The 127652-nt window shown below is 36.4% G+C and overlaps 7 protein-coding genes across 9 annotated transcripts in view; 3 read left to right on the top strand and 4 right to left on the bottom strand.

Moving 5' to 3' along the window:
* Positions 1-6144: 6144 nt before the first annotated feature.
* Positions 6145-51703, top strand: LOC128244834 (uncharacterized). The gene is given in 46 exon segments (XM_052962927.1): positions 6145-6244; positions 7545-7779; positions 10118-10304; positions 13294-13435; positions 14042-14278; positions 14393-14627; positions 15380-15498; positions 15738-15950; positions 16094-16444; positions 16886-17143; positions 17830-18049; positions 20985-21069; positions 21654-21797; positions 22723-22870; positions 23246-23355; positions 23357-23414; positions 23890-24018; positions 24280-24315; positions 25237-25354; positions 26217-26353; positions 27047-27161; positions 27425-27564; positions 30157-30297; positions 30946-30972; positions 31360-31474; positions 32156-32364; positions 33295-33409; positions 33871-34022; positions 34626-34733; positions 35056-35170; positions 35699-35847; positions 38171-38285; positions 38697-38890; positions 39017-39131; positions 39274-39488; positions 39775-39927; positions 43243-43281; positions 44013-44039; positions 44214-44258; positions 46004-46129; positions 46887-46958; positions 48248-48365; positions 48703-48800; positions 49616-49666; positions 50556-50679; positions 51263-51703. Coding segments are annotated over 46 exon segments (6249 nt in total). The 5' UTR covers positions 6145-6162; the 3' UTR covers positions 51390-51703.
* A 2383-nt stretch (positions 51704-54086) lies between these two features.
* On the bottom strand, positions 54087-65871 carry LOC128244616 (heat shock 70 kDa protein 12B-like). Its single transcript, XM_052962627.1, has 9 exons — positions 65265-65871; positions 63101-63193; positions 61895-62119; positions 61215-61374; positions 60373-60538; positions 58756-58993; positions 58045-58184; positions 56764-56871; positions 54087-55620 (listed from the first exon to the last, which is right to left on the bottom strand). The coding sequence occupies exons 1-9, from the start codon at positions 65475-65477 to the stop codon at positions 55209-55211; spliced, it is 1755 nt and encodes a 584-aa protein (XP_052818587.1). The 5' UTR covers positions 65478-65871; the 3' UTR covers positions 54087-55208.
* A 7573-nt stretch (positions 65872-73444) lies between these two features.
* Positions 73445-90290, top strand: LOC128242186 (phosphoenolpyruvate carboxykinase [GTP]-like). Of its 3 annotated transcripts, none has more exons than XM_052959259.1 (14): positions 73445-73564; positions 74377-74546; positions 75838-75965; positions 76289-76470; positions 80001-80210; positions 81546-81733; positions 82307-82436; positions 82992-83206; positions 83437-83617; positions 85345-85544; positions 85834-85999; positions 88028-88140; positions 88566-88645; positions 89214-90290. In XM_052959259.1, exons 2-14 carry the CDS (start codon positions 74382-74384, stop codon positions 89230-89232), a joined length of 1977 nt encoding a protein of 658 aa, XP_052815219.1. In that variant the 5' UTR covers positions 73445-73564; positions 74377-74381; the 3' UTR covers positions 89233-90290. The 3 variants fall into 3 exon arrangements, with proteins under 3 accessions (XP_052815219.1, XP_052815218.1, XP_052815220.1); XM_052959258.1 differs by lacking the exon at positions 73445-73564 and adding an exon at positions 73872-74027; XM_052959260.1 differs by lacking the exon at positions 73445-73564 and adding an exon at positions 73872-74027 and having other exon boundaries at positions 88566-90290.
* A 2937-nt stretch (positions 90291-93227) lies between these two features.
* On the bottom strand, positions 93228-98552 carry LOC128242432 (MIP18 family protein galla-2-like). The gene is made up of 5 exons (XM_052959580.1): positions 98357-98552; positions 97867-97946; positions 96462-96587; positions 95561-95606; positions 93228-94290 (listed from the first exon to the last, which is right to left on the bottom strand). The coding sequence occupies exons 1-5, from the start codon at positions 98469-98471 to the stop codon at positions 94184-94186; spliced, it is 474 nt and encodes a 157-aa protein (XP_052815540.1). The 5' UTR covers positions 98472-98552; the 3' UTR covers positions 93228-94183.
* A 49-nt stretch (positions 98553-98601) lies between these two features.
* Positions 98602-106800, top strand: LOC128242431 (uncharacterized). Its single transcript, XM_052959579.1, has 9 exons — positions 98602-98790; positions 99061-99151; positions 99839-99926; positions 102209-102308; positions 102458-102591; positions 104258-104360; positions 105481-105645; positions 105947-106017; positions 106450-106800. The coding sequence occupies exons 1-9, from the start codon at positions 98770-98772 to the stop codon at positions 106505-106507; spliced, it is 831 nt and encodes a 276-aa protein (XP_052815539.1). The 5' UTR covers positions 98602-98769; the 3' UTR covers positions 106508-106800.
* A 6526-nt stretch (positions 106801-113326) lies between these two features.
* LOC128242317 (sodium-dependent glucose transporter 1-like) lies at positions 113327-122621 on the bottom strand. Its single transcript, XM_052959419.1, has 3 exons — positions 122195-122621; positions 120010-120295; positions 113327-118133 (listed from the first exon to the last, which is right to left on the bottom strand). The coding sequence occupies exons 1-3, from the start codon at positions 122318-122320 to the stop codon at positions 116956-116958; spliced, it is 1590 nt and encodes a 529-aa protein (XP_052815379.1). The 5' UTR covers positions 122321-122621; the 3' UTR covers positions 113327-116955.
* A 2408-nt stretch (positions 122622-125029) lies between these two features.
* LOC128243788 (uncharacterized) overlaps positions 125030-127652 on the bottom strand; it is a 9831-nt gene continuing 7208 nt past the window's right edge. The window contains exon 3 of the mRNA XM_052961734.1: positions 125030-126426. Within this exon, the coding sequence (XP_052817694.1) occupies positions 125600-126426 (827 nt within the window). The 3' untranslated portion in view covers positions 125030-125599. The remainder of the gene's footprint in view (positions 126427-127652) is intronic.

The following is a 127652-nucleotide window of genomic DNA, read 5'->3' as shown; positions in this document are numbered from 1 at the left end:
AACCATTGTTTTTTTTTACATGCATTCATCATTTTTGGTATACTTAAACAATTGTATTAACTATGGTAAATCTTATTTGGGTGTAAGAGTGCTTCTTTAACGAGACTGAACAACTCCAGTTCCGATATAATGCTACCATGTGCATAGATTTCATCGATATCTTTTTTACTTCACATACATCTATAAAATAGGCTTCTAAGGGCAAACTCTGTAAGTTATTTGTATACTGATAATTATTTTTTAGGGAACAACACAGTAGTTATTTGCAAATGTTAGGCTCCCAAATAGACAAAACGCTATGAGATGACGCATAGTTAAGTTTATACTTAAGAGGTGTTTAAACGGTTTGCAACATTATATTTTAAACTCAGTTTCACAACAACAACAATGTCTCCGTACATGAGAGACGGGGTCCTGGGTGGGGTTGGGGCGGGTGGTGGGGGAGCAAAAGAAACAGGCGAATACGCGAAAACACAAAGGATTTCTATGTTGTACACTGTCAGTAAATGTCGGTCATTGTAGGTCAAAGGTTCGTACGCATTTTTTAAAAATAAGATTAAAGGGACTAGACACCAGATGATACAATTGCAAGAAGAAAAGAAAATAGTCGAACACTTACATAACATTAACATCGTTTAAACATCGTATTGAATCTAACTTACTGATCTATCACATCGCAAACGACACTTGCATCTTTCGCAGTTTTGGCGCATTTTTTAACTTGGGGTTGTCTCCTACTTAAAATCAAGGTATTTTAAAAATAGCTTCAGCTAATTTATCTGTACTCCTCACGTGACTTTCAAATACTTAATATTCACACTTCATGGCTTTCCGGAAGAAACGGACAAATGATGAATATTATTAGTCTAAGAACTGAAAGGGACTATATACGACAATGCACCCATTGTGATTTATTAATAGACAATTAAGTTGTGCATCGAATTTGCTTCTGTAGTGCTCATGATGCGAAACGGCATTTGATGTGGAGATATGTTCTCACCAACTCTGACACTCCATTGAATTATGCTAGTTTCATTTAGTTAAAGCCAGTCATACAGAGCAATAAACTGATTGAATGTGCTGTTGATTGCCTCATAAGAAACACGTCTGTATATCTTGTGAACCTCATTTGCAGCTTGTTCACATAGTTTTCTGAGAAATTTTATAAACCCAAACATGCTGGCACATCATAACTGATATATCGTTATGACTATTTATATATATTATTTATCTGTAGAAAGGATGTGATATTCATTAAGCAAATTTATCTAGATATTTCGTTGTCGTATCTAGGGAATGCACGCAATACGGATATTGTCTTAAAGTGTGTGTATATAATATTGGTCTCTAAATTGTGCTTTATATTTACTTATACAGTTAAGTAAATATTGATAAAGCAATATGAAAAAGACACAGGTCTGGTAATACCATTTTCATGGAATTCCAATTTATGTACTCGAAAATGAATTATATAAGTGTGAATGCTGTTTAAATATTTCTTTAATTGTATACTGTCATGTTGTTAACTTGTATGTTGTACATTTATAAACTGTAGTTTTGCTCTTCATAGCATTATGGAGGAAATAAAATAATATATAAAAGTATATATAGGAAAACTGATGCGAAACAACGTAGACACGGATTTGTCATCAACATCAGTGATGCAATTGATCAAAGGAAACCCTTGAAAGAGCCTTTAACTCTGCTGGAAATGACAGCGAGTTGTGATGCGCGTATTGATAGTTTTGTGTGTGTAGCCATCACATGACTTGCAAGCTGTCGGAAAAAAAATCATTCCGCGCTTTTTTAAACTGAGAAACCATTTTGCGCTTTTTAACGGGGAAACTCAGCTGAGACAGCGACATGACAATGGCGTTTATTCTTTAAATCATGTAAAAAATGCATTATCGGTTTCCTACTAGCTCGCAGCTTGTCTGGAGGAAATACTGTATAGGCCCATTTTGGGACCATCTGGTGTCTGGTCCCTTTAAAGCAGTTATGAAACGTTTTGGGTTAGGAAAAAGGTCAATGAGATAATGAAATTGTACCTGCTGTCGTTCCAGAGGTTCAAGTTTTATCAGTTGTGTGTGTTTATTGGTTTGCTTCACATTTAAAAATTTATTATCGGTTTTGTTCTTCATAACGAATGAATATTTAAATATATGTAGGATAAAAATTCATGGAGTGCTAGACAATGTTCCATTTCGTAATCCATACATAAATATTTGCATAGCTAATCTTTTCAGCGATAGAAGTCACACTGACAAATAAATTGATACATTTATTTGATAAGCTCAGAAGACATTAAATGTCCTCTGTCACTGTCATGACTCATGCAAACTTCACTTGCGGATCCAGGGATGGGCGCCCTAACCCCCCCCCCCCCAAAAAAAAAAATAAAATAAAAAAAAAAAAAAAAAATAAAAGTAAAATAAGATCGTTTACTTTATATGTTAATATCGGAGAAAATAATAATAAAATACGCTCGAAATGCACTATTTTGGACCAGTAATTGTTAAACATTTCTGAGAGAGGGCCGAAAGGCAAAAGGTCCAAATCTAAGCCCCTCTTACGTCAATTTTGGAACCACCCCTGAACTTTTAAAGCATATAGGCCGCGATGTAAGCGTACATTAGGTGCAATTAAGGTTAACAGCTAGTACTTTTCGTCGATGTAAAAATCGTAAAAAATATCGATTAAGGTAATGTGCTATTCAGAGATCCAGCTGAAACTTTGATGTTCATGTTCAACAGTTTTAAAGACAGACTTTTTACATAATGGTTTGGGGTGATAAACTCCTAAAAAGGTTTTCAATTCATTTTACATTCATGCCATGCACATATCGAACAAAATAACGATTGAGAAACATAATTATTTTGCGTTTAGAACAGAACAGTAAACACAAATTTATTTCAGCAGAAAAAAAGGTTGTTATAGCCAGTGACCATTTAAGTTATTTATCATTTGAAAGAAGGTTTGCACTGAAATTCTTGCCAGAAGACATAAATAAATATACATGTATAAGCAGTACTATTCAGAAATAAATTATTTTGAGAGATACTAACTAGTATTATCTAATGATTCAGGGCCGGCCATATATCGAATTATTATTAACAAGACGTATTTGATTTGCTTAGTACTAACAAATAAACAATTCAATACACAAAGTGATAATATTCTTTCTCCCACGAGGAAGCCGGTAACGAGGCTTGACGAAGACATGAAATATATTCTCTTGCATATCTTAAAGCTGTTTCTTTAAAATTTCACATAGAAAACGCATGTTGGTGTCAAGCAGTTCCGCTTTTGGCGATTATTGTTCGTATTTTCTCTTAAAAGGTGAATAGTATAAATATAAACGTAATCGCGATTCATTGAAATGGTAAACAGCTATCGCACGTGCCCTCAGGTCGATTGTTCTCAATCGGAAATACATTATACATACAGTCGAACCCCGTTGGCTCGGCGGGAATGTTTACAGTCAGTAAATAGAAATCGGTCCCTTACATCCACATCGAGCCAACGATAAATTTGAGCCAAGCGAGTTCGAGCCAACGGGTTCGACTGTACTTATATTTTTCCAAAACCTTTATTTAAATACTGTTTACATGAACATTAAAGTTTCTATAAGAATACAGCTAGAATTCTTATTGGAACTTTTTCTTAAATGGCATAAATATCGCCTGTTTTTCAAAGAAACGACTGGAAGCATTGTCGTAGGCTTGGTGTTTTTGTCGGCGTCGTTGTTATAACGGTACCAATTTAACCTTGGTCATAGCTCAAAAGCCTTTCCAGATATTCAAATGGAATTTGGTACATATGTTGCCAAAGACAATTAGCACATCTATGTTTAATAGGTCAGCAACGCTGTCTTTAATAGTTAATGATATTTCTCCGAAAAATAACAAAACAGACGGGCGTTGGTGTTCGCACAACGGCGCTCTTGTTTCATTTAAGAAACATTAAACAGTATTTTATTCATCTATATTGGTGCGTTTTGCACTTAACTGGTGCGTTTTGTTTTGGCGAACTTCACCAGTTCCACTTTTTACCCCAGTGCGAAAGGGACATTTAGTTAAACCGAAGTACAACATATGCTTCGCTCTTTTAGATAAGTGTTTGTTTCAAGAGTTGATAATAGTTTTAAAATTATACATGCAGTCACTCCTTTTTAGGATGACAATGACGATCTTCAAGTCGTTTTGTAATGAAAAATTATACTTAAATGTTGATTATGCTATTATATATTAGGTACGACAGAGAGGTTAACAATTCAGGGCAAAAGTTCCTTAAAAAGAACAAATTAATACATCCTATACTTAATTATTACCTTTTTTATTTCATCTTATACGGATACTCGGAAGGACACCTGGCTGCATTGAAATTTCCTAAGTTGAAAGGGAATGTTGATCACTTTTTGAAACATCTTGAATGTTGCGAATGTCGTCAATGTCTTGAATGTTGCTAATGTCGTCAATATCTTGAATGTTGCAAATGTCGACAATGTCTTGAACGTCGTCAATGTCTCGAATGTTGCGAATGTCGTCAGTATCTTGAATGTTACGAATATCTAGAATGTTGCGAATGTCTTGAATGTCGTCAATATCTTGAATGTTGCGAACGTCTTGAATGTCGACAATATCTTGAATGTCGTCAATATCTTGAATGTTGCGAATGTCGTCAATATCTTGAATGTTGTTGCGAATCTTGTAAATATCTTGAATGTTGCGCATGTTTTTGTGAATGTCGTCAATATCTTTAATGTTGCGAATGTTGTTGTGAAAGTCGACAATATCTTGAATGTTGTGAATGTCGTCAATATCTTAAACGTTGCGAATGTCGTCTTGTCTTTAATGTAACAAATGTCATCAATATCTTGAATGCGAATGTCGTCAATATCTTGAATGTCTTCAATATCTTGAATGTTGCGAATGTCTTCAATATCTTGAATGTTGCGAATGTCGTCAATATCTTGAATGTTGTTGCGAATGTCGTCAATATCTTTAATGTTGCGAATGTTGTCAATATCTTGAATGTTGCGAATGTCGTCAATATCTTGAATGTTGTTGCGAATGTCGTCAATATCTTGAATGTTGCAAATCTCGTCAATATCTTGAATGTAGCGAATGTCGTCAATATCTTGAATGTTGCGAATGTCTTCAATATCTTGAATGTTGCGAATGTTGTCAATATCTTGAATGTTGTTGCGAATGTCGTTAATATATAAAATGTTGCGAATGTCGTCAATATCTTGAATATTGCGAATGCCGTCAATATCTTGAATGTTGTTGCGAATGTCGTCAATATCTTGAATGTTGCGAATCTCGTCAATATCCTGAATGTTGTTGCTAATGTCGTCAATATCTTGAATGTTGCGAATCTCGTCAATATCCTGAATGTTGTTGCTAATGTCATAAATATCTTGAATGTTACGAATGTCGACAATGTCTTGAATATTGCGAATCTCGCGAAGGTGCTCTGAGCATACAAACTCGAATGTCGCAAATGTCGTTTATACCTATATTTGGATGTTGAATGCCGAAAGTCGTATGTTCATCCAGTTTCACACAGCAAGGAAATTAACCAAGTTTTTTTTAGAAAAAAAGCCAAGCTTTGACATAACATAAGTTGCGCACCGGGCGATGCAAACCTATGCATATTATATATAGCGACGGAAGCGTTTTAATCTACATTCTATTTTTATAACCAAATCATTGTCTGTACCACCCACGTCAAGCCAATGTTGTGGTAAATAAAAAAAATAGATCTAGATTTTTTTTTTGTATTTTCAATGTTTAGATGTTACCATCTCCCGGGACCTGTTTGTATACATAGAATAACATCCAGGTCACATGACCAATGTCAACTTTAGGTGAAAAGGAAAGAAAATAAAACTTGTTTAAACCGTTTAACCCGAGTTAGAGACGATAATCTATCTCTTTAATAGTTTCATACAAATACAAAGTACAGATAAAAACAATAAATTGCAAACAAAATTCTTCCCCCCAGCGGATGTTCCTATTCATACTTGCAGATAAACCCATTGGCGAGTGACCCAAATCGCGCCATATCTAAGTACAAGCGCTATCTGAGCCCATGGCTCGCTTTGGGACCACTATAAAAAGCGCATTCCTACGAAACTCGGGCATTTATCCCCCGACAATGCTCAGGAATTTTCTGGTAGCCCTCGTGGGCCTAACGGCAGCCCGAGGGGTCCAGGCAGCGGCCACGACCCCGGCACCAAGTAAGTACCACCCCTGGGGTTCTTGCTGTATTTTTGCGATTGTTCATTAATATTTTGCGTTCATTACTAGATGCTTATAAATGTTTGTCTAACTTAATTGTACCTGTGTCTGTTATAATTTTTTTAAGGCAAATAGAAATATCGAGGTGAAACAAGCAAAATACAATACACTTATTTTTTGTAATAGATCAATATACGCGCTATCAGAAGAATACTAGAATGTCTGATGAGGTTATTGTTGCATAATTGTTCTTGTAATTTTGTTTGTGGTTAAAGTGATTGTTCACTTTCACACGCGCATGTGGTCACATAAGGCAAGCAATATCATCGGGTGATAGCAAACAATTACACGATATTCATTGTTTCTTTATACACTCTTAAATTGAAGAAATCGTATGATTTTTATATAAAAATATTATGAATGAAAAGTGCAACAATGTAATTATTATTCAAATCTAATTCCTATATTATCCTTTCTGTCAATATGGACATGCCTGTCTCCTAGAACTTTAAATATGGAGGCAATAAAATGAAACGATATTTACGTTTTGTCAAGATTCTGTTTATTTCTTACAGTTTTTATCTGATTTTGTGAATCAGTTGTTATATATCTTTGGTGTCTCGATTTTTGTGTTAGGCAATGGCAATTTTTCAATTTTTCTGCTCATCAATTTTACGTTCATCGATTCTGACAAATGCACCCAAAACTTTTTTCATTGAGTACAATCATTCGGGCCAACTCAGCTATTTTCCGAAAACGACCTGGGATGTATGCCGAAGAAGTTCGTAAATTTTTTAATAATGGTATTAATTTATTGTAGTGTTTTACGTGTATTTTGTATATCTAAGTTTAAATTGATTGCCAGTGAAGTGTATTATTGCATAATTAATTAAGATTCCCAAGAGTAAAGTAACTAAGTTTAACTGTCAATTTGAAATTACTACGCGATCTACTAGCAGCGTATTTAAATTTGACATTGTTAACCGTCATAATACATCCGATGTTGTTATCGATTGAAAATGGCCGAGGAGTTCCGAATTACAAAAGATACATGCACTTTTAACAAATGTAGACTAAGCGTCACCGTTAATGTAAAATATTTCGTTAGAATTTTCCGGTATCTTATTTGTACCTCATGTAACCATAACGATACGTAGGTGAGCAATAACTATAAACTTGCCTGCTTATGAGCATATTTAGAATCTCACGAGCGCCATAACATTGTCCTACAGAAAATGATTACAAGATGTGTTAAGACTCTAACAAACATATTACTTAGTGAACAATTCTGTTTCCCAGATTGTGGATCGAACCCGGCCGATATCGTCTTCCTCCTCGACTCTTCCGGTTCCGTCGGAAGCGCGAACTTCCAGAAACAGCTCGATTTCGTCTCACGCTTCGCACAGACTTTCGACATCGGACCGCGCAATGTCGAAATCGGCATCGTCACGTTCGCGACCACCCCGCATAACGAGTTCAATCTCAACACATACTCAACCAAACATGATCTGGTTGCAGCCATCCACAAAGTTGGGTAAGAAGCGTGCTTTCTTTCTTTGTAACCCGATCTACTAAGACTCCAAAACTGTTACGTCTATGAGCTTTAACGAATGAAAGGCCGTATTTGGTCGAAACAAGCTCTTGAGTCACAAAAACAACACAAATTGTTTCATTTTCTTTGAATTCAAGACTAGTGTCTTATTAATTATTTGGGGGCATTGCTTGCACTGATGCAGTTACATAGACTTTTATTTTTTTTCTCCCACCGCTCATAAGTAGATCCAAATATATGGCCATGCTGGAAATCCTTTTCTCCCACCCCTGATAAGTAGATAAATGAATGGCCATGCTGGAAATCCTTTTCTTGCCCATTGGCAAAAATAAAAAAGTAGCCGTATGCAAAAATTAAATTAAAGACATTTTTGCTATATTTTATTTTAATGAGGTGGGAGAAAAAGCATCTACCATGGCCGTTCGGGTAAGATAAGTTCATCCCAACCCTCACGCAAGGTGTTTTGCGGAAATTCGGTAAACCTGGATTGCGCAAAACACCCTACACTCGGGTTGGGTTACACCTAACAGCTCGGCCATGGAAGATACGTATCATATCGTACAATTTTAAAGACCTCACCATTGGCTGCATTAGTATCAGATTGAACATGTATAGTTGTTGTTTTTTAAGGGGTGCAATGATTTAGGGGCCGCATTTCAGTATATTTCAAGCAAAACTCTGCATTTCATTTTTTAAATTACGAAAATTGTCAATTGTCAAAGGTCGCATAAACTATCAAACGATACTTAAAAATGCAAAAGATTACCAACAAATTATCTTTCGAACGCACCTTATCATAAAATAAGATGCATAAGCCTTTTATTTATGTTTTTATCAACATATGTGACACGTATCACACGGACGGTACTCGCAATTATCAACATATATGACAGGTATCACATGGGCGGTACTCGCAGTGACCTTGTCCTAAAGTGAATGCAATTATAAACATATATGACAGGCACCACAGGGGCGGTACTAGCACTGACCTTGACCTCAAGTAAATGTAATGATCAACATATATGACAGGTAACACACGGGCGGTACTAGCACTGACCTTGCCCTCAAGTAAATACAATTATCAACATATATGACAGGTATCGCAGGGGCGGTACTAGCACTTACCTTCCCCTCAAGTGAATGCAATTATAAACATATATGACAGGCACCACAGGGGCGGTACTAGCACTGACCTTATCCTGAAGTAAATGTAATGATCAACATATATGACAGGTAACACACGAGCGGTACTAGCACTGACCTTGTCCTCAAGTAAATGCAATAATCAACATATATGACAGGTATCACAGGGGCGGTACTAGCACTGACCTTGCCCTCAAGTAAATGCAATAATCAACATATATGACAGGTATCATACGGACGGTACTAGCACTGACCTTGCCCTCAAGTAAATGCAATAATCAACATATATGACAGGTATCACAGGGGCGGTACTAGCACTGACCTTGCCCTCAAGTAAATGCAATAATCAACATATATGACAGGTATCACACGGACGGTACTAGCACTGACCTTGCCCTCAAGTAAATGCAATAATCAACATATATGACAGGTATCACACGGACGGTACTATCACTGACACTGCCCTCAAGTAAATGCAATAATCAACATATATGACAGGTATCACACGGACGGTACTAGCACTGACACTGCCCTCAAGTAAATGCAATAATCAACATATATGACAGGTATCACACGGACGGTACTAGCACTGACACTGACCTCAAGTAAATGCAATAATCAACATATATGACAGGTATCACACGGACGGTACTAGCACTGACCTTGCCCTTAAGTAAATGCAATAATCAACATATATGACAGGTATCACACGGACGGTACTAGCACTGACCTTCCCCTCAAGTGAATGCAATTATCAACATATATGACACGTATCACACGGGCGGTACTATCACTGGCACTGCCCTCAAGTAAATGCAATAATCAACATATATGACAGGTATCACACGGGCGGTACTAGGACTGACCTTGCCCTCAAGTAAATGCAATTATCAACATATATGACAGGTATCACACGGACGGTACTATCACTGACCTTGCCTTCAAGTAAATGCAATAGTCAACATATGTGACACGTACCACAGGGGCGGTACTAGCACTGACCTTCCCTTCAAGTAAATGCAATAATCACATATATGACAGGTATCACACGGGCGGTACTAGCACTGACCTTCCCCTCAAGTAAATGCAATAATCAACATATATGGCAGGTATTACACGGGCGGTACTAGCACTGACCTTGATCTCAAGTACATGCAATTATCAACATATTTGACAGGTATCACACGGGCGGTACTCGCACTGACCTTGCCCTCAAGTACGTGGAGGCGAACAGTTTCACCCAAGCCGCCGGCGACAGAGCAGGAGTCGCAAACATCCTCATTGTAATGACAGACGGCAAGTCGAACGTGCCGGCAGAAACCGTCAAAGAGTCTGCTCATATACACAGCAATCTTAATGCTAAGGTAGGAAGACCTTTAAAGGCATTTCTTGTTGTTTTGTGTATTTTGCTTTAATAACAATAAGGTCTTGGCTACTGTAATGTCCCCGGTAGTTTCCGACATTGCTTTGAATCTGAACTAATGTGTAATTCACACATTATATTTATCTTCGTTTAAGTTTTGGTCAGTTTCAATTATAGTTTGTAATCAAAAACTAGGCCCATATGGGCATCAGTTTCACAAACAAAATACTCAATGCATAAACATAACATTGCATGATTAACATACAAGTGAACACATGTATGCACAAATACATTGTATTTGTTAATTAAGGAAACATCAGATGCATTATGAAATTATATTTTACCGTACTATAATGGAAAACTCAATTGGGTCAAACTGGACTAAATGGCCCCGACGTACACAGCTTCAAATACGAGTGCATGACTGGGTGGCTTACATGGTTTACCTTTCTAGATGAAATTCAGCCATTTGTTAGTGAAAAGAGATTATTGTTTGCCAGACATCAAGGTTATATGTTAACGTTATATGTCACTGTGTGTATACCACGTGATAAATTACGTCATAAATGCTACGTCGGAAGGCAATATTTTGATTTGAAAAAATTACTTTAAACAAAGATAACTTCACTATTCACCATTTTAAATGAAACATAGCGCAGTCTACGCCGATTACAGAGCCCTGCCTTTGGTCTTTTACCAGAGTTTGATTGAGAGTTTAGTTTCATTAAACACTTCGGCAAACCTTTTCACAATACGGCCGTCTGACGTAGCACTGTCAAAACATGATTTTGGAAACAGGTTTGTCGAAGTGTTTGATGAAACTAATGACTTTACCAAATTTCGGTCATAAAACAAATGCAGGGCTCTTTAAGAGGCATAGACTGCCCTTTGTTTCATTTAAAATATAAGTTAAGTCTTCATTTTAAGCAAAATGTTGCCTTCCGACATAGCATATATGACGTAATTTATCACGTGGTTTACACACACTGTATGTGCATGCACTCGTATTTGAAGTTGTGTAAGTCTGGGCCATTTAGCAGCAGTTACATGCTTATACATTATATAGTTACGATGGAATTTAAAAGTGAACTTACTATTGAGTATAAATAACCGTTAAGTGTTCTGACAAAATTGTAACTCATCTAGGTGACCTTACTTTTAACCTTGTATGAATTGAAGACCGAGTTGTTTAGACAAGATAATGTTACTAAGGAAAGTTTCACTAACATCCTGAATAAACCTTCCGACACTTTACGGATTACTGATATCAAAAGTTTAGATTATAAACATTTTAAAAGATTAATAAATGAGTATCAAAGACTTTTAACCACTTGAATATCATTTGAGACCTGTTTTATCACACAAGATCCTCTTGGTGTTCCTGTTTATAGATTCATGAACGTGCTTGTTGAACACGTACGGTATCTTTTGGAACGCGGCCATATTTTGTTACAAAATATTTCTTTCTCTTTTAAAACCGTTCGTTTGACTTGTATGAATAATGACGGAAATGATGATAAAGAAGAAGAAGAAGAAGAAGAAGAAGAAGAAGAAGAAGAAGAAGAATGATACTAAAACTAATTCTAATACTAATAATAACAATAAAAAAAATATATTAAACAAAAATAACAAAAATAAAATAAAAATATAATAATAATAAATAATAATAATAATAATAATAATAATAATAATAATAATAATAATAATAATGATGATGATGATGATGATGATGATGATGATGATGATGATGATGATAATGATGATAATGATTATATGGAGCACAGAAATGGTTTTGTTTAACATCAAATATTTTATTGTTCACCATTCAAAGAATATTGATTTAAGATATTTCATAAATATTATAATTTTAACCCTTATGTCGAGATATGCATTTTACAAACGATTGCTTCCATAGAGACCTGCATATGTGAAAAGATGATAAATGATAATTCAAGATTTTTTTGTAACCCTGTGTTTCGCATGCTCTAAATCTGTCCTTAAAATGATATTTGGTGTAAATGTACGTGAAGTTAGCGGCCTAGCGGCCTAGCGGCGTGAAGTTAGCGGCCTAGCGGCGTGAAGTTAGCGGCCTGGCGGCCTAGCGGCGTGAAGTTGGTGGCCTAGCGGCCTAGCGGCCTGGCGGCCTAATTTTTTTTTTCTATTTACAAGTAATTGTTAATGCGTTTTTTTTTTAAACAATGATATATCAAGAATTTTTATTCATATAGTTACATAGCGGCCTTAAATTGTTATCTATTCAGAATATTTTTCTTTACCTTTTATTCTAAAACAATTTTAAATTAACTGTTTTATGCACAAATTATCACTCTGAAGCGTTTTTCAACTTCAGCGACCTAGCGGCATAGCGGCGTGAAATTAGCGGCCTAGCGGCCTAGCGGCCTAAATTGAATCTTATTTCAAAGCATGTATACATGCATTTTCTTCTAAAACAATGACATTTTAACTGTTTTTATGCACAAATTATCACATTGAAGCGATAATCAACAGTTTTTTTCCCAAAACGTCGATAAAGCAGTCAGCTAATTCAAAGCATTAAACATGCCTGTTCTTCTAAAACAATGATGTATTTACTGTTTTTATGCACACATTATCACTCTGAAGCGTTTTTCTTCTTTTTTTCCAAAAAAGTCGATCGAACACTTCAGCGGCCTAGCGGCGTGAAGTTAGCGGCCTGGCGGCCTAGCGGCCTAGCGGCCTAAAATGGTTTGATCGACTTTTTTGAAAAAAAGTTGAAAAACGCTTCAGAGTGATAATTTGTGCATAAAACAGTTAATTTAAACTTCACGTACATTTGGTGTAAACATATTTTATTTCATGAAAAGGGGTACAAAAGGCAAAAGACAAAATTAAATGTATATATGTTATACAGTCATATACATAACATATTGAAACGGATAAAAACGAAGGCAGAGCGTATATAATGTTTATTTCCGAAAAATATCTTACCAAAGTTGATTATTTGTTTTTAGATTTTCGCGATCGGTATCGGGTCCGGCGTGGACAAGGCGGAGTTGCAGACGATCGCCACGGACAGCCAGCACGTGTTCGAAGTGAGCAGCTTCGACGCCCTCAACACCCTACAGGCCGAGCTGAAAAAGACAGCGTGCAGAAGTAATATTTTCATTCAAATTAATACGTGAACACAGAATGCTTATCAATGTTAGATTTCAATATAAGAACCAACTTTTTATATGGATGTTCGGGAAGCTTAAAGCTGCACTATCACAGATTGAACGTTTTGACAACTTTTTTTAATTTTTATCTTGGGACGAGCCAATTTATGCGAAAATGCATGGAAACAAGTGACATAAAACTGCTGACAAAAAATCAGATCGAAGATATTCACATTTGAGTTAAAAATGATGTTTTATGAACTTTTCTAAAAACCTTTAGTAACGCTTTTAGCCATAAAACATCAATTTTTGAACAGATATATGAAAACCTGCGATCTTATCTTTTGCCAGCTGTCTTTTATCACTGGTTTTCTCATTCCAAAAAAAGTTGTGAAAACGGTAAATCTGTGAGAGTGCAGCTTTAAGATGTTGTTCCAATAAAATAAGTAAAATCTGTACTCCTTACCATACCACCCCGTCTTTGAGGCGGTTTGATTTATCACCTCTGTAACAGTAACATTTTACTTTTACAAAATTATTTCTGTGAAACATCAACATGGCTCTGAATTAGACGTTGAGTTAAACATAAAACTCTATTTTCCAGTCGACGGAGCATGGACGAAGTGGGGATCTTACTCTCCGTGCACGAAGTCTTGCGGAGGCGGCACCCAGTTCCGGGAGCGCTCTTGCACCAACCCGCGCCCGGCCAACGGCGGATCCGACTGTACCGGAAACGCTCGTGAAAACCATGCGTGCAACGCAGCTGCCTGTCCAACCACCCCTCCCCCAACAACTCGCCCTACCACACATACAACTCCACCGACAACTACCGTTGCCGCCGGTAACACTTTTTAATCCGCATTTGGGCATGACATATTGTTTAGAATTCAATAATTGCTTATCATTATAATACACCATGGTTTCATTGTTGCTAATTACTTCATTAACTCACTAGGCTGTGGGGTGGAGCCAGCTGATATCGTGTTTATCTTGGACGCATCCGGCAGCGTGGGCGCCGCAAACTTCAACAAGATGCTGCAGTTTGTGAACAAACTTGTGGACGGGTTCCCGATCGGCCCCACCCAGACTCACATCGGACTGCTGACCTTTGACACGAAGGTCTACAACCAGTTCCATCTTAACAAGTTCAACGACAAGACCGCCATCAAGAACGCAGTTACAAGCACTCAGTATGTTCATGTTTAATCCTATAATACAAAAGTTGGCGTAAGACTTTATAATGTAACGCGAATAACCCGAAAATAAACATGGGAGCTAGATATAACCATTTACAGTCGGTTCCCCCCTTAGTGTCCCCCCTTACCCCTCAACCCGGCAAGATATGTGCATAGACAACAGGTTCCCACTTGATTACCGGTCAACCCGACTAAATATGATCGATCTCCCCTTGGTGTCCCCTCTATTACCCCTCAACCCGACTAAATATGAGCATATACATTCGGTTCCCCCTTAGTGTCCCCTCTATTACCCCTCAACCCTGAAAGATATGAGCATATACATTCGATTCCTCCTTAGTGTCCCCTCTATTACCCCTCAACCCGGCTAGATATGAGCATATACAGTCGGTCCCCCCTCAGTGTCCCCTCTATTACCCCTCAATCCGGCTAGATATGAGCATATACATTCGGTTCCCCTTGGTGTCCCCTCTATTACCCCTCAAGGTTATATATGAGCATCGCATCTTGATTATGATGATGCTGATGCTGATGATGATGATGATGATGATGATGATGCTGATGATGATGATGATGATGATGATGATGATGATGATGATGATGATGATGATGATGATGATGATGATGATGATAATGATGATGATGATTGTCGCACGTGGTTGTTCTACTAAGTACATACACAAAAAGGTGGTAAATCTTTGAGAGTTCGCGTAACGTCTTAACCCTATTCATCATTTATCCACCAGTTACACATCTGGCACAACGCACACGGCTGAGGCGATCAAGTACGCCCGGGAGACGTCCTTCTCCGCCGCCAACGGCATGAGGGCCAACGCCGCCAAGATCGCTATCATCGTCACTGACGGTTCGTCATAGCTGCTTACACTGATATATGGCTTAAGATTTGTTGAATTATCTTTAGTTTAAAAAGGTTATTTGTTTATTAAATGTAAAATGTATGTGTCAATTTAGTTAAAATGTTGTCTTTTTATTAACGTAAAACGGGAATGTGTCCGTTTCATGTTATGGCATTATCTCAACGAGATTTAAAATGCGACTGATGATCAAGTTACTGATAATCTAAATATCTGACACAATTTACAGGCAAATCCAACAGCGCCGCTGCCACGACCGCAGAGGCTGCCAGCCTTCGCGCGCAGGGTATCACCGTGTTCGCGGTAGGTGTTGGGTCAGGCGCCCAACAGAGCGAACTGAAGGCCATGGCAACGGACCCCGACAACACACACGTGTTTCAGGTGGATAACTTCAACAACCTTGACACCATCAAGGCCACTCTCTCGCAGAAGGCTTGCGAAGGTACTATTTTTCATCGTCATATTGAAAATGTTACATCTTAATAAAAAAGACATACTCTGTAGTAACATTATGTATGAGTATATATATTACTATATTGAAATAGGGTAATTTATAATCTCAAACATTTTGGAATACAATTACAGTGAAGGCAACAACCATGCCCCCGACAACGCCTGCCCCGAAGGCCGACTGCGAGGCTCAGGCTGACATCGTCTTCCTATTGGACTCTTCCGGATCCGTGGGCTCCCCCAACTTCCAGAAGATGAAGACCTTTGTCCACGACATGATGAACAGCTTCAACATCGGACCTACCGCCGTCCAGGTGGGCGTGGACACGTTCCAGACGAGCGTCAAGGCAGAGTTCAATATGAACAAATACAACGACCGCACCGCCATCCAACAGGCCATCAACGGCATCGCTTATCACGCCGGTTCGACACACACCGGCGAGGCTATTCGGTTTATGAACACTGACAGTTTCTCCGCCGCGCACGGTAAGTCGATATACAAACATTTTCTTACAATATATTATTTAGTTTTCCAAGGCGACGGGTATACACACATGCTGCTTTCATTTAAATGTTTAATACAGTATGATTACTCGTGACCTGCGGATGGGTCAAGGTCGTTGCTAAGTCCCGACCTTTATCCCTTCTATTTTCATATAAAATATGCTGACAGTAACTCAAAACCTAAATAAGTCGAGAACTCGAGCACCATTGCCGTTCCAAAACACACTAACCATACACAAAAGCCTATGAACAGCTAGAGGTAATGCCGTGAACCAGTCTACCGAAGGTGTGTTCCATAAAAAAAGATCAGGTGTTAAAATTATGTTAAAAAATTGTATTCTATTTAAATTCAAATTCAAATTGTAAAACCATATCATGATTCATGTGGATGGTCTCATTTACTTCATTGCTTCCTATTAACAGGTGACCGACCCGGTGTACCCAACATCGCCATAGTGATAACAGACGGACAGTCCAACAACCCGACACTGACGGCTGCGGAGGCGAAAAAAGCCAGAGACGCCGGTATCACGGTCCTTGCCATTGGTGTGGGCAGCGGCGCCAAGACCGCCGAGCTTAACGCTATTGCTACAGACCCAGATAGCACGCACGTGTACAAGGCCGACAATTTCGATGCGCTCAACTCTCTGAAGGCTCTTCTGTCTACTAAGGCGTGTGAAGGTTCGTTTTGACGGTTTTACGTCGACCCTGTATCAGTATTAAATAATAATAATAATAATAATAATAATAATAATAATAATAATAATAATAATAATAATAATAATAATAATAGTAATAATGATATAAATAACAATAATAATCATAATCATAATCATAATCGTAATAATACAAACTGTCAATAAACAGCAAAATTTTAAACGTATCATACTTATCATATAACATTCTCTTAATAGATCAACATAAGACAGCCACATAAAAAATAAATTAAAAAAAACCACACTAATTTGTAGAAGTGAACGTAACATGTTTCTGTACATTGCCTGGACATTAGATATTGCCTATATTGTTGTTTAAATCCTGCCAAAGAAACAGTATTTCGAAGACAAGTTAGGCTATAATTCCATGTTTTATTGCAATATAAGAGAAGTTTTAGTACCATATTGAGATTTTATTTTCACATGAGAAATATCATTAATGGAGGTGGATCTCAATGTATAAGCTTGGCGAAGGGCACAATACCTCGTAAATAAGAAGGCATGCGCCCCTGTAAGCACTTGTGAACAAGGACTGCTGTGTGACATATACTTTTCGGAAACAATGACGTGGACGGTGTGCGAATAGGTTTTCGAAGAGTTCTTTTAATATGTTGATCAGTCAATAAAGACCATGCTTCTTGTACCATGCAGCTTCCAAACCGAAGTTGAACACAACTACCCCGACTTGCGCAGCAAAGGCAGATATCGCTTTTATCCTTGATTCCTCTGGAAGTATTGGCGCCGCCAACTACCAGAAAATGCTCGAGTTCGTTCGTGACGTCACGTCTAAGTTTGACATCGGACCGGACAAGGTGCGCGTTGCATCGGAGATCTTCAGCGACAGAACATTCCCACAGTTTTATCTGAACAGGTAAATATTGAGGGGAATATATCAGGCGTAAGACCACAGTTATTATTACTACATGTTTTATGACTCTAACCTGGCTTTTCACTTGTAAATATTCCCAGTTGCATTCGGAGCTCCTCGGCCATTTTTATCGAAAACAACCTCGGATATATGCCGGTACGTCAGTTGAAGTAGTTCGTAAAATTTTGAATTGTATCATTAATGAAATCTAGTGTTTTAGAATTGTATTTATTGATCGAAGTTTAAATTGAGTGTCAGTGAAGTATATTATTGCGAACATAATTAAGATTTCCAAGAGTAAAGTCATAAAGTTTAACTGCTAAATAAAATTACTACGCGATCTACTTGCAGCGGACTTAAACGTACCTCTTTTTGAGTATGTAAACCGTCCAAATACATCAGAGGTCGTTTCGAAAATAATGGCCGAGGAGCTCCGAATGTCCCAGTTAAAAAAACAACAAAAAACAACAACAACAAATAACTGGCTGCTGTAGAATAATCCAAGACACAAAAAAATATCACAAGAAATCATAAGGTTGACCAATTCAGTGTCTCACAAAATTGAGTAGAAATACATCTTGGACAAAGGCAGATAACTGTGGCCTGGAGTTATGGTCAACGGGGGCAGGGGCAGTTAACTTTGGTCTTGAGATATGGTCAACGGGGGCAGGGGCAGATAACTGTGGTTTTGAGCTATGCTGAACTATGCTTGGGTTTTGCCCAGTTTGAGAAGTTTGGGGCGAGTTGCTATGTAACGAGACAACATTAACAATTGGAACACCCTCGGCTTTTATCCAAATACTTAATTCAAAACTTATTTACAAGGTAAGGCAAAGAAAACAACCTGTGTTTCCGGTAACCCGACCGACCCTTTTTTTCTTCGCCGACCCTAATCTTTTTTTAGGCATGAAAGTAAAAAAATAATAAATTAAATATAACGTCGTTATTTTCGTTGTTTGTCTGTCTCTGTTCTCGGAATAGAAACTTTCATTCCTGATTATGTATTACCGAGACGCTTTGTCAACAGGGAAACAAAATGGCGGAGTTCGGCAATCCCTGTCCGATATCTTCAAATTGGCAAACGCATGTTTATGGTCCAAACACGTGGTTGATCACAGGAGAAGCATTTTGCTGTCTTTATAAGGAAAATATTTTGGATATAGTTCGCCTTGTTATTTATCCATGTCCAAAATAGAACTTACCTTTTTACATTAGGCTTTGTGTATATCATTCAGGCTTCTTACGATTAGGCTTTGTGTATATCATTCAGGCTTCTTACGATTAGGCTTTGTGTATATCATTCAGGCTTCTTACGATTAGGCTTTGTGTATATCATTCAGGCTTCTTACGATTAGGCTTTGTGTATATCATTCAGGCTTCTTACGATTAGGCTTTGTGTATATCATTCAGGCTTCTTACGATTAGGCTTTGTGTATATCATTCAGGCTTCTTACGATTAGGCTTTGTGTATATCATTCAGGCTTCTTACGATTAGGCTTTGTGTATATCATTCAGGCTTAACTGCGAGGTTTACATTTCATTAATCGTTTCATTAATTTATCCGCTGTTATCAATGTTTATTTATTTCGCATAATTTAAGTCCCATCAACTGAAATCCAAACAAAAACCTAAGAAAGTTATAACAACACATGTATAGGAATGTGTCGGCTGCAGATCAAACGGTACAATTTGTGACGTCAGAGCACGAGCGGTAATAAGATCAGAGGTGCGTAGCTATGGTTTGTATTTAAATCGATCGGTTGGATACCGTATTATACCATTTGATTGCCAGCATTTCGTCTAGGCTGGTAAGAAAATACCATACGATCGAAAAAAATATAATAACCATTAATCGTCGTCTGGGAATCTTAAAACAATGACCGAAATGTTTGAATTCACTACGCATATGAATGAAACTTTGTTTGTTACGAGAATAATGATAAATTATAAATAATTAAATAAGATACGTAAAATAAATATCCGCGTTTACTTGTTCTATTATTAACCTACATCCACATAAGAGAGCTTAAACAGTTGACAAGAAAATCGGCGTTTTTCTTCAAGCAAATTAACAAATTTAGTTGATAAATGACTGTTTCGCTAGAACATCATCATAGATTTGAAGAAATTGAAGTGCTGGATTTGTTCTAAAAACCGATCGCGTCTTATAGAGTAGTATTGTATAAAATAAAAAATAAAAAAAAATCATGGGCAAAATTGGCGGGAAAATACGGAAGTCGAAGGCAAGGAAATGATGTCAGACAATAAACACTGCTGTTTTTTCTGACTTTTTGTTAATCATGGAAATCTTGGATATAATTCAATTGATTTGATGCAACAGAATTTTGCATGAAATCGAAACTGTTAAAAAAAAAGGATCTCGACCTACCGACCCTATTTTTTCGCCATGTTACCGGAAACACAGGCATATTATTTTGGCTTAACCGTTTTCAGTCCTCTTTGGGGGAAATATGGAGCCAATTGTTCCAGCCTCGTTAAAGTTACGAACGTCGTTAACGGAATCGTTGTTAGCTTTCAAACTGCTCTGGAAGTTTAATGTGTACACTTGTGATCTGCTGGTTTTTTAAACAAGGATTGAGCTATACTTGTTTTTATTAAAATATACGAACGCATCATCGTATGGTTCATGTTTAAAAGTTAACTCTAACAAAGCTCTGAACAGTCGGCCCAGTGTTTCTCAATCGACATTAGATCTACTTGTTTGTGTGTAATACAACCATAACATTATTTCTTAAATAATACTTGTATAACTTTCATAAATTTTGTAGCATATTGCATGTCGCGTAAACACTTCTTATAAACCAAATGTGAATATGCAGCTGAAGAGCACTGTCGAAGACGAAGTGTGACATTCGATCCCGTCTCCAAAATCATAAAGTATAATTGGTATTGATTGTTGTTGACTACGATTTTCCAGGTATACGACCCAGCAGCAGGTTGACACTGCCATTGCGAACATCCCGTACAAGCAGGGAACCACCAATACCGGACAGGCTCTCCAGGTGTGTATTAACAATCGTAAATCCAAGATCAATTTTGCCAAAACACAGAGTCTGAAACGCATATCGCACAGGTCAATATAGCGCTGACTAAAAGGGAACCAATGCATTCCTCAGTCCGTTCATTCGGAACTCCTCGGCCAATTTTATCGCAAACAACCTCGGATGTATTCCGTTACATCATTTGAAGTAGTTCGTATTTTTTTTAAATTTAAATCATAACGTTTAACTGCTAGGTAAAATAACTACGCGATCTACTTGCAGCGGACTTAAACGAACCACTTTGAGTATGTAAACCGTCTAAATACACCCGAGGTTGTTTTCGATAAAAATGGCCGAGGAGCCCCGAATGCAGTCCGATAGTAGTCGTCATTCGGAACTCCTCGGCCTTTGCTATCGAAAACAATCTCGGATTTATATGGACGATTTCCACTGACAGAAATGTGTACACTTTAACTACGCTGCAAGTAGATCACATATTTATTTAAATTTAGCAGTTAAAATGCGTCGGTCTTGATGTCAGTTATTTTAATATACACACTACTCTATTAATTGATTTATACACGTCATGGTCTGGTCAATTACAGGACACGTACACGAAGATCTTCAACCAGAACAACGGTGACCGACCCGGTGTGCCGAACATCGCCATCGTAGTTACAGACGGACGGTCCACAAACCGACCCAGCACTTTGGCTGAGGCACAGAAACTTCGCAACACTGGCGCACAGGTAGATGGTTCTATAGTGTCCAATCATTGTCTTATAAACGAGTGTACGACAAAATATTATTAAGCGACTATAATTTAATTGCTAGTTTTCACATCCCCGCCCGTCCCCTCTATTTACCGCCTCCCCTTCAATTTTTATTGACTCCAATAAAATGTCTGTATTTGCATATCGGCCCGGTACTGTCCGGAAACGGTTACAATTCATACCTACGGTACATAACATCACATGTAAATAGGAGAATAATCTAAGAAAAAATGTCACATCCGCCCCCATTTATAAAAAGAATGCATGGAAATCTAGCAATTAATGTATAGTGGCGTTAGAATCGCAATTGAATTCAACGGTTGCTAGGATATGAACTGTTTTTAGTTTCGAAATGTATCTCAGTTCGATCGATATTCAACGGGCGTACGATAAGATCGTTAAGCACCAGTCAATTGTACCAAATCCCCAAGGCCCGGGGAATAGCGGGGTCTTTGACTTTCGGTTCAGCGAAGCCCGGGTAAAATCCCTGCCCTACCACCGCATTCACCCGGCACGCGGGGCCACCTTGAAGGTAAAAACACGGCCCATTTCCCCGGCTATCCCCGGTATACACCCGGACCAGGAAGGGCCGTGGCTACAATTGACTGGTGCATTAATAAGATGGCCAACTTGCCTGTACCAGAACTGTTTAAGTATTTCAACCCTAACATTATGACATTGTCATGGTTGACGTCATCGGTTATCCGAACCAGATATTCGAAAGTATTTGATGTTGGCATTGCTACTGTATATGTGTTTAATTACCATGTTAGTTGGTGTGTGCTTGCTGTTGGTGTGTGTGTGGGGGGGGGGGCGGTGTTGAAAGCCATTGGTTAACCGAACCAATCAAGTAATTCAAAAGTATAGTTTGATGTTTCATTGCTACTATTACCTTGCCTAGGTGTTTGCTGTTGGTGTGGGTAGCGGTGTCGACATGTCGGAGTTGAACGCCATCGCATCCGACCCAGACAGTACACACGTGCTGACTGTGCAGGACTTTAACCAGCTTGCCCAGATCACTGCTTCGCTCAACAACAAGGCCTGCGCAGGTATTTCTTCATTAAACTGTCATTTGTTGAGAAAAGCACGACTTTCATCTCACTTGTATGCCAAATTATTCCGTATCACCAGCAAATTTTATTAACAGGACATCCTGAAAGCCATTTTACATGTGGACATAAAAATACACAATATAGTGTCTTTAAGAGACTCAAAATTGGTATAATCATACAATTACCACATATATGACTAAACATAGGAAAAGCATATGCACCAACGAATGCTAATGTTTAAAGTAGTGTTTAATGTAGCTGCTGTGTGGCTGTTTTAGTCATCTTTATATTTAAATGGCTATTAATAACCTTTGCTTGGCTGTTACTTATTTGTCATGAACATAATATTTTGGCCTATCACTATCTGATCAGCCATCCCACCGACTGGCATGAGTGTGACCCCAGTTCCCGGCACGACGGTGATGGCGTCCACGTGTCAGGACCAGAACCCCAGCTGCCGTGCGTACGACATCCCCGGGGTTGTGCACGGACTACGCCGGATGGGCCCGCGACAATTGCAAGTTCAGCTGCGGCTTCTGTCGTAAGTACACACTTTTTAAGCTTTGGATAACTCCCACGTACAAAATCTCCCAATTCTAAACGAAAAATCTTCTGAAAACCTTCCTATATCGTAAACTCAACAGTTGGAAACATTTCACAGTTGTGTTTTTCGACATCGAATTGGAAATAAGTGGATTATGGCATCATTTTATTCTCCAACTGTCACACTTTTCGCTTTTTTTCATTTTTGACGGGGTAAATCATGGTGAATGTCACACAAATACTGCTTTCGAGGGGCTTGTCAAAGAAATGTCCAACAACAACCATATGAGTAGATTGCAGATCTGCAAGTAATCCCACGACCGTTTAACTTAATCCAAAATTCTGACAAATTACTTGAAAGTGGACAAAAAGACAAGTACCCCATACGCGTTCATATGTATATAAATATATATTTGCATGTATTTGCAAGTATCTGGTACTGTCACTAACCCTTCATGTCTGTGTTGTTACAGCGCAAGGGGTGACCGCTCCCCCACCATGTCAAAACGCCCTGCCAAACTGCAACCAGTACCAGCCAGACGCTTGCACCAAATTTAAGCCCTGGGCCATGGACAATTGCAGGCAGTTCTGTGGCTTCTGTCGTAAGTATAGATATACGTCACTGCGGGCTTTCAAAACTTCTGTCATGTTTGTAGGTTTAACGTTATGGCACACCATCTTGTATTTGCAAGCTTGTTTTTTTTTCTAGTTTTTCTATGCAGAAATAATAATAAGTGAAACCAGGTGATAGTCCACTGTGGAAACATCAAATTCTATGTTTATTTCGTAAGATCATTTTGAAATATAACATTGTCAAATTGAAGCATGGACATCCACATAAAAGATATGATTGTTTCTTTCAGAGCTTGGAAACAACCAGCAAGTTCTAACAGGATTCTGTAAGTAGCCATTTTTACGACACGTGAAAAAGCGTCCTGTCATAAAGTCCCCTAAATTCAAATAGAAGGACGTATGGTAATTCCATTAACAACTAAGAGACCATAGGGAACATGATAAAACGAACCATGTGAACATGTAATTAAATGATCCATTGGGAAGTAAGTTAATGAAGAACTGGGAAAGTAATCAAATGATCCATTGGGAAAAAATAAATGAACCATTGGGAAAAGTAATCAAATGAACCATTGGGGAAAAATAAATGAACCATTGGGAAGGTAATCAAAAGATACATTGGGAAAAAATAAAAGAACCATGGGGAAAGTAATCAAATGAACCATTGGGAAAAAATAAATGAACCATTGGGAAAATAATTAGATGAACCATGTGGAAAGTAATTAAATGATCCATGTGGAAAGTAATTAAAAGAAGCTTTGGGAAAGAGATTAAATGAACCATGGGGAAAGTAGTTTCTTGTAATACTGTGTTGGAAAATATCGTCTGGTGCTAGGTACAATGATGTACTAAATACAGGTCCAAGCAAAACACATTATTGGAAGAGACATATCTTCATGCATTTCATTGAATAAGTGAATATAAGCGAGTGAAGGCATTGGTTAACGAACATGATTCCAAAGTTTAACTGAAAAGCATTGGCTATGCATTCAAAGGTGCTTGAAAGGAATGCCCTCCTGCTTAAATGACTGCTATATAGACCTTTCGAGATTTTATTGTTATTCTTTAACTGCTGTCAAGCATAATTATTTTATGCTAGATCGTTGGTAAGAATGATTCTTTAACAAATAAAAAAAAACTTTAGGAATGCTAGTTAACAGGTTATCTAACACCAAAGCAGGGGTCAATTCATTTCAAGTGCCTGTGCTTAGAATAAGAGTAATTGAACATGGGTACCTTGTTTTCAGTCGGTCGATGCTACTACAACGGGAAGTCGTATACTCAAGGCCAGACGTGGGACGACGGTTGCAGCTACGAATGTACCTGTGACGATGCTTCCGCTGGAAGATACAGCTGCTACAACAAGTTAGAACATTTTTTTAAATTTTATAGAGATTTTCGTTACAATTGCGTCTGACACCTTTTAATCAAATATGCCCTCAAATACCTGACTGATTGAATAAAAACACATAACACTTTTTTAAAAAAGGGATTTGGTGATATTGTTTGATTTTCGTCTTGTTTTCAGTGAAAAAAATGTCAGTTGTTTGAAGAAATTGCCACGATTCGAAATTTCGGTTGAAAGTCAAAAATAATTAAAACACCAAGTTTGATGTCTTTTTAGGGTTCAGTCTTTCGCAAGCATACTACTTACATTCTGACAGACAAGGTCAGGTGTTTCAATGAGTTTTGCAGATTTCAAGACAGACTTAATCACTTTTTGCCTAGAAAAGAACTTGCATTTTTACACAAAAGTGTTTCGAATGGTTCCAGGTGCAAATTATCTTTTGACACTATCCAGTAAACAATGTCTTGTGACTGTGTGGTGTGAAAGTATTCCTTTGTTCAACTCGTTGAAAATCAACTTCTTATGACACGTAACACGTTGTAATTTAAAATATTTATTTTACTCGTAGAAACAGTATCAAATCAACATATCTGTGGCCTTTATAAGTTTAAGCCCACCCTGCCACTTTGGTATTTCGGAAGGTCCTTAATCCCACAGTGTTTCGCAACTAACTGATTGAATTAATTATCTTATTAATAATTTTTATATTAATGTAAAACAACGAATATTCAATATTATGTTATAGATAACTTCTATTCCATATATTTTTATTGCATCACAATTCAACATGGGACAGAAAATTGTCACTACGTTAACAGCATCAGAGCATGTGGTAAAGTATTATTAACCTTACACATTAATACGTTAATGTCGTAACAGATGCCCGATCTACTTCAACCTGCCTCCCCAGTGTACGCTGGTGAAGAAGAGTGGCTGCTGTCTGGAGCCCGTCTGTGACTTCAAGGGCACCCACCTTAGCACCAACGGGCAGCAGACCGGCACATACCAGGGAGTCTGTAAGTCCATGAACACAGTTCATTAAAGCAAACCTAATTTTAAGCGTTGTCGCATGTTACTCATATAATTTGTTTGAGAAATTAATTTTCAATTTAGCACGCACATAATATTCAAACTTGACTCAGGGTAACCTTTGAACAACATAACCAAGTCGTATGCAATTGGCAGCCTTTTTTCATATAAGTAACCTTTAAAAATACGAAAAACAATATATTCCATATTTCTCACAATGGTATGCGTGTTTAAAGCTGCACTCTCACAGATTGAACGTTTTTACAACTTTTTCATTTTTTTGTCTTTGGACGAGCCATTTTTTGCAAAAATCCATGGAAACCAGTTATATATGACTGCTGACAAAAAACAACAATAAAAAACAGAGCGCAAATTTTTATATTTAAGTTCAAAAATTGATATCTTAATGCTTTTTTCTTAAACCGCAAGTAACGGTTTAATAATAAAACATTAATTTTCGAACGGAATCTGAACATCTGCGAGCTGTTTTTTTGTCAGCAATTTTTTATCATTGGTTTGCAGATATTTACGCAAAAATTTGCTCTTTCCAAGACAAAAAATAAAAAAAGTTGTAAAAATGGTAAATCTGTGAGAGTGCAGCTTTAATATGTAAAAAACACAGCGCACTATCAAGCCGATGTTATTCCTGCGTGTTTTACATTTACCTACGTTCATTGCAGCTGTATGCATGTACAAGAGCATGCCATACTACCAGGGCCAGACATGGCAGGACGGGTGTGACAAGTCCTGCTACTGCCAGGACGCCGAGGTCGGACTTTACACCTGCCAGTCTGTGTAAGTCCAGTAAAACACAGAAGTTATACAATAAACATCTGTCTTCTTGCAATTCAAGACCGCTTAATGACTTTACTGGCAGTGGAAATTTACAATCGTTAGATGGTATTTGAAACGAATCAATCAGAGAATATAGTAAATACTTAAATGCTGGGAATGACCTTGTAGTCTATCGGTATTACCGTATCAGTTTTGTCATAATGTAATTCCAGTATGCCCATACATAAATGTTATCATAAGATTATATTATTACCCTATCCCAGTTGCGCCCACTACGGTGCCCTGCCCTCTGAATGTACGCTACAGAGACAGGCCGGAAAATGCTGTGAAGAGCCCGTATGCACATTCAACAAACAGTATGGTCAGTTCACTGGGTCCGGTACACTCTCCGGCAAGGGAACAGGTATGCTCTCTATTATAACATTCAATGATTTTTACCTAGACATGTAAGTTTGGATTTAACAATGTTTTTTGTATGAAAAAATGTAATACAAGTATTACTGCAATGTGTTTAAGGCAATACTTGAAGCCAACATTGAACATTGTGACCATTCAGAACTCCTCGGCTATTTTTATCGAAAACAACCTCGGATGTATTTCGGACAGTTTACATACTGAAAAAGTGATACGTTTAAGTCCGCTGCAAGTAGATCGCGTAGTAATTTTATTTAGCAGTTAACATTTATAAATGACTTAACTCGTGGGAATCTTAATTATGTTTGCAATAATATTCTTCACTGGCAATAAATTTAAACTTAGATCAATAAATACAACTCTAAAACACTACGTTTAATTAATGATATAATTCAAAAATTTACGAACTACTTGAACTGACCGGCATACATCCGAGGTTGTTTTCGATAATAATGCAAATCACGTGACCATAGATGCCTAAAATAGTATATCGGTAAAGATTGAAATTTATCTTTTATTTTTTATAATCTTTTGCATTTTAATCTTAATGCACCTTGAATAATTAAAATTTGATAAAAAACATTCAAAAAAAGAGAGAAGAAAAACATATATAAAATTTATCTATGGCTGAAATAAAGCTATTCTCGCTCATGATGGCAAAATTCAAGTCTGCTTGTTGTTGGAGGAGATCCATGCTCAGGAAATTGGGGGATTTGGCCACGATTTTTACCAAATCCCTATGCTTTAAATAACCGGCTCTTTTTTCAACTACTGTAGGGTCGTTAAACGAAAACCAAATAATTTGGCATTTAACTTTTAAATGATTTAACATCATTTATAAATTTGGTTCAAAACAGATCAAAAAGGTTTTCATCCCAATAAGTCTTATTCCCGTTTGAACATGACCTTCAGACTTAAAAAGTTTGTCTAACTGTACTACAGCTGTTATAAGCGGTAGAAGGTTCTTACGTTTGTTAAGCATTGCATGTAAAAATAGTTCGAGGCGAAAATGTATATACCTATTGTATATGTTGCACTCAAATACACGAAAAAAACAGGGATTTGTAGAGAATCTAATCTAGAGAATCTGCATATTATAATTTATACGCTTGATAGTTAGCATAATGGTAAACTAGATAATACTTTACGTGAAAGGGATTGTGTGGTTTTAAACATGCTTTGTTTTTGATCAAGAAGTTTCTTTACATTTTCATATTGGTTTTGCAACCAGTCTGACTTTTTATATAATAGTTTATTGTAATATTGATGGAACTGACTCTTAAAATATTATGTTTTAATAATAATAAAAACTTTATTTAACGAAGGTTACATACTAAGTGTACAATCATTACAGACATACTACTTATTTCCAGCATGGCCTTCACACAAAAAGTATTACAAAAACACATGTACTATACATATTAAGCAACATACAAAACATACATTCACACTATCACTATCATACATTTCTTCGACAAACACAACTCAGTTTAATATGATGATTATAAATTGCAATAATTTTATACTGTAAATAATGTAGATATATTCAGTAAAACCACATTCAATCAATATATTTACATATTTGGTAGTATCCATTACAAGTTGTTGCAAGAATGTCATATACGTACATTAACACAATTCATGTAAACAATGAACTATTATTATAATGTGATTTAAATAAAGTGTCAAGATTTTTTGTTCATGTGATAAAATTATTTTGCCAATAAGTAGCCTTTTAATGCATGTTTAAAGGCTGGTAGCTTATCTTGACATTTTATGTATGTAGGAAGATTATTCCAAATTTTCATTGCTTTATAGGCAAATGTATTTTTGATATAGTTTGTTCAAGCTATAGTGCTCATTTTTGGCAAATGTTAACAATTCTGTGAAGTACGAAGGAGTCAAACAATTCATGCTTTTGAAAACAAGTAATGAGAGATGATAATAGCACCTGTCTTCAAAAGATAGCAACCCAGACTGTTTGAACATGTTTCCACAGTGGCTAGTTCCCGACTTCATTATTAGCTTAATCAAATTATTATTATTATTATTATTATTATTATTATTATTATTATTATTATTAATATTACTATTATAAGCGTTTTCATTTTTTTTATTTAAAAAAATAGATATTCTTTCATTTTCGACCGAGTTTCCCTTGAAAGGTGGACTTTAGTCACAAATTGACAGTTCTGACTTTTTTGTATTGTTTTGCCTCTGAATCAGCTGACTTTGGTAGATATGCCTTCATTTCAGTCATATAAGATAACTTAAAATAAAACGGCCTCAATTGTTTGAAAACTGCCGACAATGTTATTTTTATGAAAGTTTTAGCAATGCATTTAGCAATAAACATAAATTTTTCGAATGTAAATATAAAACACTGCCATTTAATATTTTGTCAGCAGTCTGGTATCATTGGCTTGTAGACATTTACAACAAAAATGGCCCATTCAAAGACAAAATAAAAAAAAGAGAAGTGGTCAAAACGAGGGAGAGTCCAGCTTTAAGAAAAGTTGTTAATATTTTTTAACCTGTTTTATCGTTTTCCTGAAACTTCAATTAATTGGTGGGATTTCAGGCGCTTCCGGCGTAACGACAGTAGGGCCATGCGTGGACAAGGATCCAAACTGCTCCCGCTACCCGCCGGGAACCTGTACTGACGCCAACTACATACAATGGGCCAAGGACCAGTGTCAGAAGTCCTGCAACTTCTGCCCATGTGAGTAACTGAGGATGTCCGGACATGATTAGAGTTTTGCCTTCTTAGTAACAGTAACGACACCCACAACCCGAGATATTGTGATCATACACGAGGTCTCAAGCCATAGGCTTTTAAATTAAAAGTTTTAATCACGAGGGTTGAGTGACTTAACTTTTTTCAACCATTTTGTCAAGGGTAAGGTTGTCCGGTTAGCGCACTCGCTTCTCACCAAGTCCACCGGGGTTCGACTCCCGGCCTTGGGGCATGTGCGTTTGGTTAGTGGTCAGAAAGCAACACAACACATGACCACTATCTCGCACAACATCGTGCCAATGAGAAGTGTCATAGTATAGGTTATCATATCTTTCTCCAAAATGAGGTTATATATATATAATGCATTCTGTCTCCATCGATGCAGTTGTTTCTTAGTTTTATACATTCAGGTATATTTTGTATTAGGTCAATTCAAAATTAGTTTGTTTATTGTTTAAACCTTTGTTTTTTGTGTACATCATCTTTAATATGTATTTATGTTACTGTTCATGGCCAAAGGCTATTGCCGATATTGCCAATAAACCATGAAAAAACCCTGAAAACTTGGTATTGTTTAAGTATTGGTGTTTGTAGCTTTTTTTGAATTTCATACCTATATGTTGTGTTTTACAGCTGCAAACCCGACACCAGGGCCCAACGGTAAGTGCTTTATCGTCTAATTTGGGTTTCATAAATTTCATAAAACTTTTTTAAAGGCTAAGCACAGACCTCATAAAACAGAACAGAACAGACAATCAATTCGACTTACACAAGTGAACATCGTCGGAATATATATAGTTATAGATAGACACGTCACATATCAAAACTTAAATATATATATAATATACGATTTAATGAATTAAAAAAAAAGTAAATGTTAATTAAAAACAAGATAATTGTTACGTTACCATCGGCAGTGAAGGAAATCACCATAACTATTATAATTATTTAGTTGTATAATTTATAAATGAGTTGCTTATCTCGTGATAGTCCGATAGGCGTAAGGACAATTAGTCTAATACTTACGTTATTGTTCCGGTCTTACAGACGTGTGCATATACAACGGCGTTTCCTACCACCAGGGCCAGCGATGGGACGACGGATGTGAACTCGAATGTGTCTGTGAAAATGCCGCTTATGGATTCTACAGATGCCAGAAGAAGTCAGTTGAATACTGATATATTTTCTAAATATGTTCATTTGGTTAAATAGTAAATACATCGTAAGTGTAATACAACGTATGCATAATACAGCGTATGTGTAATACAGGGTATGTGTAATACAGCGTATGTGTAATTCATCGTAGGTGTAATACAGTTTATGTGTAATAGAGTGTATTTGTACTACAGCGTTAGTGTAATACAGAGTATGCGAGATACGGCGTAAGTGTAATACAGCGTATACGAGATACAGCTTAAGTGTTATACAGCGTATGCGAGATACAGCGTATGTGTAATACATTGTATGTGTAATACAGCGTTTGTGTAATAGAGTGTATGTGAACTACAGTATATGTGAAATACATTGTATGTGTAATTCAGCTTATGTGTGTTACAGCGTATGCGTATTACAGCGTACGTGTAATACAGCGTAGGTGTAATACAGTTTATGTGTAATACAGGGTATGTGTAATTGTGCATATGTATAATACAGCTTATTGCGTTATACAGCATATGTATACTACAGCATATGCATAATACAGCATATGTATAATACAGCATATGTATAACACAGCGATATTTGTATGCATCGATACACCGATATTATATTTGTAATCGTGGTGAATGAATACGGAATAACACACCAGAACACTACTCAAAGTCAAGTATATGCATTCGAACAGGTGTGCCGATATCGTCAACCTGCCCCTGGGTTGTACACAGGTGAAGAACGTCGGTGATTGCTGCCCGAAGGTCACGTGCACGGGGACAACGGGGACGTTTACGGGCTCCCAGACAGTGGGTGGCACGATCGGAGGGAACCCAGTCCCCCAGCCCATGCCTGGCATGAACATCACCTCCAACCCCGGCACATCCATCACCGGTTCTCTTAGTACGTACATGAAGGATAAATAGTTACATATATCTAAGTGCAGAATCACGAGAAAATACAACTCGAATCAAAGCGTGGTCTTCATCTCTATCTCGAAAACAACCCGTCTTCAAGCGATGCAGACCGATCTTTGAAAGTGTACTATAAACAACCTAAATCTGTTTTAAATCCAATGTGTATTCACATATTTTTTATTTACACGTTCGACCTTTACGAATTTCCATTCAGTACCATTTTTATTTTGATCATGTATTCTTGCCCTATTCAATTTTAAAAAAAATATGTTCGTACATGAACGGTTATAATTTCGAACATAGATGCATTCATTCAAGTTAATTGAAGAATGTTTATTAATTTTTGCACTAAAACACGAGTAAAAAATAAACTATATAAAAAATCTATTTGCGAACTATTTCCCCACGAGCCGGAAATAGAAATGACCGCTATGTCATCAGCTATCAGACCTGTGCGTGAGGGGCGTCCTACGGGTAGCGGTGTAGCAAACACTGTTTTCTAAAAGGGCTATTTAAAACATATTAAAATACCAATAAAACTCCAAAAATAACCATTAAAGAAACAGAAAGTTGATGTCAGCGTATGATCGCTTCGCCACACGTGGACGTTTTTTTTCTATGACACTCGTAAAATATTATACGATCTTTCGCTGAAATCAACAGATATCCTCTATACATGCATAATGTTACACACCACTTGTTTCTTAATAATATTAAGTGAGGGCCTGTCGGCAAGTGTTTGAAATTTGATAATATGATGCTTGTATCAAACATGTTTAATTATTCATTACCTAATAATTATTGTGTCATATATTTTGTATGGATGAATTTATATTCAAAGTTTTCATATGTGAATTGTTTATAATTAATTGCAAATCTGTAAGTCTTTGAAAATATCACGAAGTTTTGTTTTCAGACGGATGTCTATACAAGGGTGCGCTGTACCAGGCGGGCCAGCGCTGGGATGACGGATGCGACTACTCATGCGTGTGTGAGGACGGCTCTAAGGGACAGTACAAATGTACACCCAAGTGAGTTCCGTCTGTATTCAACATTTCTTAACCATTATCCACTATTTTTATCCTCGGCACCTCAATTGTTTATCAAAAAGAAGTATGTGGTATATTGAATGATTTCCTGCGCCTCGTACATCCAATACCGGGTCATTTACTAATCCCGTAACGTATACATCACGTCAACAACCTGTTTACATTCATCATTTTTTGGAAAATGGTTCATTTATTTACCGGAATCAGAAAACAGACGCCGTTTTGGTACGATATAAAGATTAGTGACGCGATATGGAAAAATATGGGGTCACTACGTGACCAGTCCTGGACCAATAGCGTTGCGTCATTCATGGTGGATGCTTGACTTGGGTGCATGTATTCCATAAGTGAGCAATGTTTCTCTCCATAGATAAGACACATCTAGACATCCCATCTAGATGCATTAAATCGTCAAAAACAGTAATACCCGTTCCGTTTAACAGGTGCCCGACATTCAGCGCTCTGCCCACGGGCTGCACTATGCAGGATAACCCGAACGACCCATGCTGCAGGCAGGCCGTGTGTGCTCCCGGAACCACCACAACAAGCGGACAACCCGTCGTCATCGTGCCTACATATGGCAAGGGATTTACAGGTACACTTAAAACGTTTTGCACATATGTAAATGACTGCCAAATGCGGTGTCTGCACGTGTCTGCACGTGTCTGCACGTGTGTGTGCTTGATTGTTGTTTGGTTGTGTATCTATTTCATTGTCGTTCGGGCAACTGCTTTGTGCATCTTTCTAGGGTTCATAATTTATTTTTACTACTGTTCTAGTATCTATAGTTTTCATTGTTTTTATGAAAAGTGAGGTTATAAAACAATTGACTAGTGGTCTTGTCCCTGTAGCTCTCATTGTGGTTTTCATATTTTATAAATAGTAGATCCTATTTAAGGTGAATTGTCTGTTGCCAAGCCAAACAACCCCAAACAATATCACAATTAGACAATATGAACTAATAATGGAAAACATAATAATGACTTTATGTGATTTTACAATGGGAAAAAACACGTAAGGGGTGACAAAATTGATTATTAATATCGATATTAAGAAAATCATCCACAGAGGTTTCGTGCGTCGAGAGTTTGAACCCGTTTGTTACTTATTTTTTTTAAAATAAGACTAAGACTGGTATCACATAAAATAATTCCAGTAGTACGAACTACTAAGGTTATTGTGCTCTTTGATTTGATAGGTTTTGGCCAGCCGGTGATGCCGCAGATTGGGACAGGAACTTCCGGCATGAACCCAACCCCTGTGCCAGGTAGCGGCATGACAGGGGCTCCCATCTCAGGAACAGGATGTACGTACACATATATTTTCTATTTTCTATCGCATATACAAACGATAAATCTTTAGTAGAATATGAAACGACAAGTTAGAGTTATAAAGTTATCAAATACATGTATCGCATTTTGGCACATAGAATATGCAAATTAGTATCCATAAAATGAGTATGAGTGAAACATCACTATAAAAACAAACACACGCTTTTCTATCGGTATGGCCGCTCGTCCCATCCGGGCGAACGAGGTACTGGCGCAAAAGTGTAATTTATATAGCACAAAACAGAAAATGCCACATGGCACAAAGCTGTCTCCCCTTCACCGCCGCCAATATTTCAGCCGGCTGTGTGTACAATGGGCGTGTCTACCGCCAGGGCGAAACCTGGGACCAAGGTTGCCAGTACAAGTGTGAGTGCGTGGACGCCTCTGCCGGACAATACAGATGTGTTGATAGGTGGGTACTGTTTAAGCTAGATTACATCCAAGTCTATACGACGAAAGAAAGTCAGTCACGTTGAATTAATTGGCAGCATTATGCGTACAAGACGAACAATAGCGTAGCGTAAAATGTATATACGCAATTTTTCTTCAACTCTGAGTAGGCGTTATAAGCATTTATCTTATGTTTAAAGAGGTCATAACTGGTGATTGCTGCTCTAGGGTGACTTTCAATATGCAACATAAGTTAATCTTAGGGCCATACATCATTGACTTCATTCACTCTATTTGTCAGTTATTAATAACAAGTTATCCGATTCGCTATATCGTTCTTAGATCCAATTAAGACCAATATCGAATACCAGCCCAGGAATCAGTTAGTGTTTCTTTGTTATTTGAAGTACGCTTCCATCATAACTGACTCTGAAAATAGCTCTGCGAGGTGGTGTTGTAATTTATGTATATCCTACATTAAATAAAGTTTTTTGTATCTTGTACATTGAAATATCTTTCTTAAAACAAAATGTGTCCATCTTTTCGGCAGGTGCACAGTATACACGAACTTGCCTGCTCAGTGCACGCTCCAGACTGACCCTAACGACAACTGTTGTAAGACCGTCCACTGTGACTTCAACCTCAAGATTACGACCCTCGCGCCCATCTTCGCCCAGACAACGCCTGTGGCCGGTGCAGGTACGGCATTTTGCAGCGGGCGGGCGTCAAACATTGGTTTCTGTTCAATAACTTTAGTTAGCATTGATAGATATTGATGAAACTTGGTGTGTAGGTAGCTTATGGGAAGAGCTAGTTTGGGATTGCGTTTGAGGGGGGAGGGGCTAAGGTCAAGGTCATTGTTACTTAAAATAGAAAAATGGTTTATGCACAATAACTTAAGTTAGCATTGACCGATATTGATGAAACTTGGTGTGTAAGTTGCTTATGTGAAGAGCTAGCTTGGGATTGGTTTTGAGTGGGGAGGGGCTAAGGTCAAGGTCAATTTTACTTAAAATAGAAAAATGGCCAAGGTCACTGTGACTTAAAATAGAAAAATGGTTTCTGCCCAAATAATTTTAGTTAGCATTGACCGATATTGATGAAACTTGTTGTGTAGGTAGCTTATGTACAGAGCTAGCTTGGGATTGCTTTTGAGGGTGGGTGGGGCTAAGGTCAAGGTCGCCTGTTACTAAAAATAGAAAAATGGTTTCTGCCCAATAACATAAGTTAGCATTGATAGATATTGATGAAGCTTAGTGTGTTGGTAGCTTATGTTAAGAGCTAGCGTGGGAATGCTTTTGAGTGGGGAGGGACTAAGGTCAAGGTCACTATTACTAAAAATAGAAAAATGGTTTCCGCCCAATAACTTTAGTGAGGATTGACAGATATTGATGAAACTTGGTGTGTAGGTAGCATGTGAAGAGCTAGCTTGGGATTGCTTTTGAGTAGGGAGGGGCTACGGTCAATGTCACTGTTACTTGAAATAGAAAAATGTTTTTTGCCAAATAACTTTTGATAGCATTGATAGATATTGATTAAGCTTGGTGTGTGGGTAGCTTATGTAAAGAGCTAGCTTGGGATTGCTTTTGAGGGGGGTGGGGCTAAGGTCAAGTCCCTGTTACTAAAAATTTAAAAATGGTGTCCGCCCAATAACTTTAGTTAGCATTGATATATATTGATAAAACTTGGTGTGTAGGTAGCTAATGTACCGAGCTAGCTTGGGATTGCTTTTTAGGGGGGTGGGGCTACGGTCAAGGTCACTGTTACTAAAAATAGAAAAATGGTTTCTGCCCAACAACTTTAGTTAGGATTGATAGATATTGACGAAATTTTGTGTGTAGGTACTAGTAGCTTATGTGAAGAGCAAGCTTGGAATTTCTTTTGAGGGGGGTGGGGTCAATGTCACTGTTACTAAAAATAGAAAAATGGTTTCTGCCCAATAACTTTAGTTAGCATTGATAGATATTGATGAAACTTAGAGCGAAGATAGCTTATGTGAAAAGCTAGCTTGGGAGGTGGGGTCAAGGTCACTGTTCCTAAAAATAGAAAAATGTTTTTCTGCCCAACAACTTAGTTAGAATTGATGGATAGTGATGAATCTTAGTGTGAATATAGCTTATATGAAGCTGCAGATTGAACTTGCTCATACAACAAATTAATTGGCTATAATTTCTGATTGCCCATAACAAAAAACCTGGTTTCGTCGCATTGCGGCGCTTCTAGTTTCTTATTATTCCGCATTTAAAGTCCCATCATGTTTTAATAATAGTGTAAACTTATGTACATCCAAATGACTTTTCTTTACTCTTTTGACATTTTTAACCCACAGGTTGATAAAAAATGCATTTATCTCAATCACAAACTTGCAACAAAACCAAAAGTATATTCTTAATTTAGCGCGGAAAACGTCATCACAATATTTGCATATCACGTGACCTTCTTTAAAGAAAATGCTATTTTTGATTTTGTTAAGGGCTGCCCACGCCCTATAATCCGTGGTCTAGTTGTAGCACACTTGACTGTCAATCCAGGGGTCGCAGGCTCGGTTTCCCGCCGCACAACTTTAAAAATACTTCTCTTTTTCCGGGAGGGACGTTAAATGGTGGTCCCGTGAGGCGCTATACTCTACAAAAACCTAAACTTACTAACAACATTATCGGAGCACTCGCCGAATGGGCCTTGCCCGAGTACGAGCATCGATGAGCTTACACACCCAACCTTATCATTACTGCATTCTGGCTTGACCCCGTCATTTCCCTAAGTGTGACATACTTGTAAACTCAATTGTGAAGCCAAGGGGAATTTTATCCCCACCGGTTGATTGGGTTTAAAGGAGTAATCTTGATAATAACATACAGAAAATATTTTTATGGTATTTAACTATTTATAGTAACAATCTGTTGGAATATAGAACGCCTCGCGCACAGGCTGAAACTTTCTCCATATTTTTCTTGACTGTTTTTTTTATATGCGGACATAATTGAACACCATACTCATGTGTGTTTTGGTATTGTTCTTGTAGCCTTCTGCAAGTACCAAGGGTACTACCACCGTCAGGGCGAGGAGTGGAACGACGGATGTGGGCTCCGATGTCGCTGTGAGGACGCAACTAATCACTACTACCAGTGCACAGACAGGTAAACATCAAGATGTGTCGACATGCATTTTAAAACTTTGATCCCTCCTATATATTAAAAATCATTCATAGAAATATAATTTTAGATTTTTTTATAAATATAAATCCTTTAACATGTATATAATTATACAAATAAATCATGATTTAAAAATAAACGATAATGGAAGAAGATGGAAAGGGCATTGAAAACGGTTGCATTAAAGCATGTCCATAGAGGCGTAGGTTAACCAGTTTTATTGTAACGCAACAGCTATGGGCTCATGGCCCTAACCGCATTTGCCCTCCTTTTTACCCAAATAATGTTTTTGTAACGCTCTATTTGCACGTGCCAGACCGTACCTCCACACTCAAATTGGTAGTAACACTTTTGTATGTAAAATGCATACCAAGCATTCATATTTGTGTGTTATAGATGCCCGAAGTACGACAACGTCCCCTCGACCTGTACGTTTGTGGTGGATCCCAAGGACCCGCAGTGCTGCCGGGTACCACAGTGCCAGAACGCCGGCGGAAATGTCGGAACAAGCGGCTTCACGGGATCCTTCACCGGATATGGTCACCCCGTCAACATTCTTCCATCTCAGATCAGCAACACTGGATACAGCAGTAAGTATATATCGGCAAGTTATTGGTGTATACTTTTGTGTTCCTTGCCATGCAAAAAACGATTTTTGTTGAATGGTGTCAAAATATTTAGAAAATAACATTTTTAACATGTCTATTTTCTTGCAGACAAGTGTCTGTACAAGGGTCAGGTTTACGCCCAGGGCGCCACGTGGCAGGACGGCTGCGACTTTGAATGTGAATGTGTGGACGCCAGCAAGGGAATGTACAGATGTAACGAGAGGTAAGTGGGATATTTGTACCACAAAATTCCCATCGTACTTATATGATGCATTAACGTCAATTTCAGTCGAAAATGTTTTACCATGAGTTCGTTCATTTGCTGTCTGTGCATGTCACGTAAAGACAATTCTACTTGCCCACAGATGTACAAGAATCGCCTCCGTGCCGACTGGCTGCACCTTTGCCCAAGACCCGAACGATGCGTGTTGTCAGAAACTGAGATGTGATGCCGCGGCTCAGCTTGGAACATGCATGGACAACGTGAACTGCGCGTCGTATGGTACCTACGTCTGCGGGACGAACTACAAGGAGTGGGCTCAGAACAATTGTGCTAAATACTGTGGCTACTGTGGAGGCGGTACGAACATTCACGTTGTACATGTATTTCGCTTTTCTAATGTTCATTGAACATGTGTTTATACACTTTGTGTTCGGTAACATAAGACATCAACTATCTATCACGCCATTGAATACTCTTGTTTGAAACTTGTTTGCATAAAATAATGGTGTGGTTCATTATATCGAGAAGGCTTCATATTGGCAAAAGTGTCGAAATTTCCCTTGTTCATGTTCATTACGCTAAAAACATTTTAAAACATGTTACTCGATACCAAAGCCGTTCATATACACCCCATATTTTTCAGGAGCTAACCCTCTGGCGGTGACTGCTGCCCCTAGCGGCACGTGCGCGGACACGATCCCGAACTGCAAGGACTATGACGCCAGCGTGTGCACGGACTCCCAGTTCCAAGGGTGGGCCCTCGCCAACTGCCGGAAACACTGCAACATGTGTGGCAGTAAGTAAATAATCATGCTTTCTGAAAATGGAAGGACATTATGTTTTAAGGGCCGGCCACAATGCAAAGTAGTTTGAAGGACTAAAATTTAAAGCGTTTAAAAAATCATTTTTAGCTCCACTGGCCGAAGGCCATGGAGCTTATGTCGTCACAGATTGTCCGTCGTGCGTGCGTGCGTGCGTGCGTGCGTGCGTGCGTGCGTGCGTGCGTAAACTTTTACTTTAAACGACATCTCCTCTGAAACTGATAAGCGGATTTTGACAAAACTTCACAGGAATGTTCCTTTGGTGGTCCTTTACCAAAATTGCTCAAATGGTTCCGGTCCATTGCACAATATGGCCGCCAGAGCTAAAAATAGCAAAATCTTTAAACGACATCTCCTCTGAAACGGTTCGGCAGATTTTGATGAAACTTGACAGTAATGTTCCTTGGGTGGTCCTTTATTAAAATTGCTCAAATGGTTCTGGTCCATTGCACAATATGGCCGCCACAGCTAAAAATAGCAAAATCTTTAAACGACATCTCCTCTGAAACGGATAGGCAGATTTTGATGAAACTTGACAGAATTGTTCCTTGGGTGGTCCTTAACCAAAATTGCTCAAATGGTTCCGGTCCGCTGCACAACATGGCTGCCAGGGCAAAAAAATAGAAAAACCTTTAAAGAACATCTTCTCAGAAACCGATGATCAGATTTTGATGAAACTTAACAGAAATGTTCCTTGGATGGTCCTTTATCAAATTTGCTTCAATGGTTTCGGTCCACTGCACAAGATGGCCCCCAGAGGTAAAAATAGAAAAACCTTTAAACGACTTCTCCTCAGAAACCGATGATCGTATTGCAATGAAACTTGACAGAAATGTTACTTGGGTAGTCCTTAACCAAAATAGCCCAAACAGTTCTGGTCTGCTGCACAACATGGGCACCAGAGCTAAGAATAGAAAAAAACGTTAAACTACATCTTCTCAGAAACCGATTATCAGATTTTGATGAAACTTTACATAAATGTTCATCGGGATGCCCTTTAACCAAAATTGCCCAAATGGTTCCGGTCCGCTGCACAACATGGCTGCGAGAGTTAAAAATAGAAAAACCTTTAAGGACTTCTCGTCCGCAGTCTTCACGAAAAACATTTTAACCTACTAGCCAGTTGGACTAGCATAATGGCATATTTTACTAGTCCGAATGACAATCTAGTAGTCCGACTATTTTGCCACATTATAAAACTGTATGCTTGAGGTAAATACTTATTTCAATTGAGCAGCTTGCAGTTTGAGTAAACATTTCTTTATTATGATGCTCATGCAGTGATAGGGAGTGACATCCTTCTGTTGGGAATAGTGCTCCTTGTTTTTCAGAACCTATGGGTACTATGTAAAAACAAAAGGCATCTTGCTTGAATAGACTGTAATAATATCAACATGGTTAGAAAAGAAATGCCATGCTTTAATAGCTTTGATTACATTTTACTACTGAATTACCTCCCTTTAATAGAAAAAAAAATAATGTCTTAATTTTTCACGTATAGCATCTTTAAATAATTTTTAAACAATAATAATTTATGAGTAAACATATAAGCATAAAGTTCTCACAAAAAGATCAATTTAAAAACCTTACATTTATACATAGGAAAGTATATATAGACTGAACATTAATTTTCGTTTAAGTGACATTCTGAAAGTTTATGAAACAGCTATTTTTAGTAACTTAAATGGCCGAAAAGTGTAAGTGAAACACCAAGTCGATTCTATCTCGTCAGTTCTTGTTCAGGTTAGATATTTGCTTCATAATCTATTCAGATTAAATGTTTATTAATTGTTTAACTTTTAAGCATTATTTTGGGTCGATATTTATAGTTTAAAGGAAAAGCTAAAAATAGGAAAAACCTTTACACCACTTCTCCTCAGAAACCGATGATCAGATTTTGATGAAACTTGACAGAAATGTTCCTTGAGTGGTCATTAACCAAAATTTGTTAAATGGTTCCAGTCCACTGCACACCATGGCTGCCAGAGCTAAAAAATAAAAAAAACTTTATACGACTTGTCGTCGAAACCGATGACCTTTTTTCGATAAAACTTGACAGAAATGTTTGTTTGGTGCTCCTTTACTCAAATTGCCCAAATCATTTCGGTCCACTGCACAACATGGCAGCCAGAGCTATTAAAGTAAAAAAATTTTTTAAATAACTTCTCCTCAAAAATTGATGATTGTATTTCTATGAAACTTGACGAAAATGTTCGTTAGGTGGTCTTTGCTTGAACCTTTTGGCCAGTGGAGCACAGGCACTGATGTGCCTCTTGTTTATTTAGTTATGAGGTTCAATTTTAGCAAGCATATTTCATTTATCCGTTGCAACATATGAAACTGTAATTAAGAGTTGAGCAATTTTTACGGATGAAGATTTTTATTAGATTTCCAATCAAAAAGCATTACGTTTTCCCGGTAATGTCTTAATACAAAATGTATTTAGGCTTTGTAGTTATTGCAGCTATTCTAAAAAAAATATTTGCATTTTTGGAATGAGGAAATGAATCTCATCTACCTTTTTTTCACTATTTTTTTGGAATAACTTTCTTTATGAAATATATCATCAAAAACTCTCAAGACATTCTTGATAAGGTAGTCTGGGGCATTTTGTCATAAAAAGAAAAAGAAAATGTCGACAGATTTTTCCGAAAGAATATGAATGCTTTTAAATCCACAATCTGATAAAATCTTCTTTTGTACAATTTGTTCAACTCTTTACTACCCCAAAACATGTAACCAAGAACGCATGTTTTACTCCCCCAAAAATTGTTCTTCAAAACTAAATAAAACATGAACTTTTGAAATGTTTTAATTTTTTACTTTCCCCACCAACTTTTGCACTGTGTAAGGTCCTAAATGCGAGAAATGGATTTGAGACATGAGTAGCAACTCACACACTTATTTGTCGGTGAGCTAAATTAGGTGCTACAGTCAAACCTGTATTAAGTGGCCACCTTGGGGAAAAGATCAAAGTGGCCGCTTAAGTCAGGTGGCCACTCAATCCAAGTTGGAAATTTCCACCACTTCAGCTTTGATAGATTATATACCTAAACAACCGCCTCACACAACCTGTATCAGCAGTATGTTTAAATGATCAGTATAGCAACTAGTTAATGAGTAGTATATACACTAATTAATGAGCGATTAATATATAGACTTGTTAATGCGAAGTATTTTCATGTGTTAGTGACTGGTATATATTCACTTATTAATCAGTATCCACTTGTGAATGAGAAGTATCTACAGTAGACATGTCGGTCATGATGAACACTGGTTTAATGTTACAGTGACCGGCACAGGGACCGGCACCGGCACGGGAGGAACTGGTATGTATATGTCATTGTTTGTATAGAACAATAAGGCGAAAACAATAGTCTGTTTCCACTTAACCGACCGATACTTTTTCCTCCGATCCTTCTTTATTTTTTGTGGATTCTTTTTTCCGTATTTCCGTATAAAATGTGCATTTTTTTAGTGAACCTGTTTTAATTCGACCATTTTTTATTTAAAAAATTCTACAATAGTGATCTACCGTGATATAGGCCGGTTTGGTACAGAATCCCGGTTCTCAAATAATACTAGAAAAAATAGAAGTGCCTACCTACATGTACCTGACCTATTTCTTTAGATGTTAGTGGAAATAAAGAACTATTTTTGGCTTTATTGAGGTATAAGCATTCCTGTTTATTTAATTGATAACAAATAGATGCATATTACAGCAATAAGTTGCACATATCCTCTGGCCGATACAGATATTAAATAAATTCTTATTTAATTAATTGATTACAGATCAATGGATGCAAATTCCAGTAATGATTTACATATATCCTCCGATCGATACAAATATGTAATAAATTTATATTCACTTGATTGATAAACAAATCGATGCATATTACATTAACGAGTTAAAGATATGCTCCGACCGATCAAATGTGTCATAAAGTCCTTTTTTTAATTTAATGTATACTATTGTTTAATATCCTTTGGACGATATTAACATCATCTTGAAAGAGTGTCAATCAATTCGGATAATAGTAATATATTGATTTCATTTCAGGCACTGGAACTGGCGGCACAATGATCGGTAAGGTCCTTGAAATAAAACATTTTTTTGTATTAAACTCGCAAAACCTAAAACTAGTTCATTGATACTAATTTTCTCGCTTGAGCCATGAAAAGTTGATAGAATTCGAATCTTCGTCGTGCTGCACTGTATTTAACTATAATATTTTCTGAAAAGTTTTCCTCTTTTTTCCAGGAACCGGAACTGGAACTGGAACTGGAACTGGCGGAACCATGATAGGTATGAACAAAATTGTTGGCATATTGAAACTGTATGAGCAAGCATTCACGTAACCGGTTGTTGTCGTCCTAATAGACGGGGTTATAGTTTATATACAATATAAAAATTTGGGCATCTTAGATTCAAAACACTAGTACAACATTAAGACAATTATACTTCTAGAGATAAGGGTTTATTGTAAAAAAATAGACAATATGCGCATGCGTACACATGTATGTGATATTTCATAGTCTATGGTCATCCAAATATCAATAACATTAGTACAAGTTTTAACAATTATTAGTTATTAATTCATCGAATTAAGCGTGAGAAAAGTATAATTCTACTACAAGTATTTGTCCGTTATAAATATACCATTTTTGTGTCGCCTGAAAAGACGACATATAGGGGTTACTTTTGTCGGCGGCGGCGTCGGTGGCGGCGTCGGCGTCGGCGTCCGCGTACCATTTTCTTTTGTCCGGGGTATATCTCCTAAACTATTATTGGTATCAACTTGAAATTTCATATGTAGATAGATCTAATTGAGGGCAACTGCAGTGCACAAGAACTGTAACTCTTGCTTCCATATTTTTAGAGTTATTGCCCTTTGTTATTTTTCATGCTTAAAGTTTTGTCCGGGGCATATCTTGTAGAATATAAGAGTTATCAACTTGAAACTTCATATGTAGATAGATCTCATGGACGGCAAGTGCAGCGACAATAACAGTAACTCTTGCTTTCTTAGTTTTAAAGTTATTGCCTTTTGTTAATTTTCATGCTTAAAGTTTTGTCCGGGGCATGTCTTGAAGAATATAAGAGGTATCAACTTGAAACTTCATAGCTAGATAGATCTCATTGAGGGCAAGTGCAGTGCACAAGAACCGTAACTCTTGCTGCCATATTTTTAGAGTTATTGCCCTTTGTTAATTTTCATGCTTAGGTTTTGTCCGTAGCATATCTCGTAAACTATAGGAGGTATCAACCTGAAACTTATTCCGTAGGTATATCTGATTGAGGGAAAGTGCAGTGCACAAAAACCGTAACTCTTGCATCTATATGTTTAGAGTTATTGCCCTTTGTAAATTTTCAAGCTTAAATTTTGTCTGTTGGTGAATTGGAGTCTTACTTCAGACATCATAAACCGGTCTGGATAGCAGTTTAGACAGAAGCAAGACAGAGATGCTCATTTCACACCTGAAAACGTATTAATCCATTATCTTCAAATTATTTCTCAATGTCATTGACTTCAGTATTTATTGTGCTCATTTTTGCTTATATAACCAATTGCTTGCTTCTGGCTTAACGTTGTTACCTTCAGTTCAAATGCCACCTACACTTGAAAGTTAAATGGCAACATCATTGTCTATAAATGAATAAAATGCCAATCTAACAGCTATAATGTCGACAGTAAATAATTCGTCAGGCGACACATCCGACTCGCGGAGTTCTAGTTTCTTTGTTGGAATCTGTTTTCTTTTTGGAAGTCCGTCATATTCAACCTCCGTCCTTTTTCCTTTCAGTTCACTCTCATTCATGGTCCCGCAGTCCTTTGTTAACTCCATAACTAAAAATTGGTTTCAGAAAAAAACTCATTTAAAATACTCAAAATATCACACACCTGAAACTACATTTTACCTGCCTCCAGGTCTGACCTATACCTTTAGAAATATATGGATAACTAAATATTATTAAATTGTTTAAGTATATTTCTAATATAAACTTGAGATTTCATGCGAATTTCTAAAATTTTCCCGCCAATATTACAGGCACGGGTACCGGTGGCTGTGTTGACAAGCTGACAAACTGTGCGGAGTATTCACAGGAGGCGTGCACGGGGCTTTACGTAGACTGGGCACGTGATAATTGCGCTCACTTCTGCAACCTCTGCATGGGTAAGTGGTGTTCAATCAATATTCCTTTCATCATAAAAACCAAAGTCTTGCTAATTTAAAGTAAAGTGAACTGGAAAGTTGACAACTGTGCTCGCCTGTGCCGTTTTTCCAAAGGCACTCAACACTGAGTATCAAGAACGGGTGATACTAAAAGGTTCATATTTTAGTGCGTTAACATTATAAAGAACAATTATATCTACAAACACATTGTGACTTACGTCCTTCCATCTTAATTCCATTGACGGTCGAACAATTGTGGCAACATAATTAAAGCTGGTGATTACACACGAACGATAATACTGAATACAAGTAGAGAAAAATAATGGATATTTTAATAGTTTCCTTGACATGCTTCATTGTTTTTCTTTCAGGTATTAAATATTATTTTTTACTAAAAATAAGCATCACATGGGTTTATGCTATTTAAGTTGCCACCCAGTTTCGCTCATCAGGGCAAATGAGCTTGAAGCAAAACAGGTCGGCAAATAAAAAAGGTTAAACCCATCGGACGGCTTTTGTATTTTATTTTTAATTTTCTGAGCGAGCGCACCTGCACCTTTTAAAATATATATACCAATGCTTTTTTGCGTAAACGTATCTTATAGATGGCAGTATTATAGCCTAAAATCACCATGATAAATTATCATATTTACTTGACTAGTATTATATCAAGGGCAAAGATAAGATCGATATATATATTTACTGTGTGTGATCCGTTATGAATTACTATGTCATCTGTATACATATATGTTTCCAGTGAACGGTACTTCCGGCGGAATGAGCGGTTACCAGACCGTGCCACCCGGAGCGGGGGGATTCACTGGATTCAGTAAGAAACTTGATTTGTTTGTAAAATATATTACCACTCAACTGTTTTATGAAAAACAGTATCTTTGTAGAATGGTTATTCTTCCAAATATGATGTGAAATAAAGTACCTTACAAAAATCGTTGTAAAAGGGACTACCTTTCCAAAGATTCCGTATTAGGGAGTACCTTTCCAAAGATTTTGTATTAGGGAGTACCTTTCCAAAGATTTTGTATAAGGGAGTACCTTTCCAAAGAGTTTGTATTAGGGAGTACCTTTCCAAAGATTTTGTATTAGGGAGTACCTTTCCAAAGAGTTTGTATAAGGGAGTACCTTTCCAAAGATTTCGTATTAGGGAGTACCTTTCCAAAGATTTTGTATAAGGGAGTACCTTTCCAAAGATTTTGTATAAGGGAGTACCTTATAAAGATTTTGTAGTAGGGAGTACCTTTCCAAAGATTTTGTATAAGGGAGTACCTTTCCAAAGATTTTGTATAAGGGAGTACCTTTACAAAGATTTTGTAAAATGGTGAACCCTTTAAGAATTTTGTATAATTTTTAAACCGTTCAAACTATTTTGTAAAATAGTTTTAAGCAAATATTCTGTGGTAATGTTTCCCCCCTGTTTTACAACATGTCATATTGTTTATAATGTCCTGTCAAATGGTTACCGTCCAACCCGTTTCATCATATCAAGAAGCCGTCAGAATGTTTTGGAAATGTTATAGCTTTAACATAATCTGAAAACAATTCACAACAAGATCCTTGTTAACTTTTCAAATCTTAAATACTTTAGTTTTATCGGCAAACATGCGAGACACCTATATCAGCCATGCTTTCTTATTTCAATATATCAGCTCATTATCCACGAGTAATCAACGAAACAAAAGTTTTTTCCAACACAGTCAACATACCCTTTTTACCGCCTATGCCTTTAAAGTTTGGAAAAAAAATAAAACCCAGGGAAAGACAAAGTCCTGCCAAAACACCTGATATAATAGCATATATATATGTTAACGTGTATATGCATACATTATACTGTATTAAGGCAGCGGCTGTAAATATCTGATTGTTTTTTATTGAGTTGTTTTCTTTTAATAAATTACTTACTATTTTATTCACAGAAACTCTGCTTACGGTATTTGGAAAAATAATGATTTCTGGTCGCAAGGGGGAAACAAACTTTAGATAGCGCATAGAAAATTCACTGAAAATATCATGGTCACATATAATTACATTAATTTACTGAAATCACACGGAAGTACAGTAGCCTTAATCAAGCCCACATTCATGTGTTGTTTTCTACGCTAGGTGGCGGCTGCGTATACAAAGGTCGGTATTACGGTGCCGGGGACAAGTGGACAGACGGCTGTGACTACAACTGCACATGTGAGAACGGACAGACGGGCTTCTATAGGTGTTCAGACAGGTTAGTACGCTTCCAATAAAATTAAAACCTATATTGTATATGAACACGATGCGCAGGTCGCCATTTTCATGAAAAAAAGTCTAATGATTAACTTATTAAAAGTTATCATACGTGGGTATGCTTTGAAAGTCCGTGGGTATGCTTTTTAAGTCCGTGGGTATGCTTTGTAAGCCCGTGGGTATGCTTTGTTAGCCCGTGGGCATGCTTTGTAAGCCCGTGGGTATACTTTGTTAGCCTGTGGGTATGCTTTGAAAGCCCGTGGGTATGCTTTGTCAGCCCGTGGGTATGCTTTGAAAGCCCGTGGGTATGCTTTGAAACCCTTTGCTTGTTTTTGCAGGTGTCCTTCTTACCAGCTTCCCGCAGGCTGTGTATTGAAGACCCAGACGGGCGAGTGTTGTGGTGTGCCAGACTGCACGGGAGCAACCGGCACCGGCGGTAGGGCACGAAATGATTCTAATAATTTAAAGATAAATCTCTCATCTTTGATACTTGTTTGTGAGGGATTTTTTTGTCTCCCCTACATTATTACAACAAGTATGATAATTTTCTCCATCAGAATATATAATTTAATGGTAAAACTAAAACGGTAGGAAAGCTGATGCATTATCTATTGTTTGGATTATTTCGACTATTTTTGATTATTAACATTTGATTAAACGAAACTGAATTAAACATATTTTTTCTCTGTTGTTGTTACATGAGTAGCTATGAACTTGAGTCTTCTTAGGCTTCTTAAAGGTCTAGTTACAGGAATGTTTGGCATGATAATCCCCTGCTGTTCATCTTCTGCTTATTGCACTGGTGTCACATTAGGGGCCAATTTCCTGTGTATTCGTTTATTGGCACAGGGCCATTTAGGGTCCATTTCTATAATAAAAATCTCCAAAACTGCAAAGCAGGATACTCAGATCGAAGACCTGATAGACAATCAGGCAATCAACAAAGGTTGTTTTTTTTGGGGGAGGGGGGGGGGTCACTTATAGAAAGCTTAAACTAGGCCTTTAAGGCTCCAATCCAGTCTGAAAGATTGATGCTCTTTGACACTTAACGCATTCGTTGTTTTACTATGTTTATACAGCATATTTATTATCAAAACACCATTCCTTGAAAGATTGATGTGTTATCTAAGCATGAAGTGATTTTTATTTGTCATGAAAAATGAAATTAACACCGTTTATACCAAACAGTTTCTACATACTCCAACTCATTTGAGCAGCCATTTGAAATGTAGCTCTGTATCTGTTTTCTAGGCACAGGCACAGGCACGGGTACTGGTACCGGCAGCAGTGGTGTCATATCAGGTAGGTCGACCTTCCATTTTACGCCTGCAAACGAAGTTAAAAAAGGCAAAAAGGACTCCTCATAGTGTTGGCTGGTGAACTGCCTATCTTGCATGCAAACGAACCACTTCCTTACTTAAAGATGCATTCTTACTCCAAAATAAGACAATTTATATTGTTTTAATATTCCAAAAAGGATGAATTAATGTCGAAATATGAATTAATCTCGAAATCAATGATTTTTATGAAGGATACGAGTTTAAAGTGAAAGAAATGAGCATAAAAACGGTATTTCTACCTTATGAGACTATTGTAGAGTAAGAAGACCACAGTAAATATTTTAGCATTCACCAATCATTTCATTTTTTGCGTGTTCAGCTATTAAAACACGGTTACAATCTTGTTATCAGTAATTAACATTTTTCATAAATTCATTATTTAGTAAGTAGTTAAAGGTTTATCTGTCAAAATTGATGTTTGTTATACATGTGTATAAATTGCTTTTGAATAAGAGTGTCACTTTAAGAATTGATACTTCGGTCTTATGACACCCCGGGCCAATGAGCGCTTCGAACTGGGGGGAAGTTATCACCTCAATTCTGGTACATTTCTGATCCTGCGTTGCGAAAAAAAAGTAATAAAGTGTTGATCATGCCGGGTTACAAATGAAATTCAGGCCCCAAATGCCATAAGTCCCAAGTTTTAGCACAAAAGAAATACTAATTAAGTAAAATTATAATATGATTCACTCGTGTCCACTTGAAAGAGATTTCAGAATAGCCCATTCTTTAAGGACGGTATCGATTACATATAACGATAATTGCAAGATAACTTGAACAGAACATGCATAACTGAATTTTCGACTTCACTGCTGTCGTGCATGATACTAGTACTTCATTCCACGTTTCAGGCCAGACGAGCGGCTGTTTCTACAAGAACCAAGTGTACACCCAGGGACAGACGTGGAAGGACGGATGTGACTACAAGTGCTCGTGTATCGACGCCGCCAGTGGCAGATACTCGTGCGCAGCCCTGTAAGCGTTCACTTTTCAATGAGCATTGAGCTGATTGGTCAGACTTTTGTTAAAGTGAACAACACGATTAACGACATCATTTTTGAGATTCAAACTATTTTATGATGTGCCCACACACTTATATATAAACAATTTCAGCAGAAATAGTTGTCTCAAATATTGTTGATCGAAAGAACCATTAACTTTCCAGCGCAGTTAAAAATGAAGGTTTACAACGATTGCATTAACAATGTTGTTAACTTTAACGAAACTAATTCACTAAAGATCTTTAAGCGTTGAACACATACACACACACGCACGCACGCACGCACGCACGCACGCACGCACACTAGTTAGAGCATAGTCATATGTAACTGCACGGACTGTAATCATCATGGCAACTTTCATCACTTGGTCACAGGAACTCGATTCACTGTTTGGTCTGAAATAATATATGAAAGTGGTTTTATGTGATAAATTAACATTAATATATCATTTCAGACGAAAAAAGAGTCCAACTGTGTGTGTTTTTAGTGTTCTGTAAGAATTTTTTATAGGATGTCACTATAAGAATGATGACATTTTTTTCTATTTTCTTCAACAGATGTCTAACGTGGAACCTGCCGTCCACGTGCACCCTTAACGCTCCCGCTGCTGGTAAGTGCTGCCAGACGCCCAACTGTCCAGCAAACGTCGCCGTAAACTACCCGGCGGGATGGGTTGCTGAGTAAACAACCACCGCCACCGAGGACAAGACCAAGTGTGTAAATACGCTACACCGGCGGAGCGAAGTCTCCGTCTGATTTTTGCAACATTGTGTACGAAACGGATAATTACAATATATGTCTCCGTTTGTTTTATTGATACATTTTTATCCGGAAATAATGTGTTCGTGTTTAATTTGTATACGTATGATTTTCTTGATTTTTGTTTGCAGACATACAGCTGACTTTTAAAGATAATGTTATTTGTTTACAAAAAAATGGCAAGTGTTTGTTTTGTAGTTTTGTACCCCATGTGTTTTTAATAAACCATTTGCAAACAATGCTGTGTTCATTTCGTATATGCTGATTTCTTGAAAAAAAAACTCATTGAAGATACTTTCTTTGAAGTTTGAAACCCACCAATTGAAGTCAATCTTACAACGATTGTGAAACAAGTTATTAAAACACATAATTCACTTTCGGTGGCATGGTGAAACGTGATAGTGTAGTGTTGTGGGGAAAACCTGAGTACCCGCAGAAAACCCACTTGTCCAGCTTGGTGACCACAAACCAATCTCACTCCAGGCACCAGGCCGGGAATCGATCACTTGGAATAATTGGTGAGATGCGAGTGCGCTAACCACTGCTCTAAACGGACTATGGCAACTAAAAATTATAACTAAATTTTATTACGTTAAATAAACTGTTTGCAATTAGTCAACTAGTCAAACACAATAAATGAACAATCCAAGGTCAACTGGTCAGACGACAGGTACAATTCGAAGTCAGCTGGTCAAACAAGAGAAACAATCAAAAGTTAACTGGTCAAACAGCAAGTACAGTCAAAAGTCAACTGGTCAAACACTAAGTACAATACAAAGTCAACTGGTCAAACAGCAAGTTAACTGGTCAAACAAGGGGTACAGCCCAAGGTCAACTGGTCAAACAAGAGGTACAGCCCAAAGTCAACTGGTCAATTAAGAGGTAGAATCTAAAGTCAACTTGCCAAACAACAGGTACAGTCCGAAGTCAACTGTTTAGTCCACAAGTACAGTCCAAAGTTAACTGGTAAAACAACAGATACAGTCCAAAGATAACTGGTCAAACAACAGATACAGTCCAAAGATAACTGGTCAAACAACAGATACAGTCCAAAGATAACTGGTCAAACAACAGATACAGTCCAAATTCAACTGGTCAATTAACAGTTACAGTCCAAATCAACTGGTCAAACAACAAGTACAGTCCAAAGTCAACTGGTCAAGCAACAAATACAGTCCAAAGTTAACTGGTCAAACAACAGATACAGTCCAAAGATAACTGGTCAAACAACAGATACAGTCCAAATTCAACTGGTCAATTAACAGTTACAGTCCAAATCAACTGGTCAAACAACAAGTACAGTCCAAAGTCAACTGGTCAAGCAACAAATACAGTCCAAAGTTAACTGGTCAAACAACAGATACAGTCCAAAGTCAACTGGTCAATCAACAGTTACAGTCCAAAGATAACTGGTCAAACAACAGGTACAGTCCAAATTCAACTGGTCAAACAACAAGTACAGTCCAAAGTCAACTGGTCAAGCAACAAGTACAGTCCAAAGTCAACTGGTCAAGCAACAAGAACAGTCCAAAGTCAACTGGTCAAGCAACAGATAAAGTAAAAAGACTACTGGTCAATTAACAGTAACAGTCCAAATTCAACTGGTCAATTAACAGTAACAGTCCAAAGTCAACTGGTCAAACAACAGTAACAGTCCAAATTCAACTGGTCAAACAACAGGTTTAGTCAAAAGTCGACTCGTCAATCAAGATATATAATCTAAAGTCAACTGGTCAAGCAACAAGTACAATCTAAAGTGAAGTGGTCACAAACAGGTACAATTCAAAGTCAACTTATCAAACAACTGATACAAACCAACGTCAACTGGCCAATCAAGAGGTAGAATTAAAAGTCAACAGGTCAAGCAACAAGTACAGTCCAAAGTGAAGTGGTCAAACAACAGCAACAGTCCAACGTGAACTGGCCATGCAACAGGTATAGTCAAAAGTCAACTAGTCAATCAAGAGATACAATCTAAAGTCAACTGGTCAAGCAACAGATACAATCCAAAGTCAAGAAGTCAGACAACTGGTAAAATTTAAAGTCAACTGATTAAACAACTAATACAAACCAAAGCATACTGTTCCAACAAATGGGACAAACCAAAGTCAATTGGTCAATCAACAGGAACAATTCACTGGGCAATTTTGCTCAATGAGATCTAGCTGTATATGAAGTTTGAAGTAAATACCTCAAAGACTTTTTAAGTTATGTTCCGGACAAAATAAAGAAGTAGGACAATTAACAAAGGGTAATAACTAAAAAATACTGTAGTCAGAGTCATGGTTCCCTTGCACTGCACTTAAGCTTCATGAGATATATCTATATGTTAATGAAGTTTGAAGTCAATATCTCAAAAAACTTTTCAAGCTTTGCTCCGGACAAAAATAAGTATGAGAATAAATAAAATGCAATAATTAAAAAAATAACAGCAGCACGGAAGAACGCACGAACACGCACGAACATACGCACACATACATGAAGGCACGAACACACGAACATACGTACGCACGCACGCACACACGCGCGCACACACACACACACACACACACACACACATGTTCAGTTCAAAAGCGTAATCGTCATGTTTGAAACAAAAAATGAATATATATATACAAAAGTATAAACATAACGTGATTGTCTGATTTTTATATTTATATAAAAAAAACAACTTAACTCCAGTTGTACAAAAAGGCGCATACAGCACAATGAATGGTTCATTCAAATTCATTCTCTCCTCTTAGAGCCGTCAACGTCAATACGCTTTTGTAAGTTAGGTCGGCTGATAGTTCAAGTTCAAAACATACATTTTTATACACTACTGAAATTGTTGTTCTCGAAGCACGGAAAGAAACTCTGTCATGTTTGTTTGATGGGAATAATTGTGCCCTTATATCTGGTAAAATACTGGTGTTATTAAACATAGCCTAGTTCAGGTCCCATTTTCTTGAAAGTTTTTAAGAATGCCAAGCCTTAGTGGCTTATTTCATTAAATCAAATGTCTTACTTAAATGTTCCTTTTTCTAAACAGAAATGGTATATTGTGATTATAATCAAATATATTTTCTTTTCAAATCTAAAAGTTCGTAAGAATTTTAAAATCAAACCATTGAAAATAGCGAGTTTAGCTTAGTCCTTGCATTAGGGACTTAACGTGTTTTGACAAATTGGGTCGAGAGTTGAAGGTTTTTGACGTTTTGGCAAGGGGTTATTGGATGGCTTATACAACGTCCTGTATCAGTAACACACTGTACATACAAAACCACTATTCTACCACGACATTCATTATAAGTTCAGCAGTTGGGTTTGAGAGCTTGATGCTCGAGAGAAAAAAAACACATATTACATACTCAATTCGTTCAAACACGCACCCATTTATGTTTGTAGTTCACCGTGGTATATCAATACTGTGAAGAGCACTTCTTAAATACACACTATACAATCTTACGAAGTCATTGTTCTAAACTACAGTCGAACCACGTTTGGCCCGAACTCGCTTGGCTCGAATTCCTCGTTGGCTCGAACTGGATGTAAAGGACCGCTTTCTTTATACTAATTTAAAAGCTAAGCATTTCCTCTTGGCTTGAAATTTCAGAGGCTCAAGGTTTTTTCGCCGGTCCCTTGGAATTCAAGCCAACCTGGTTCGACTGTAGTTAAACGCCTTAGAGTGTAGACATCGCCTTTGCGTGTGACATCACATACTTATTGTGTTATATAATACTCTTATACACTTTGTAAAACGCTCTATTCATTCATTCGAATCGTGGCTTCACATGTATGATTTGTTTTCACTTCGGTGCCAACAACTTTTATTTCCGTTCCACCAAATATGTATTCGACGGCCAAATCCTGCAGCTCAGGTCGCGGCGTATTCAACTTCATCGTCAGTGTGCCAACAAAGTTGCATCCATCGTCCGTGGTGTACTTCACATCCTTTTCCGCAGCGAAAATTCTTAGTGCGATAGATTTCTGATTGGGCGCCGTTGTGTGGTAAATGGTCTTCAGTTCTTCCCCGTGTCTTAGTTCCTTTCCCCGCTCCATAAACGCTTTAAAGACGTTAGCGCAACGTTTGCCGTCTTTCGTACGTTTCGCTTGGTCGTAAAGAGCCGGGTCAAACGGTGGTGTGACTTCCGCCCCGTAAGTGTAGCGAAGAATCCTGCAATAAAATACGAAATCGGAAGGAATCAACGCATGCAACATTTTACAGCGTCTTAAACTAGAGAGAAAGATATCAAGTGTTATTATAGGCTACGGCCTAGTATGCTTAAACTTGAACAGTTACTGACATCAGAAAATAAATCTTAACTATTTATGTTAAGTAAATATATATATACGAAGCTCCAAAGACACGTTCAGTACATTAAAAGCAATGAGATATTGTATCAAGATTTATACCACTATTCTCATTATGTTACTATTTACTCTGTCTTGAACTAAACACTATTTGCCAATTATGTTGGTAAAGTGAACATGCTTTATATCCTTTACATTGTGAAACTTATATATTCCTTATAAGATCCATCCTATGTGTTATTACCTTATGTCTTATAGTTTGATTTGTTTAAATGTATGTATATGTAACAAGAAACTATGTAGTTTACGTAAATAAAAATCTGTTCTGTTCTGTTCTGTTTGATACCGGATGTTTATCAGTGATACTTATATTTAAAATCAATACATACACATGTATAACAATCATAATATTAGAGTGATTAACCTTCTAACTAAATAATGCAATTTTGGAAAATATTAATTACTGATAACAAGACCATGTATCTAATTGCTAAAAACGCACTAATATTAAATGACTGATTGGTCCTAAAAGATTAGAGTGATCAACTATTATCCTGTAAGGTAGAAATTCTGTGTTTTCTGCACCTTTCTTTCAAATTAAACACGGTATCCTTCATAAGAACCCGTGATTGTTTTCAATATTAATTTATTCTTTTCGGTAAATAAAAACAATTATTAATTGTGGTACATCTGTTTGGGGAGTAAGAGTGTATTTTTAACAGTTTAATACCTTTCAGGCAATTTAATATGTATATTTCTGTTGGTTATTTAATTGATTTCAATTGTTTTACCCATTCGAACTCTTCGGCTATTTCCATCGAAGTTGTTTTCGATGGGAAATGGTCGAAGACTTCCGAATGTTGTTTTACCATGCAAGAATGGGCAATTCTTAAACTGACCGACCGACATCTGACGCGACGTCATAGAAATACATGTTGACGTGACGAGTCAAAACGTATTTCAGTTGTTATTTATTTAAAAATATAGTCGAATATCAAATATATACCTGGAGTCGATGCTCTCTGGTTTGCGCCCGAAAACCACGGCTCCCTTGAGCACACACAGGCCCGCTTCTTCCGGTACCAGCACGCGGATACCTCCCTGACGGCTAAACCTGGAACATATCAGCCAAAGTCGTGCTAACTATTTCAAAACTTCTAACGATAAAACTGATCATTTATACAAGCAGATCTGTCGCAGCACATACCAACCCATATGCAAAATGTGTAGCCGAGGCGATTAGCTGTGAAAGAATGGTTTGAGGATAAGGCGTTGAAGAAAAAGTCGAGGTGTAGAAGCGAAAATGGAGTAAATCGAGGGGTAAACACGAACATGTTGGAAAACCAGGGGTGAATGCGAAAATGGAGGAACTCCGGGGGTAAACACAAAAATAGATGAACTCCAGTGGTGAACGCGAAAATGGAGGAACTCCGGGGGTGAACGCGAAAAAGGAGGAAATCCAGGAGTGAACGCGAAAAAGGAGGAACTCCGGGGGTTAGCACGAAAATGGATGAACACCAGGGGTGAACACGAAAATGGATGAACTCCGGAGGTAAACACGAAAATGGATGAACTCCGGGGGTGGACGCGAAAATGGATGAACTCCGGGCGTAAACACGAAAATAGATGAACTCCAGGGGTGAACGCGAAAATGGATGAACACCGGGGGTGAACGCGAAAATAGATGAACTCCGGGGGGTAAACACGAAAATTGATGAAATCCAGGGGAGAACGCGAAAATGGAGGCAATCGAAGGGTGGACGCGAAAATATATCAAATCGAGACGAGGGGTGAATGCTAAAATGGATCAAATCGAGCGGTAAACGCGAACACAGAGAAAATCGAGGTGAGTGCGCGAAAATGAATCGAATCGAGGGGCGTGCGCGAAAATGATTCAAGTCGAGGGGCGTGCGCGAAAATGGATCAAATCGAGGGGAGTGCGCGAAAATGGATCAAATCGAGGGGCGAACGCGAAAACTGTGCACATCAAGGGGCGAGTAAGAAAATGAAAATGCATCAATTCGAAGGAAGAAAATGAAAATATATGAGATCGAGGCTAGGGGTGAACGTACAAATGGAGCAAGTCGATGTAAGAAAGTCAAAATGAAGCAAATTGAGGGGTCAAATCGAAAATGGAGCGAATCGAGGGTTGCAAGCGAAAAGGTTTTTATTTGATGCCAAATGTATTTCGCTTTCATTTCTTGAAATAGATAAATGGAAATTATGGATGCCACTTGGAAGGCGGGAGTATGAAGTCTGAGTACAAAACAGTAACTCTTTTACTCACATGTCCTGAACTACCTCCTGTATATAGAGAGACTCCGAGAAGCCGCCCACCATCAGTATGAGGGAGACGGGCGGCAACCTCTTCTTTTTCAGCTCTTCAACGCAAGACTCCAAGGTAGGCAACAATCGGTCCGCAACTTGCTGTAAGTATATACATATAAGAAAATGACGCACATTTGGGTTAGTACGAGACTTTTCTGGTCCTTCCTTACACGCGCGCCTCTAGGGTTGGCTTATCACCAGACGGTATGCCACTTGCTGTAACATAAGAAATGAATAGGTACATACATATGCAAGTATATGACGCACCATGTGGGTCAGAATGAGGGCCCTTCGTCGCACCATCTACTACGCACTCCTCTAGGCTGGGCAACAGTCGGCCTGTAACAGTACATATGGTTTAAGTGTATACAAATACGTCCCTTCTTCCACACACGCCTTCATGGTCGGCCCGCCACCTGCTGTTACAATAATCGGAATGAATGTCCCTACCAACATGTTAAAAACATTACGACCAATAACGATAATCAGGTGCTATATGATGATATTGGGTCGATTAATAAATCATCCCATAAAAAGCCTAATCTTCTTCAAATTTCGGACGCCAAAGCTTAAAAAGAATAAACAGTATATTAATTTGATGCAAAAACAACAACAAATGAAAACAAAAAAGAACTTGCTTTAAAAGTTTAAGAATCAAAACGTACTGTACCTGAAACAATTGCATCGCTACCGGCGCAGTAATCTTCAGCTTATCCTTTGTCACATAAACTCTCCCAGAATACTCGCTGTCTTCAAGGGCCTCTTTAAACGACTTCTTTAACCATTGTAGTGTTACTTCGTTCAAAGTTGGAGGTATCTTTATTGTCAATGGGTGCTCTGTTTTTGTCGACACCTTTCGTTTCAGTAGCTCAAAGTCTCGCATTAGGTCGAGGTAATCACCAGCATGACTAGAACAGCAACAACAAAACTCAATTAATTACGTAGTACTGCTTGTGCTTTGTTAATATAAGGCACATTGTACTGCACTGATATTAACATCCACAGGGGCCCCAACAGCTGATAACTATCAATTTTAAAACATAGGAGTCTGATTAAGAATGAGGGATCCACGCCTGAAGCAGGGTAAGGGGCTTAGACCCCCTTTTAAATTGTTTCCAATGTCATTTATATTCATTTCAAGGTACTCCCAGCTGATTTTCATGCAAAATACCGAGCAATAAGAAAACAACCTTATGCACCAGTCAATTGTAACCCCGGTCCCCCGAGGTCCGGGTGTATACAGGGGATAGCCGGGGAAATGGGTCGTGTTTTTACCTTTCAGGTGGCCCCGCAATGCCGGGTGAATGCGGTGGTTTTGTCTCCGCTTTAAATATAGCGGGAAATAGGCCTTACCTAGGGTCCCTGGGGTGCGGGGGCATTTGTCGGGGATATTACCATCTGTTCGTCCCCGCAGGGCGTGGATTTTAGCCGGGATTAGCTGGGCCGAAAGTCAAAGTCCCCGCTATTCCCCGGACCTGGGGGCCGTGGTTACAACTTACTGGTGCATTAGTAACTGTATAAAAGTCTAAATATAAAAGATCTCAATTCTGATTTCAGACTTATTCCTGAACTCTGACACTATTATTCAAAACCAATACATACACATGTATAACAGACATCAAATCGTACTGATAATCCTTTAACTGCTTACTTAATAATGCATTTATGGAAAATATTAATTACTGATAACAAGATTGTAACCGTGTATTTAATAGCAGAAAGCGCAAAAATATTAAATGATTGGTGAATGCTAAAAGAGATACTGTGTCTACTATAGTCTCATAAGGTAGAAATACCGTATTTTATGCTAATTTCTTTCAATTTAAACACGGTATCCTTCATAAGAACCATTGTTTTCGACATTTATTCATCGTTTTCGGAATATTAAAACAATACTATTAATTGTTGTAAATCTTAATTCATTTGGGAGTTAGAGTGCATCTTTATGAACCCCTGTATTCAGTGGGAAAAACTTCGTCACTGCTGATAAAGTCTAGAGACAATCATACTGGAGCAGGTATGGCAATACACATCTGAACGAAACCTACCTAAAGTGGCTTGATTTTTGGAAATTTAATGTCAGTATTGAAAATTAATGTCAAAAATACGTTTCTGATACTGGTAGCTATAAATGAGAAACCAGCTATCAGTATCAGGTATGTATTTTTCTATTGCATAATTAATGAGTATTTTTCTGAATGGAATTATAAACAATGACTTCGGGCATGGTCACAACACATTTGTTATTCGCCAATGTGAACATACCATGTGTACACTAGCAACATACATTTTCATGAATTCAGCAAATGTAAGAGGCTGTACGATGGTGCTGAGCATCTGTATGAAGTAGCTGTCGACCATTGTGCCTCCCCATGGTCCACCACATGCGTGATGAACCTCGCGCAGTTTCCCGCCAGACAGTTTCTCGTGCACCGTGATGTCCGCCGTTCCGCCTGCAAGTTTTGCTTGGAGATTGACAAGTTGCCATACATGTACGTGAAACGGTTTATATTTAAAACAAACAAGTCTCACTGCAACGTGATTACATTAACATCACAATAATCAGTTTAAGTGTGTTTTACCACGTGATAAATTGCGTCATAAATGCTACGTCGGAAGGCAATATTTTGATTTGAAAAAAGACTTTAAACAAAGATAACTTCACTATTTCTTCACCATTTTAAATGAAACATAGCGCAGTCTACGCCGCTTACGGAGCCCCTCCTTCGGTCTTTTACCAGAGTTTGATTGTGAGTTTAGTGTCTTTAAACACTTCGACAAACCTTTTCACAATACGGCCGTCTGACGGAGCACTGTCAAAACATGATTTCGGAAACAGGTTTGTCGAAGTGTTTGATGAATCTAATGACTTTATCAAATTTCGGAAATAATACAAATACGGGGCTCTTTAAGACTGCCCTTTGTTTCATTTAAAAAGGTGTTGTACAAGAAAAGTTATATTTGATTTAAGTCTTCATTTTAAGCAAAATGTTGCCCGCCGACGTAGCATATGATTATGACGTAATTTATCACGTGGTATACACACACTGAGTTCTCTATTGTGAAAACACACACTTGTGTTCGTTTGTTAATTGTATTTGTGTGTAACTCCCTTAAATGCGTACGTACCTCCTAAATCCACGATCATGTACACGGTACCAGGAGCCGTCAGAACGCATTGTGCCTGTCCGCCACCGGAAGTGAAGCGGTCCACGGGAAGGTACTGGCAAAAAAGGGACGCACATTCCGGCTCCAGGGAGATCTCCAATTTGTCCATCTCGATACCCGCCTGGAACAAGGAAAAAACCACCGTTGCATCACATAAGGGAAAACAATCATCGTAATTGGTGCTAATGAACGTTCATAGACTTATGGTTTTGATAACATTTTTGTTTGTCTTTTAATGAGCCAATGAGCGTAAATGTTTGGAATCAGTGATATAAGACTTCCGCCAAAATATCAGATCGCTGTTTATCATACTTACCTTCGAAATTTGATGTTTTATGGCTAAAAAGGTTACTAACGCTTTAGGAAAAAATAAAGATTTTTTTCCGCAGTTTACCAAACATTTATTATCTGACCTATTGTGAATTATCTCATATACCTGAATTTAAGGCATTGATGCCCACCAAAATCATCCGATTCTGAGACATATAATTTCAAAAGTTTCAAAACTGACAATTAGTGAGAGTGCTGCTTTAATATTCAGAGCATGAAGGTAATAAAACAACTATGGTAAGCGGCTGACACGCCCCCCTCCCCCGCCCCCGCCATAAACACTTAGATTTGCATGATTTGTAAACGTTTACCTGTTTCGCGGCCTGTCTCATGAAGCGCTTAGCGTTTTCATTCCAGATGGCTGGCACAGTAAGAACGTAAAAGATGTCTTTATCCGGCCGCAGGATCTCTTGCATCTTCCCTAGATCCTCTATCAATTTCATCTTCAAGCATTCTATAGACTTTGCGAACACCTCCAGTGCTGGTAGCTGTTTCTTCTTGTCCTCAGTCTCAAGGATGGTGGATGCGTTGATTTCCTGAAATAACAAACACAGTATCAACTATTAGGTATCATAGACGTAATTTGTTGTATTACATATAATAAACACCTTGAATAATTATATCATTTGAAATGTTTATTTCATCAAATTCGATCGCCACATTTCTCACTCGACCCGCTACCGAGTAATCAGGAGAAGGGCCCGGTTACTTGTTTATACTGTTACGAATGCATACATGTGCTGTCATTTTGTTTTCCATGCATAATGTTGCTTTAAAATATTAAATAAAAAAAGTATAATTCAACAACATGTATACTGAACGATTACTCAAACAAAATGCAACATGTTGGTAACTTGTAGCCGACATTGAAATTTTCACGATATCTTACGGCACCAATAATTCGGGAACGGTGTCATTTTCAAAAAATTGTTAATCCGAAATTTTATTTCGATTTTTTATCTTGGTGCCGACGACTTCGGATGAACGGTATTTGAATGTATATAATATCAACCGTAGTACTAGTTTTACTTAGCAGTACTTATGTATCGTCCAAAATGTTTTGAGACAGGTACAACACATCTATGTAAACTAATTCAGTGTGTGTATACCACGTGATAAATTATGTCAAATGTGCTACGTCGGAAGGCAAGGTTTATGCCGCTTAAAGAGCCCCGCATTTGTTTTATTTCCGAAATTTGATGAGTACATTAGTTTCATCAATCACTTCGACAAACCTGTTTCCGAAAACATGTTTTGACAGTGCTCCGTCAGACGGCCGTATTGTGAAAAGGTTTGTCGAAGTGTTTTAAGAAACTAAACTCACAATCAAATTCTGGTAAAAGACCGAATGTGGGGCTCCGTAAGCGGCGTAGACTGCGCTATGTTTCATTTAAAATGGTGAAGAAATATTCAAGTTATCTTTGTTTAAGGTCTTTTTTCAAATCAAAATATTGCTTTTCGACGTAGAATTTATGACGCAATTTATCACGTGGTACACACACACTGTAATTATATACCGTGACATTGTGTAGCTTCATCTTGAATCTCCTGAAGAAGTAGTATTCATCTTCCTGGTCTTCATCGCATATCTCGATGTACCTTCGCTCAGCCTGCAGGGCAAAATAGTATTATAAAACAGTAAGAGGAACGAAAACTCCAGCAGAGAAAAGTTCATGGCTAAAACTGTATTAACGTTCGATTTGAAATATTGACGTTGATAATTCATTTCGTCAGTGTTTGTTATTTCATTTTGGTCAACCGATAATTTAATTCTTCAGTGTTTGTTATTTCATTTCCGTCGACCGATAATTCAATTCGTCATTGTTGGTCATTTCATTTTGGTCGACCGATAATTTAATTCGCCCGTGTTTATTATTTCATTTTGGTCGAACGATAATTCAATTCGTCAGTGTTTGTTATTTCATTGTCGTCGACCGATAATTTAATTCGTTAGTGTTTGTCATTTCATTTAGGTCGATCGATAATTTATTTCGTCAGTGTTTGTTATTTCATTCTCGTCGACCGATATTTTAAATGGTCAGTATTTGTTATTTCACTTTCGTCGACCGATAATTTAATTCGCCATTGTTTGTTATTTCATTTTGATCGACCGCCAATTTTATTCGTCATTGTTTGTTATTTCATTTTGGTCGACCGATATTTTAATTCGTCATTGTTTGTTATTTTATTTTGTTCGACCGACAATTTAATTCGTCAGTGTTTGTTATTTCATTTTGGTCGACCGATATCTTAAATCGTCAGTGTTTGTTATTTCAATTTCGTCGATCGATAATTTATTTCGTCAGTGTTTGTTATTTCATTGTCGTCGACCGATAATTCATTTCGTTAGTGTTTATCATTTCATTGCCGTCGAATGAAAATTTATTTCGTAAGTGTTTGTCATTTCATTTTGGTCGATCGATAATTTATTTCGTCAGTGTTTATTATTTCATTCTCGTCGACCGATATTTTAATTCGTCAGTGTTTATTACTTCATTTTCGTCGATCGATCATTAAATTCGTCAGTATTTGTCATTTCATTTTGGTCGACCGATATTTTAATTCGTTAGTGTTTGTTATTTCATTTTGGTCTACCGATAATTTATTCGTCAGTGTTTGTTATTTCATCTATTTATCGCTGTATAGTTTATGCTCGTAATATAGTGAAATCTTCAATGGCTGGACATGCTTTGCTGATATGAAATTCAATAGTTAAGATCAATACTCAGTCATATTCATTTTAAAGATCACTCCTATAATTCAATATCCTATAGTATATCCCAAATTCTCCAATATCTGTGCACACTTTCACTTAAACGCCACAAGAGTGTATACTTGATGCATTTATCTACACTCCTTTGTAATATGGGAAGTGCTTAAATATGGAAATAAGCGGCGGTATTCATATGACATCTTAAATCATTACTAAGCCTTAGTCAATTTCCTAAAGTTTACGTAGTCAAATTAAAAGAAAAAATAATTTTGTTTTTCATATAAATGCATGTACTTTAAATCAAATCAGTTTTTCAGATATTATGAAGCGATTGAATCATGTGATAGGTGAAATACTTAACTTGACTTAAGCTAATTAGGAAATGACTTAAGATGTTTTATAAACATCGCCCAGGAATATAAATCGAAGGGTTGCGTGTATATATAAACGCATGCACAATTTATTTGGTTGATGTGTGCTGTAATTTCCCCGAATGTTGGCGTTCAGATTGCTTAAAACTCTCGCTTTCAATACTGTATTCATAACAATTGCCGTAAACGCTCCCATCAATCTAACATATTTAGAGCAAAGTAATTAAAACACTTCAAAACTTGAGTTATATCATAGCGTGCACTATTCTTAAAATAACGATTTTGTTACATGGAGAAGTTAGGTCGGCGACTCATTCACAGGTGTCCGATGCGTTGTTTTGACCCCCCCCCCCCTATACTATCCCCTCTTCTGCGCCCCTCCCCTAAAACCTACCCATCCCAACAAAAAACAACAGCATCAGAATCGCTCATACAAATCCAGATAATGTTTTAACATCATAATATGGAATTACATCCAACCTTTGACCATTACCAATCTGTAATTAGAATACTAGTATACTTTGTCACAGATGGGGATTGTCGACGAAGTCAAGTCTATATATCGTACACGGGGCACCATGTATGTATAATGTTTACCTCAAAGCCGAAACTGTTGATGCTTTTGTCCGCGTTCAGTAGGAGACATGTCGGGGTTTTCATCGAATGCACTTTGGTCTTCCCGTCGCTCCAGGCTTGTGGAGCGCAGATAACCGTGGGCTCCGAAGGGTTGTACTGATGGCGAAACTGGAACGCGTACCCACTGTATGTCGTACCAAAATCCAGCCCTACCACTAGCAGATGTTCAGACATCGTAAGATTCGATGGATTCGGTGATTTTTTGACCAAATGTTGTCTTATAGTTCACGCGTATAAATATTAGGAGTAATTATTTAAATGGAAAAACATCCCAACTCAACTTTCGTATTTACCTTGTACACAGCTACCTAAATCGAAAGTAGAGTACACAGTTCGTGATTTTAGTAGAACAGTATGTTCCAAATACATTACAAATGTCGTAATATGATAGACATCACTTAAACACACTGTTTAATGGTAAAATCGTTATATTTACAGCACTATTCACAAATTAATTTCCCCAAATATTATTGTCCAAACAAGTTAGCTATTTAACTTGTTCACACAAAAGCAGGTCGATAAACAGTATGAAGTAGATTGTAACCGTGCCAAGTCGCTCAACAAGGAAGTTTACTTATGTTATAGTTCGATGTTATTTTATCCGTTTGATGACGGAGATTAAGTCGCTCACACAATAAAATGCAGACCACTAAAAATGTTAAAGATTTTTAGTATGTGCTTTCACGAAAAAATTATTATTCGACTGACTGTCGCATTTTTATGTAGATACTATAACAACCTTTGACCATTACTGAATTGTTAAAAGGGCTGATGACGTTGATAATTAATACCAACTGTACAATTAATATTGTAATGTACAGTAATCACATCTTCGGAAGGAAAATAAAGGGAAAAACCCAAGATCTTTCCGAGAAATAGTATCTGTACATGCCTATCATATATTTATAATGTATTCAACCTAAATACTTCATATGAATGATACCCCTACCAAGGCCAGCTAGGCGCGTAGCTGCCTATACGCGAGTAAGCGGCTTAATCCGCATGATTCTGACTAAAACATAAAAATGATCAGTTCAAGTTGCAGTATGCGTACTTGACTACATGATCTAAAAACTGTACAATTTCAAGTGCTAAGTAATGCACTTCAGAACGCCCAGAATGCACCAGATTGCACAATCTTTTCAAAAATTTCCTAGATGGCATGCCCCCGAACCCCCATTTACAATTATGAATCCACATGAATAGAGGGGTGGCTACGCCCCTGAGGGCCCCTCTTGTTTACCATATCTTTCATAATTTTTATAATTTTGATGAAATAGCTTTAATAATTACATCTAGTAGTAAACACCATTACACTTGACTCTTCTAACCATACACAACAATATATGTTTGACATGACAAGGGTCTTTCCTGTTTTTTTATGTCCTAGAGTCATGTCCTATATGGGCATTAGACAAATTGTACAATGGAAAACACAAAAATACCAGGATTTGAAATCTGGTCATAGCTACTAAGAACTACTAAACGCTTAGTAGAACTACTAAAAGCCAATATTATATAGTATTAGCAAATAAAAGCCAATAAAAATATTATTCACTACTAAAAGCCAATGAGCGCTTATAGAGATACTTAGAACTACTAAAAGCCATTAATAAAGAGATATTTAGAACTACTAAAAGCCATTAATAAAGAGATATTTAGAACTACTAAAAGCCAATAATAAAGAGATACTTAGAACTTCTAAAAGCCAATAATAAAGAGATACTAAGAACTACTAAAGTAAAAACCAATAAAAAAGAGATACTTAGAACTACTTAAAGCCAATAATAAAGAGATACTTAGAACTACTAAAAACCAATAACAAAGAGATACTTGGAACTACTAAAAGTTAGTAAGCGATAGTAAGAACTACTTCAAGTCAATAAGCGCTACTAAGAACAACTATAAACCAATAAGAGATACTTAGAACAACTATAAACCAATAAGAGATACTTAGAACAACTATAAACCAATAAGAGATATTAAGAACAACTTTAAACCAATAAGAGATACTAGGAACTACTATAAACCAAAAAGAGATACTTAGAACAACTATAAACCAATAAGAGATACTTAGAACAACTATAAACCAATAAGAGATACTAGAAACAACTATAAACCAATAAGAGATACTAAGAACAACTACAAACCAATAAGAGATACTAAGAACAACTACAAACCAATAAGAGATACTAAGAACAACTATAAACCAACAAGAGATATTAAGAACAGCTACAAACCAATAAGAGATATTAAGAACAACTTTAAACCAATAAGAGATACTTAGAACAACTTTAAACCAATAAGAGATACTAAGAATAAGTATAAACCAATAAGAGATACTAGGAACAACTTTAAACCAATAAGAGATACTTAGAACAACTATAAACCAATAAGAGATACTTAGAACAACTATAAACCAATAAGAGATACTAGAAACAACTATAAACCAATAAGAGATACTAAGAACAACTACAAACCAATAAGAGATACTAAGAACAACTACAAACCAATAAGAGATACTAAGAACAACTATAAACCAACAAGAGATACTAGGAACAACTATAAACCAATAAGAGATACTAAGAACAACTACAAACCAATAAGAGATATTAAGAACAACTTTAAACCAATAAGAGATACTTAGAACAACTTTAAACCAATAAGAGATACTAAGAATAAGTATAAACCAATAAGAGATACTAGGAACAACTTTAAACCAATAAGAGATACTTAGAACAACTATAAACCAATAAGAGATACTTAGAACAACTATACACCAATAAGAGATATTAGGAACAACTATAAACCAATAAGAGATACTAAGAACAACTACAAACCAATAAGAGATACTAAGAAAAACTATAAACCAATAAGAGATACTTAGAACAACTATAAACCAATAAGAGATATTAAGAACAACTATAAACCAATAAGAGATACTTAGAACAACTATAAACCAATAAGAGATACTAGGAACAACTATAAACCAATAAGAGATACTAGGAACAACTATAAACCAATAAGAGATACTAGGAACAACTATAAACCAATAAGAGATACTAGGAACAACTATAAACCAATAAGAGATACTTAGAACAACTATAAACCAATAAGAGATATTAAGAACAACTTTAAACCAATAAGAGATACTAGGAACAACTATAAACCAATAAGAGATACTTAGAACAACTATAAACCAATAAGAGATATTAAGAACAACTTTAAACCAATAAGAGATACTAAGAACAAGTATAAACCAATAAGAGATACTAGGAACAACTATAAACCAATAAGAGATACTTAGAACAACTATAAACCAATAAGAGATATTAAGAACAACTTTAAACCAATAAGAGATACTTAGAACAACTATAAACCAATAAGAGATATTAAGAACAATTATAAACCAATAAGAGATACTTAGAACAACTATAAACCAATAAGAGATATTAAGAACAACTTTAAACCAATAAGAGATACTTAGAACAACTATAAACCAATAAGAGATATTAAGAACAACTATAAACCAATAAGAGATATTAAGAACAACTATAAACCAATAAGAGATATTAAGAACAGCTATAAACCAATAAGCGCTACTAAGAACAACTATAAACCAATAAGAGATATTAAGAACAGCTATGAAGCAATAAGAGATACTAGGAACAACTATAAACCAATAAGAGATACTAAGAACAACTATAAACCAATAAGAAATACTTAGAACAACTATAAACCAATAAGAGATACTTAGAACCACTATAAACCAATAAGAGATATTAAGAACAACTTTAAACAAATAAGAGATACTAAGAACAAGTATAAACCAATAAGAGATACTAGGAACAACTATAAACCAATAAGAGATACTTAGAACAACAATAAACCAATAAGAAATATTAAGAATAACTTTAAACCAATAAGAGATACTTAGAACAACTATAAACCAATAAGAGATATTAAGAAGAACTTTAAACCGATAAGAGATACTTAGAACAACTATAAACCAATAAGAGATACTTAGAACAACTATAAACCAATAAGATATATTAAGAACAACTTTAAACCAATAAGAGATACTAAGAACAAGTATAAACCAATAAGAGATACTAGGAACAACTATAAACCAATAAGAGATACTTAGAACAACTATAAACCAATAAGATATATTAAGAACAACTTTAAACCAATAAGAGATACTTAGAACAACTTTAAACCAATAAGAGATATTAATAACAACTATAAACCAATAAGAGATACTTAGAACAACTATAAACCAATAAGAGATATTAAGAACAACTTTAAACCAATAAGAGATACTTAGAACAACTATAAACCAATAAGAGATATTAAGAACAACTATAAACCAATAAGAGATATTAAGAACAACTATAAACCAATAAGAGATATTAAGAACAGCTATAAACCAATAAGCGCTACTAAGAACAACTATAAACCAATAAGAGATATTAAGAACAGCTATGAAGCAATAAGAGATACTAAGAACAACTATAAACCAATAAGAGATACTTAGAACAACTATAAACCAATAAGAGATACTTAGAACAACTTTAAACCAATAAGAGATACTTAGAACAACTATAAACAATTAGAGATATTAAGAACAACTTTAAACCAATAAGAGATATTAATAACAACTATAAACCAATAAGAGATACTTAGAACAACTATAAACCAATAAGATATATTAAGAACAACTTTAAACCAATAAGAGATACTTAGAACAACTTTAAACCAATAAGAGATATTAATAACAACTATTAACCAATAAGAGATACTTAGAACAACTATAAACCAATAAGAGATATTAAGAACAACTTTAAACCAATAAGAGATACTTAGAACAACTATAAACCAATAAGAGATATTAAGAACAACTATAAACCAATAAGAGATATTAAGAACAGCTATAAACCAATAAGCGCTACTAAGAACAACTATAAACCAATAAGAGATATTAAGAACAGCTATGAAGCAATAAGAGAAACTAAGAACAAGTATAAACCAATAAGAGATACTAGGAACAACTATAAACCAATAAGAGATACTTAGAACAACTATAAACCAATAAGAAATATTAAGAACAACTTTAAACCAATAAGAGATACTTAGAACAACTATAAACAATTAGAGATATTAAGAACAACTTTAAACCAATAAGAGATACTAGGAACAACTATAAACCAATAAGAGATATTAAGAACAACTTTAAACCAATAAGAGATACTAGGAACAAGTATAAACCAATAAGTCATAATAGGAACTACTAAAGGCCAATAAGACATACTATAAGAACTACTTAAAGCGAGTTTCTTAGACCTACTATAGACTACTTCAATATTCACTACAATGCATGCAAAATATTATGATACGAGCATACATGGGTAAATAATTGGATATTAATATTTTATATTAAACATACTGCCTCAAAAAACCTGCCTGCCCGCCTGCCAACCTGCTTGTCTCTCTGTCTGTCTAACTGCATTCATGCATAGTTATTTTATGCTCGTTGGTAGGAGTGACTCCTTTGATTAATCTGAATAAAAAAATAGGTAGAATGTCACTTAATGTTGTTCAGGTCATTTGACACCAAAGCAGGCGTTTTACTCCTATCAAACGACTGTGTCTCTTAATAGTTTGCAGCTCCGAGAAGCGCCGACTGAGTTGCTCCATGGACAAAACTATACACAGTGTGTGTATACCACGTGATAAATATATAAATAATAAATATATGCTACGTCGGAAGGCAACATTTTGCTTAAAATAAAGCAATAGAGATAATTTCTTTTTTACTACACCATTTCAAATGAAACAAGGGGCAGTATTTGCCGCTGAAAGAGCCACGCCTTTGTTTTATAACCGGAGTTTGATTGGGTGATTAGTTTCATCGAACACTTCGACAAACCTGTTTCCAAAACAATGATTTGACAGTGCTCCGTCAGACGGCCGTACTGTGAAAAAGTTTGTCGAAGTGTTTTAAGAAACTCAACACTCAATCAAACTTTGGTAAAAGATCGACGGCGTGGCTCACGGTAAATGGCATAGACTGCGCTATGTTTCATTTAAAATTGTAAAGAAAAAATGAAGTTACCTTTGATTAAAGTCTTCAATCGGAGCAAAATATTGGCGTCCGACGTAGCATTTATGGCACAATTTATCACGTGGTATACACACACCGAGTTATACGCCAGGTAAATGATTCATAAGTCTGTGGCAGCTCCGTACGTCTAGCTTGAGTATAACTCTTTAAGTCCTAGTAGCAATTATTAGTGCGACGCTCTTAATAAGGAGTACTGCTCGAGTGGCTTTTAGAAGGATCCATGAGGATCGGATAACGTAATCTACAAATTATCTAGGATAATGGTTTATTATTGTACTCAATGAATATCAATAAGGCCAAAAAAACCTGTGAATGTGTTGGCTGCAGATCAAACGGTACAATTTGTGACGTCAGAGCACGAGCGGTAATAAGATCAAAGGCGCATGGTTATGGTTTGTATTTAAATCTCGGTCGGTCGGATACCGTATGATACCATTTGATTGCCAGGATTTCGTGCACCTATTATATAAAAAAAATCTGACTTTTATTTAGATAAAACATGTTGTTTAATTAAAGGCATGATTAATTAATTTCTTACACAAAAATCAGGTTTTCAATTGAACTATGCATGTAGTTTTGAACAACTTGATGTTAAACTATATGAACTGTAATGTAAGATGAAATTTCTACATCTTAAATAAAGACAAAACATAAAAAATCATCACAAGTAATATATATATATATATATATATATATATATATATATATATATATATATATATATATATATATGCAAAAAAATAAAATATATGTATGTAAAACTTTTGTTTAAACACATTGATTTTAAGATTCGATTTGTAAACCAACTTCTGTGCACTTAAAACAAAAAAATATCCGATAAGTGTTTAAACATTATTCCCATGCATTCAATTAAACTACTTTTTTATCTAAATAAAACTCATTACATTAAACATGCAGTTTTATTTCCAAATAAAGGTCTATCATTGTTTTCCAGTATATTCCATGCTTGTCTAAAATCTAGCCTGGCCTGGCCTGGCTCGGCCCGGCCTGACACAAAATGCTGAGTCAGCAGGCCAGGCCAGGTTTTAGAACATGCCGTTCTCTAGAGACTAAATTAGGAATCTGTGAAATATTAGTGCTATTGAAAGTTTGGGCTTGAAGGACCAAGTTTAACTATAATATCAAATATAACTTTCTGGTCAGACTTGAAGAGATGCCAAGCATTTCTTGGTTTTGCTGGCAATGGATGCATTGTAATATTAGCCAGTGCACGCTTTAACCATTATAACTATGCTGTTATTAGTCATAATTATGACAGTTTTCTTTTGAAAAATATTCTCACAGGAAATGTAAAGGATCGAAACAATTTTCATTGTAAATATTGTACTTTGGTACACAAAAAAACTCGATCGGTTACAGTTGAGTTAGAATTTTAAGGGCAATGCTGAAATTTCAAATCCTATTTGAAAATTATGAATCTTATTGGCTTGTGTCTTTGGTATAAAAATAGAGAATTATTATTATTATCATTATCTGGGAGTATTGGTCCCAGTTATTTTTATTATTGTCATTATTATGATTAGTAGTAGTAGTAGTAGTAGTAGTAGTAGTGGTGGTGGTGGTGGTGGTGGTAGTGGTGGTGGTGGTGGTGGTGGTGGTGGTGGTAGTGGTAGTAGTAGTAGTAGTAGTAGTAGTAGTAGTAGTAGTAGTAGTAGTAGTAGTAGTAGTAATTTATTTATTTATTTTTATTATTAATGTGAACTTTGTCTTTAATTATGGGGCTGTCATTATTATTTTATACATTCTCTGATCATAAATTCATGCTTGTCCTATGATGACCAGTAGCTTTGTAAAGTCTGACCACATAATCATTTTATTCTAACAGCGCAAGAAGCCAAGAAGATTGTCAATCCAGGAGAACCAACGTCGGTCATTAACCTTCTAACCTTCAAAGTCGTTTATTTTCTCTCCAATTCGTAGCAACTCGGCCATCTCCGGCAAACTTCGATTCCTTTGGTTTGCCGAGTTGTTCCGATTGTTACGCTCCATGTTGTGATTGGTCGAAAGACTACTTCGGATAAATTCGTAAAAGTCATACGAGGTCAACATATCGTGCACCTAGACTTCCTGTTTGTCCTGGACTGAAAGGAAACACCGGCTTCGACAAACAAATCAGGTATTTCATTATTGTACATAAACTATTTAATTTTCTGATAAAGGGTGGAATATTTCACCTCCTTATGATTTTTCTCAATGCATAGCATGTACAGCTTGTGCTGTCATTCTCATTTATTCACGATTCTATATGTCAGAAAATGGGTTCATTTTTTGTCGGGCGTCAGTCACTTTCCGTGTCTGAAACTGATTGTTAGTCTCTCTTTTTCAAAAGGTTGTTGAAAAAGACGCCGGTAAGTTTTCAAAACAGTGCACTCAATGTGACCATTTTACGTAAGCGTTTTGGACGTACGTGTTGTTTATCTGTAAAAAAGGCCGCAAAGGAAGGTTGATCTAAAAATAGATTGAATGTGAAGGTCGTCTTTTTGGCCTTGGGATGGCACAAGGACAACTGTAGCAGTCTCAGCTGGTTTTCTCAAAGTTAAAGAGTGATATTTTGTTTTAAGAAAGGCTTTCTTTATCAAGTAAGTTCATTAGATGCGTTTTTTAATATCACAAATGTATTCAATGTGATATAGGTGAGCATATTAGTTAATAATTAAAATATATTATATACATCAGAATTGCCAATAAAAGAATAAATGTTCTTAATATATTCAACATAAGGATCATCAAAATATTATGCCCAAACTGTATTTAGATTTGATTGTGATGGTTGTCATGTATTTGTGCAGTCATGCAGTCTACTGTCACAATATTTCAGTGGGTGCCATGAAGCCCAGATTCTACAACATAGGCCCATATGTCTTACATGTTATATCTCGATATTCCTGGATCTGTGGTGTTGCAGTTTACATTTTAAAATTATTACAGACAAGATGGCAACCCAAAGACAGTCATCTCAAATTGAGGACTTTGACGATGAAGACAATCTGTTTTATGAAGTGCATGAGGTGGTCGTGCGCAAGCTGGGCCATGTTCCCATTGCAAAGGGTGACTTTCACCTACTGCCTGTAGGTGTGCAGAGATTCATAGCTAAATGGGTAAGTCTGTAATTCTTGGCTTAGACACTCTCAGTTTTGCAGAGTAATACATTTGATTGTTACTTTGTATTATTTTTATGTCTGTATATATTATTCTTACTAAACCAGCTGAACATTATGCGTAATTGATTTGATTTTTTATTCTGTCATTCTTGCCTATCAATATGTGTGGTGGTGTTTTCGGTGTGAAGATGGGGCCAAAATTCAGCCCCAATCACTATATCAAAAACTCTTTATTTTTCAAGGGCTTTGTCTACATTCATGAAAAAGTGTAAAAAAACTCTGGTGTAATTTAGTTGAAAGCCATGAAGGCCCCCATTCTGGTTTTTGATTTCATCAAACGTATAGGCCCTAGAGGAAAGAATGAAAGCCAATACTGTAAGGCTTTTGAAAAAGTCTGAATCTGTTGAAATTCAATATGCCCAGGAAATATTCTTCCAGGCTTGCCTTAAGGCATTTAGACTGATTCATTTTGCAATGTCTTGTAGGGTCATACAGATTTGAATAAGTCATCAATATTTTCAAAAAGGTATGTTTTATAAAATGCAATGCAAAAACACTCTTGACACAAGTTGTTAGCTTTTGAGAACAACATATGCATGTCACATGAATGAGTTAAGACAGTAATAGGGCTATTTTGTCCGTGATATCATTAAATTGTCATACAAGGCAGTTCTCTTGAAATAATATGTATACATTTCTAAAAACAGGCTTGGGAAATTTATGGCTTTCAGTGTTGGCATAAGGGATATTGACTGTCTTCCTAACAACCGCAGAGAATCAGCATTGTGATTTAAATTTTCCTTGTTCTTTGTATAGATAAAACTTGGCATTCATATTGTATATTATTTATGCAAGGAGTTATGACATCAATGTTTATTAATATTTCAATAGTGCGCTCCGATTGGATTAGCCTTACAAATTTGGCCAATAATATCCTATGTTACAAATATCAGCTATTTTTCTATACAAACATATGAAGTTGGTGACACTTCTTTAAGAACAATTCCTAAATTGCAGAAGATGCTGCTAATTTTTAATCTCAATGAATAATTATTGAAAATGTTAATTTAAGTACTGATAACATTTTTTCTTGGGATTATGCTGTATAAATGTGGTTGGGCAAGCAAGAAAATTACCAAAAAACGCAAGTGCGCTTCACTGAATTTGCATAAATGCAAGAAAAAATGCAATCAATCCATTATCATTGGCAATGTCAATTTAAAAAGTTTTAACATTCTTTTTAAGCTGCCTAGTCATTCGATATAACACATTTCATGGTGTACTTTAGGTGCAAATCTGCCAACCTCGTGGTCTGTATATCTGTGACGGGTCGCAGGCGGAGGCAACTGAGATCATCCACAAGCTGGAGGACAGGGGTACTCTTCACAAGCTGACAAGCAAGAAATACGAGAGCAAGTGAGCAGGATTTAATTATTTAAACTGCTTATTTGTGGTAACATAAAATACTAGAATTAACTTTTATTAGTAATAAGAAAACAGTATGTGCTATTCAAGGAGCCTTAGATGATGAGACTGGTTTTAGTACAGTGGATTAGGTGGTTGTGAGTTCGAGCTGCTTTCACACTGTTGCAGAATTGTGTTTTGATTCTAAGATGTTTATGAAAGTTCGCTAAAGGAAAAGAAAACAATCACTTTTAGAACGCCTTTATTAATAAGGCATTTTTTTATTCTAGTTTCAAGTCCTGTATTATTTAATTAGAAATGCTATGTGTTTGTAGCTACATCTGCCGCACTGACCCTGCTGATGTTGCGCGTGTGGAGTCAAAGACGTGGATGTGTACAGAGAACAAGTATGACACCGTACCACACGTGGCAACTGGTGCTCAGGGCATCCTGGGAAGGTGGTTATCTCCAGATGATGCCAAGAAGAGTATGAAGAGCTTTGAGGGATGCATGGCAGGTAGGCAGAGTTTATGCTTTGTACACATTTTTTTATCCCCTGCTAAAAGGCAAAGTTATAGTGTAGGTGTGTGTTTGTGTCGGGGGGGGGGGGGCAATCTTGTCCGGAGCATTTCTTGACTTTAAACGTAAACGTCATTTACAGTTTTATCTAATTGAGGGGTGCAAGACCTAGATTCATAACTTTTGTGCAGTATTTTTGTAGTCATTGCTCTATCTTAATTTTTAATACTTATTTTTAGCTCGACTATTCGAAGAATAAGGAGAGCTATACTACTCGCCCAAGCGTTGGCGTCACACCTTGGTTAAGGTTTTGCGTGCAAACACACATAGGTTAACATCTCAGCAACTACTTGAGGTATTGCTTTGAGACTTGATACAATGATACTCAACCATCCAACCTACTTAATTTACCAAGTTAGATAACTCTAGTTTGCAATTAATGCAAATAATAGGCCTTTATTATTCGACTTAGAAATTCTGGTTAAGGTTTTGCGTGCAAGCACACATAGGTTAATATCTCAGCAACTACTTGAGGTATTGCATTGAGACTTGATACAATGGTACTCAACCATACAACCTACTTAATAAACCAAGTTAGATAACTCTAGTTTGCATGTAATGCAAATAATTGCCCTTTATTATTCGACTTAGAAATTCTGGTTAAGGTTTTGCGTGCAAGCACACATAGGTTAATATCTCAGCAACCTTCTTGAGGTATTGCATTGAGACTTGATACAATGGTACTCAACCATCCAACCTACTTAATTTACCAAGTGAGATAACTCTAGTTTGCATTTAATGCAAATAATTGCCCTTTATTATTCGACTTAGAAATTCTGGTTAAGGTTTTGCGTGCAAGCACACATAGGTTAATATCTCAGCAACTACTTGAGGTATTGCATTGAGACTTGATACAATGGTACTCAACCATCCAACCTACTTAATTTACCAAGTTAGATAACTCTAGTTTGCATGTAATGCAAATAATTGCCCTTTATTATTTGATTTAGAAATTCTGGTTAAGGTTTTGCGTGCAAGCACACATAGGTTAATATCTCAGCAACCTTCTTGAGGTATTGCATTGAGACTTGATACAATGGTACTCAACCATCCAACCTACTTAATTTACCAAGTTAGATAACTCTAGTTTGCATTTAATGCAAATAATTGCCCTTTATTATTCGACTTAGAAATTCTGGTTAAGGTTTTGCGTGCAAGCACTCATAGGTTAATATCTCAGTAACTGCTTGAGGTATTGCAATGAGACTTGATACAATGGTACTCAACCATCCAGCCTACTTGATTTACCAAGTTAGATAACTCTAGTTTGCATTTAATGCAAATAATTGCCATTTATTATTCGACTCAGAAATTCTGGTTAAGGTTTTGCATGTAAGCACACATAGGTTAATATCTCAGCAACTACTGGATGAATTGCATTGAGACTTTATAAAGTGGTACTCAACCATCAAATCTACTTAAATAACCAGGTAAGATAACACTAGTTTCAAATAATGGCCCCTTTTTTATTCAACATAGAAATTCTGGTTAAGGTTTTGCATGTAACCACTTTTAAATCAATGCTTCAGCAAATACATCATGTATTGCATTGAAACTTTACACACAGGCTCCCAACCATTTAACCTTCTTATTTAATCAAGTAAGATAACTCTATCTTTCATATTATATAATTTTTGCCCCTTTATTATGCAACTTAGAAATTCTGGTTAAGGTCTTGCATGTTAGCACACATAGGATAAATCTCAGCAACTACTTGATGTATTGCATTGAGACTTTATATACCGTAAATGACTGGTTATAAGACGATAGGGGGTATTAGACGCAGGGAAAAAAATATGTGCTAAATCGGGGAAAAAAACTTTTAATTTATGTTTTGGGTTAAAAGACGCATAGAAAAAATGTCAAATTGTCTGGCATTTTCGGCCACCATGTTTGTTGACAGTGACAAAAATTTTTTTTTTCGTGAAAATGGCGATGGTTATCTTTAAAACCATACAATGATAACACAAAGCAAAATTGGTTTCATTTTTATTCGTTTCATGTGATATAAAACATAACAGATTATTTAAAATAAACACATTCAATCAGCACATATTGCACAAAGAAACACACAAATTGTCATTCACTAATCCTTAAATCGCTTTCCTCAAAGCCCTCAAATTCCTCGTCATCGTCGTCACTCTCGAAGAAACGCTCCATTTCATCTTCCGTCATGTCTTTGGTCGTCTTGTCCGTGTAGTAACCGCCATTAATTCGTGCTTCTGTTTTCGCCACTTGCGTACGTTGACCTCATTCATCGTGTACTGGCGACCCGCTGCACGATTGCCGTGCTCTTCAGCATAGCTGATAACAGCTAGCTTTTCTCGTGCTGTGTACGATGTACGCACTTTCCCCATGATGGCACTAAAAAGTACCTAGTGTGACAATTTGTTGTTGGATGGCACTAAAAAGTACCTTTTATGACAATTTGTAAGATTCTTTCTGACAGTATATCGTAAACAAAATACGTCAAGAATGATAAGTTAAGTTTTGCAAAGACCTTATATTGTACGAGTTTGTTCTCAAGATGTCAACACCTACAGAAAAGAATAAAGAACGTGACAAAGTGTGAATAAACAAGACCATTATCGCAACAGTTTGTAGTATTGGTATGTTAACAGGTTAAAGGCAGTCGAGTTTTTCACACCTTATCGTACAACTGACAAAAAATATTTTGACAGTGCCCAACTTTGCTTTCTTATATGCAAGTTTAATTATTGTTCAATTCAATTTATTATTCAAAATTAAATTGAATAACTTTAATCGAAAAACATTTAATCCAAAAATATTTTTGTTAAAATTATAAACGTCTTACGATATACCGTATACCGATCTTTAACTTGCCGTTTTAACCCGTATATAATCGATCAATATGACGCGAGTAACTTCCCTTTCTACATAAATGTAAACAAACTCTCAGCTTAAAAATCGACCTCAGAAAAAAACTTTGAAAAATTGTTACGGGTTATTATACGCAGGCATTTTTTTGCATCGAAATCTGAGGAAAAAAAGGGCGTCTAATACCCAGTCATTTACGGTAATGGTATTCAACCACCCAACCTAATTGAATAATCAAGTTAGATAACTGTCTTTTGCAAATAATGGCCCTTTATTATTACACTTAAGAATTCTGGTTAAAATTTTGCATGTAACCACATTTATGTTAATATCTCAGCACATCATGTATTGCATTGAAATCTAATCTAACAGTGATCCATGCATGTTTTGCCAAAACTTTTCAATCCTTACACTGAAAAGCGGCGAAATAGTCGAGCGCGCTGTCTCTGTGACAGCTCTTGTTTTTAAGGTATTGACTTCAAACTTCATTTACAGATGGATGACAGTAAGGTAAAGTGCAGTGCATAAGAACCATAATTCTTGGTGCAGCTTTTTTTAGTTATTGCCCTCAGATAAGAGATTTGTTATGCCTTAACTACCTTGAATGTTTTTGTAATTTGATAATTTCAGGCCGAATGATGTACGTGATTCCATTCAGTATGGGTCCCATCGGATCCCCGCTGTCAAAGATCGGTGTGGAGATCACTGACTCCAACTATGTGCTTCTCTCTATGCGAGTGATGGCCCGTGTGTCCAATGAAGTGTGGAAGGTGCTTGCCGAAGGTGACGGAGAATTCGTAAAATGTCTCCACTCTATGGGCTGCCCAAGACCTTCCCAGAGTAAGTGTTCAAGGTCATAAATTATTATCTCAATAATAATTTGTTTCAAGCTTGTTTGTCTTTTTTTTTGGGGGGGGGTATTGTGTAAGCATTGGTGGTGTTGTCTTCATTGTGTAAAAACTTTAACCTCTGCCAACAGGGATGTGATTTGTCCGCGGATTCGTGGAATTCCGCGGATCTAATGCCCCAGGGACCCCCCCCCCCCCAAAAAAAAAAAAAAAAAAGCTAATTAAAAAAGTTACTAAAGTGCTTTTGTTTGGTAGAGTTGATATTCCTGTGTGGTTTTAATTTCAAGTCAGAAGAACCCTCAAAAGAGCTTCTAAAAAGCCACTTTTTCTTCTACGGCAGTGTGCTTTTGACCCCAAAAGTGCCATAAGAACCCATGGCCGAAATGGTTTCAGCCCTTCAGCTGCCAGGTCAATCACATCCCTGGCCATGACTCCAAAACCTTTAAAGAGATTCATATGAAACCTAGACAAATAGGACATGTTCAGCAAGGGCCATAATTCTGGCTTGTTGAGTTATACTCTTATTTTGAATAAAAAAATCAGACTAGCCTTGGCTGTCACTCTGCTGCTCACTTGCCATACACTTTGCTTATTACAAGTGCATGCATTGTATTGTAAGGTTTTAAAATGGTTATAAAGTTCAAATTAATCTTGAAAGAAATATTTTTTACCATTTTTTAAACTTCTAACAGTCAAGATTGTTTTTTCTCTGACTTTTGCGTGAAAGATAGTTGGAAGTACCTTGAAATAAATATAGATCATACCAATAGGGGTCTTGACCCTGTCTAAGGCATGGATCCCTCAAACTCAAACAGACCTCCACATGTTTTTTAAGATTGGGAATTATCAACCCCTGATTTTTTATTTTGTGGACATCGCTGTGCGTCTAGTATTAGCACTAGATGTTAAAGCTATTGATTTATTTGCTCCAGTGCAGTTCTGTGGGTTCAGGGCTATTCCAGTAAAGCATATAACCCACTGGGGGAAGGCAATTATTTAAATAGTGTATTGGTGGGTGTCTGTTCAATAAATAGAACCCCACAAGGGTAAATTTGCTTCTGTAGGGGGGTGGTTTATTTTAAAAGTGCCTTCCCCGCGGGGGTTATATATTTAAATGGAATAGGCCTAAGTATTTTTGTTAAAAGAAAACCATTACCGTAAAAGGTTGGATTGGGTTGGTCAAATTTATAGTTTTATAAATTTGATCTTTTCTGATACTATTTTTAAAGTGGCATAATTGTGTACATTAAACATAATGAAATTCAAAATTACTTGTCATTTTGAAGCTGAACACTTTGTTAAAGTTTCGAACATTTGTCGTCTCTAGGGAAGATCATCAACCACTGGCCCTGCAACCCCGAGGGAGTGTTTATTGGCCACTTCCCCGCAAAGCGTGAGATTGCCTCTTTCGGAAGTGGATACGGTGGAAATTCACTGCTTGGCAAGAAGTGCTTTGCCCTGAGAATTGCCTGCAACATTGCACGAGAGGAGGGTTGGCTGGCGGAACACATGCTGGTGGGTTTGGGTTTAAATTATATTTCACCAATCAATGTTTTGTCCCATCAGAATTGAGGGACGTAGAACTTGACTGAATAGTCTCAACTGCTGCCTTTAGTCCTCTATGTGCCTGCCGTACACATCCAGGGCAAAATATTGAGAAGTGCTCAATGTTATGGTGAAAGTGAATACCTTTCTTTACAACTTGAAAATGGCTGTTTTGATTGCTTATTTGATTCAGTTCAGATAATTGCAATGTACATGTACAGAGGTATATGGAATGTTTTAAGACTGGCTTTGATTTTTTTTGAAGAGACCTAAAGCAAAATATGAAAATGTTTCACTAGGTATGGACCATTGGTGGTTGCTTAAAGTTATCATGACACAGTCTTCATTACAATTCTTGCTGTTTCAAGCCTCTAGAATATACACGCATATATAAAACAGATAATGAAGTTACAGTATCAGTTCAATGGTGAACAGTGCTTACCAGATCCTAATAATACATCTGTATCAGAATGCCATTCCATACCAAAGTCCCATGATGGATATGATCATTTATCTTATATTCATTAAAATGTTTCTCTGTAGATCATGGGTCTCACTAATAAAAAGACAGGCAAGGAGACGTTTGTTTGTGCTGCGTTCCCGAGCGCCTGTGGCAAGACTAACATGGCCATGTTGACACCGTCCATTCCTGACTACGATGTCCGCTGTGTCGGTGAGGAAATTGTAAAGCGATCAGTGTCTTGTATAAATAAGTGAAGTATAGAAACATTTTTTGAAGAAAATCGTTCAGATCCAATGTATTTTTTTTTTTTTTTAATTTTTTTTTTTTTTTTAAAGCCACCTTCAGATTTAATCTTATGTTAGGAAATTAGAGGTCATCTTGGTCAGTATTGTATGATCAAATTTTAAATTATTTTTCTGAGTTGTTTAAGACCTATTTTGAATCTTGAGTACTACTGCTCAGTCTAGGCAAAGTAATTTGATTTTGCAAATATAACTTCCATTTTGATTGTGACATTCATCAGATATTTAAAAATCATAATCTTACAATATTTGGTCATAAATGAGTCAATAATATGATCCCTTACTGTTTAATAGCTATAGGTCTATCACAAAATTTAAATTATGTAAAAACAAGCAAATGTTAGTTCCACCCGAAAACAAGCCTAATTGATTTGAATAGTCATTCAGTTGGTTTTGTTTTTAAATACACTAATTTAAAACTAAGTATAAAAGTACAATTCTGATTCTGGTTATCTCGTTGCAGGTGACGATATTGCCTGGTTGAAGTTTGACAAAGATGGAGTGCTCCACGCCATCAACCCTGAGGCCGGCTTCTTCGGCGTGTGCCCAGGCACTAACATGAAGACGAACCCCAACGCCATGTTGACCTGCATGAAAAACTCCATCTTTACCAATGTTGCTGAGACAGCTGATGGAGAGTTCTTCTGGGAAGGACTTGAGGATGAAATTGAAAACAAGGTAAATGTCTGTCTGATAACTCACATACATGTAAGATGAAAGTTCATCTTGACATCAGTTGTGGGAGCTTTCAATTTCAAACTATTAAATAAAGAATGCAAAAATGTCATGATTTTTATTGGCAAACAAATAAGTATAGATATATGTTTACTATGAATTCATGTCTTAATAGTCTAATCTTGTACCTGTTTTGATTGACTCTTGATTGATTGACTCTATTGATCTCCTAGAGTGTGTCCATTACCAACTGGCTGGGCCAACCCTGGAAGATCGGAGATGGCGGGAAGGCTGCCCACCCGAACTCCCGCTTCTGTTGCCCGGCAAGCCAGTGCCCGATCATCCATCCCAAATGGGAGGACAAAAAGGGAGTGCCAATCAGTGCATTCATCTTCGGGGGTCGCAGACCACAAGGTAGGGGCTGCACTGCTATCTGTTTATGATTATTCAACTTTGTCCAGCTTTTTTAAATTATTTGTAACCTATTAATACTGTCTGAGAAAGAATTTAGCAAAACGTACCACTCAATAAGTTGATCTGTAAGTATCTGCTCCACATCTTCAAGGTCACGGCAATTAAAGCTGCACTATGAGCATATTCCATCAACCTCTTAAATGAAAAACCAGTACCAAAATGCTAACTCTACTGTGGTTCATGTTTTAATCATTGAGCTGAAATAGACTGGTTCAAATAATCAGTAACAAAATTGTAATGAATAGGGGTAAGCAGAATGGCAGTTTTGTCTTTTTTTTATACACCAGTCATTATCCCCCTCCTTGAAAATATATATATATATATATAGTAATGGTAGGCGCGCTTCCGTGCGTGTGTGCGTCCGTCCGTCCCACATTCATTTCTTTGCATCTCCTCTAACATTTCTCATGCGATCTTTACCAAACTTTCACAGATTGATGATCATAAAGTGAAGCAGCGCATATTATCGGGCTTTCCTGATTAGACCATTTTTGAAAGAGTTATTGCCCTTTGCTTTATTTTACATTTAAAATTGGTTTCTTCGCAACTCCTCTTACGTTTTTCATGCGATTTCTTCAAAACTTTAACAGATTGATGATCATAAAGTGAAGCAGCGCATATTGTCGGGCTTTCCTGCTTTGACCATTTTTGAAAGAGTTATAGCCATTGTTTATTTTACATTTAAAATTGGTTTCTTCGCAACTCCTCTTACGTTTTTCATGCGATTTCTACCAAACTTTCACAGATTGATGATCATAAAGTGAAGCAGCGCATATTGTCGTGCTTTCCGGATTCGACCATTTTTGAAAGAGTTATTGCCCTTTGCTTATTTTACATTTAAAATTGTTTTTTTTGCAACTCCTGTTACGTTTTTCATGTGCTTTCTACCAAACTTTCACAGATTGATGACTATAAAGTGACGCAGCGCATATTGTCGGGCTTTTGCGATTTAACCATTTTGAAAGAGTTATAGCCTTTTGTTTATTTTACATTTAAAATTGGTTTCTTCGCAACTCCTCTTACGTTTTTCATGCGATTTCTACCAAACTTTCACGGATTGATGACTATATAGTGACGCAGCACTTATTGTCGGGCTTTTGGGATTCGATCATTTTTGAAAGAGTTATTGCCCTTTCTTTATTTTACATTTAAAATTGGTTTCTTCGCAACTCCTCTTACGTTTATGACTATATAGTGACGCAGCGCATATTGTCAGGCTTTTGCAATTTGACCTTTTTTGAAAGAGTTATTGCCCTTTCTTAATTTTACGCATTTCTTATGTTCCTGAGAAACTACCCTTATTATTGATTGGCTTTCGTTACAAAAAAATGCCCCCATGAGGCGGGGGATATAGCTGCCTGTGACTGCTCTTGTTTCATTATGGGTTCACCTATGGTGGGAAGGCAGACGACTTCTACTAAATTGTCTGCTCTGTAACTCAAAAAGCTCTTGTCGGATCATCAACAAACTTGGACAATATGTGAATGGGTAGAATATCTCGGCCAAATTTGAACAACCAGTCATATTGCCGGAGTCACTTTAGAATATTGACCCTTTAATTGCTGGGTATTACTTAAGAGTTAGGGCCCTTGAATTGCTTCATCTACTTTAAAAATTGATGGCATATCTTGTGACAGTTTGCCACTCTTGTTTATGTATGTCTGCAGGTGTACCACTGGTATTTGAGTCGTTTGGCTGGGAACACGGTGTAATGGTTGGTGCCTGTGTGAAGTCCGAGGCCACCGCGGCTGCTGAGTTCAAGGGCAAGCAGATCATGCACGACCCCATGGCCATGAGGCCCTTCCTTGGGTACAATTTCGGCAAATACCTGGAACACTGGCTTTCACTCGACAAAGCACCTAACAAGGTATATTTTTTTGTCAGTTGAAAAGTTTCTCTGTATAAACATACATGTGCTTTACCCATTTCAGATCTGTCATCTCAGTGAAATCTTGTGAAAACTAATGTATTTATTGAACTAGGCAGAAACAGTTAGTTAGGTTAGGTAGGAAACATTGATGATTATAATGAACCATCATTTTTAGTATTGAAGCATTTGAAGGTATTCAGTAGGACATTGTACAATATAATTATGTTGGTGAATAATTGTACTATCAGCATTAGCCATGACTAAATGTATGATTACTTGTGTACAGGTGCCCAAGATCTTCCATGTGAACTGGTTCAGAGTGGACGACAAAGGCCAGTTCTTGTGGCCAGGTTTTGGTGATAACATCCGCGTCCTTGATTGGATCGTTCGCCGCTGTGAGGGAGAAGAAAACATGTCAATTAAATCTCCCATCGGCCACTTGCCAAAGAAAGGTAGGTGACTTGACTAGAAATACGCTATAAAATATAAGGAAAAACAAACATTCGAGTTGATGGGTAATTTCTAGAGATTCAAGATGCTTTTTTATTCATTCGAAAGAAGGTTGATCATTAGTTGCATTATATATCTGGCATTATTATTGTATCTTAGCTGCAGCTCAGTTATTTCATTTGGATTTTTATCAAACTTCACAGAATTGTAGAGTACAAGGGAATAGTGTGTCACAAACGGTCAAGGTCACACACATGTAGGTCGATTTTCCACAATATGTAATTCATAGTAATATTCCTTGTCCCAGCCATTTAACCAATCAATAGGAATTCGTTGAAACATAGAGCTCTATGAGAACATTTATTTGGTGCAATCATCTCAACAGTCAACATGGAGGTCACATTTGGAGGTCACACTTGAAGGTCTATGACCTTGTTTCAGTCCTGGCCATTATGTTTTACTATGAATGAAATTCAATCATATTTCACAGATAAGAAGAGCATGTTGAGAAACTTTGTAATGGATAAAATTCATGATTTCATATTGAAAGGTCAAGGTCACTCTTTTTGGTTAATATAGCTAAATATTGATTTCATAGCTGCCCATAGCTTTGGAACTATCCATGAGATATCAATCAATTTCATTTTCTATTCCCAATGCCTGGCCAATAACTTTTAAACTGTTAACTTAATTTCAATCAAACCTCAAAAACAAGAAGTACATCATTAAGAAGTTTCATGTTTAACCTGTATGCTTTCAGCTTGAAATTCAAGGTCTCACTTACAGATGGCATTTTACATTAATACTTTGTTATGAATTGGAACAGCCCTTGTTAAAGATTGTTATCCCCCGCCTATGAAATAGGGAAGGGGATATTGAAATGGCGTTGTCCGTCTGTCCGTTTGTCCTTCCGTCCGTCCATCCTTCACCTGCGTTTTCTCAGTAACTAGCCGGTAGAATTTCATGAAACTTAAAATGAATATGAACCACTATACTGGAATGATGCCCGTCCAAAAAAAAATTTGATTGGTCAATTGTCCTTGGAGTTATTGCCCTTGATTTTTTGAAAAATGCACATTCACAGCCATTTCTCAGTCACAAGCTGGCAGAATTTCATGAAACTTAAAATAAATATGAATTACTATACTGGGATGATGCCTGTTCATTTTTTTTTTGGATTGGTCAATTGTACTTGGAGTTATTGCCCTTGATTTTTTGAAAAACTCATTTACAGCCATTCCTCAGTAACTAGTTGGTAGAAATTCTTGAAACTTGAAATAAATATGAACCAACATACTGCGATGATGCCTGTTTATTTATATTTTGGATTGTGTAATTTCTATATGAGTTATTTGCCCTTGATTTATTAAAAGATCCATGTTTGCAGCCTTTTCTATGCAACTAGCTGGTAGAATTTCATGACACTTGGAATAAATAAGAACCAACATACTGTGATGATGCCTGTCTATTTTTCTTTTGGATTGGTCAATTTTCCTTAGAGTTATTGCCCTTGATTTATTAAAAAATCATTGTTTGCAGCCGTTTTTCAGTAACTAGCTGCTAGAATTTAATGAAACTTGAATGTTATATTAACCAACATCCTGCAATGAACTTCTTCAGTGAATTTCTACGGCAACATTTTTATCTCAACTATTGAGTACTATTTTGCAATGATTGATGTTTCCGAGTAAGCAGTTTCGGAAAAGACAGTTTTATTTAATCATCCCTCTGATTTATTTCGTTAAAAAATTTTATCATAAAGTAGTCCCGGTCGATATTTTATAATTTGGCTCGGAAAGGGATAAACCAATGTGCTTATCTTATTCTTTCTGAGATTTTTTTTAACCTTCAAGCACAAACAAGCCATCAAGCACAAACAAGCCATCGTTGGCGGGGGATATCTTTTCACTGAAAATGCTTGTTTTTATTTGTTATAGTCATTATCTCAATTCTGTTGATCAGAAGAAAATTACTCAGTATGTAAAAGGCTGAATGAAGACAGTATGTAAAACCACCTGTTTACAATCCAGGATCAATCAACCTGAACGGTTTGGGCAAGCTCGACTGGGACCAGCTGTTCTCGCTGCCCAAACACTACTGGGAGGCCGACAATGATGAGAGCAGGCATTTCCTCAACCAACAGGTACGATAGTTTTGTGTATGTTATGGACTGAAATGATCCCCAAGATAGATATGTTTGGAATTCAGCTTAGGCACATGTGAGGTAGCTAGTGGCAACCAAGCATTACAAATTTGTTTGCATCCAGACACTAAATTTTCCCCTCTGTCTTTGATTTTTTTCTCTGGACACTTAAGTTTTCCCCTCTGCCTAAGATCACATTCTTGTATATCATATCTACAAACAGGATTAGGACAAGTTGTAGAATTTTGCTTCAACGTCATTGTCAAATAAAACTTGACTGATCAAAAATATATTTTGCCGTCATATTAAATTTTATTAAGTATGGTATAGTCAATATCTCATTTTCACCATAAAAATTGCTTAGGGTCTAAAATCCAGTGGTGTGGCTCATGTATGTTTAAACTTAAGTTGCATTTTATTCTCAGGTGGGTGAGGACCTACCCAAGGTGATCCGCGAACAACTGAAGGCCCAGGGCCAGCGTATTGAGGAGGAGCTCTTCTACTAGTATGCTACTTCATACAAGTTTAACACGCACACTAGATACAACCGTGGGGACAGTACAGACTGATATCAAAGCTTTACAATCTCACCTAGATTGTCACATATTAAGTGGCACAATCTCGCTTGGAAATCATATTTTTATATTCATCCTTTTTGTGCTCTTCTCTTCAAAGTGTAATTTCGTAGACTTCTGGTACTGACCAAGTGAATAAAATAATGCTATTGTCTATCTTGAAGAAAATTGTCAGGTCATGTTATTAAATGATCTGTCTTTGTTAAGACGTTCTTTTCTGTTTCACCAAGTTTTCATTGGTGAATTGGAGCATTCACTGTTGTAAAAAATTGTCAGTTGTAGAAATGTTATATTAGGTTTTCCTTTTATTCACTTCCCAATTTGATTTTTGATGTGTTAATTATATACGGATATGTGTATGAAGTGTAAAAGTGCTTTATTCAATGGTGCAGTTTCAAAGCATAATAATTGTTATGACACAAATGTTTATTGATAAAGATATTTTGAGCTTGTAAAGTGAGACTTACTTTGTTAATGGGTGCCCCTGTCTATTTTCAGTGAGGGTGAAAAAAAGTAGACAAATAGTCATCATGGCAACATAAGAAGACTAAAAATTCAGCAGAGTCTCCACACACTTTTATGATCTAATATAACTTACTAATGACAATTGGATTGTCCGTTTCAGTGTTTAATTTAATTGTTGGTGTGTTTTCATTTTATTTAGTAGTCATATAGAGGCCACATTATCAACTAGTACGACAAAATATCATACCGTCAAGAAATTCAGTAAAATCCTTCCTGAGTGGGATAATTCAAAATAAATGTTTTACTTGCAAAATTTAATAAACATTGCATAGACTGACCAATGATGTGCTAGTTTTGAAAAAGTTCTTACATCTAACTACTCAGAAACATTCATTCAATAAGCGGTCGTACGCTACATGCAATGATAAGATGGTTCTGTTGTGTATAATGACCTTGTAGTTGCACAGACATTAAATATTTAACATACCGGAGCATGGAACAATGAATAAAGAAGCTTATTAGTTTCATTATATAAGTAGTGTTGTAAATCACTGTTGTGAGATATCGTTGGTTTTTAATTTTATTGATGAAAAGAGATTTGTGTACACAAGTACAAAAGTTACGCTAATAAGTGCTAGTCAAGAGGTTTTACCTGTGAATAAAAAGCTGAAATTACTATAATTTGTACAGACCTAACTTAGAGGAAAGATATTGGGCCAAGTGTTCAGAGCTTTGTTGAACTTAATAATGTTGTGAACGTCATTATTGTTAACATTCAAATATTTGTATATCTTCTTTTCCAAGTTTTTGGACATGTTTGTGATCTGCAGTTTTTCTTGCAAAAAGTTGATGTATCAATTTTAACTGTCCTGGGTTTATTTAATTATATCAGCACTTCATAAAGTAGCTCACCTGTAATAGTTAACAACAATGATGTTAACAATGTTGTTAACTTTGAAAAGTTGGAACAATGGCCCATGGTTAGGTAAACTCAAATTTTATTGTTATATTTATGTACAACATAGTGGCCATATATTTGTTAATGGATGTGTACCATTTGTAGTTACTGGTATATCTGAGAAGCTTTGGTGTATTAAATATAGTATCACTTTTGATTGTTGTCGTTCTTTAAAAAAACACTGAAAGAGATCATTCTTTTAGTTTGGAAACTTTACCCGGTATATTCTGAGGAAAACATGCTTTGGTAATTTCAAGCTATTGTAGTAGCCTTGATGTTGGTGACATGTAAAATCTTGATCCTTGGCCATATCCCAAAGGTGTTAAAAAATATTGATATGAAATGTAGTTGCCAGTGGCATTATGCACATGTGTATTAAGGTCCGTGCCTTTTGCCTCAATAGTTCTCGAGTTTTGTAAAGAAAATCCGGAATCTACTTGAAGTGCTGTTGTTAGTCTATTGGCCGATTAAAGAAGATCTGCATAGCATTCGTGAAGAGTGCCATCCATAAACTTGTGTGTCAACCATTTCATGGGAAAGGAAAAATATCTCCAATCCTCAATATTTACACCTCAACTTCCATTCCTTAAATGAACTGCCTTTCGGCAATTGCGTTCATCAATCGATGAACGCAACATCTTCGGATATGTTCGGATCGTAATTCATTGCATAACAATATACATGAAAGCTATTGATCTTGTTATTGGTCGTATTGTGTCTGCAGGTCCCGTAAAATATAAATCAACATTTTTAAAAGTGTTAGTTTATTATATTTTAAATATATTGGTACCAGAAGTGTTTCATTTTTATGTTATAAAGTGATTTCAAGTGGTTGATCTTTTCCCGCGTTATTGTGACGTCATTTGAAAAAAATGTTTCCGGTTATAGTCGGGTCGTTCTATTCACAGAATGGGTAAGAACGGATTACTGAAAGGTTTTCTTCAATGAAATGAAGTATTTTTTTAGCAATTCTTGAAAGAAATAATGAACTATTGGTGTAAATATAAGGAATGAATTGCGGGGTTGATGTCATTATCGGGGATATGAACGTAATTGGGTTGGTCAAAGTACGCGTGGAGTCCTTTGGACTCCACACACATTGACCAACCCAATTGCGTTCATACCCCGATAATGGCATCAACCCCGCAAATTCATTCCTTAAATAATATTTCAAAGCTGTTTAATACTGGTAATGTGTCATTGTAATTCTAATGAAGAATGAAAGCTCATAAATTGTCAACCCTGTTGCATTATTCTTGGCTACTCATATAATAATATTGAGATGTAAACTATTCTTTTGTTTAACAACCTGCACTGCCTGGTCTTTATGGTTCTTTATAGTTACACACCATAATTACTTTCTAAATTAAAAATATAACCCTATTTATGTTGTTATTCAATATAGACTTGAAAATATGACATGACATTCATTGTTACAATTTCTTGAAAAGTGAACAACTAGTGATACTGAAAAAAGCTGATATGCAAAGGTAGACAAACATAGCTTTTTAACAAGAGCCGTCATAAGACAGCGCCCTCGACTACGCCGCTTTGACTTAGAATACAATAATGATGTAATAATACCAAGTTTGGTCTCTTTATGTCAAACCTAACTAAAATTATTCGATACATAAGGTGACTTTGATGCTGCCCTCCCACCAGCCCGCCCAAACAATGACGCAAGTCATTCAAATAACTTGATTTCCCATTATGAAAATGTGGTTAAGAATACATAAATATGCCTTTCAATGGAAATTAAAAAAAAAAAAAATTAAAAAATTCAAGGGCCATATTTTGTATTTAGTCTTGAAATGGAGTTATGTTTCTTGTTGTAAGATGGTCGTAAATGATTTTGAATTTTATCAAGTGCATTTAATGAACGGTATAGAAGTTTTTTTTATTAAATCCCAACTTGCCCTTTACTTTTACTTGCCTAAAACTTTAACCTTTAAGTCAATCAGGGGCCATAACTTGGATTAAGGATATGGAGTTATGTAACCTCATTGGGTGATGGTCCTGAACAATTGTGTGAAGTATTAAGTCAATTGAATGAAGGGTATATAAGTTATTAAACAATATCCCAACCTGCCCTAAAACTTTAACCTAAGTTCCATAGTCAATCAGGGGCCATAATTTGTACAAAAGATAATATGGAGTTATCTAACCTCATTATGTGATGGCTCTGAACATCTGTGTGAAGTATTAAGTCAATTGAATGAATGGTATTGGAGTTTTAAGTGAAAATCCCAACTTGCCCTAAAACTTTAACCTGCCCTAAAACTTTAACCTAAGTTAAGGGGCCATAACTTGTATTTAGGATAATATGGAGTTCTGAAACCTCATTGGGTGATGGTCCTGAACAACTGTGTGAAGTATTAAGTCAATTGAACAAAGGATATAGAAGTTATTAATAAATATTCCAACTTGCCCTAAAACTTTAACCTAAGTTCAATAGTCAATCAGGGACCATAATCTGTGTAAAGAATGATATGGAGTTATCTAACCTCATCATGTGATGGCACTGAACAACTGCCTGAAGTATTAAGTCAATTGAATGTAGGGTATTGGACTTATAAGTGAAAATCCCAACTTGCCCTAAAACTTTAACCGGACGCCGACGCCGGGGCGAGTAATATAGCCCACCTATTCTTCAAATAGTCGAGCTAAAAAAGCCTGAAAAACGTTCAGATTCATTCAAAGGCGAATCAGGATGCTGAGTTAAACCCTGGACAAGTGGTGTGAGATTGATTCATGGATGAAGCAAAATTTAAAAGCTAACTCGATCTTTTTCAGGCAGCATAAAAAAAGAATTGAAATTATCAGTTCATATTTATGTGGCCTTGGAGGATTAGGACTATATTATTATTTGTATATTCTGTAGATCAGTCGACCATGCCTTGTCTGCAAACAACTACCGTAGTCTAAGAGAATAGTTTCACTTAGGCCAATTACACTTCACTTGTAAATTGGACATGACCAGGGTCAGTAGGCCAAGATCACAGCTAATGTTTTGTACTCTGTCTTGGCAATGACATGAGAAAAGTTCAACATAGGTAAAGGTCACAGCCTTAATGTTTCAAAAACATCTATTTCGTTCAAATTTTATTAAACAATTATCACACACTTTAAATTCTCAACAATATAATCTACATGTATAAACTAAGATATTTAGGCTCAATAATTACATAATTTTACATATTTAACATCCCAGTGTTAGTAAACCATTTTCTGCAATGCAAGCATCAGTCAATGATAAACTACCGTATGTATACATATATGTAATACAAGAATACAAAATCTACAGTAACAATTAACAACTATTGTAGATAGTAGCTTTAAATGGATCTTCTTCGAGACATGGCATATTTTCAATGACATCTTAAAGTGAATAAAAGTAACATAAATATGAAGAAATTATATGATTTTTGCTTAAAATCAAACATGAATCATATTTACGTTATCACTTGTAACTGTACTGGTGTAGACAACTTGTGTAAAAATGGCAGAAAAATCGTCCCTCTAACTAGTCTAAATATTATTTGCACTTAATAGTCATACATCTTAAGATTTTGAAATTCATTAGGAGCCATGCAATTAATTGGTTTTAGAGGGTTTCCCATGCACTATATAAAGTTTCAGTGGGTTTATTAAGTCTGCATTACACTCAGCTTAGGTGAAACAGTGAAATAAATTGATTGTAAGGTTTCCAGACGTACCGTAATTTTGCACCCTACTTCAGACATTTTTTCTCTCCTTTTGGACTTCATTTTTGGTATTTTCTTGCACAGGAAAAAAGGAGTAAATGTACCAAGACTGTTCTGCGATGGGTTTTTTGTGTGAAAATGATATAAGACACCAGTTTACTAAAATAAAAGTACCCCAATCTACCTACCCTACATTGGATATAAATGGAAACAAACAATATTTATTGTTGAGGCCTTATTTCAAACAACTGGCAGTCCATTATATATTCACTGATCAATGTCATAGCAGAAGCACACAATGTATGTAGCCCTCACGTGAGGATCTAACTAAACAAGAGATTTCATCCGGCACTTGGGCGAGCAGCGAGGCACTGATTCACCACATCCAGCAGGTGGCTGTTCTCCAATGCCGCGGCTACACGCTCTTTATCAGCCAGCTGCTTGTTCACTGAAAACGAAGATTTGTAGCATGTAATTAATACACATTCAGCTGATTGTTAAGAACTTTCTAAAACAATACAACTTTAATAATGGCATCTTTGATAATTTAAAGAGTTGAATAGGTTAGGATTTGCTGATATACAGGTATTGAAATAAAAAACAAGCACAGCTGAAACACTTAAATCACAATTTACAAGCAGTACAGCAGATCTCAAATTTGCAGAGTAGTAAAAGTTCAGAATTTAAAAATGATGCTGATAACAAAATTGTTAACAAAGTTGTGAACAATCTGCCCATTCATTGTCTGTACTGTTCATACCGTGATATATTTATCTTGGATCTAAACAGGTGCATGTGTATCATAGCTCTATACTATTATATGACCATAAAACAACATCACAGAATTTCGTAAATTACATCAGTAAGAAACAGGCCTGGCATGATGCCTTTTCTTGATCTACCCTTTGCATGCTGGGTAAATTGTCGTCTGCTCAAAAATGTTGTCTGGTTTATTCTAAATTTCTTTAAATTTACTTAAAACTTTGGGGATACATTGACTGAGTAGCAAACAGCTTGGAACCTGACCAGGCGCCGAGTTACTCGGTGTCTGGTCTGGTTCCAAGCTGTTTGCAAAGCCTTTAAAATCCCCATCAGCAGCCTAAGGGTTAACATTGCACCTCGATTAAAGCTGCACTCTCACTGATTGAACGTTTTGACAATTTTTCATATTTTGTCTTGGAACGAGCCAATTTTTGTGAAAATCCATGGAAACCAGTTATTAAAGACTGCTGACAAATTTTAGATTGCAGATTTTTATATTTAAGTTCAAAAATTGATGTTTTATACAATTTTCTTAAAACATTAATTTTCTAATGGAAATAGGAAAATCTGTGATCTGATCTTTTGCCAGCCATCTTTTATCATTGGCTTGCAGATACAATGTACTTACGCAAAAAAATCCTCTTTCCAAGACAAAAAAGTTGTAAAAATGGTAAATCTGTGAGAGTGCAGCTTCAAGGGGCCTTTTCTTGATCTTTATCATTGCTTTTCAATTAAGGGGCATAACATGACAAATATTTTAACTGAAGATTTTACGGACTTGCTTTACATGAGTGAACAATATCAAAGGTTTCGTACAACAATGATGACACCCAAACCAAAGTCAGGAAGAAACCTCATTTTCTCACTCAAATAAATAGCAAAAGACAAATATACAACAAAACAGTCAGACATTGGGGTGAGTATTCAATAAGTGCCTTCTGATTATATACACTGACCTGCATCTTCAGAGGCATGTGTTCCTGGTGAGATCTTCACATCCACCTGCAATGAAAAAAAATCCACCATTACACAACAAACTATGTATTAAAGGGACAATACATCCACCTTTAGTACACAACAAACTGTGTATTCAAGTGACAACGTATCCACCTGCAGTTCACAACAAACTGTGTATTAAAGGGGCAATACATCCACCTTTAATACACAACAAACTGTGTATTCAAGTGACAACGTATCCACCTGCAGTTCACAACAAACTATGTATTAAAGGGGCAATACATCCACCTTTAGTACACAACAAACTGTGTATTCAAGACATGATATATCCACCTGCAGTACATAACAAACTGTGTATTAAAGGGACAATTCATCCACCTGCAGTACACGACAAACTGTATTCAAATAACAATACATCCACTTTCAGTGCACTACAAACTGTGTATTCACGTGACTATACATCCACCTGCAGTATACAATAAGCTGTGTATTCAGGTGACTATACATCCACCTGCAGTACACTACAAACTGTGTATTCAGGTGACAATTCAGCCACCTGCAGTACACTACAAACTGTGTATTCACGTGACTATACATCCACCTGCAGTATACAATAAGCTGTGTATTCAGGTGACTATACATCCACTTGCAGAACACAACAAACTGTGTTGTATTCAAATGACAATACATGCACCTGCAGTACATCACACTGTGTATTCAAATGACAATACATCCACCTGCAGTACACAACAAACTATGTATCAAGGGATGAGAGTGGTCTAGTGGCATAGGTCTCCACCTCTCACCAAAAAGGTTGTGTGTTCAATCCCCACCAGCAGTACCTTTTCATGACTTTTCAAAAAAACTAAATTATCTTGTCAATCAAATGTACATGTATACCTTAAACCTTGGTGGCAATGCACGCAGAAGTTTCACGCGTATGGAAAGCCCTATCAGTGTGGCCATGCTACAGTGAGGAATGGTTGGTGTGAACAAAATCTCAACTCGGTTCCCTGCATCATCAACCTGTAAACAATTGGAAACTTATAGGAACTCACTAACAAATAGCTTTTCTTAAGATTTTTGGCAAAATAGAGCATTTTTTTTTCTCAGTGTGTGTATACCACGTGATAAATTGCGTCATAAATGCTAAGTCGGAAGGCAATGTTTTGATTTGAAAAAATACTTTAAAAAAAGATAACTTCACTTTTTCTTCACCATTTTAAATGAAACATAGCGCAGTCTACGCTGCTTACGGAGCCCCACCATCGGTCTTTTACCAGAATTTGATCGAAAGTTTAGTTTCTTAAGACACTTTGACAAACCTTTTCACAATACGGCCGTCTGACGGAGCACTGTCAAAACATTATCTTGAAAACAGGTTTTGTCGAAGTGTTTGATGAAACTAATGACCTCATCAAATTTTGGTAATAAAACAAATGCGGGGCTCTTTAAGCGGCATAGACTGCCCTTTGTTTCATTTAAAATGGTGTTGTAAATGAAAAGTTATCTTTGATTTAAGTCTTCATTTTAAGCAAATTTTTGCCTTCCGACGTAGCATGTATGACGTCATATATCACGTGATTTACACACACTATTTCTTGCACATTTAAATAAGTAGTTTTAATACTCAGCAGAGATTTAATCTGCACTTTTGAAAATGCTTAATCATTGAAACAATCATTTTTCATCTTTCATGAATTTAGTTTCTTCATTATCTGACTGTAACAAACATAAACAAGTCCAATTCACACAATGATGATTGAATGTTCAGAACTTTGTTTAAGTTAACAACATGATTTACTACATTGTTGTTAACTTGAAAGAAGATATATTTCATGGTGTGCCCATATTTTAATAATATTTTATCTTTTTTTTATCATCTACAGCTGAAAGTTGTCTCAAATCTTCAGATCATATGTGTATTCATGAACCTTCCACAGAAGTAACAATTTATCAATAACAACAATGATTAACATTAACAATGTTGTGAACTTTAACAAAGTTCTGAACAATCGAATAAAAAGATGACCTTTCCCAAACAATAAAAATGTAGAAATTAATAAAAAACTATTATAGATTGTACATTATTTTTAAAGTAGTTGAAGAAGGGTAAATATAGATTGTAACGTATTTTTAAAGTAGTTGAAGAAGGGTAAATGTTTGTATGTGTTTCTACCCACCAGGACGCATAGTCTACTTTATTTGATAACAGTTATGCTTAGTAAACACATATAATCATATTATATAATATATGAACACCATGTTACATTCCTTAGCTTAAGAAACATCCTTTGATACTTACATGAACATTGTCACAGTCAACAACGTTCAATTCTTCCAACGAAAGGGGATGTTCTGGGTCATTGATACACCGTATTAAATCTGAAAGAGAGAAAGAAAATACTCATCTCAACTAGTAAAATAACAGACCATTTACTACTTATTCTACATAAATTTCATTTATTTTTCCAAATTTGAACCAGACATTGTCATTTGAACCATCCATTTTGGCCAGTTCTTGTTGAGAACATAGAATAATGCCCATTATTCTGTGTGTAAAGGAAAGTACCTTCCCCAGTTTGATACTGACCAACCAGCCTTACTCTGGGACCAAAAATAAAAAAACAACATTTCCTGGTTTACTTTTGATTGGCTTCTTGTGTCTTAAAATATTTAATTGTATTTCATATATTTTGTTCAGACAATGTTCATCAATACAAAAGGCAAAGCAAAATGCCTCAAAATGCTGCAAATATCCGAAATCAGTTAATTCCGAAATATTGTCACCATACCAAACACTTCTCTGTCATCAAATTCGTCCTCAACATCATCATCCTCATCTTCAGGGCGTAGGTCTCGCTCTTTTGTTCGTTCATACAAGATGGGGTTAGCATTATCAAGTGACATTGTGGGGAAATATTTAATTTAAAGACTTATTTTTTTGTGAAAAATTCACTTCCGGTCTGAGACACACAACAGTTAGTGAAAATTGGAAAGTTTGGTTAAAATTTAATAAACAATAAATGTCTATAAAAAAGTGTATATTAGATACTCTGGAGTGCATTTAACATTATCGAACATTAAAAACGTTTCTTGTGAAGTAGAAGGGTTTTATTTGACGTAAACACATGTTATCAAGTATATATTAAATTTGTGTTGTGTGCCTCCTCAGTCCTTTCATGTATATGTGGTATGGACAAAGTACATGTACTGTACACATGTAGTGGTAATGGCAGAGAGTCTGTTTGACGATTTTTTGTTCTTGGCAACTTCTTCGCTCTCGTTTATTACATTGAATCACAAAAATAGTGTCTTAGACAAAGCTTGCCATATTATGATACATAAATTGTTATTGTAGCTACAGGACTTCTTCAGTTATTTAAAAATGTACATGTGTAAAAAAATCAAATATTAATGAAATATCACTTAGAATGCTTATAAATATTTGTATTGAAAAAAAAGGTTTGAACTGAAAGAAAAATTGTTATTTTTACAGCATATTGAAACAAAGATGTCTATGTCATCCAAATTTTATGTGCGTAACCAACTGGTTGACTGCGAAGAGGATTTTACTCATGAATTCAAAGGTAAAATAATTTCTGACATATTTCTCAAATTTCACTCAAGTTCTATTTTTGATTTGGATTTATGTACCATACATAATATTCAAATAGCCTTAGTCTTGTCTTTAGATAAAAGTGACATTCATTTTAATAGTCAGAATGAAACTGTGTTATGATGTCATTGTTTATTTCATTGCTGGATGCGTTTTGGACATTAGTGCAATGTCATTAAACAACGTTTAAAATATATTCTGTTCTTTTTCACTAACGTTAAATATACAGTACAAATTTCTTTACCTGAAATTGTTATTTATGCTTTATATATTTCCTATCAATAAGCATAAACAGAATAATATAAGAATTCATAAGTTTTGTAGTATAAATCATCAGGTGCGAATATGCAGTTTTCCAAAGAAAAATGCCGCAATCGTGCAAATTTCCAAGAAAAACTGATTTTTTGTTGTGTATAAAACCAAAATCTAAATATGTATACATGTATGTTCAAGATGTATTTCACATACATTTTAGAGTCACTAATATTGATTACTGGAATTAAATTATTATATACATACATGTAATTGTAACATAAGTCGTCTGTTATGTTACATGCTAATCACATGTTTTGGTTAGTTTTTCATCTTGCGATACTTCTATGATTTTAAATGGGCATTTGACTTGTGTGGCAGTGTTAAGGAGAATGGTACATTTCAGGGCACAAGAACATCTGTAGGGAGGACCTGCCCCCCTGGACCCAGGAGAAAGGGAACACGGACAAGGCTTCACGCAGGGCGGTGTCGAGGTAGGCAAACATTGCACACATGGGGTAAATTTAATATTAGTCATACTTAACAGTACAAAGTATTTACCTGATTGGTGTGGGTTGAAAATGATATAGAGGATAATTTATTTCACCATGTGTGCACCAAAATTTATTTTTCACGAGATGCATAGCCACAAGTGAAATATTTCTTTTTGCCATTCATGAGGTGAAAAGAATTGCTATCTTATACTGGAACAAACCTTTTTTTTTTACTATATGCCTGAAATTGGAAATAAAATTCATTTAATTACACTTGTTTAGGAAACGTGCCAAGTTGTTTTTGGAATTGACTTCGTTGAAATTGTGTCACAGCCCTTTGCGTGCTGAAGTTTGATTTGGAACCAAGACCGATCTTAGACTTCAAAACTATGAAAGATATCAAAATGATATTTTCACTGTTTGAAATAGTAAAATATCAATTTCATTTCACTGATTTATCTCAATAAACCACCGAAAAGCATATAATAAAATATTCTATCTGTGTCCTTATTTTATGTCACTTTAAACCCCATCTTGCTTCCATTCCTCAATCTGTTGACTGGCTCTTTTTTTTAACCTTGGGCATGATCTTTATTGTAAATAGATTCAACAGAGCTTGGACCACTCGTATTGTAAAAACTGAGAGAAAAAAAGAGTTATTAATTTCAAGGGAACTTGGAAACTATTCTATTAAATATGTCTTGAGTTTCATCATTTTATTAGCTCATCTGTTTTTTGAGAAAAAAAGTCAAGCTATTGTTTATAGCCTTGGTGTTGTCGGCGTTACAGTACAAAAACCTAAACTCGAACACCCATCAAGATAGCAACATAAAACATAGTTGACAGAGACATAATTCACATTTTCATTGAAGGCCCATAACTCTGACTCTAATAATTGATAAAAGTTATGTCCTTTAAAACTGTGTAAACATAATTCTAAAACTAACTTGGCCATTACTTTATAACAGTTCAAGACATCTCATAAAACTTTGTACACTTACTAGTGCCAAAAAATGCACATGTGTACCAAGACCTATAACCTTGGTTTTAATAATTTATAAGTTATTTTCTTGTAAAATAAAAAAACAACATGCAAAAACTGGTACACATGTTCATAAGGGGCATATGTGTAGAAAGTCACATCCCACTGGTACACATGTTCACAATGGGCATATGTGTAGAAAGTCACATCCCACTGGTACACATGTTCACAAGGGGCATATGTGTAGAATCCACATCCCACTGGTACACATGTTCACAAGGGCCATATGTGTAGAAAGTCACATCCCACTGGTACACATGTTCACAAGGGGCATATGTGTAGAAAGTCACATCCCACTGGTACACATGTTCACAAGGGGCATATGTGTAGAAAGTCACATCCCACTGGTACACATGTTCACAATGGGCATATGTGTAGAAAGTCACATCCCACTGGTACACATGTTCACAAGGGGCATATGTTTAGAAAGTCACATCCAACTGGAACACATGTTCACAAGGGCCATATGTGTAGAAAGTCACATCCCACTGGTACACATGTTCACAAGGGGCATATGTTTAGAAAGTCACATCCAACTGGAACACATGTTCACAAGGGCCATATGTGTAGAAAGTCACATCCCACTGTAATGGTACACACATCACAAAGGTCATATGTGTGGAAAGTTGCATCCAACTGGTACACATGTTCTCAAGGGCCATATGTGTAGAAAGTCACATCCAACTGGAACACATATTCACAAAGGTCATATGTGTAGAAAGTCACATCCCACTGTAATGGTACACACATCACAAAGGTCATATGTGTGGAAAGTTGCATCCAACTGGTACACATGTTCTCAAGGGCCATATGTGTAGAAAGTCACATCCCTCTGTAATGGTACACATGTCACAAAGTCATATGTGTAGAAAGTCACATCCCACTGTAATGGTACACATGTCACAAAGTCATATGTGTAGAAAGTCACATCCCTCTGTAATGGTACACACATCACAAAGGTCATATGTGTAGAAAGTTGCATCCCACTGTAATGGTTCACACATCACAAAGGTCATATGTGTAGAAAGTTGCATCCAACTGGTACACATGTTCTCATAGGTCATATGTATATAGAGTACACTCACTCTGGTACATATGTTTACATTTTCACAAGGGGCATATGTGTATTAAGTTCCATTTGGCTTCTTGCTGGGTTATGTTGCTTGGTTGACTTAATAGCAAAATGGACACGTATTGCATTGGCTGGTTTGTTGGACTACAGGAACTTTTCTATTTTCAGGAATTTAAATGCGTTCCTTAACACAGGAAAGGGAGGGACAGTTTATCTTGGAGTGATAGACAGTGGCCATGTAAAGGGATTACAGCTATCACAGTACCAGGTAGGTCTTGGAAGAAATCAATAATTCATAAATTATATAAAGGGTACCACTATATAATTGACAGAGTTTGTGATGTGATGTATTGTTACAACCCTTCAGAGTGACACTGATACACTTTTGTTTTATGTGATGTTTCTATTTGTTTTCAGAAAGAGCACATAATTGGCAGTGTTCGTGATGTGATGTCTCGCTACAACCCTCCTGTGAAGCGACACCGGTACAAGGTCAGGTTCACTCCCGTCTTCAATAACCAGGAGGAAGGGAAAGAAATTGTCAATAACATGTGAGCATCTTAATTATTAGTATTGTAGATGTTGTAAATGTTTAGAGTTTTGACCTGAGTCAGGTACACAGTTACCCATATGTGTGTTGTCATAGATACCAGAAATCTAGAATTTAGGGTTTGATAAAATCACCTTTTCTGTCATCAATATATTTTGTATTGAACTTTATTTGTACTAATCTTTTAACTTTTTCAGCAAAATTTTGATCTTGTTTGTTTAAATTTGACTAGCTATTCGAAAAACAACTTGTTGTCGTTACGGGTGCTGTTTCAGTAGAAATCCTGAAAGCAATTTCTTTCTATGGAAAGACATTGAATGGAAGTGATGTCCTTCATATAGGTACAGCATCACGTGTATGATTCTTGATGAGTCCTTGAGTTTGGTTGTATTTTCATAAAAGTAGAAATTTAAAAATATTAACAACTAAGTTGTTTGTCTACCTTCATCTAATAATGGAAGGATTTTACAGTTTAATGCAAGAAAAGGTCAATGGAAGGATTTTAAATTTGAATCTATTTAAAACAATGATGAACCTTTTATGAATGATAGAGGCAATATAAATAAACATATTTTATTTTATGAAAATATACATCAAATTTGTTCAGCCAAAATACACAGAGGGAACCAACAAGAGGAATAATATGGACCATATTTGCATTCAACTGTAAAATCCTTCCATTAACCATATTTGCATTCAACATAAACATTTTTTGCATTCAACTGTAAAATTCCTCCCTTGACCTTCTTGGCATTCAACTGTAAAATCTCTCAATTGACCTTCTTTGCATTAAACTGTAAAATCCCACCATTGACATTCTTTGCATTCAACTGTAACATCCCTCCATTGACATTCTTTGCATTCAACTGTAACATCCCTCCATTGACCTTCTTTGCATTCAACTGTAACATCCATCCATTGACCTTCTTTGCATTCAACTGTTACATCCCTCCATTGACCTTCTTTGCATTCAACTGTAACTTCCATCCATTGACCTTCTTTGCATTCAACTGTAACATCCCTCCATTGACCTTCTTGCCATTCAACTGTAACACCCCTCCATTGACCTTCTTTGCATTCAACTGTAACATCCCTCCATTGACCTTCTTGCCATTCAATTGTAACATCCCACCATTGACCTTCTTTGCATTCAACTGTAACATCCCACCATTGACCTTCTTTGCATTCATCTGTAACATCCCACCATTGACCTTCTTTGCATTCAACTGTAACATCCCTCCATTGACCTTCATGTCATTCAACTGTAACATCCCACCATTGACCTTTTTTCGCATTCAACTGTAAATATCCCTATTGGCTTCTTTGCATTCAACTGTAAAATCCCCCATTTGCTTCTTTGCATTCAACTGTAACATCCTTTCATTGACCTTCTCGCCATTCAACTGTAACATCCCTCCATAGACTTTCTTTGCATTCGACTGTAAAAGCCTTCCATCGACTTTCTATGCATTCAGCAATTGACCTTTGAGTTGAACTGTAAAATTCCTCCATTGACCATCTTATCATCCAGCTTTGAAACCCCTCCATTGACCTTTATTGCATCCAACTTTAATATTCTGCAATTGATCTTGAATCCAACAGTAGAATCTCTCGATTGATCTTCAATGTTTCCATCTGTAAAATCCCTCCATTAATCTTTATTGCAGGTGTAAAGAGCAGATGGACCCTGCACTACTTGAGCGTCCACACGAGTTCCGCTCCAGCAACTACTGTTGGTGTGACAATGACAACGTCATGCAATATAACGCTGTATGTACAAAGTTTGAAAAATACAACTTTTAGTTAAACTGGCACATTTTTTGCAAAAACAAAAACCCTGACCCCCTTTCCAAAACAGTGGAATAACGAAAAAACTGCCATGCAATATAATAAGGTACAATAGTTACTAAACACAGTTTTTTCCAGCTTTTTGGATGAAAAACAAGGCAGTTGAAATGAATTATCATTAGCAATGCTGTGTTACCCAAAGATTGGAAAGGAACTCTGCACTCTACCATGATTTGGAGTTAATACTTGAACAGAAATATGATGAACATCTGTTCAAGGTTTTTTTTTGTTTTTTTTTTAACTTTGCGTTTTTCAATATTAGTGTCATATGAGATATCTTCCAGGGTATCATGTATTAAATTTCAGGCATAATAAGGCTGTCATGTGGTCTGTTTCATGCATAATATGGGTATTATGTGGTCTGTTTCATGCATAATAAGGCTATCATGTGGTCTGTTTCATGCATAATAAGGTTATCATGTGGTCTGTTTTATGCATATTATGGGTATTATGTGGTCTGTTTCATGCATGTTATGGATATTATGTGGACTGTTTCTTGTATAATATGGGTATTATGTGGTCTGTTTCATGCATGATATAGGTATTGTGTGGTCTGTTTCATGCATAATAAGGCTATCATGTGGTCTGTTTCATGCATAATAAGGTTATCATGTGGTCTGTTTCATACATAATATGGGTATTATGTTGACTGTTTCATGCATAATAAGGCTATCATGTGGTCTGTTTCATGTATAATATGGGTAGTATGTGGTCTGTTTCATGCATAATAAGGGTATTATGTTGACTGTTTTATGCATAATAAGGCTATCATGTGGTCTGTTTCATGCATAATATGGGTATTATGTTGACTGTTTCATGCATAATAAGGCTATCATGTGGCCTGTTTCATGTATAATATGGGTATTATGTTGACTGTTTCATGCATTATAAGGTTATCATGTGGTCTGTTTCATACATAATATGGGTATTATGTTGACTGTTTCATGCATAATAAGGCTATCATGTGGTCTGTTTCATGTATTATATGGGTAGTATGTGGTCTGTTTCATGTATAATAAGGGTATTATGTGGTCTGTTTCAGGGTATCCTGCTGCAGGACTATGTGATAGAGATCTCCATTCGTCCCTGGGACCCGGCTGACCCCCTGAATGCAGAGGAAGGGTGTGGCCAGCTTGCCAACATCCACCCCATACATGATGATGAGGAGGGGAATTGCTACTTCCGCAGGCAGGCTAGTATTGTCAAGGTAGGCTTTGTGATTTAAATAATTGGTTTTTGCAAGGAACTGCTTTGAATTTTGCTAACGTTTCTGACTTTTGAGGTATTTGTGTATGTATTTTCTCATGATGGGCTTAACCCAGTGGTTATCATGCTCTGTATCAGAGGGTCTCAGGTTCAATATCCACTCAGAAAGGATATTACTGGTTATAGCCCAAGAATGATAAATTGGTCTTTATCACTTTTGCATAGCAGATTTTAAAAATATTGCTATAAGTTTTATGCTCCTCATTGCGAGGTAAATTTAATGTAACTTTTATCTTTGACAGTACACTATGACAGAGCTGGCTCAGCTGACCAGACATGAGGTCCAAGCAGAGTGTCAAAATAGGATAAATATGTATGTTAATTTTTAACCGTTTTTCATAAATAAAAGCACCCATTATTTGTAATTTGAACTGTATATTTATATTGTTAAAAAAGTATATGTTACTTGATAGTGTTATTGCTGATATATCTGTCAATCGTGTTTCATATATTATTGGTATAGTATCACATTTTAATTGTCCAATCCCCTCCTGAGTAGAAACCATAACCAGTGTCATTTCGATAGACTAAGAGAAAATTCCCCTGGTTGAGCTCAAACCCAAGACCTTTTGGGTCGGAGACAGACCCTGATACAAGAAGACAGATCTCACCTGCCTCACGTTGAATTATGTTTATTCACGCCATTGTAATGAAAAAAAATTTGTATGTTTTGTTTATAAATATCCATTGTATACAATTTGTAAAATGCTAAAAGTTAATGTATGCTTTTGTTCTTTTATTAAAGCTTAAAGAAGGAGATAGCAGCTTTACAGCAGAAAGTAGGTGCATCTGAACCAGAATGAGATTCCCAATAAACTGTATGTGGAGGTACACAGACCTCAGCCATTCTTCTTGACCTTGATCTGCTGTTCTGCAAGAAGCAGTTCCATTTGATGGGAAGATCAGGGAGGAGATGATGTGACTTTGTTATCCTCGCCACTATTGTGTTCATATTGCCATCTAGTCGAGACAGTTTGTTGTTTATTTGTGTTAGTAAAAAATGACACTGACCCTAACGATGCTTGGAAACTTCCAGTGTTAAAGGATTAATCTACTTGACTTCATCAACTACATGTACTGTCAGGTTTATATCTTGACAATATCCCAATATACATGTAACTTCCAGTGTTCAAGGATAAAACTTCTAAGCATTGTTTACTACTATCAGGTTTATTTCTTGACAAAGCTTGTACATGTAACTTCCAGTGTTCAAGGATAAAACTTCTAAGCATTGTTTACTACTATCAGGTTTATTTCTTGACAATGCTTGTACATGTAACTTCCAGTGTTCAAGGATAAAACTTCCAAACATTGTTTACTACTATCAGGTTTATATCTTGACAAAGCTTGTACATGTAACTTCCAGTGTTCAAGGATAAAACTTCTAAGCATTGTTTACTACTATCAGGTTTATATCTTGACAAAGCTTGTACATGTAACTTCCAGTGTTCAAGGATAAAACTTCCAAACATTGTTTACTACTATCAAGTTTATATCTTGACAAAGCTTGTACATGTAACTTCCAGTGTTCAAGGATAAAACTTCCAAACATTGTTTACTACTATCAAGTTTATATCTTGACAAAGCTTGTACATGTAACTTCCAGTGTTCAAGGATAAAACTTCTAAGCATTGTTTACTACTATCAGGTTTATTTCTTGACAATGCTTGTACATGTAACTTCCAGTGTTCAAGGATAAAACTTCCAAACATTGTTTACTACTATCAAGTTTATTTCTTGACAATGCTTGTACATGTAACTTCCAGTGTTCAAGGATAAAACTTCCAAACATTGTTTACTACTATCAGGTTTATATCTTGACAATGCTTGTACATGTAACTTCCAGTGTTCAAGGATAAAACTTCCAAACATTGTTTACTACTATCAAGTTTATATCTTGACAAAGCTTGTACATGTAACTTCCAGTGTTCAAGGATAAAACTTCTAAGCATTGTTTACTACTATCAAGTTTATATCTTGACAAAGCTTGTACATGTAACTTCCAGTGTTCAAGGATAAAACTTCCAAACATTGTTTACTACTATCAAGTTTATATCTTGACAAAGCTTGTACATGTAACTTCCAGTGTTCAAGGATAAAACTTCTAAGCATTGTTTACTACTATCAGGTTTATTTCTTGACAATGCTTGTACATGTAACTTCCAGTGTTCAAGGATAAAACTTCTAAACATTGTTTACTACTATCAAGTTTATATCTTGACAATGCTTGTACATGTAACTTCCAGTGTTCAAGGATAAAACTTCCAAACATTGTTTACTACTATCAAGTTTATTTCTTGACAATGCTTGTACATGTAACTTCCAGTGTTCAAGGATAAAACTTCCAAACATTGTTTACTACTATCAAGTTTATATCTTGACAATGCTTGTACATGTAACTTCCAGTGTTCAAGGATAAAACTTCCAAACATTGTTTACTACTATCAAGTTTATTTCTTGACAATGCTTGTACATGTAACTTCCAGTGTTCAAGGATAAAACTTCTAAGCATTGTTTACTACTATCAGGTTTATTTCTTGACAATGCTTGTACATGTAACTTCCAGTGTTCAAGGATAAAACTTCTAAACATTGTTTACTACTATCAAGTTTATATCTTGACAATGCTTGTACATGTAACTTCCAGTGTTCAAGGATAAAACTTCCAAACATTGTTTACTACTATCAAGTTTATTTCTTGACAATGCTTGTACATGTAACTTCCAGTGTTCAAGGATAAAACTTCCAAACATTGTTTACTACTATCAAGTTTATATCTTGACAATGCTTGTACATGTAACTTCCAGTGTTCAAGGATAAAACTTCCAAACATTGTTTACTACTATCAAGTTTATTTCTTGACAATGCTTGTACATGTAACTTCCAGTGTTCAAGGATAAAACTTCTAAGCATTGTTTACTACTATCAGGTTTATTTCTTGACAATGCTTGTACATGTAACTTCCAGTGTTCAAGGATAAAACTTCCAAACATTGTTTACTACTATCAAGTTTATATCTTGACAATGCTTGTACATGTAACTTCCAGTGTTCAAGGATAAAACTTCCAAACATTGTTTACTACTATCAAGTTTATTTCTTGACAATGCTTGTACATGTAACTTCCAGTGTTCAAGGATAAAACTTCCAAACATTGTTTACTACTATCAGGTTTATATCTTGACAAAGCTTGTACATGTAACTTCCAGTGTTCAAGGATAAAACTTCCAAACATTGTTTACTACTATCAGGTTTATATCTTGACAATGCTTGTACATGTAACTTCCAGTGTTCAAGGATAAAACTTCCAAACATTGTTTACTACTATCAAGTTTATATCTTGACAATGCTTGTACATGTAACTTCCAGTGTTCAAGGATAAAACTTCTAAGCATTGTTTACTACTATCAGGTTTATTTCTTGACAAAGCTTGTACATGTAACTTCCAGTGTTCAAGGATAAAACTTCTAAGCATTGTTTACTACTATCAGGTTTATTTCTTGACAATGCTTGTACATGTAACTTCCAGTGTTCAAGGATAAAACTTCCAAACATTGTTTACTACTATCAGGTTTATATCTTGACAAAGCTTGTACATGTAACTTCCAGTGTTCAAGGATAAAACTTCTAAGCATTGTTTACTACTATCAGGTTTATATCTTGACAAAGCTTGTACATGTAACTTCCAGTGTTCAAGGATAAAACTTCCAAACATTGTTTACTACTATCAAGTTTATATCTTGACAAAGCTTGTACATGTAACTTCCAGTGTTCAAGGATAAAACTTCCAAACATTGTTTACTACTATCAAGTTTATATCTTGACAAAGCTTGTACATGTAACTTCCAGTGTTCAAGGATAAAACTTCTAAGCATTGTTTACTACTATCAGGATATTTCTTGACAATGCTTGTACATGTAACTTCCAGTGTTCAAGGATAAAACTTCCAAACATTGTTTACTACTATCAAGTTTATTTCTTGACAATGCTTGTACATGTAACTTCCAGTGTTCAAGGATAAAACTTCCAAACATTGTTTACTACTATCAGGTTTATATCTTGACAATGCTTGTACATGTAACTTCCAGTGTTCAAGGATAAAACTTCCAAACATTGTTTACTACTATCAAGTTTATATCTTGACAAAGCTTGTACATGTAACTTCCAGTGTTCAAGGATAAAACTTCTAAGCATTGTTTACTACTATCAAGTTTATATCTTGACAAAGCTTGTACATGTAACTTCCAGTGTTCAAGGATAAAACTTCCAAACATTGTTTACTACTATCAAGTTTATATCTTGACAAAGCTTGTACATGTAACTTCCAGTGTTCAAGGATAAAACTTCTAAGCATTGTTTACTACTATCAGGTTTATTTCTTGACAATGCTTGTACATGTAACTTCCAGTGTTCAAGGATAAAACTTCTAAACATTGTTTACTACTATCAAGTTTATATCTTGACAATGCTTGTACATGTAACTTCCAGTGTTCAAGGATAAAACTTCCAAACATTGTTTACTACTATCAAGTTTATTTCTTGACAATGCTTGTACATGTAACTTCCAGTGTTCAAGGATAAAACTTCCAAACATTGTTTACTACTATCAAGTTTATATCTTGACAATGCTTGTACATGTAACTTCCAGTGTTCAAGGATAAAACTTCCAAACATTGTTTACTACTATCAAGTTTATTTCTTGACAATGCTTGTACATGTAACTTCCAGTGTTCAAGGATAAAACTTCTAAGCATTGTTTACTACTATCAGGTTTATTTCTTGACAATGCTTGTACATGTAACTTCCAGTGTTCAAGGATAAAACTTCTAAACATTGTTTACTACTATCAAGTTTATATCTTGACAATGCTTGTACATGTAACTTCCAGTGTTCAAGGATAAAACTTCCAAACATTGTTTACTACTATCAAGTTTATTTCTTGACAATGCTTGTACATGTAACTTCCAGTGTTCAAGGATAAAACTTCCAAACATTGTTTACTACTATCAAGTTTATATCTTGACAATGCTTGTACATGTAACTTCCAGTGTTCAAGGATAAAACTTCCAAACATTGTTTACTACTATCAAGTTTATTTCTTGACAATGCTTGTACATGTAACTTCCAGTGTTCAAGGATAAAACTTCTAAGCATTGTTTACTACTATCAGGTTTATTTCTTGACAATGCTTGTACATGTAACTTCCAGTGTTCAAGGATAAAACTTCCAAACATTGTTTACTACTATCAAGTTTATATCTTGACAATGCTTGTACATGTAACTTCCAGTGTTCAAGGATAAAACTTCCAAACATTGTTTACTACTATCAAGTTTATTTCTTGACAATGCTTGTACATGTAACTTCCAGTGTTCAAGGATAAAACTTCCAAACATTGTTTACTACTATCAGGTTTATATCTTGACAAAGCTTGTACATGTAACTTCCAGTGTTCAAGGATAAAACTTCCAAACATTGTTTACTACTATCAGGTTTATATCTTGACAATGCTTGTACATGTAACTTCCAGTGTTCAAGGATAAAACTTCCAAACATTGTTTACTACTATCAAGTTTATATCTTGACAATGCTTGTACATGTAACTTCCAGTGTTCAAGGATAAAACTTCTAAGCATTGTTTACTACTATCAGGTTTATATCTTGACAAAGCTTGTACATGTAACTTCCAGTGTTCAAGGATAAAACTTCCAAACATTGTTTACTACTATCAAGTTTATTTCTTGACAATGCTTGTACATGTAACTTCCAGTGTTCAAGGATAAAACTTCCAAACATTGTTTACTACTATCAAGTTTATTTCTTGACAATGCTTGTACATGTAACTTCCAGTGTTCAAGGATAAAACTTCCAAACATTGTTTACTACTATCAAGTTTATTTCTTGACAATGCTTGTACATGTAACTTCCAGTGTTCAAGGATAAAACTTCTAAACATTGTTTACTACTATCAAGTTTATTTCTTGACAATGCTTGTACATGTAACTTCCAGTGTTCAAGGATAAAACTTCTAAACATTGTTTACTACTATCAGGTTTATTTCTTGACAATAGTTATTACTTCCAGTGTTCAAGGATTAGTCTTCCTAACTTTGTTTACTACTATCAGGTTTATATCTTGACAATAGTTATTACTTCCAGTGTTCAAGGATTAGTCTTGCTAACTTTGTTAACAACCATCAGGTTTATTTCTTGACAATGCTTATTACTTCCAGTGTTCAAGGATTAGTCTTCCTAACTTTGTTAACTACTATCAGGTTTATTTCTTGACAATGCTTGTAACTTCCAGCGTTCAAGGATTAGTCTTCTTAACTGTGTTAACAACCATCAGGTTTATTTCTTGACAATGCTTGTAACTTCCAGCGTTCAAGGATTAGTCTTCTTAACTGTGTTAACAACCATCAGGTTTATTTCTTGACAATGCTTGTACATGTAACTTCCAGTGTTCAAGGATTAGTCTTCTTAACTTTGTTTACTACTATCAGGTTTATATCTTGACAATAGTTATTACTTCCAGTGTTCAAGGATTAGTCTTCCTAACTGTGTTAACAACCATCAGGTTTATTTCTTGACAATAGTTATTACTTCCAGTGTTCAAGGATTAGTCTTCTTAACTGTGTTAACAACCATCAGGTTTATTTCTTGACAATGCTTGTACATGTAACTTCCAGTGTTCAAGGATTAGTCTTCTTAACTTTGTTTACTACTATCAGGTTTATTTCTTGACAATAGTTATTACTTCCAGTGTTCAAGGATTAGTCTTCCTAACTTTGTTTACTACTATCAGGTTTATATCTTGACAATAGTTATTACTTCCAGTGTTCAAGGATTAGTCTTGCTAACTTTGTTAACAACCATCAGGTTTATTTCTTGACAATGCTTATTACTTCCAGTGTTCAAGGATTAGTCTTGCTAACTTTGTTAACAACCATCAGGTTTATTTCTTGACAATGCTTATTACTTCCAGTGTTCAAGGATTAGTCTTCCGAACTGTGTTAACAACCATCAGGTTTATTTCTTGACAATGCTTATTACTTCCAGTGTTCAAGGATTAGTCTTCTTAACTTTGTTTACTATTATCAGGTTTATATCTTGACAATGCTTGTAACTTCCAGCGTTCAAGGATTAGTCTTCTTAACTTTGTTAACTATCATCAGGTTTATATCTGGACAATGCTTATTACTTCCAGTGTTCAAGGATTAGTCTTCTTAACTTTGTTTACTATTATCAGGTTTATATCTTGACAATGCTTGTAACTTCCAGCGTTCAAGGATTAGTCTTCCTAACTTTGTTTACTATTATCAGGTTTATATCTTGACAATGCTTGTAACTTCCAGTGTTCAAGGATTAGTCTTCTTAACTTTGTTTACTATTATCAGGTTTATATCTTGACAATGCTTGTAGTTTCCAGCGTTCAAGGATTAGTCTTCCTAACTTTGTTTACTATTATCAGGTTTATATCTTGACAATGCTTGTAACTTCCAGTGTTCAAGGATTAGTCTTCTTAACTTTGTTTACTATTATCGGGTTTATATCTTGACAATGCTTGTAACTTCCAGTGTTCAAGGATTAGTCTTCTTAACTTTGTTTACTATTATCAGGTTTATTTCTTGACAATGCTTGTAACTTCCAGCGTTCAAGGTTTTATCTTCTAAGCTTTTTTAACAGCCATCAAGTTTATTTATCGACAGTGAAGCTGATTTTATTGTCATTTGCTTCAACTGGGAATCTGACCCATTTTCAGAAAATTCTTAAGAATTTACTTAACTTCTTACAGTATTTAAATTGTGTTTACAAGTAAAGTAAATTCTTTATAGAAAGGAAATATTTTTGTAATGTCATGTTTTGATTGATTGTTTATTTTTTGAATATTTGTGAAACTGGGGCTCCAGTTAATAGTATAGAGGATTAATTCCTTAATGTTTTTAGACAGCTGGACAATCATCAGCCAATGGCATTTTAAATCAGGGATTATAAGAATGTTGTGTTTTATTTATTTTCTACTAGTGTAAAGATTATAATAATAGTGTTCCTTTTGTTTACTTTTACAGTGTAGTTTAAAATCATGTTAAGGTGTTGATTTATGGACTGTAGTTTGTTTGTTTGTTTATTCCTGTTATAAAATATTTGAATGACACATACAGTAAATTGTAATTTACAATAAGTTTGCTGATTTCTTCTTTATCTTTGAATTATTACCCGAATATAAACATGTATAATTTGAAATTAACATTTTGATTGTAAGCCCAACATTTTTTTCCAGTTCTTCATTCAGGTCTAACCAATGCACAAGCAGTGAACACGTGTAGTTGTTTAACTCTGTTTATTTGTAACTTTACTGTCATAATTATGACAAAGGGAAGAAATTGAATAAGAAACAAACACACTTGCCAATAATAAAAAAGGGCTTTTATGTGTTATCACAGTTGAACAGTCATACATATATGTGTATATGGTGCACATATTGGAATGATTTATGTACAAGTTAACAAGAAGAAATATAAAAATAATGAAAACAATGACTTCAGAAAAAATGCATGTAGACCTTTTTTGGCAGATTAAGACTTGCTGGTGAGAAAGAAGTGTAATTTGCCGTACTACCAAGGGTACAGAACAGTGTAATGTGCCACACTACCACATATATAGTACACTATAATATGCCGTACTACCAAGGGTACAGAACAGTGTAATGTGCCACCCTACCACAGGTACAGTACACTGTTATATGCCATACTACCACATATATACCGTACACTGTAATATGCCCTACTTCTACAGGTACAGTACACTGTAATATGCCCTACTACTACAGGTACAGTACACTGTAATATGCCCTACTACTACAGGTACAGTACACTGTAATATGCCCTACTACTACAGGTACAGTACACTGTAATATGCCATACTCCTACAGATACAGTCACTGTAATATGCCATACTCCTACAGGTACAGTACACTGTAATATGCCATACTCCTACAGATACAGTCACTGTAATATGCCCTACTACTACAGGTACAGTACACTGTAATATGCCATACTACTACAGGTACAGTACACTGTAATATGCCATACTCCTACAGATACAGTCACTGTAATTTGCCATACTACCACAGGTACAGTACACTGTAATATGACGTACAGCAACAGGTACTGTTCACTGTAATGTGCCGTACTACCACGGGTTAAGTGAACTGTAATGAGTCGTTATACCACGGATACAGTACAGTGCAATGTGCCTCACTACCAATGGTACAGTACAGTGAAATGTGGGTACAGTGTAATGTGCCATACTACCATGTGTACAGTTTATTGTAATTGGGGTACAGTGTATTGCGCCATACTACCATGGGTACAGTACAGTGAAATGTGGGTACAGTGTATTGCGCCATACTACCATGGGTACAGTACTGTGTTATGTGGTTCACTACCATGGATACAGTACAGTGTAGTGTGGGTAGAATGTATTGCGCCATACTACCATGTGTATGGTACAGTGTAATGTGGGTAGAATGTATTGCACCATACTACCATGGGTTCAGTACAGTGTGATGTGGGTATAATGTATTGCGCCATACTACCATGGGTACAGTACAGTGTAATGTGGGTAGAATGTATTGCGCCATACTACCATGGGTACAGTACAAAGTAATGTGCCATACTACCATGGATACAGTACAGTGTATTGCGCCATACTACCATGGATACAGTACAGTGTAATGTGGGTACAGTGTATTGCGCCATACTACCATGGGTACAGTACAGTGTAATGTGCCATACTACCATAGATACAGTACAGTGTATTGCGCCATACTACCATGGATACAGTACAGTGTATTGCGCCATACTACCATGGATACAGTACAGTGTAATGTGGGTACAGTGTATTGCGCCATACTACCATGGGTACAGTACAGTGTAATGTGCCATACTACCATAGATACAGTACAGTGTATTGCGCCATACTACCATGGGTACAGTACAGTGTAATGTGCCATATTACTATGAGTTTGTGCCGTACTACCAATGGTACAGTACAGTATAATGTGGATACAGTGTAATGTGCCCAACTAACAATTTAAGGGTACAGTACAAGTAATGTGGGTACAGTGTAATGTATCAAACTAACATGGGTACAGTAGTGTAATGTGCCAAACATTTATAGTCCGTGTAATGTGGTTATATTGTAGTGTCGTACAAACTCAGGTACAGAACAGAGTAATGTGCAGTTCTAAGATGATGAAGTTAAATTCATGCTTCTACTAAAACCTCATAAGCTGTTTTATCGAGAAGAATGTCGAATTAACAGTAAAACGCACCATTCAACAGAACTATTTCAATTGCAGTTTAAATGCCTTTTTCGGATGACTGATGAATGGATGTTTACATGTGTTTATGTAAATATACCTCAATATATCAAAATCAATGTAAACAAAGGCAATACAAAACAACACGGACCTATAGGTCCTTGAAAACAAGGAACATTGATTTTTGTGTAGTTTCACAGACAATGACTGGAAATGGTAACTTAAATCTGTACTAACATAATTATGCACATCAAAAATTGGAACACTTATCAAGGTTGTCCGTATCAGAAAACAGTTCAGCAACTAGTGGTGACAAACATTTCATTTCCTTGTATGATTAACTAGTGAATTTTTCCATGTTCTGCATATGTAAATGGTCAAATCAACAGAGTAGATATGGTCTTCCTATTTCAACGATTACATTAGTCCATTTTCTCATAAAATTGTGCAATTATTTTAACTAAATCACAAAACAATAGGCTATGACAGCTTCCACGGCTTTCGACGGTAAGCTACATTTATTCCTTGAGGTGGTCTATATCTACTCATGTTACTCAGGCCACAATGATCGATGTCAGGATCGTATTAACGAAGAACATGAATGTCTCGAAGGGAATGTGCCTATATAAAGGCTGAATACGCTATTCCTTAAGGTGGCCTGTATTCTACTATTATTCTTCAATGGCCAGTATTGTGGCCTCGAGGATTGCAACAAAGAACATGAATGCCTCAGCGATTGTGTACATGAAGGCTACGTACGGGTATATGTACTCATTGAGGTGGCCTGTATATACTCATGTCCCAAATTGGCATCAAGATGACCGCATTATTTTATAGGACAGGAATGCCCTAAACGTGTATACGTAATTTATGCAACCAATGTGTACTTCTCTAGGTAGCCTACTTTAGTATAGTATCCATTAAGAGGTTCCATTATTTTCTGAACCTGTTGGAGGCTATTACAGCTACGAGGAACATAATTACGGACAGGAATGCCTCCACTGTTAGCACGTACATTAGAGCCACATAAGTATACTCTTCCATAAGGTAGCCTATAACTGTCGGGTTGGCCGCAATCCCCACTCCAGTAGCTATCAAGAAAAGGGACGACACCTTTCCGGTGATGGGGCAGATGTTCTCGGACGTCCACGTAAACGCAGCGGGAACAATATGAACCATGAAGAATCCTGATACTGGCATTGAAATCCATATAAGAATGTCTATTTTGAAAACACTTGCCAGGGAGGCGAGCATAAACGTCCCAAGCCAGGCAAGATGGGCGATTATCAACAGTTTTGTAGAACCTAAGATTCGGACAAGGAATATACCAGCTATTCCGCCTATACAGCTTGACAACCAGTAGAGAGATAACAGTATCACAGACTGCGTATTGTCCCAATACAGATAGTCTAAACAAAAAGATATGATAAAATCACCGAAACTGTCCTCTGCAGCATTGTACATAAGATGTACCCCTGCAGCTAATATTAACAAGAATATTTTCTGTTTTCCTTCAAGTTTTGTGTGCTTTGATTTTGTAAGTGTCACGTCTGTAAATGCCTGCTTTTCGCGTGCCATTTCTTCTGTGTCCGGTTTGCCATCCTCAACAATTAGCTCCATTCTTAGTTGTCGATTTGTGATAAATTTTCCTGAAACTATCATTGCAAGGAAAGGTATTGCAGAAAGAAATAGAAGAACACTTGTTATAATAAATGCATACTGGATAACGACCGCTTCTTCCACTTTACTCAGATTATTCAATTCGGGTGGTAAACTTTGCGTTTCATTTATTTTCAACACTGGGTTATTCATTTCGGATGAATTTAAATAACGGGTCCAGTTTGTATTAGTTTGTAATATCCTGAACGAGTAATTCACATTTTCGCTGTCAATGGGTCCGTAGAACTGTTCCTTATCGACACGTTTAAGTGTAGCAGGAGTTGTTGCCCTTGTTTGACTGTCTGTAGTTCCCTCCCTTGGTACCTCGTCCGACATGAACGGTCTAGTGACGAAAGGGGAGGCGACTCCACCAACAGTGTAAGCGAGATACAGGGCCTGCATGTACGGTCCGGCGTCCTTGTCCCAAATGGATGACACAACGGTGTTGGCCCCTGAAAGTTGTAGGAAATGTTTATTATTTACAATGAACACACTACTTTAAAAGCTGATCGCTACCATTTCGTGTTTTCGCATTTTCGAAAAAAAGGGCGAACTGCACCAACTGGCGTAGCAAAAATGCCACAATGGGCGAGAATGTGCCGAGGAGCTTGTTGAAAGTGCGAAAATGCGCCAAGAGGCGGAGCAAAAATACGACATTGCGTATGCGCCATGTGGCTGGGCGAAAATGCGCCAACTTGCGGGTTGAAAGTGCAAAACTGCGTCAAGTGGCGTGGCAAAAATGCGACGATACGCATGCGCAAAGTGGCTGGTGGGAAGTACGAAATATTTATGTGGCGCATGACGGATTTTCGTCCTTCCACTTGGTGCTTTATCGCCCCGAACCTGGCGCATTTCCGCCTAACAGTATGCTTGCGCATATCTGAACTGCTTTAAAGCTTTCCCCGGATAAAACCATTCAATTTAATACATGGATGTTATATAATGTATAAGTGTTTCCAACCTCATTTATATAATACGTGTGGTATTGATCGTTGTTAAAAATACAGATGTTTGACAATGCAGCGGTATAATTTGTCTTAATAAGGCTTTGCGTATGCCGGGATGCGATAATGTCTAACCGAAAGTAGCACTTGATTGTGTTTTCGCCTTTTCGCGGCTAATATGCCACAAGCAGCTAAATACTACTATGTGAAAATACGCCAAGTGTCAATGCGAAAATGTGCCGCAGAATTATTTCCTACTTTCGCTCCGCCCGCCCCGCCGCGCTCCGTCCAGTCACGCATTGTCACACAAGCGCACAAACAGTCGCAGGAAATGACAAAAATCAACCACCATATAATTGAGTTTAATCACTCGAATAGTTCACCGTCAACGAACGCTGCGGCCTGAATTATAAATATAATATAATATAATATTCTATATTATATATTAAAATATAAACAATATAAAAGCAGATGAGCATAGCGAACATGGGGTGAATGGACTGTAAGCCAGTTAGAAAATTCACATATTAAATTTGTTAATAGTTTGAACTATTCCATTGAGAAATGACTTTTTATAGTTGATATGCCGTGATTGGTTGATTTCAATATGTCCATAGCATGGTGGAGATATTTTTTTATATATGATTCTTTATATACATGTGTATTTTTTTTAAACTAGAACGTGTTATTAACTTATTATTATTATTATTATTATTATTATTATTATTATTATTATTATTATAACAACGACCCATTGATATAACTATATATAGCAAACCATATATGTTTACATAACCTCATTTAATGTGTTTAGACATTACTGAAAGAAACAATCTAACTGAGGACATTCTGTGGTTATGCATACGAATTATATGAAACATGATGACGTATATTAGTAAAAAACCGCCTATGATGCATGCAATTTATATAAAGACATACACCAGTTGATAACCAAAAGCCGTGGGACTAATGAGAGCAGGTATCAAAACGTTCAAGTAATGAATATATTGATGTCGCTTGGTTCATCATGTCATTAACCCCACGCCATATGATTTCTGTGCATGGGAAAATTGATTCGATGTCAATGAACTTTATCGTTACATATACCTGTTTATGGTTATTCTCATGCATATTATGTTTTTTGAAGGCATGTGGATCGACAAGATCAAACTTCCATTTTAATTTATCAAGTATTTTTTTTATAGTTTTCAATGAAATATATATATGTTTTTTTTTAAATCACTGTTGGCTTCAGTCGAAATCATGCAATGACATTAACTAACACAAATTAGTGAAATATAAAACTCAAGAATTGTTTAAAAAACTTTAGATTTTATTTTTAGTTTTGTTTGTACAATGTACTTATAAGTAGAAATTTCCCTACCGGTGTCCAGACCTCCACAGAAAATGCCTGACAGTACTCGAACGGCCAACATGGCCGGAAGTGAACGTGTGTAAGGCGTCATAAGCGTGCAGGTGCCCGCCCCAAGCGTGCACACAACCAGGAGGAAAAGACGGCGGCACCGGTCATACAGCAGGCCCGACAGGAAGGAGCCGGCGATGAAGCCGATCGACCACGTGGTAAAGATGGCGGCGGCAGACTCCAAGTCTGCGGACACGAGCGTCTGTAGCGCCGGAAGTGCTGGCCCTACCTGCAACACCAGCCAACCCTGCACAAATGGAAAAAGATGCACGTTGTTATTCAGCAAGACAACTTTTAAGATAGTGTCCCGGTAACAGTTGTGTGAAATGTCTATACAACGTGCATTGGAGGGTAAAACCCATTTAAAATAATTGACTTGCATTCATATTTTCAAATCAAAACAAATGCAAAGTGAATGATTCTTTGCAAACAAATGAAAACAGTGGAAATGCAATTATTTTTAAAGAATTGCATACTGTCGTAATTTATAATTCAAAGTGGCACTTATTTTGTATAATATTTCAATACCTTAAGTGTTTGCGTTATTTAGAATAATCATGTTTACTTTCAGGCTTATTTTTGTCCAAACATCAAATATGTTACGGGGGGCATGCATTTAGGACAAATCTTTCTCCCAGCCGAGATAAGTAGTTCATTTATTATAACAATTCATCTCGTTTTGTATCATTGAAGTAAAATGAGATTAACATAATAATGCATTAAAATCAAAAACACATTTTTTTCGCATCAACCTATAATGTGTCCATTTAAGGCGCGCAATACAGGTTGATGTCATATTTAATTATTTTTTTTAATGCATTTTATGTTTATTTCATTTGACACCAATAATCAAAACAGTATGAACTGTGTACAGATGAACAATATTAGCGATATTTTGGGGCTTTTGAAGTCACGTTGCTATTAATAATAATAATAATGATAATAATAATAAAAATAATAAATAAAAATAAATAAATAATAATAATAATAATAATAATAATAAAAAATAAAAATAAATAAATAATAATAATAATTATTATAATAATAATAATAATAATAATAATAATAATAATAATAATAATAATAATAATAATAATAATAAAACAACAACAACAAAACCAAACAACATCCATAACGGTTTATACATTTTCTGTACACAAATCATTTGCTTTTTTGATTAAATCATCGAAGTCAAACGAGTTAAGGATGCATTAAAATTAAAAATAAATAAATATGGTATCAACTTTAAACCTTTGAACCTTTAAAACGGCACATAATGAGCGCGTTATGTCAGGTGATCAAATCAATGCGACAGTCAAGGTATTCAAGAAGACATTTTGCGAGGGTCCTTAAAGCTGCACTCTCACAGATTGACCGTTTTGACCACTTTTTATTTTTTGTCTTGGAATGAAACAATTTTTGCTATAATGTTTGGAAGTCCGTGAATTAAGACTGCTGACAAAAGGTCAGATCAGTTCTTCATATTTACGTTCGAAAATTGATGTTTTATGGCTAAAAGCGTTACTAACGCTTTTAAGAAAAATGAGTTTATCGGCAGTGTTCCAACCTATTGTGATCTGTATTTTAGTGAGTTATCTTATTTAACTGAAGTGAATGCATTGATGCCAAAAATCAGCTGATTTTGAGACAAAAAAAATAAAATAAAAGTCAATACTGTCAATCTATGAGAGTGCAGCTTTAAAACTGATCGTAATACTATCCAAAACATGAGCGAGTCCCTTTAATAAGACACTGCTAAATAAGCGATTACTGTCAATGCGACGGTCAATGTCTTAAAGTATAGATATTTATCAGGGTTCTTAAAACTGATCGTTAAACTGCTCAATTTAATTAAGTGAATATATAATGCACAGTACGTATAAAAGGCATCACAAACGCCTGCACCAATAAATCGATGCTAACTTAGGTCTGTTGCCAACCATGGAATTTTCCGATACTATTATATATAATGCATGTCATGTGTGTCTTGGCCTAAATAAAAGCGCATATAGCCTAGTGTATGAGGTGCACTATATGAACTTATCTTATGAAAGCTTTAAAACTTCCCTATTATGTGCAGTGCATTTAACAAGTTTTATAAACTATATATGTATGTATATAAAGATAATAGCATGTGTGCACTTACCAACATAACATATGACCAGCATAATGCACAGGTCAGCAGAAACTTTCGTCTGTAGTGTTTGTCCGTCCGTACATCCCCGATAAGCCGTGATAATCCGGATTGTTTTCCAAGGTCGCCACTTTCCATGTTACCATACTATGTCATGTATCCGGATCAGTCTATTATATTTCCAATATCCCTAGGAAAGTATTCTTCACTACATAACCTGAGCAATAATCCCTTGTTATGCTATGGAGACTTTTATCTGACTGAATTCGACCTACTATATATATCATCACATTTCCAACTGCGATGGTACCTTTACAGATATGTTTGTATTGTGTGTTTAGTCCAAATGGAATTTTGCCAAACACACCCGTCATACGAAATCATTTATAAGCTCTTACTAGTCATAAGTCATATATATAGAGAAATAGTACAAATCCGTTCAAAATCAGCTATCCGTATGTGGCGTGCGTTAATGTTAGGATCTGTCATGGTAAATGATTAAGTCAGTCACCGTGATTTATGCATGAACAATCAAAAGAAATTATATCGATCAACGATTGGCCATTGGTGCATGAATGATAAACAGAAAAGTAAAAACAACTGAAAAGCAAAATTCCAAATTATGATGATTATTTTTAAAAAAGTATTCAATACTATTCGCCTGATTTAAAAACAAAACTATACGCCTTTAAATGGCCTTTTACGTTAACATTTTCTGCGATATTACTTTTTTTTATATACAAAAATGATATACATGTACTTTTGAATAACGTGTTAAGTAAGTCATACGATATAGGTACGTATCGTCGTTTCATTTTCTGTGGGGCTGTTGTATGGCCAGTAACGCCGTCTTGTTCTCTTGGTCGTCCACTCACTCACACACACACGCACACGTTCACACACAGACACGCACACACGCACGCACGCACATACACACACGCACGCACAAAGACGCATGTTCACACGGTCAGCCCCCCCCCCCCGCCCAACACCCACACATTCAGGCATGCACGCACGCATGCACACGTTTACACACACATGTCCACACGTTTACACAAGTTCACCCCCCACCACACACAAACACCCCACCCCACAAACAGACACGCACGCACGCGTCCACACACACACATGTCCACACTTTTACACAAGTTCATCGCCACACACACAAACACCCCCCCCCCCCCCCACACACACAGGCACACACGCACACGTCCACACACACATGTCCACACTTTTACACAAGTTCACCAACACACACACAAACACCCCACCCCACACACAGGCACGCACGCACACGTCCACACACACATGTCCACACGTTTACAAACGTTCATCCCCCCTCACACACACACGCACACGTTCACACGTTTACACATCCCCCCACACACATACACGCACGCACGCAGCATGCATACGTTCACACACACACTCACACACACACGTTCACACGACGATACATACCCCCTTCACACACACACACACGCACGCACGCACGCACGCACGCACGCACGCATGCACGCACGCACGCAGGCACACACACACACACATGTTCACACGTTCATCGCCCCCCCCCCCCCCCACACACACAAACACGTTCTCATTCACACTAGTAAACTCATTACATAATTTTAGATCAGAAGAATACGTTTGAAATTTGCTTTGTTATTCGTTCAATAAGGTCGGGCCAGAGGTTACAAAAAAGCCTATGCGTATACATAAAATATTTACGGACTTGTTCTTCAACTTTGTCAAGGTACAATACACTTATGTAAGTTATTTAACTAAACATAAATACAGCAAATCATGTGGCTAAAAATATAGCATCATTTATTTTCCTTTTAGCCTGAATGAATTTATGGATATTTTATTACCCGTATTACGATAAATCTCTCGTATCAACATAAAATGCAAGGTTTTTTTTACAACATCTTTTTGCGAATTCAATAATGCGATAAATTTAAGCATATTCGGTGCACCGAATAATATGTTTTCAAGTTTTGCTTGCTTAAATCTTTATACAATTGACATTCTGAAATTAATTTACGTTTATCATCTAATACGTTTTCTGTCACAGTGCGGTATTGCTACTGGTTTGGGTCATCTATCGATTTCTATCTCTAATTAAATAACATAGACTGTTATTCTCGACAAAACACTCCTATAGCATAGTTTGTTTAAGCATGGTATTTTTTTCTTCAGAAGTTGGTGTCCACATTCATAAAACGCTTTACAAATGACAGCCTGGGCGACCAGAATATACCGCATGTATATGTAGCTATTATTCTCGTGTAGTTGAAAGCTAAATGCACCTACTTTACCGTGAACAAAAATCTTTTTGTTCTATCACAGAAATAGACAACGGAATGATTTGGATTGCAATTTAAACCGATCACGGCACACCGATCCACACTTAAAGCTGCACTCTCACAGATTGAACGTGAAATTTATGGTAACCAGTTATGTAAGACTGTTGACAAAAATTAGATCGCAGATTTATATATTTATGAACAAAAAATGATGTTTTATGCATTTTTCTTAAAGTAACGGTTTAAGCCATAAAACGTAAATTTTCGAACAGAAATATGAAAATCTGCGACCTGATCTTTTGTCAGCAATCTTGTATCATTGGTTTGCAGATATTTACGCAAAATATTCGCTCTTTCGAAGACAAAAAATAAAAACGTTGTTAAAATGGAAAATCTGTTAGAGCGTTTAGCGCCTACAAGCGCCACTATGCATGTAAAAGGCCAAGCAATCTGGTCGAGATAGAGGAGCATAGTCGTTGGGGGGGGGGGGGGGGGGGGCGTGTTTGCCATTGACTGGTGAATAGCATGAGCATTAAGCAGATAATCATTATGTTTATTATCATTTATGACGGAGTATTTTTAAATTTTAGAATACAGATGCACTTCTAAATGTGTCATGTACCCACTTTATCAATACTAGTACTAGTATATCAACACTCATTCAACAATACCCAATTCAAACTGTGACCTTGACCTTTAGTTTATATCAATGTGTTTTATATGATTGTGTCGAAAGCTAACATATTATTTTGTACACTATCGAGTCCGCTTCCTGGGTCAAAATCACCGTACTGAGTGCCTATGTATGTGAGAGGTCAAAAGAACGCGCCCCGACCACGGATCGAAATCGGGACTCCTTGGTCGGGAGGAGGACACATTTGACCTTTGAGGAACAGACCTGGATCTTTTGCGCGATGGACCGCCTCACCGTGGTTAACCTTCATGGCAAGTATTTGTTATAAATCTTAAATCCTATAATGAATGGTCCCGATACAGCCCGGACTATGTCCAGTCCGGCCGGACGCACGCCCTGACGCATTCACGCACAAACACGGAACCGCCATTGTATCAGCTATGTCAAACTCACAGCAAACTGGCTCGACAAAAGCTGTCAGTTAGCATTAAATACCTTCTGCGAGTCATTACTATACATCCCGACAACTATGGCTCTTATGTGAGAACAGAAAGCAAGGGTGTAGGGATTAGGCAGTCCCTCCCTATGTCCCAGTATTTCTGCCATCTTGCCGTCCTTCTCTGTCAGCAGCATCACGTTGTTGCTGCCCTGCCCACACACGAGTAGCTGACCCGGCCCTACCTCCACTATGGACCGGGGATTGATGAGCTGATCGTCTCTGTACTTCCGCAGGAGCGTCCCGTCAAGGGACAGCTGGAGAACCTTGTGTGCTGTGAGGTCAGACACGTACAAAGTCGGTGGTGTTGAAGATGACACAGTCAGAGAATATGGTGCTTTGAAAAGTTGTTTTCCATCATCTCTTTGAAATGTTTTTACAATTTGTCCATCCAATGTCACCACAATAATACGCGGGTTAGATTTGTAAGAAACGTATAATCTATTGTTGTAATACGCAATACCACAACACCCCGATGATACTTTAATTTCTTTTTCACACGACAACTGTCCTCCTTGTGTAGACAGCAGCTGAATCATGCACTTAAAGGGTAGAGTGACTGCGGCCTGGTCATCAGGGAGCGCACACACGGCCCAGGGCGCGCATGGCAGTTTTAGGTGGGATGTGACGGTGCGGGTAGTAACGTCCACCAGTTTGACACTATGGTTAGCCCTGTCAGGCAGGAGGAAGAGACCAGGCGAGAGCAGGGCGGAGCCTGTGATCCAGCAGGACTTCTTGTCCTCTGACCATCTGGTGTTGATGTCTCCCTTATTCTTCCATGTGACAGTAGAAAGGTCAAGAACCGGAACTGTAGCAATAGAAAGGACTTGCTAGATCAGTTTTCACTTTGAACTCGAGACATCGGTACACAATTTTATATAACAACGTACAACCTAAATAGGTAAAAAAACAACAACTGAGACTCGGTATTAAACATTTGTTATGTTTTGAGTTTCTGCTAAGACTAATGTTCGCCTCACCAACTACTTTTAGTAGACTTTAACCAATACACGTTTGTTAAATGATTTCATTCGGAACTCCTCGGCCATTTTATCGAAAACAACCTCGGATGTATGCAGGTACATCTGCTGAAGTAGTTCGAAAAATTTTGAATTATATCATTAGTTAAATGTAGTGTTTTAGAGTTGTATTTATTGATCTAAGTTTTAATTTATTGTCATTGAATTGTATTATAGCAAACATAATGAAGAATCCCAAGAGGTAAGTCACAAAGTTTAACTGCTAAATAAAATTACTACGCGATCTACTTGCAGCGGACTTAAACGTACCACTTTTTGAGTGTGTAAACCGTCCAAATACATCCGAGGTTGTTTTCGATAAAATGGCCGAGGAGCTCCGAATGAAATGATTTTAGCCTGAGATGTTCTTCTTAAAATAAGTTTTAAAAAACACTGTTTACTAGGGGACAGTTTCATTGCAGAGTTTAGTGGTAAATTATAATTTACAGAAGTATGTTTTTTATGCACTGCATTTCTGCTCAAAGTTATGCTGTTTATGTTTAAACTTTCGGCTACTGAGCTTGTTCCTGAAGTTTTTCATATAAATATCAATGAGACATATCTGAATATAAAAGTTTAAGTGAATAGAAAAATACTCAAAAAATACTGCAGTTCTTGAGTACGGCACTTCTCCTCATATGTGCAAATATGCAGCATTCCAAAATGGGTAAACCTTAAGTGTGATATTGACCTTTGGGACTGGGTTGTGAGTATTACACGTGACATATCAACTTCGGGACTGGGTTGTGAGTATTGCACGTGGCATATCAACTTCGGGACTGGGTTGTGAGTATTGCACGTGGCATATCAACTTCGGGACTGGGTTGTGAGTATTACACGTGGCATATCAACTTCGGGACTGGGTTGTGAGTATTACACGTGGCATATCAACTTCGGGACTGGGTTGTGAGTATTGCACGTGGCATATCAACTTCGGGACAAGGTTGTGAGTATTGCACGTGGCATATCAACTTCGGGACTGGGTTGTGAGTATTGCACGTGGCATATCAACTTC

Source organism: Mya arenaria, chromosome 8 (genome assembly GCF_026914265.1).
Source record: "Mya arenaria isolate MELC-2E11 chromosome 8, ASM2691426v1".
Classification (NCBI taxonomy): domain Eukaryota; kingdom Metazoa; phylum Mollusca; class Bivalvia; order Myida; family Myidae; genus Mya; species Mya arenaria.
The sequence above is the reverse complement of the archived record's forward strand: the minus strand, read 5'-3'. Positions and strand labels throughout refer to the sequence as shown.

Bases quoted from the DNA above. Each gene is read 5' to 3' on its own strand.
- LOC128244616 (XM_052962627.1), bottom strand. From the start codon at position 65,477: ATGTCTGAACATCTGCTAGTGGTAGGGCTGGATTTTGGTACGACATAC. The intron at 63,194-65,264 runs GTAAACATTATA...TTTGCCCTGCAG, and splicing joins TCAACAGTTTCGGCTTTGAG to GCTGAGCGAAGGTACATCGA. The intron at 60,539-61,214 runs GTACGTACGCAT...CAAAACTTGCAG, and splicing joins CATGATCGTGGATTTAGGAG to GCGGAACGGCGGACATCACG.
- LOC128242186 (XM_052959259.1), top strand. From the start codon at position 74,382: ATGGCAACCCAAAGACAGTCATCTCAAATTGAGGACTTTGACGATGAA. The intron at 81,734-82,306 runs GTGGGTTTGGGT...GTTTCTCTGTAG, and splicing joins GGCTGGCGGAACACATGCTG to ATCATGGGTCTCACTAATAA. The intron at 85,545-85,833 runs GTATATTTTTTT...ACTTGTGTACAG, and splicing joins TCGACAAAGCACCTAACAAG to GTGCCCAAGATCTTCCATGT.
- LOC128242432 (XM_052959580.1), bottom strand. From the start codon at position 98,471: ATGTCACTTGATAATGCTAACCCCATCTTGTATGAACGAACAAAAGAG. The intron at 96,588-97,866 runs GTAAGTATCAAA...AATTGTTTACAG, and splicing joins TTGACTGTGACAATGTTCAT to GTTGATGATGCAGGGAACCG. The intron at 94,291-95,560 runs GTCAGTGTATAT...CTTCGTTTTCAG, and splicing joins ACATGCCTCTGAAGATGCAG to TGAACAAGCAGCTGGCTGAT.
- LOC128242431 (XM_052959579.1), top strand. From the start codon at position 98,770: ATGTACTGTACACATGTAGTG. The intron at 99,152-99,838 runs GTAAAATAATTT...GGTACATTTCAG, and splicing joins TTTTACTCATGAATTCAAAG to GGCACAAGAACATCTGTAGG. The intron at 102,592-104,257 runs GTGAGCATCTTA...TCTTTATTGCAG, and splicing joins AAAGAAATTGTCAATAACAT to GTGTAAAGAGCAGATGGACC.
- LOC128242317 (XM_052959419.1), bottom strand. From the start codon at position 122,320: ATGGAAAGTGGCGACCTTGGAAAACAATCCGGATTATCACGGCTTATC. The intron at 120,296-122,194 runs GTAAGTGCACAC...CCATTTGTGCAG, and splicing joins GCTGGTCATATGTTATGTTG to GGTTGGCTGGTGTTGCAGGT. The intron at 118,134-120,009 runs GTAGGGAAATTT...TACAACTTTCAG, and splicing joins CTGTGGAGGTCTGGACACCG to GGGCCAACACCGTTGTGTCA.